Source organism: Anticarsia gemmatalis, chromosome 24, assembly GCF_050436995.1.
Source record: "Anticarsia gemmatalis isolate Benzon Research Colony breed Stoneville strain chromosome 24, ilAntGemm2 primary, whole genome shotgun sequence".
NCBI classification, from domain to species: Eukaryota; Metazoa; Arthropoda; class Insecta; order Lepidoptera; family Erebidae; genus Anticarsia; species Anticarsia gemmatalis.
Window position 1 is genome coordinate 8,943,942 of NC_134768.1, and position 144,179 is coordinate 9,088,120.

At 36.5% G+C, this 144,179-nt stretch overlaps 4 protein-coding genes across 4 annotated transcripts; 2 read left to right on the forward strand and 2 right to left on the reverse strand.

The window, feature by feature from the left end:
• Positions 1 to 7,117: 7,117 nt before the first annotated feature.
• On the reverse strand, positions 7,118 to 36,302 carry LOC142983540 (uncharacterized). Its single transcript, XM_076130467.1, has 5 exons — positions 36,020 to 36,302; positions 12,959 to 13,398; positions 11,194 to 11,361; positions 10,549 to 10,684; positions 7,118 to 9,853 (listed from the first exon to the last, which is right to left on the reverse strand). The coding sequence occupies exons 2-5, from the start codon at positions 13,182 to 13,184 to the stop codon at positions 9,718 to 9,720; spliced, it is 666 nt and encodes a 221-aa protein (XP_075986582.1). The 5' UTR covers positions 13,185 to 13,398; positions 36,020 to 36,302; the 3' UTR covers positions 7,118 to 9,717.
• A 332-nt stretch (positions 36,303 to 36,634) lies between these two features.
• LOC142983477 (pyridoxal phosphate homeostasis protein) lies at positions 36,635 to 39,160 on the reverse strand. The gene is made up of 4 exons (XM_076130386.1): positions 38,944 to 39,160; positions 37,841 to 38,198; positions 37,185 to 37,426; positions 36,635 to 36,904 (listed from the first exon to the last, which is right to left on the reverse strand). The coding sequence occupies exons 1-4, from the start codon at positions 39,034 to 39,036 to the stop codon at positions 36,818 to 36,820; spliced, it is 780 nt and encodes a 259-aa protein (XP_075986501.1). The 5' UTR covers positions 39,037 to 39,160; the 3' UTR covers positions 36,635 to 36,817.
• Positions 39,161 to 39,585: 425 nt separating this feature from the next.
• htt (huntingtin) lies at positions 39,586 to 86,057 on the forward strand. Its single transcript, XM_076130756.1, has 44 exons — positions 39,586 to 39,766; positions 39,841 to 39,982; positions 40,463 to 40,584; positions 41,189 to 41,406; positions 41,831 to 41,962; positions 42,357 to 42,490; positions 43,231 to 43,414; positions 44,315 to 44,466; positions 45,754 to 45,912; positions 46,479 to 46,588; positions 46,804 to 46,928; positions 47,026 to 47,825; positions 48,191 to 48,387; positions 49,529 to 49,648; positions 50,085 to 50,340; positions 50,858 to 51,032; positions 51,484 to 51,735; positions 52,057 to 52,232; positions 52,650 to 53,183; positions 53,639 to 53,799; positions 54,308 to 54,401; positions 54,701 to 54,800; positions 55,019 to 55,113; positions 55,525 to 55,770; positions 56,190 to 56,565; positions 57,010 to 57,196; positions 57,598 to 57,742; positions 58,120 to 58,302; positions 58,801 to 58,919; positions 59,338 to 59,469; positions 60,063 to 60,215; positions 65,910 to 66,951; positions 67,324 to 67,511; positions 67,850 to 67,996; positions 68,650 to 68,838; positions 69,598 to 69,746; positions 70,041 to 70,168; positions 75,750 to 77,330; positions 77,986 to 78,064; positions 78,589 to 78,712; positions 79,443 to 79,581; positions 80,036 to 80,171; positions 80,844 to 81,163; positions 81,585 to 86,057. The coding sequence occupies exons 1-44, from the start codon at positions 39,702 to 39,704 to the stop codon at positions 81,984 to 81,986; spliced, it is 10,668 nt and encodes a 3,555-aa protein (XP_075986871.1). The 5' UTR covers positions 39,586 to 39,701; the 3' UTR covers positions 81,987 to 86,057.
• A 3,773-nt stretch (positions 86,058 to 89,830) lies between these two features.
• LOC142983517 (uncharacterized) lies at positions 89,831 to 98,043 on the forward strand. The gene is made up of 7 exons (XM_076130443.1): positions 89,831 to 89,970; positions 91,227 to 91,344; positions 94,021 to 94,091; positions 94,698 to 94,773; positions 95,342 to 95,488; positions 96,059 to 96,218; positions 97,504 to 98,043. Exons 1-7 carry the CDS (start codon positions 89,875 to 89,877, stop codon positions 97,640 to 97,642), a joined length of 807 nt encoding a protein of 268 aa, XP_075986558.1. The 5' UTR covers positions 89,831 to 89,874; the 3' UTR covers positions 97,643 to 98,043.
• Positions 98,044 to 144,179: the final 46,136 nt, after the last annotated feature.

A 144,179-nucleotide genomic window follows, 5' to 3' on the forward strand; every position in this document is an offset into this window, starting at 1 on the left:
GTATAACATTGGTTCGCCGGCTGATCAGCAACAAAACGCATTCAATGAGTGACAAACTCTTAGCCACCTGTGAATCCCACCTGTGTATTGTTTTGTGAAAGCTGTATTGATTCTTTCACGTCAAATACAGATTATATTTATTTGTTTGTTTGTACGCGATTAAATAATGATGGCTCGACTTTATTTATTACGCAGACAAAATTCTATTTACACTACAAAGACTACATCAGTATAGGGATTACATGGTTAGAATTATATTAGGTACTTTACGGTCTGATTGGAACCCGTCTATGAAAAAAAAAGATAGCTAGCGGACTGGCCCGTCTTCGTCCGGGTATAGTACAGTTTTTTCCCGTTAATTCAATTATCCTGGGAATTTTGGTTCGATTCGATTTCGATCCGCGTTCGATTCCCACACGGAACAATTTATTTGTGTGATCCATAAATAGTTGTTTTGGGTCTATTTGTACTTTGCGTTCATTGTTTGTATGTTTGTTAAACTCCCCGCGACACAAGAGCGATTCTTAGCGTTGAATAGTTAAACTACCGCTAAATATACCTGAGAAACCGGGGGTTAGTGCGGGAGTTGTCTTGTAAATACATACTTAGGTCAAAGTCAAAGTCAAAGTCAAATATTCTTTATTTCATAAACTTTAACAAGTATTTGAAATCGTCAAAATATTTTTTATCTACCACCGTTACGGAAAAGCTGTTGCACGTGAGAAGAAACGGCAAGAAACTAACGGCATGCTCTATAGGTATATAGATACACTAGCTGACCCGCGCAACTTCGCTTGCGTCACCTAAGAGAATGGGTCAAAATTTTCCCCGTTTTTGTAGCATTTTTCGTTGCTACTCCGCTCCTAATGACTGTAGCGTGATGTTATATAGCCTATAGCCTTCCTCGATAAATGGGCTATCTAGCACTGAACGAATTTTTCAAATCGGACCAGTAGTTCCTGAGATTAGCGCATTCAAACAAACAAACAAACTCTTCAGCTTTATTATATTAGTATAGATTACCAACAAAGATCTTTACTAAGTTCTTGGACTATGGAATAACATATTTCTAAAAATACTTTCAGAAATATGACTACATAAACTTATATATTCTTTCTCATACCAGTTCAAGTCCTTAGAGGCTCTGACGTACTAATAATAAGGTAACGTTACCGGCGCGTTACCTGTCACTTCTGAATGAAATATCGATGCAATATCTACGCATGGACGGCACGCATTTATTACAACCTGTTTACTTTACAAGAAGCTTAAAAGGGTTATAAGTACATAGGTATAGGTTGATAGGTACTTGGTACCGGTACACATGGCATAAAAATTAAGTTAGTAGAGTTAGGTATACCTTAGAAAAATGACTAAATTACGCAGCTATTAAAAAAGTGACCTGTGGTTTCTCGGGAGCATATTCTTTTTAGTTGCCTAATAAGCTGACAGTAAATTAATTAACTTTAACTGTGAAAATCATTCGTTTAGCTAACTGTAGGGCAATGTTCTTTTAATAATATGTTTGTTTTCGAATTGTAAACTCTGGTTTCACAACCTCTGAATAAGTATCGGTAAACTAAGCAGGTAGAACCTAGACACTAGACAGCCGCTTTAACACATTTACTGTATTTCATTTTTATCTATTGTATAAGTTACCCGGCACTTCTCAACAAATCGTGAAACTGTCCCTTAATAGTATAGGGTGTTAGAAACGCACGTGCAAAGGTGACATAATTCCACAGCAATCTTAACCCCATTCATTCTACGCCAATTTCAATTTACACTAACAAAAAATCTTTTACAAAAAGTCCAAACCAATACCAACATTTACGCACAAATAGTGAACATTGAACAGTCAATACAATTCTGACCATACAAATAAAATCGTTCAGAAACTAATAGAGAGTGCTTCACTAAAATGAAACGTGTTACACTTTCAATCCAGTGGGGTCTACCCCCGGGGTCTGGGGGTCCAGTGATCAGGGACTAACGTCACGCCGTCACGCCTTATTGCCGGGCTGTTCCGTTTTATTATATTGTTTTAGGTTCGTGTTACAGTTCAAAGCGATAATATTGTTTGTAGCTGTTGATATTGGTAGAAGCTGATGCAGGTAGCTTCGCCCGCATTATTGATGAAAAAATTGTGTGCTTGTTCTTATTCTATATACCGACCGCAATATACAAATGTTATTTCGCCTATTAATGCCTTGGCTCGATCTTACTATCTACAATTCTAAATTCGGTTATTCTGTCAACTTTTTGGGATTTTCTAAGAATAAACTTAACTCTATCATAAGTATTTATAATCCAGAACTCAAACTGTAAAACGCACATAATCCGCCAGACTGTTGATCGGTTGGTTACATTTTTTACAAATTTAGGTATTCTAGTGGTTTTTTTCTCTATTTTGCCACAGTAGTATTGTTAAAAAATGTCTATAGAGACTCTGACACGCATATTCTAATCCTCGCTTGCACTACACAACGGTCTTAATCCAAGGTCCTTTTCTAATCTGAAAGTCAGTAAGTGTAGTATCACGAACATGATTAGAACAAGGCTTTACTTAACTTTACTGAAACGAGACGGCGAGATATAAAAGGTTTCTTTACGTGCATACAGTAGCGCTATTTTACTTATTTTAGTTAGGTTAGTGACCTTTTAGGTGACTGTTTATTAGTGTGGGGAGAATTGAGAGTGTTTGTTTGGTATTTTGTTTATAGGCAGTAGGATTGTACCCGGGTTTTTACAAACATGCGAAAGAAAAGAAGGGGTTGATAAGAATGCGCCAATATATGTATGTATAAGTGCTCATTCCTGTCCTATATCGCTCCTTGAATACAAAAGGGCCACAAATCGAAATCTATAAATTTTACAGGAGAGCCAAAACAAATTTTTGAAACTGATTTTTTATAACATTTCATATATTTATTTATTAAATATAAGATGTTAATATATCATTAGATGCGTATTTTTTAGCTCTTTCTTTCTACAAAATAAACTTTGTAATAGCTGTTACCTATTAAGAGAAAAAAGCATATAAGTCCCTTTTGCATTCAAAATTTGAACCAATATTATGAGAAATATGTCAAAAATTAAACACAGTTTTACAAATAAAAATGGTTAATTGTACTTTTTTGGTAAAAAAACCGTATCAAAAAGTTTAATAATAATTACTAAGTAAAACCATAACTAAATAGACCAGGAAAACATTGTATTCAACAATCTAAATGAAAAAATCTTAACTTTTTATTAAGTAAGTAAAATTATTGAGATCAACTTTGTGCGTAACTTTCATTATTTAGTAAAATTAAACATCAATCATCATCATCAATCAATGGGTAACGTGACGAGTAGACTGAGTGCAGCAGGAGTATTAAAGAAATAAGATAATAGAAAAGGTTTTCGTGGATTATTCCAAAGCTTTTGACAGCATTATTCATTCCGCCATAGAATCATCACTCCATCCAAGTCCTACTTAAAGATACTATGTAGAATCGAACCTTCATACATCAAACTCATCAAAGCAATAGACAAAAATATCATTCCAAGCGTGAAACAGGGAGACCCGCTATCTCCCAAATTATTTACCAGCACCCTCAGAGAAATTTTCAGGAGCCTGGCGGTGTTATGGCAATCAAAAGCATAGTTGTAAGTGGTAAACAGTTAACAAACCATTGTTTTGTAGATGACATAGTCCTCTTCTCTTTTTCGGCATCGGAACTCGAATCAATGCTCAAAGATCTGAGCACGGCAAACCTTCAGATTGGACTGAGTAAGAACCGTACAAAAACCCAGGTTATGACCAACAACACAAAACGTAGGGTCGAGGTAGACGGGCACGTCATAGACTATGTCGACGAGTACACTTGCTAGGGCCAGATAACCTCTTTTAACAACCGACGGGACAAAGAGTTGGACAAACGTGTCACAAGTGCCTGAAAGAGATCCTGGTCCAGGAAAGAGCTAGTGAAGGGTAACCTTCCACTGTCACTGAAGTGAAAGCTCGTCGACATGTTTATACCTACTACCCGTCCTTACCTACGCTGCCCAAACATGGTCCCTTACGGAAAACCAGAAAGAGCCATAGAGCGATGGAGCATAGTATATTATGCATCAAAAGAACAGATCACGTCCGAAATTCTATACTGCGCTCCCAAACTCGCATAGCCGATGTAAGGGAGAAGACCGCCTGGCTGAAATGGAACTGAGCCGGCCACATTATCCATATGCATTCGGAAAGGTTGACCCGCATATCTACCAACTGGATGCCAGAAGATGGTCATAGCAGACGCACGAGACTTAAATGGAGATGGCGGGATGACCTAGACGCATTTGAAAAGGACTGGTCGGATCTTGCCCCTGAAAGAGGAATTTGAAAGGAAAGGGTGTCTCTTTACTTTGCCTGCATCAAAATGTATTATTTTATTTTTAAAATTGTAACGAAAACTAAAATTATTATCATACCAAACGGTCATATTTCTGGCCTTCCCATTCTAGCACGCTAAAAATGATTATTTATTCCACAATAATTTAATGCAAAAGGGACGTATTTCAAAATATGCTACTGTTATATTACAAAATATAATAACAAATACTAGTGTTTGAATGCAAAACGGTCGTTTTCAGAAATATGGCACTTTTGTATTACAAAATATGGTAACAAATACTATAGTTAGAATGCAAAAAGGACGTTTTCCAAAATATGGTTGTTTTGTATTGTAAAATATAATCACATTAACTTGAAATTTTGCACCCAACACAGACATATTTTGGATTGTGGCACTTTTTCATGCAACTGACGAGCATTTGCGTTGAATCTCCGGGCGCAACTCGCAAAGTGGCTGTTTTGCACTGACATTACCTGTCAAAGTGAGCTAATGCAAAAAGGGCAGTAAGTCAGTGTAGCCATAATATAAGCAAAAATGATGGGGTTTTTTTTTTACTATAAAATATAGTCGGTTCAGGTGTCATTTTTGCAATAAAACGATTTTCATTTTTTTTTGAGTTGTGGCCCTTTTGCATTGAAGGAGCGATATATTCGCTTAGCCTTTGTTCCAAACTGTGTTGGAGTCGGCTTCCAGTCTCACCGGATGCAGCTGGATACCAGTGTTTTACATGGAGCGACTGCCTATCTGACCTCCACAACCCAGTTACTTGGGTATTAACACGATACCCTTCGGTAAGACTGGTTGTCAGACTTTCAAGCTTCTGACTACTGTTAACGACTGTCAAAGATCTTCGAAAATGACAGCCGGGACCCACAATTTAACGTGCCTTCCGAAACACGGAGGAACTCGATATGTATAAGATGGTCACCCATCCACGGAACAACCTCGGCAAGCGTAGCTTGACCTCAGAGATCCATCCGTGCGGCTGTTGTAAACTAAGCCACGAGCTCATTCCTGTCCTATATCCCCTCGAACACGTCATTATATCGCTGCATCATCTGCGCCGTAGTAACATTGATTGAAAACTGATTTGCCTATATAATTATCTACCTAGCTGCGAAACGCGAATAAAGGTAATTTATAAATTTTAATACTCTTCTACGTTAACCTTAAAATGATTTAACTAATTGGACTTAAGCAGTTAGGTAGATGTCTAACCTTTCTTTTTTAACTAAAAGTAAACCATCCTAACAGAAAACAACGCGGAACAAGTGGTATTGTTTTACAAACAGTAGTTGTAACAAGTTGTGGTAGAAATAGACATGTTCGTGCGATCGTCGTGCGGTAGTAAGCCCAATAATGGTACTCTCGCTAAGAGGATGTGCTGCTAGGCTGGGGGCATAGTGAGAGGAGGGAGCGGATCTGTTAATATTTTATTTAGTCTGTTTTTGTGTCCAACTGCTGAGAAAAGGCCTTTCAATTTACAGTCGCCTCGGTTGATTGTTGCGTCCGGCCATACATCTACAAAGCGTCCAGTTTATCCCGCTATGAATAAGATATGCATAGTTAATCGACTGTACTGTTAGTGACATTAGCAAACGAAGTGGTAGGTGTTCCGCGGTTTAAGGTTTAGGGTCTGATTTCAGGAACTTCTGGTTTGAAAGTTTTGATAGGTCTTTTCAGGTCGCAATTTGTAGCCGCGTATCAAAAGGTATTCTCATTTTCCAAGTCAGTTTGCAAACTAAACTACGCTTAATGTTTATTCCTCCTTATCTAGCTAGCGCTATTTTTGGGCGTATTGTTTCTATTGTTTTTACGAATGCCGGTACTCCCGACGATTGAAAACATATCTTCCTTGAAAATCTACTTGAGCAAGAAAAATATTAAGAATACCAGTTTAAAATAACTAAACAATAAATTCGTCTCACATTTCGCTGTTTTGCTCCACAGTGTGATCTACTTTAACCAGTAACAAGATTCCGCGAGAGAGCCCAAACAATGCTCTATTCCATTTATCAGCGGTACAATACCTTAGAAAAGCTTTTTAAAATGAAACTTTATACTGACAACATTCCCTATTTCTACATAGTTTATAGAGCACGAAACATTTCAAAATTGGCGAAGATTGTTTGTATTTTTCGTTAGTTCAAGTTTAGGGCCTATTTTTTGGCAAACATACATACCTACATAATGTCATACCAGTTATACCTAGACGGTGTATATAATATACACCTCTGCCTGCACCTTTCTGGGTATAACAGTGATGTTAATCCCATGTAAAAGGAGGCGAGCCTAAACCCCAGGTAACTATCAAAAAAAAAAATTACTGTAAAATAAAAAAGGCCAATGCCCGACCCAGAATCAAACAATACTCACCGTGATAGCAGACAGAGATAAACTATGGGTTTGAGCTTGCTTTATTTTTAGAACTAACCTCTGTTTACATTGTACGAAGTCCAAATTCGACCCAAGTTAGTGTATAGAACAGGGGTTCCTACCTTTTCTTAGTTTGGGACCACTTTTATATTATTCTTGTTAGCAGGGACCACTATGTAAGTATATTAAAAATAAAGTGTAATAATCATCCTGAAAAATTAAAATTTTAAAATCATTCGCGGACCATATTTTGACTTCCACGGACCACTGGTTGGGAACCACTGGTATAGAAGAAGCGTTTACTGCAACTGCAGGAAGTGGTGTTAAGCGTTTCATTAATAAAAACCAAGTTAAGTATATCAAATCAATATTTAATCCACAATAATAATACAATGTTACTAACTAAGTTATGACAGAACTAAGATACAGGTGTACTTAACTAATGGCACGACTAATTACAATACAATGTGCTTACAAACCTTTGGACGGAAATAAACAACCGAAATTATACTAGAAATACTATTTATTTTATATCGCCATTATTATAAGTGAATTGAGCGTACATCATGAAACGTATTTAACGGTTTCACACTGCGAATTGCGCGAAACTTACCTAGCTGTTCACATATACAGAAAACAAATTATCATAACACAGAACACACATATTTTTACCTCTTTCCTCAACTGTACGAGAAAAAGGGTGCTAAGCTTTCATTAAGTAAAGATTATTTAAGTTAATGGACTCAGTAGCCAGTGCCTCGATTCTCTTCTACTATCGACTACCGACAACCGAACTGTCATTGAGAAATTTTGTATGAAAATCTGATCAGCGCCTCTAACGGGTGTCGTAGGAAACATTTTGGCAGTACATTCTAAATGTCAAAATTCGATAGCTAGCCGGTTGTCGGTAGTCGATAGTGGTAGAGAATCGAGGTACAGATTCTCTACTACTATCGAGTATCGACAACCGGCTAGCTATCGAAAAATTCAGCATGAAAATCTGATCAGCGCCTCTAGCTGACTTCGTGAAAACTATTTTGACAGTACATTTTAAATGTCAAACTCTCGATACACCATGGTTCCAATTGTAGAGAATCGCGCTACAGGTGTTCCTATATGAGACCGCACCCTGTTTTAGTGATAAATGGCGAGTAAAATAAAATTTTATGTACTTTATATGGATATAAGATAATTATGTTAGATTATAAATAGTAATACGAATATATTATTGTTCTTATGAGGTAATTAATTGAATACTTTTATAAATAACTTTCCACCTATTAAACAGTTTGAGATTTAATTTGAGTATTTTCAGATTTTAGGCTAGTTTTATTTCTGTTTTGTTTTAAAAAGACCACTGTCGCACTAAGAATTGCTCGTATCGCGGGGACTTTAACAAACAGACACAGAGTACAACCAGACGCGAAACCACTATTTGTGGATCGCATAAATATTTTTTCCGTGTGGGAATCGAACCCACGACCTCCCGACGCAATGGTAGCGGCATAGCGACCTTAACCACTGCGCCACGGAGGCAGTCTAGCCATTTTTTATACTTAATACGTTTCATAGGTGAAAAGCTCAATCAATATCAGATTTAACACTATAATGTACAATAATTAAATAGTTAAAAATGGACGGAATAAATCACAACTAGATATATACTTATATCTAACTTTCAGCCTTCTTACTTGTTAAAATTATTTTGAGTTATGTACGTATTATCAAGAAAAAATATATAAGTAAATAGTGAGATAAGTCAAAAATAATAGTCATTGTGACTATAGTCTTACAACTTAGTACAGAGTCTTATAAGCAATGTTTACGGCTGGCAGAGCAATACAAAACTTGGAATCTAGGGCATCAGTGATTCCGTAGGCTTATGCAGCTGACATTGGCCTGTTTGATACAGCTTATGTGGTTTGAAAATGGATTTTTCTTTTAAAATAGACAAGTCCCGCACTAAGAATTGCTTTTGTGTCGCGGGGACTTTTACATACTTACAAACAACGGATACAAAGTACAACCAGTCCCGAAACAATTATTTGTGGATCGCATAAATAATTCTACAGTGAGGGAATCGAACCCACGATCTCCCGACGCAGTGGTATCGGCGTGACTACCTAAACCACTGCGCCACAGAGTCAGTATAATTTATAATCCTTTTTTCCTACTAAGTTGTCAGACTATAATTGGTTTTCGTAGTCGTGTGATAGAGTAATAACAAAAACACCATGTACGTATTGAAAATAAAATCATGAATTTGTTTTGTAAAGTCAGATAAGTTGTTAGCGTATTTATAAAATCCACCAATTAAATAATATCATTGAAGAGATTCATTATTGTCATATTCACAAAAAGACACATGAAAATTAATCTTGTATCTTTTACAAACATACAAACAAAGACCAACAATTTGTAGAACATGTTTGTTCCGTCTCAAAATATATTGTTTCGCCAACACTATCTACCTTGGGTTCATGTATCTCAGTTGACAACTATCTGATAGCCATTATGCTTTACATTGCTGTTATCTTAACATAACGATGATTGCTACATTATTTAGAAGCACAACACACACACGGATCAGCATTAATCGGCCTAGCCGGGCGGTAAAATCCGATATTTGTGATATGTATTGAAAAATACCACTCGGCATCGCCGCGCCTGAATGTTTAAACCAAATTGTAACGATTGGACCCGAAAGTGCAGAATTGCTACGAGTCGGTTTTGTTGTCCAATAAATACTGCCGTGACCTTAGTGGCGATAGTAGCTATCAATTTACCGGTATATTCCCAGTTGTCTCCTCTTACACTGTCACCCCAGGGTGACAACTGGGAATTTTCTTCCTACTAGTATTCCCAATTGTCACCCTGGGGGACAGTGTGGGATACTCTAGTTGTCTACTGAGACTACACAATAAGCAGGTATGTGCAAGTTATGTACATATTAATACAACATGATAGCGCCGTTGACTTTTTCTTCGAGCGCGGGGGCGATGGTGTCGACGTCTCGGCCGTCCGCCATCGCTATGAGCACGCACACGTCGTTTATAAACGCCACTATACTCGCTGATACCACCAGCCTGGAACATATACAAAGATATATTAGTTATAATAATACTAATATTATAAAGCTAAAGAATTTGTTTGTTATTTTGAACGCGCTAATCTCAGGAACTACTGGTTCGAATTGAACAATTCTTTTTGCCTTGAATAAACCATTTATCGAGAAAGGCTTAAGGCTATATAACATCACGCTACGGTCATTAGGAGCAGAGGAGAAAAATGTTAAAAACGGGGAAAATTATCACCCATTCTCCCTAATGTGACGCAAGCGATATTGCGCGGGTCAGCTAGTTATAATTTACAGAAATTTTGAAAAATATTCTTTCAGAATGTCCTTGTAGCCGATATTGGCTTCAGCGGCTTCCAGTGACGGCGGCTGTGAACTGTGCAGGACTTTGTACACAGTTACATTCTTCATTCCCTTTCTCTCATAGCCCGGTAAGATATTATCCTACACGGTCAGTAAGAGATTAGCTAAAGGACCGGTTGCTTTACAAAGTATTACTGAGAATTGAAAGAGAAACTCAAGAATAACTGTTTTGTTTAACCCGGGGCAAGCAAACAGGGGGAGGTGTAACTCTACTGTACATTCGGTATCCACAAATCAATTTGCCACCATTGTGTGTATTAATCCACGACTAAGCGAGCAAGAAAGCGAGAATGTCTGCCTAATTCAAGGCAAAAGTCTACCTATATTCAATGATATAATTACCAGAAGGACAGTCCCAGATCAGCGGTGCCGTCAGAAGACCACGTGTTGGCGAGGTCCTCGTCCGACATCACGTTGTGCTGCAGTCTCAGGAAGTACTCCGTCAACCATACCGCTATGGCTCCCAGGCTGCATAGTACTGGAAAGTATGGAAAAAGAACTGTTAAATAAATATTCTTGTAAGAGAAAAATGTGTCATTGTCCCACTAAGATTGAGGCTTCTTTTTCTAATGTTGATCGCGACTTAGACCTGGCTAGTACTATCTGCACTGAAACGCAATCAAGGGTAACATTTTATTGGTTGATTACCATACAGTGAAGTAGCTACGGTAATGCTAGGTGGTGTGGCGTCCAGAAGATCCCAATAACGGGGGCCCCGTTGTGTCTAGTAGATTAGGTGCTGAAGGCTCTAGTTTTTTTTTGCACCATGGCCTCAGACTACCTAGCTACTTCAGTGTTACCGTATAATATTAGATGATTAGTATGCAACACGAAAGTTGCGGAAATTAGAGACTACGTTTATGGGACGTTACTGTCCTGTGAAAGCAGGACAAAACTTCAGGACTTTCGACGGGTCCAAAACAAAGCAATTTTTTTTATGATCGGGGTAATACTCAAAGAAACGTAGATTCATGTTAAAATGCTTACCTGCTAAAGAGTTGCTAACGAGCAGCGGTCGTGGTGAACAGCGTGCTCTAGCAGCTGAGCCCAGTGCGGCAAGGATGCAGGCTCCTCCGGCGGACACCAGGGAGGCTCCCAGCAGAGCCGCTGTGCCGCACCACGCCCATCGACGAGCTGGGTGCGTGCCGGCTTTTACTGCAATTACGAGAATTTAAGGTTAGATATAGGTCAATAAATGGATATGATGGGAAATATAACATTTACTATAATAGTCGATGACTAGTACAGTAATATTTTTGCTCGATCGCTCGAAGTTTAACTTTAGGATGTGCTTTCAAGTTGTGAGATTTAAGATTTTTATGACTTCGAGATTATAATTTTGGAACCAAACCGTTTTAATCAGTATATAATTACCTTGATTTACAATTTTCTTTTCCTCAGTTTTATGCAGCTCAAGAGTAACCAGACAACTTGTAAGAGAGTCATCTATGCTTATCTATTAGGTCGGGGAAAAAGTCTATTCCCATTATAGTATGTATGAATTTGTAATAAAATCTTTTCTCTACACAAAAAAGCTCGCTATTTGGGTACCTCACGAGCTCACTGAAAGAAACCTAATGAAACGTGTACTCCTTTGTGATTCTTGAAGCCAAAGAGATTTTATTACAAGTTCATACATACTATAATGCGAAAAAAACTTTTCCCCGACCTAATATGTTTATCGTATACACCATTAATAGACCGGAAAAACAAAAACATCCTTCCTAATAACTAACACCTAGTAGCATTTCCCTCTACACATTACGCAACAATTAAGCAACAACGCTACCGTTACAATACATCAAGACAACATTCATCTCGGTGTCGTGTGTCCAGCTATGAATGCATTACGACACGTCCTGATCTTATCGACGTGAGGCAACTGACTCAGACGCTCTAGTTATAGATTAAGCTGGTTTTATAAGGAGATTGAAGGTATTAAGGTAAGACATTGAATTGTAATTTAATCTGTTTCGTCTTGATAAACTAATGAAAGCCTCTTCCAAATTGGCACCTCTTGGACTACTACCCATAAGGACGTTATATGAAATACGTAACACATAATATGTAAACGCACACACAAATAAATAATTTGATTTGATTTGTAAGCTAAAGTATCTCCGTCAGCCAAGTCCTCTCGCCGTAAATGACAAAGTTCGGCGATACAGCAGTACATTTATGAATAGACTAACTAGATGGACCTTGCCCTTGCAGTAGACCCAAGACATGCTCGAATCGTTCGGGTGGCGACTGATGGTTTAGGTTAGCCACGGAAAGCATATAACAGGGTGACGGTTGTATCGGAAAAATATGGTGGAGGCCTTTCTCCGTTTGGGCTCAGAAAGAAATTGTAACATTGGATTGTAACATCTTTTCACGCCTTATCTATTTTCTAGTCACTATTTACTGTTTAGTATCAGTCTACATTTATCCTGTGTTATGAACCATGCCAAGCTCGGAGTAGGTCAGTGTTTCAGGCTTTGCTTCATTTTTTATAAGAAATCAACACTTCTTGCCATTGACCACTTGACCTTGAAATAGTGCTCTAAATAGCGAGATATTCACTGTTGCATCAATGCCCATAGAAATAAACCAGATTGATTGCGTACGAAATGGCCAACTTATAATGACAGTTTATAAGGTCGAAATTGTTATCTTACGATGAAAATCTTGAGGAACTTTTATGTGAGGTAGTAGTTGAAGTTACTTGTGTAAATTTTGATTATAGTAGTGTGTGATAAAAAATACTTACTACTGAAATCATGATTCCTCCACCCGTATCCGAAGTTCAGCTCCTTATGTCCTTCGAACAATCCAAAGCTGATCCTACCCTCAGATTCAAGGGAGTTGGACGTCCTCCTCGCCCGCGCATCTATCCAATGCGTAGTACCGAGAGACGCCACTATCAGAGCAATACACAAACACGACCCGAAAAACGTCGCGAATATCATAGAACGTTTGAACAAATTCAATTTCATCTTGACTTCCTTCAATGAGATTCAGAACACTTTCACTCACTACGTAGTTCACCGTTCAACCGTTAGATGGCGTTATGTCACATTATTTTTAATTACAAGTTTTTACGGTGTTTTCTAACTATTCAACTTGTGGGACCGCATCTGCGATACGTTCATTGTTAAATTCATAACACCGTTGATGGTTTTCTTTGGTTTCACACGCCGAGAAGAAAATCTGTAACGAAATAAAGATTGGTTATGCAAAAGTCAAGATCATTAGTGTTATTTGTTAAGTGCATTATAATTGTTAATTAGTTTATGTAATAATGAGATAATTTGGAGAAAGAGTTGTAATTTATTGCTTCTGGTGGCGATAAAGAGATTGTAATTATTTGAAGTAAAAGTTTAAGTTAATTGCACTTGTTAATAAATTCTTTGGACATCGATTTAACTACCGTTGCGAGAAAGGTATTTTAACTAACTTAATTTTACGGCAAGCATTTACTTTTTATGTTTTAAACTTTCGACAGGATGTTACTTTCAATAAAGATATTCGGAAGCCCTTACGGTTGCAATTTAATAATCAATACATACAAAACTCTTTCGTTTACTTAGTGACTAACTGACTAATGGACAACGCACTGAACCATGTATAAAAGAATACGGGAATTAACGCGAACACGCATTTTACCTTAAAATATGCCTAACGTTTCGGCGCAGGTTGCACTCGCGCGACCACCAGGGCGAGTGCAAGTTACATTAAACATGCCACGCGAGAGTTTAAAAGTTATGAGCACTGAACCTAGTTGAAAAATGGTATGAAGATTCCTTTGGAAGTGTAGAGGAGCACTAAAAAAGGTTTTGGAAACTACCCTCGATGGAGGCGAAATACCACTCAGGCAAAGCCACAGGCAGAAATATATATTATCTTTCTAATATACTTGATGATTTCATTATTTTTTCTGAGAACAATCTGTTGTTGGACTTCACGGATCTTATAGTCATGTGATGACCAACACTTCTGTTCATTTCGAAAGGTCAAGTTGTATTTCTTGTCATCCTTTTTAAGTAGGCATGTATTTGCATAGCTTTAAGGCAATTAACATATCTAAAGGTCATGAAGGCTGTTTCGATTGTGTACCTTATTGTTTTCTTTTAAGCAAAATGCTCAGTCACTTAAAGCTATAAGATTCCGGTTACTACTTAAAATTACATTTCTTGCCACAACATAGTCTAAAATTAAATAATTCTGCATTTATTTAAGACATCACTCTGACACTCAGTTTGAGACCTCATGAATTCGAGTTTTTACGATTAGCAGATTATTTAAAATCAATAACAACCCGAGGCAGTCTCCATAAATCTACGTTTAAGGATGTGGTCACAACACTGTTGCGTCGACGTATAGCAAAAACGACGTCATACTTCAATACAATTCTCTTAGACAGCAATGAAAAACAGCGATGCATCGCAAAACGCAGTTTTTTGGCGTCGCCCTAAGAAATAAGGTCTATCTAATTCGTTACAAGCGAACAAACAAACAAAAAAATAAACGACAAATTTCCAGATTAGCCGCCAAATATCTTCAAATCGTTTCTAGGCCGAAACAACAAAACGGATTGTTATTATTTAAATAATACAAACTAACAGACCGTGTAATATCTATAATGATTATAAAATGAAACTGTCGGAGCAAATTGTTTCGTGTAATGATAGCAAATCAAATCTCGACACGCGAATTTAGATCGGTTAGTTTTGTACTTGGGTTTTAAGTTTTGTACTGATCTAGATATGATAATATAACACAAATAATAAAAATTACTCGTTTAATAATGATGTGAATGTGAAGGAGTTTAGTCATATAGCTAAGTGCTTTTGTGTTTGTGCTCAATACACAGGTAGAGGCGTTCTAATGAATAGGAATGAGATCGAACCTCTACAGATTATGATTTAGATTATCTATCTTCAGGAATAAGAAGCATTTTTTACAGTCAAGAAAAACAGCAACATGAATCTCAAACAAAATTCTGGTCAAAATCTATTACCAGACTTACCTATAAGATGACATAGAATACATATTTTAGCGTTAAGTGGCTGTCGAAGAACATTCAAAAGTCACAATATTATTCCACATATTTTCGATCAAGTTCAATAATAGAAAAACAAATAAATCCGTATACATTTGTATTCAAGGTTAAGAAGACATCAGGTGGACTGAAGTAATATAACATACTAGCTGACCCGCGCAACTTCGCTTGCGTTACATAAGCGTTAAAAATGTTCCCCGTTTTTGTAACATTTTTCACTGGTACTCTGCTCCTATTGGTAGTAGCGTGATGATATATAGCCTATAACCTTCCTCGATAAATGGACTATCTAACACTGAAAGAATTTTTTAAATCAGACCAGTAGTTCCTGAGATTAGCGCGTTCAAACAAACAAACAAACAAACAAACAGACAAACAAACTCTTCAGCTTTATAATATTAGTATAGATATTAAATATATTTATGTATATGTATAGAAGAAACCGGCATAATACGACTTTTACCTACTAACATAGTGATATCGATTTAAATTGTGGAAAAACATGCGATATTACTACTGACACCAAATTATTTGGTTGGTGGGTGAAATGCTACTTTCAAAATTTCAATCAGTGTTTTGAAATTGTTAGTACCAACTTACTTACGCATATCACGTTTGTTATATCCAAAGGTGTAGGCAGAGATGTATGAAATATACCCACTTATTTATATAACTCATTTATAATATTAGTTCTATGTAATAGGGGACGAGCTTATTGTCATTTGTCATATGCCGGGCACGCTATCAAACTCCAGGCTACTATTAAGCAATATTTTAATATAAGAAAAATCTAAGTATTAACTTTTAGGTAGATTTCGTTTGACATGAAAGCTAATAATTGCTGAAAGCATAATAATTTCGCATCCAATAGGTACAGCATATCATGAAAAAAGTAATTCGAAAAAATTTTGATACAATTTATGGGAAACGAGCATAAAATATTAGGACCCGGATTCTTTTTGATCCTTTATTGAATATTAATTGAATAATCAATAGGTTATCTTTTCAAAACATTATTTTCGCAACGTCATGATAATTTTAAAGGACGTTAGATTAGTTGTCCCCTCTACAATAGGTAGAGGCCTCTTTAATAAGGTACTAAAATATTAACAAATTTATTATTATAATATACAAGTATTCAGATGATCAGATATCTACATATTAAATACCTTAGGCGAGGTCAAGCTAATTAATTAACATTCTTTATATTTTCTATGTGAATATAACATACCATACAAAACTATTAAAGATATTCAAGAGTGAGTACAAGACTAATGGTCAAGTTATCAATAAGTTGATGGTCATATAAGTTTTAATTTGACATTCGCTAACTAACACATTTTTATTTCAGAACCATGAGTACTTAAATCATTTACCATCTGATCAATGTTTTTCTATTGAAGCATGGCAACGCAGAAAAAAAATCCTTTCTAATAAAAAAAAACTTAAAACCATATCCATACTTCCATACTAATATTATAAATGCGAAAGTAACTCTGTGTGTCTGTCTGTCTGTTACTCAATCACCCTAAACTAATGATCCAATTTGCATGAAATTTGGTATGGAGATATGTTGATACCCGAGAAAGGACATAGGCTACTTTTTACCCCGGGAAAATTATGCATTCCCATGGGAAAATTCAGGTAGCGGACGAAATCGCGGGTAGAAGCTAGTATTAAAATATGTAGCTGTATGGGGCTACGCACATCACTTGTTAACGTATGTATACCTGATAATCCAAATAAAAAATCAAGTTTTGAAGATGTCTATCATCCAGAAACAAATACGTTTAAAAGAATTGCTTGACTTGTCTAAAGTTTTAGTAATATTTGATTGATTGGAACGAATCCATTTACAATGTAAGAAGAACTGAACACTGGACATTGTCTTGTGCTATAGAAATGCTTAGACGCGATACTAATTTCTGCAAATTTAAAATTCAAATGAGAATTAAATGGCTACTTCTATGTCTTGGACGGTAAACAAGATTTAAATAGAGTTATAATCGAATTTTAAGAATAACTAAATATCTATCGAAGTTTTAGTTGTGTAGTAAGTTAATTAGGTTAATCTATATTTGTGTAAAAAGATTAAAATTCATTTATTTCATCATTAAATTAATAATCATAACTAGCTAGATAACCTTTTTCTCAAATTAACCCAAAAAACTTTGCATGCCTAAAAAATTGTATTGAGGATATACAAAGTATCCAACTCGCACTTGGCTAGCGTGATGGACATAAGACCTAACCCTCGTTTGGGAAGATACCCTTGCCCTGAAGTAGAACAGTGATGGGTTAAATAAAATGATATATGGTGATAGACACCCGGTTAAGTTTATAAGTAACTACAAAGTTATACGAACAATCGATCATTATTCCTATCCACCAAACGATTACGATTCACACGGCATCCATCAATTTCACAGCCATGAAACTGTTGGCATCTAATAACGAAAATTGGGCTGCACTTTCATACAATTTCACGTTCACGACAATGTTTTATTCATTGCATACAAAGTGGAAATCCGGGAGAAAGATATCGGCGTATGCGATAATGGTGGAATGCGTGTAAGAACGTATCGTACAAGTTATGGATTGAGTTTAAACTGTATGGTTGTATTTCTCAAAGAAATGGGCAAATGTTAGGCTTGAGAAGCTGTTGCTGCATTGCTTCTGCATGCGTATTGTATATCGCGCTTGGCAAGTAGAGTACGTCAAACTCATGGCCTGTAGTAATATCAGTAACATTGCAGTACATTGCTGCTTTGACGTAATGTATTAATCACGATTGTTTTACTACTACTAAAAAACTACTAATAGTGACTATCAGATATCTGGTAAAGGAGGTAAACAGTAGACCCCCTGGATGCCTACGGCAAAAACGAGGCAAAAAGCAGGGTAACGGTAGAAATAGAAGGACATAGAAGATTAGACAAACCTTTGCTTAAGTGGGACACTAAAGACTAAATTAAAAGGGTAGTTGAGTACAATTTCTAATAGCATAGTCTATCTTTCTCTTGCCAGCTCCAGCTGTCTCATACATTTCCTGTCTGCTCCGTATAATGATGTTATATAGCCTTGTGACTAAATCTGAAATCGTTCTCAGACCACAACGTCAGCAATCACTTTTACAAACATACGAAAGTTGTTAATAAATAAATACAATAAATAAATTTCTACAATGCCATCTATTGTTTATCTATTCTACTCATAATGCACGGTACGCAGTACACGAATACCGTGACAGAACTGTGTCAATTATATGCTAAATTCGCGTGTACCTGCCACTATGAAGAGTCGCAAAAACAATGGTTTGAGTAAAAGTATATTGTAAATTACTGCTACTTACACAGGTGTTGATATCGAATCATAAAAATAATATAAATATCATTAAATGACTCACAGACAGTCACAGACAATAGAATTAGAGTACTCGTTTTCTAAAACTAAAGATCTGTAAATTCAAGTTCCTTGCTCCGGGCAACAGTTGAAAAATTCTTAACAGAAAATCTCAAAAATATTTTTTTGCCCCAAACCGAGTTTCGACCCCCGAGCCCTGCGCGCAGAAGTCGCATACTCTACCAACACTATGCGGTTAAAATAGTTATTAAGGCAGAAATCATCGGTTGACACACAGATTAAGTTCGATCAAACCGCTACCTAGAATCAAGAGCATCAATGCATTTAAATGAACTAGCGCACTGGACACATGCCAATCAGTTCCACAAACTGACTCATAGTAAAAACCTTCGTTAACACAATAAACCTGCCGTGAGCTGTTCAACTGGGTTACTGGCGTTCATTCCACCACACAGCGATTCTTAGCATAACTAGTCATTACGCAAATCAGTACAGCTGCGGGCAAAATTATGTATGAATAACACATTTTTAAATTTGCTTTAAGAATGAAAGCAGAAATAATAGCCCAGTAAATTTTGTTTTACTTTTTATTAGCCTTCTTTATTTAATTTTTTAACTTAATGATAGTGGTTGTAGAACAAAGTTTTGGAGTCAAATAATATAGTTTCACCATATGATCCTGGCAATGCTTTCGTACAAAGTCTCAATCCCTTTCTAGACTCTTAGGAGTGGAAATTTGAGAAGAAGAAGCCGTAATATAATTTCGCGGCCTTATTTAAATCCTTGCTTAATTTCTTAAAAAACTGTTAAGCGGTAAAGCCATGCAAGCGTAATACAGACACAAGTTTTCGCATTTATACTATACCTAGTATGGGTTGATAAAAAAACATTTAAAACATGTGTTTACGAATATCTTGTTTGTAACTGTACCTACACGTGAATGGCGTAAATATGGATCCTTTCAACCTTGACAGTGGTAACGGACGGTACATGCCGTCAGGCATCGTTGCCTCGTAAGGTCATTGTTGCCTGCCAAATATGCATGCCACTGCATGTGTACTGCCTGTCCCACAACGGCCACGGCATGCAATGACAGTTGCGCAAAGGTTCTTTTTGAGGTTACGTGTTTTTATTTAATTTCCTCGTGTTAATTGGTTACGTGTATGAGATAATTACAATGGTTTGTAAATGCGTGGGGACAAAGTCTTTGATATTTAAGCGAGAAAAAAATTAAAAGTATATCTGGCTGCTTGTCTTTCAAAGCCTAATCGTTGAATTGATTACGACGAAATCCTGGATGGAATATAGTTAATTTGGTTTTTTAAATAATCTAGATATAGGTGTAAAACAGTGGAAATTGGAACGCGAACAGACCCGCGAGAGTCAACTAGTGACTCAAAATAGCTACTATTATAACCTCACAAAACTATAAAAAATCCCTTGTTTTGCAAAAATAGAACTTACACCTCATTTATCGCTTATAAATATCCATCAGGTTTAATTGTTACAGTTGTTTTCTTACATTCACTGTCACGTTATGAAGAAGATAGGACCAGATGTCCTATGGATATGGCACTTATTATTAAACTGGACCTCAGTTTTCTTGCAACAAATTTTCAATATCTCTCTTGAAACGTTTCAATTTGCCTTTAAAGTGTATATTTTAAGGATCAGCAATAAAATCTAGATTCAGCTGTCAGATTACATTCGTAAATAACCGCTGTTGACCACTAACCACGGACAGATATAGGTTTATTCTTACTAGACCACAAAACAGACGGACAAAGGGCAATATAACTAAATACGGCTTTATGTTCATTTTATTCGTCTTTCGTAGTCAGACAAGTAAATCTACACCTACACGAATGTACAGAACTCATAATTTAGATACTACTCACATAGGTTTAGAATCTAATTCTGTCTAGAAACAATATCTGCATGTACAGCAAGAATCGATAGGAATTATCAAAAACAACATAGCTAAACTAGGTAAGATTGAAAATATTGTCTCTTTGAAAGAAGAAAGAAATATTGAAATCCATCTCCTACATTATTCAGTGCTGACTGTGTTGTTGTTGTACCTCTTTATGGAGCTTTATATTATGTAAAATTGAATGTGAACTTTTTAGCCGTCACCGAAGATCTTCCTTCGCTAGAGGTATCTCTTAATCTCAAGCCACCTGAATCATATGCAATGGACAAAGGCCACGATGATGACCACAGTAGGTAGTTACTAAATATTTATACGAGTGTATTACCAAAATTGCATCGGCAAAGCTTAAGCAGTTTATGATCTACGATACGAGTGACAGACAGACAGTTACATACATTACGATTTCAAGAACTCGTTCCAAATATATTTCAGCCATCATGTTTTCGAAATACCATCCATAATATTGATACATCGACTTGTTATTACGTAAACGACAAAACCTACGCCAATTGTATTGTGTACAAAACAATCACTACTCGAGTATTTTTCATTGTTTTTATATGTTTGTAGCCTTGTATGGTCAATTAGAATTAATTTTATTACATCAAGTTAGACACGAAGGTGTCTTTTTTAGATAACGTCATTCTTAAGAACTTATTTTTGAAACAGTCATAGGTACTTTAATGTTAGGAAGAAAATGTGCCTGGATGAGATTGGTACCTTAATCGGGTAGCGTGACATAAAAACAGCAGTAGCTAGGTAGTAATAGGCTGTGTATGTTGTTTGAAAATGGGTGAGAGGGCTTTGCTTTATTACCTTATAAAGCAGAAATGGGGTTAGTTTAGGAAAATTTGGGGTTAATTTGATTATAGATATAAGTAAACAGCTGTTCGTATAAATAGCTAGCGACGAGTTCAGCTTTTCAGTTCTTGGTACTAAATATCGTTAAAAATGTAATTGAAGCAATGGAAATAGTGTCATTGACAAACATGCCCATTTCTTGCCATTTTAAAGTAATAATTGTATTCAACCGTTTTACCGATACCTAGATTGTATACCGGAAAACATATTCTGCAGTTAAACAAACAACACGAGCAAAGCCGAGGGCACATAAGCTAGTATATCGATAAAAAGTCACGCTCTGCGAAGATGCTGATACAACGGATGAACTCTCACGATCTCTACATACCTACCTAGGTATGTCTTTTTGCTCCATCCACATTGATACATCTCGTCAATCTCGTCATACATACCGATGACCATGTCTGATTTCTATGTTATTGTTCCCATAGACTATAACATACCTACATTGCTATTTACTGGAGACATTACATCCAATTTCTGAGATGCTTTCAGAAAATTCGATAAAGAAAATTCCTTATATTCCTTCCTTTAGGGATCAACGAATAAGAATAATAATGACATAAGTATTACAGAAAAATACTTAATTAGGAAATGTTGCCAACCTTTTTTTTATTAAATATAACTCATCACCAATTGGGCTAAGTCAAGGCTGAAAAATCCTTCCTATGACAAAAACCTAGCCGACCGCATGTTATTCACATGTGGCTCAGAAATATTATAATGGAGTTACTGGCAAAGGATACATCTTTGTATTTCTATGCAACAAATCTGACAGACACCCTACCAAAGATCTTGTGACCAGCAAACACACTACCTCATAAGCAATTCAAGGCACCTCAATAACAATTATGGAATGTTAAAACGGCTCCCATGTAGAAATCAGCGCGGTGGACCAAAACGAAGACGGCGGAACGAATCTTGATACTTTGCGAACACTTGCAAGAACTTTAACCTCTACTCTTTTTCTTATTGGAATATTTCGTTGTACGATTTTGAAGTTCGCTTTGCATGGTTGATTTTTTACGAGAATTGCAGTTGTTTGATTAAATATGATGAAATTCTTTGAAGATCTTTTATTGGAATTCTCTTTCAACATGTATTTCTGGTAAATGTTTGGTTGATTGTAGTTTTTTTGTATTTTCTTAATTGTATCTCTGAAATGAAAACTTGTTGAATTAAAAGTTACCACTTATCGATATATAAGGATTATGATGAAATTCCTTTCAAGTCTAAATTAAATTGACAAAATCGTATTTTTATAAATACAATATCAATCGCGTAAGTATAAAATCGTTCAACACAGTCCAGTATAAAAAACTTGCTTTTATTTTATCAACAATCAGATAAGATTTAACAAAAGCCAATAAAACAAGATCACTACATAGTATAAAACAAAGTCGCCCATTTTGTCTGTAGTCCCTTCGTATGCTTAAAACTTTAAAACTACGCAACGGATTTTGATGCGGTTTTCACTAATAGAAAGAATATTTTCTCCGACAGGTTTTTATATATAATTAAAATACATTGAAACTATATTAGCTGAGTTATAGCGATTTATGTCCAAGAAGTCAGAAAAAAAATCTAATTGAAGATTGCATTTGTGCGTGCGCCGCTTATACCGTTGGATACAAGTAAGAACAATGTATAGCAAAAACATTGGTCTTTATTAGTTCTACAAAAAAGTCCGCGATGACATATCCAGCTTTTTTATTTAAGTCACAAAAACTACTTTTCTGTATTAAAAAAAACATTTAATTCGTTGGGTGATGTTTAACTGGTGATATAACCAATAATACATATATCCTTATCAAAATAAGTAAGTTCATCATCACGAGCATTTAATTTAGATTATTTTTGCAGTTTACAGTGTGTTATTTAGACATATAGTTTAGGAGATATCACGATATTAGTATTGCGGCACGGTACGGGCCGGCCGCGGCGGCGGGGGCAGCGGTACTGTATTTGTCGAAGTAGCGGGATACACGCAAACGAAGTTGCGCGGGTCAGCTAGTAAACCTATAAACTAATTGAATCAGACATGTCATTGGCAATCAAGAAACAATTCAATCTGCAGCGAGGTTATGAAATATACGTAACGAATTACTTTAATTACATTGCACTGTTTCCCGGTATTATTTACATAATATATGTGCTCATTGTTGCAATCGGTCGATCAGTGAGGTCAGCAATCGTTTAACAGTTCAAGAATATGGTACCTACTATTGTATTCAGAATCGTAACATGATCAAAAATACAATCATGCGGATTGCAAATTGTGGAAGATCTCGCGAGGTTGGTTACATTTTTACCAAAAAATTTCTTGCCATAATAATTAATTTAAAATCTAAACCTCTTAACATTTAGACAGTCCTTCTAATGGACTGATTAAGAAATAAATATCACATACTTAGTATTACCTAAGTATGTGATATTTATTTCTTATATCTCAGACAAATTATAAACGATCAAATGCCTAACGTGAGAGAAGAATAGCGATAACAGTCAGTAAAGTATTATCCCTTTTTATCAACAAAACTTCGACCGTTCAGAAGCAGTAAAAGGAGTTCTTCCGAGGCTCAAACTGTTAATAAATAAGCATGACAAGTGTTTCCGTACTCTGTAAAGCACATTAAACATGTCAAGAACTAAATGATGATTGAATAACACTGACACTAGACTGTTAACAAACGAGAGAAAGTCTTTCAAGTCTGCAATCTATAACAGAGTTTAAGTTGAAAGGCCACGCAGTAGCTTCCGACAATTACTTGCTGATATGTTTTATAGTAGACTCTGTTTTGGGTTCAGTTCATGAGTCGACCAAAAAAACCTTTTTTATACCAGTTTAGCGCCAAATAAGTGCGCTGCCCTGATGGTAAGTGGTGGTGCTTTTGGACGCCTTCAGCACCATGTGCAGTATGTATTGCCGATCATTAAAGCATATCAACCAAGGAAATATTCGAGTGACTCGAAGTTAATTTAAGTAGCCACCATAAGCACGAAAAGTCTCTTTCCTATCGCGAAGGCAAACCGTCCCGCTGTATTATAAGAGTGAGAGAACGAGCAAATAATGCACTAGCAAATACCAATACAAAAATTTTGTTTAAGTTATTTAATAATTCCCTTTTTAACTGCCCTATAGATATCAATAACAATACGGAACTAACCGTTTCCTGAAGAGAAACAGAGCAGTTTCTATGACAGTTTCACACGAGTATCTTGCATCTGAGATGAAAGTTTAGATCAAGATTTAAATGATGAATGAGAGACAATTATAATAGGTAGTGTTATGTTTGTAATTTTCTTGTCGTGTGGATTAATTTGTTGTTCGTGTAAACGGGGCCTTTGTTATTACGTCTCCATTACTCACACTCTGCTATAGCTTGTTTTATTTGCCTTCTTCACAGTCGCTTGCTGCTATATTCAGACACATAAAGTTATTTGGCGCTTGCTATAGTTGTTTGTCGGAAGATTACAAGGGTGGTATAGAAGACGATAAAGAATAGCACTGTGATGTGATACAACGGTTATTTAAGGATACTGAAATGGTTCCTAGATTTATGGTTATGTAAAGGTGTCTAAAGAAGTTTGTAGAGATTGCAGCAAATTATATTACTTAGTCTTCTGCCCCAATGAGAGCTATTTCGGTCATTATTCTTTTTTCAGGCAATTCTATCGTACGTTCAGTGGGGTAATACCATAGTAGGTATATTTTGTTCATCTACACACCTACCTATAAAAAATTACCACCTTCAATCGTTTTAGACGTAATAGGGATGAAATTGCAAAAAACTTTTATCCATCAACACAAAAGGCACCTTCAAGCAGTACAACTCAAAAACCTTCAAATATCCTTTCTATAAAACTAGACAATCAATGTTAACGTCTGCCTATTGTATCATCACCCTCAATTTCATAACCGGTGACCTTACACCAACAATACATTATGTATCGTAATAAATAGGTAGACTATAATACAATACAATCACACGTTATGACTTAAAAGCTTTTATGAATATTGGTTTTAGTTATTTAATTTGATACTTTTCCAACCAAAGCATAGGTTTTCTTTTATAACCTTCGGCGATAGTAATATTTAAAATGTCAGGTCTGTTGTACTCGTAACCGGCGGTCCTGTATGACAAAATGTATGGATGTAAATGTAACAAGGGAAGTTTGTATGGATCGTTATAAGTGCTGTTCATTGGTCTCTGCCTATCCCTACGGGAAAAAGGGGAGTTAGTATTTCTGTATTAATATTACTCGGTGCCCTTCTATTGCAGATAATTGCCTTGGAATGACAATCAAACTTACTGTTTTAAGAAACAAAAATTTGATAGTCTTTAACCTCTTAGTGTATGAGATACTCGGGGATTACATTAAACGCTTCCTACAAGTCTACTGGTTGAAGAATGGTTCAGTTTTTACCTTGTCTCTAGGTAATGGAAATTACCGACTTACCTAGATACGATAAGACATAACTTGAATGAGTCTTGGTAAACGGTCAGCCATCTAAATCCTGACCTCGGTGTCATTGCTTAACCACAAACACTACACATGATTTGTTATAGCTAAATCGTGTTTTTAAAACCATTACTGTTGTATGTTATTGGAATTCTTTGTTAATGGTTTATTGCGTTTTGCGTTCAACGTAAATGCAGTTAATGAACTTGGTATAACTTGCAGATGAATAAAATTAGCAATGGATCGTTATATGCTATGATTACGTCAGAATATGTTGTTTTTAGAGTAAGCAGGAAAATAAACAAGATTCTTTTTGAGTTATTTCTTACAATTCTCAAAGATAATTATATCTTTTTGTAGTAATATAATCATGTCTGTTTTTTACTTGACGTAAATAATCAATTTTGATTTTTTCTATTTCATTTCAAGTAAGCTTGTGGTGATTTGGAACATTTTTTTTAGTCTATGTATAATATTAAGCCTTTCCGTAAAAGGGTGATATGAAAGAACACTAGGCTACTATGTTTCAACCAGAGATGACCGAAGCAGCTAAGTTGTATGCAAGGTTAACCTGCTAAGTACCGCTTTGGTGGAAGCAAAATAATCTTACTGGAAAACCAACAGTAAGAATCTAAGAATGTGCCATGCATAACCTCAATACATGACTCTTCCAATGAAAACGCAAAACCATATAAATATACAAATACGAACAGATTACCCAGTTAACTCCATATCTAATCAGCTAATCTAACCAGTTCACTAGTAACAACAAATTGACATTACAACATATCCCTTAAAAGTAATACTTACGAAGCCCGGTAACGTTCATTGACTTCACCATTCATGGCGGTTTACATAATTTCCTTTGATTTACAACTTTACGTAATATTCTATTAAGTATCGATTACTTCACGATTTCCTTTCTGAAACTGTTTCCTTTAAAATAACTTTATTTTCCTCCTCCGTTTTGTGTTGATAGTCAAACAAACGTTTTAGCTTGGCTTTATTTTATCATACAGCTAGTGATCAACCGTGTCCCAAAGTTGTCCAGTCGCCCGAAAGTCCTTCCAAATGGATTAACGACTGATATCTTAATTGACAACAACCGGGACTGACGTTTCACGTGCCTCCCGAAGCATGAAGACGCAGTTGAAACACCATTAAGCAAACACCCATCTATGAAGACACCGGGCCAATCGTTGCTTAACCCACTGTTCGTTTACCAACCTATGGGCGCAACGACTATTCTGTACCCATCGGGGCAAAGATTCTATACCTATTTTGGTGCCAACTAGCAAGAGTTTCTTGCCGTTTCTTGTCACGAGCAAAATTTTCCGAAACGGTAAATACAAAAAAAAATACAAACAAACATGAATATTTCAAACACTTTGAAAGAAGTTTTTGAATAAACGATATTTTGAATTTGAACTGTTGAGCGCAACTGTCTTAGCTTAAACATTATAATGATAATCACACAAACGCGAAAGTTTAAGTAAAACGATTTACTCAGCAGTCATTCAGTCATGCTTTTACTCAAGTTATACAACCAGTTATAAGCGGTTATGTCTGCTTAATTATGCACAGTGAGTTAACAGTTCTTTAACTGTGGTTTACGGTTACCGTGGTTATTGTGTAGTTTGTGTACTATTCAATTTGATCCAGTTAGGTTATTAAGACTGATTGTTTTTTAAATAGGCTTGGGTAGTTTAACAGAACCATTGGTTAAGTCAACGCTCTTACAGCATGATATGATATTTCGCAGCAGTTACTTAGGTTAGTTAGTTAGGGCTGCAATTGATGGAAATGATATAGAACCATATATAATAGCCATATAAAGAGGTTGAATTATACTCATCAAGGAGGGGAAAGGATAGATAGATAGATAGATGAAGGAAACTAGGATAGAATTCATCAACCTAGATATTTAGAGAGTAGAAGACTCATCAGATTTTTATGGCAAGTTGTCGCAATTTTAATGCACATAACTATCGGAAGTTAATAAATATATATTTCCCAGGTGATAAAAAAACTGCGTACAAAGACATGCGAGATCATTAACTAAAACATAGGTAATAATGTACATAAAATTATGCTTTTTCCTATAGGAGTAAGCACATACCAAAAAATGCAACTTGGAACGATCCTTACAAAGTTCCCATGCCTAATTTAGGACACAAAGGTAGTTTTATAAAGGGAGTGTACCTTTTAATTCGTATTGAAAGTTTCGAAGTTTCTGTTTTGAAAGTTCTTCAATGGACTTCTAACCGATTGCAGTAGCTACTTGTATCTTATTTGATTTATTAATCACGCCGTATGACGTTACATTGCTAATATTTTAATGCGAAAGTGTATTTGTTTGTTCCGCTTTCACTACTCACTGAATTGATTATGATTTTGCAAACCTCTCCCATGAAGATGGATTGTGGAATTAGCAGTGGGATTTAAACTTCTTGATAGCATGACTTTTACTACCTAGCTTGAGTTCAATTTTAAAATATTTTACTATACTTACGTTAACCTGACCATCTCGATCTAGTTGGCCTGATAAATTATTTAAATTTGACAGATCTTTTGAGTAATTACGGCCAGTCTTATAGAAGAACGTAGTTCAAATCACTGGTTAAGACTAGAAAGGGAAATGGCTATGGACCATCTACACAGGCTAAGGTAAATGAAAAGCTACTTCAAGAAGCTTCTGTTTTAGATGCGTTTTAGTGTAACCGAAATTTTTGGACTTACTGATGGAATAACATTATGTTTAATCACGCCAAGGGATAATCAAGACATTAAATCACAAAGCTCAAATACCTACCTAGCCCAAAGGATTAAACTACCGACAACACTGCCAGCTGACTAATTCAAATAGGCAGGTAACTTATCTAACCAGCATTTACAAATCAGAGCACTTACGTCTCGTAATAGCTATCTAACTACCTACATAGATAGTTTTAAAGTGAAATTAGCTTGGGCAACTAGCCTATGTTATCTTAATCTGTGAATCAGAAAGAGACAATTTAAAACGATTACACGTAGACAACCTGTTTATTGTAGTGCATATTAATTTAGACACCTACGCTTTGTATTGAATGTTTTTTTATGTCGATGACATCAAATATGTTGGAATGTGCAAATTACTGTGGCTACCTGGAATCCAATGATGATGGTGCGAGCTAATCATATCAAATGTGACTGCGTTTTGTAAGTTAACCACATTGGTAAAACCATATTATTAGTTAAGTATAGGTTAGTGATAATTTAATGTCTTTAAAAGAGTGCAAAACTGCAAAGGTCTATATTAGTCCTATAAAAAATTGGCGCAGCAAAATACTAGACAGTCTTCAATTCAGGCTTGTTTATAGTTGCCAGTGAAAGTATTATCAGGATCCGAGCAGCAATTTTTGCGTGATGACCGACCAAACAAACTTACAATATAAAATTACAGATTTAAATCTTAAACCGCGATTACATAACCCCGCATTCAACCTCAATGCTCTTATTGAAAACAAGTGAAAACATGAATGTTACAATTTAATGATCACTTGCTACTTCGAAAGTCACTTGTACAAAATTTCTAAATCATTGCGCCGGGGACCCGGGGCATTATAATTTCTTTTATGTTTGCCTTGAAAATGAAAGTGTCTTTGAGTTGCAGTACAAATCGACGGTTTAACGGTTGTCGGGCTTAATCACGATTTTGTTATTGTTTCCGTTTCGTTTCATAACTCTTGTCACTGATTTTTGATATCTTTACTCACTAGTTAATAGTCACTTGAGCTTGGTTGTTTATTTGAACGCGCTTATCTCGGTAATGGATTTTGAGACTAGGTGTATCGACATAGACCATACCTACAGCTAGTCGCCATATAGGTAGCTAGTCAGCATACCTTTTAGGCAAACAAAATAACTAGGAATTACCCTTGGATTATTTATGATTAAAACCGATTTTCATTAACATGTTGACGAAAATCTACAAAAACAGCTAGCATTTTATAACAAAGAACATAAGTATTTACATAATTCTGTCTTCTAAGGGAAAAAGCACAGCTTGATGTCTATCATCTTGGTAAATGCATTTAGTTAAGTAAGGTTAACTGGAAGAAATTTTTATTGAAAGATGAGAAATTATGGCGCTGTTCAAGCGAAAACAGAATCTGCATAGTAGCTGCTTACCTACTTTCTAAAGATATCGCTTCCATCAATTTCAGTGAAATGAGAAAAGCGACAAGCTGTCAATTAATGAAAAATGAAACTCATATTGCAAATTAAAGACCGATTTACTACTTTAACATCCGTCCGCGGAAGCTTGCTGAGGATTAATCTTTGTTGGTAACACTTTCTTGGATGCAGCGTGGATAATCTAACTTGAGGTATCAATTCTGGATAAGTATTTCGGGAGTCAGTTATTACTTTACTAAGAATAAAAATAAAATAAATTTAACCCATTACTGTCCCACTGCTGGGCAAGGGTCTCCTCCCGTAATGAGGGAGGGGTTAGGCCTTGAGTCCACCACGCTGGCCAAGTGCAGGTTGGGGACTTTGCATGCCCTCAATAAATGTATTAAACAAATTTTTAGGCATGCAAGGTTTCCTCACGATGTTTTCCTTCACCGTTGGAGCATGTGATAATTATTTCTAATACACACATAACTTGTAAAAGTCATTGGTGTGTTGCCTCGGGTTCGAACCTGCGACCACTTGCGTGGGAGGTGTCAACTTATACCACTCGGCTATCACTGCTCTTTACTAAGATTATATTATTATTGTCGTTGTGTAAGCCCTGATTAGTGATACAATGTTCTGTCTTTTTCACTCATATACAGTTTCAAAGTTAATTGAAAGTGACAAAACAATATAGAAATAAATCAGTGCGTATTTAATGTTTATTGGTAAGACAGTATATGATTAACGCAAGGAATTGGGGTCGGAAACCAATGGGTATAAAACTCAAGAATGTATTTTCACTATTTCATCACAGTTAGGAGGTCTTTAAGGGTGTTCATATTTAATTGTACCAGCGTCGGTTGGTAGTTTTCACTCTACTACAAGTAGGTCAATCGATTATCGATCAAAATGAATCAATAGTAGGTACCGATCATGTGGTATCATTGTATTTTTTACCGAAAAAACGTATAATTGAAACATTATAGGTTTTAGCCAGAAAACAAATGAAATGTTTCGAAGCCTTCAAAACTATCATATCTTCAGTTCCATTTAATACCAGTTAAGTTCCACCCTGTCAATTTCAGACGGCTCGTAGATATTTTTAGTGTTCTAAGCTCACAATGCAATCAACTGTACTGATAAAACGCTTCTTGCAATTACAAACGTGTGATTTTTCACACGATGAGATTACATTGACGGCGGAGGCAATCGGTGTCGAATTCAAAAAGAATTGGTCAAACATTGCAACTGCAGAATCAAGGATTTGTTAATTTTCTGCACAAAAAACTTACTGGCAATTTGAAGACTCTATTTAGTCATCATCATTGGGAGTTTTTAAGAGTGATTTATTTTTTGTTTCTGTGCCACTTTTGCTCAGTCCCGTAGGTACTGGGCAAAAATGTCAAATTGATAATCACTATTCAGTACTTTGGTGCTTTGATGTAACGTGTTAATCACTATAATCTATGGGAGAAAACAATGTACAGCAAAGTGGCTTTCAAATAGTTGTCAACTATTTCTTTCAGTCAAAATATTTTCTAGGCTATAAAGAATTGGTACGCCGTTTAGTAGACGTAGTCTTTGAATCTAAATACCTGAATGATTTATTCAGATTTTTCGCATATGGTAAAGTAGGGTTTATTACCCGTTATTTATGCTAATATCGATCGATATGTGTATGAATATGGATGAAGCAAAAAAGCAGGAAGGTCGGTATTACGTGGGGATCGTAGCATATGGCGTTAATTGCATTTTCTTTCAACTTCAATTTAAATTAATGTCAAAGGGCATATATTATTATCAATACACTATATTTCTTTGAAACTAGACTATTAGAAATTAAATGGATGTCAAAGGGAACATTATAGTCTAACAACTTAGTAGAGAAACTTGTATGCTAAGTTCGTGGCTGGCGGGGGCATATAAATGTATTATTGATAGAATTTAACTCTCAGATGTATGCAGCTGACGATAGTCTGTTTGGTCCAGCGACTTTATTTTAAAAATGTACAGAATGCCTGATTATAATCTAGATAAATCGTGCATACCAAGGTTTTCTTCTAAGTTTCTGAACTATAGAACTCAGCCAGCAGCTACTTCAAGTTAAACATTATTTCCAAACTTTTAACCACCAAACAGCACTCACAATCAGAACAATGACATCTACGTAATAATGTTTAGCTAACGTTTATACGTTACGACATAGGAAGAAAACACGAAATATAACCTGCTTTGTTGACTAAACTAGAGCATACAGTGTGACGGATTCTTGCAGGGAAACAATGGAACATTTGTGTAGCTATTTTTATGCAATTTTAAACCTTATTTATTTATAATAAGATGTATTTTGAGGACATCCAATGTACACTGCTACCTATTATAAATGCAAGAGTCGCGACTTCGTCTGCGTGGTTTGTGACTTAAGACACAATTTTCATAGAAACTTTCATCCCCTATTTTATCCCCTTGGGGGAAGAATTGATCAAAACTCTTTCTTAGCGGATGTCTGCGTCATAACATCTACCTGCATGCCAAATTTCAGCCTGATCCGTCCAGCGGTTTGGGCTGTGCATCGATAGTTCACTATTTCAGTCAGTCAGTCACCTTACAGTGGTTTCTTCTCGATTCTATTGAAAGTTGGATACTTATCGAGACTCGATAAGTATGAATACTTTAAAGTAATAAGATACTCGTGTAGAGGATACTTGCATTAATTTCAAAAACGATCTCAAGGAAACATTAAACGGGAGTCTTAAAAGTGAACGTATGTATAATCTTGTGTTACAATTTTATTTTTGTCACACAATATAATTATACTTAAGTGCCGTGGAAATAAATATAAAGTCTCTATTTAATATAGGTACGTATTTACATAGTTTTAGCGTCAGTATTTTTAGGGCTTTTGGGTCACGAACGAAGATTTCCTTCGTGACCAATATTCCTCCGTCTGACTCCACCTGAATCATTTGCAATAGATGGAGACAACGTATTCATTTTAGTCATGTAAATAAAAAACACAGCGAAGAGCAATTCACGGCAAATGGTGCGATGGATTCTGCTATTAATTGGGAAAACCCGACGTACTCCACTTCTAAGCCAATGAAAATCGCTAAACTACTTAATAATGACGCCATAACTGGGTTATTTATTCATAAGTGCATGTACCATAACAATAGGCACAAAAAACGGTCATGGCACATCAAAATGATTATAAATTCAGCCCTTGAACGCAACTCCATTGAGCATGGCTGTTGGCTCTCGCAAGTGGTAGAAAGTGGAAAGTGAAACAATCACGCCCATAATAAACAAGGCATATAAAAAATTAAACAATCGACTTTATGCTATGATTGTGTGAATGTGTGTTAATACTTTGATTGGCGTACTAACTGGTTTTTTAAGTTGACATTAGATCAAAGGCGTATTGGCGTATGAGACCGATGACGACCGCGCTTACAAGAGCCGTTAGGTAGGTATAAGAAAGTAATCATTAACATATAGTTTGGAAAATGCAGTCATGAACCAGTATCTCCACTCTAATTGAACAGAAAACAAAAAACTTGGTTCAAGAAGAACATAAGAGGAGTCTGATTGGGTACGGCGCCAGGAGCTGTGGGAATCGCGTGTAAGTCTAGGTGTGAGGAGCCACGGAGATCGAAAAACTATTCCCCAAAAAATGGCGGATCTAAGATTTGGGCGAGGCACCAATGCCATTGTGTATGTGCCTAGGTACTAGTATCGTTCTATCCTAGTACTGTTAGTACTAGGTAGTACATGTACATAGGTAGTTTTTTTAGGGTAGGATAATACATTTTTGTTGTTGTTAAAAATCTTTATAAATGTGACACTTACTGACAATTTAACAGCCTTGGATTAAAGGCTGTTAAGTTATCAGTAGGTTGCTAATGTTTAAACTCTTGTCTCCAAGGTAATGCCTTCAGACAGTTCTAACAAGTTTAACACTAGGCTAATGGGACAAAATTTGCATGCTCATTGTGTCTAGGTAACTAAGTATTTGTGTTGTTTTTGAGTAATGAATAAGTAATTTTTATTTAAAAGCTTTGAATATTTTGACAGTATATTATCATTAAGTATCTCTTGAGCATTAGAGGCAGTAACTAGGAATAAATAATCAGGAGTCAAATTTTGATAGTTCAGAATCGAATGTTTCATACATCCATAAAGATGGGTGAGGCCAGTGACATACTAGTCACTAAAGCTGCAGTATTGATAGCAGATAGACTAATTAATAGTAGACAATAATGGTACCAATCAATATTCTAAAGTAATAAGACACTCATTGACACTCATAAAGGAATTGCATGAATTTTTCAATACAATACTAGACAACACTCCATGGGCACCACTGTCAAAGCCAACCATGTTATAAGTGGAGTAGCTAGTAGTATTTGCAAAGGGGAGGCCTTTGCCCAACAGTGGGACACACAAGATTAGGAAACAAAAACAACTTCAAAAAGTCACAACTACTTCAAATATGAAATAGCTACCCAAAACTTGGCAATCACCAGCCAAAATGATCCATTACCTAGAATTTCTCAGTAAAAAGTTCTTTATTCATTATACAGTTAGTCTGTGCTAACCAGTGTTAATTATAAAAGTTCACATGGTATGTGCAAGTATGCAAGGTCATTTAGCACCCCTGTTGAAGTGAGATTCAATGAAGCAACTAATGATGGTCTACTTTGAAATGTTGGTTGGTTTAGAGTAAACAGGAAGGAGGGAAATTTTTTGCTAAAATATTGTGCTATGTTGTATCTTGTACAAAAATTACAACAGGTTGTTTGAAAGATTAATTATCTTAATATTGATATTTTGTCAGGAAATATTATAATAGCTCTTGTGCTTAATGCTAATACAGTATAGGTACAAAGCTGCTTGCTTTAACAGCTATCATAATTACCTATAGAATGTGCTTTTAAAAACTCTACTCCTATCTTATGTTCTTTCCAACTACCTATGGTTCTTGTGTAATTTTTCTATGCAGCCAGCACTCAAACTTCAGTTAAGGAAAGATTATTTTATTATGTAGTCCGGTCAATTTAGACATTTGACCCACGACAAATTCAGGGGAAGCTAAAAATTCTTAAAATTGTTTAAATTATAATTATAAACATTGTCTTAAAAGTCCCAACCGATCCCATGTAAGGAAAAAATTTTAGCGGGGTAATAAGGTCCAAAAAATGAGTTTTTCGCGATTTTCTTGAAAACGGTAAGTTTTATCGCAAAATTACCCCAGACATAATTTGTAGAACAGGGAATTTCCTATAAAAAAGGTATCAATATTTTTTTCCCTAAAAGCCACCGCTTCTGAGATATAACGATGCAAAAAATTGCGAGCGTCATAATATGCCTAAGTACCTCACCCATATACTTTCTGTAGCTGTAATGTAAGTAAGAATATGTTTCTGTCGGCGATAAAACTTACCGTTATCAAGAAAATCGCGAAAAACTCATTTTTTGGACCTTATTACCCCGCTAAATTTTTTTCCTTACATGGGATCGGTTGGGACTTTTAAGACAATGTTTATAATTATAATTTAAACAATTTTAAGAATTTTCAGCTTCCCCTGAATTTGTCGTGGGTTTACTGATTTTTTGGTCTAATTTGACCGGACTATATGTTGGTACTCTCGAAGAACTAACAAAACTAGGCATACCTACCTATTTTAATTACGAAATTAGTGTAATAAACTTTTTTATAGAATAAAATCTGCATGTAAATTAGTTTCTAGATTTCTGTTTTAATTAGCACACTTAGACATAGTGTAATTATACGCAATATTATGCTGGCTAGACACAAAATAAATAGACAAGCGAGATCTCGTGCTTAGTTACGCATTTGAATAATTACTATTTGCACTTTCTCAAAACACGGAGTAACACTAACCGATTTCGATTGAAACCTTTTTAAAAGGTATTATAACTTCCAGGTACTCTACGTAAGGATGTATAAAAGTTGTTATCCTTACCTGTTTTGATTCGGCCTTGTTTTAAAAACTTTCAAGAGAGGATGTAAACTTGTTGACACAAAAAATTTGCTTACACACTTCACAGTAACTTTTAAACCACGATTTAGTAACTCACAGTCCAGTAACACGTTAAATAATCACTTTAACAGTATTTTACTGTATTGTTATGTTAAATGGTAAAGTAAAAATGTTTATTTTTTGTCACACAAATTCACAAACTTTCTTCGTTCGTTGTGATCGCATGCGTGCGTCAACCATTACGTTCGGAAACTCACTCAGTCAGTCCGTCAAACATCAAACTCAAAAGCCAACACGAAACGACCACAGAGTATATTTTATTATGCTGCTTTGCTGTCACGTTTTTATGAGATGGCAATTCGAACAAATTGTTTAATTTTTATCAATGTTTCCTTCTATTTACAGTACATTTATTATACAATCTAGTTCATCTATTTATTTACCGCTTCTTTAAAGAATTAATCTAATAAATAGGACGAAATCATGTAATTTAAACTGAAACAGTGTACCTAACATTACATGTAGGCTATATAACAATTAACATGGGGTGAAAACAAGAAAGGTAGTGTTTGGTGGACCGCAAAAAAACAAGCCAAATCTAACATTACTGGAAGCCCATATATTCATTTATTAGAGTATTATAATAGATATAACATAAAATATATCAACTTTTGTACCAACCTATGGTCTTCTATAAACCAAAGGTATAAGAGTAAGGTACAATAACCATTTATTATTTGTATATTATTACTTTGATAACATTTTCTACTTTCGCTTATTTCAGTCAGACTCAATGTCTTGTAGTTTACGGGGTCTCGGGCCGAAGATGGTTGTACCAACTCGAACACAGGTTGCTCCCAGTTCAATCTATAAACAAATAAATAAAAAATTACACTATTTTCAGAAATCACACATTTAGAACTATACATAAATTATCATATAACAGATTTTGAGCAAGAGTCTCCTCCCAGGATAATAGTGGAATTAAGCATTGAGTCCATCCTGCCTATTACACAGGCTAAGTTAGCATATTGGTGACTGTGCACTAATTATAGACCAGCTTTAAGGCATGCATCTTAAAGCCCTTTCTTTTCTAAATATCATGGTTACTCCATGAAAATAATAATAGAAAAATCGTCAAACTCACTGCATGCTCATAATCAGTAGACATTCCCATAGACAGTTCAACATTGTTTATATCCAGATTCAGTTTCTCACAGACTTCCTGTCTGATCTTGACGAGGGAGATGAAGTCAGGGTTGGGTCCTCTGGACATGTCATAGTCATACTCTCCGATGGTCATCACTCCTTTGAACTCTAGGTTTGGACAGTTCTTCATAACATGTTCTACGAGTTTGTAGGCATTTGCAGGCTCTATTCCACTTTTTGCTGGAAATTAAAAGAATATTCATTTTACAATTGCTGCTGAGATTTAATAGTTAACCAGTTTAGCATATGGCTGATATTGTTTATGTCCTAGGTCATTTATCCAAGCAGAGCCACTGGCAGAAGCCAATATAACAACAGCTTTATATGGAAAGACACAGCAAATGTATCAAATAGGCATTACATATTTAATGTCATGTCACATTATATGTTCGTATGTTTTCCTTTTTTAACCCATTACTGTCCCACTGGTGGGCTCCTACAAGGGAGGGGTTAGGCCTTGAGTCCTTGAGAGGCACAATGTTGTAGTGCAATATGAATGAACCTATGCAGAACAGGAACAGATTTCTTGCATTATATATTTTTTATTAACCTGAACTTGTCATTGATACTATCAATAAAAAAAATGATACCTACCTTCTTCTCCACTAGTATTCACTTGCACCAGAACTGGTAACTTGGCCTCCTCCTGTCTATATTTCACCCACTGCTTGTTCAAATTATTAGCTAACTTCTCAGAATGCACTGTCTGAATCATATACAGCCTCGGTGAACTGAGCAATTTGTTTATTTTGTTTGTTTGCAAATGTCCAATAAAATGCCATCTAATGTCCTTGCAGTTCTCCAATATTAAAGGATCATTTGCTTTCTGAGAGAGTTCATTCACATAGTTTTCTCCAAAATCTCTATGGCCCATTTGGTAAGCTTCTACAATCATTGATGGTGGTCTAATTTTTGATACGGCAATCAGCTTTGGTGTTATCTGTGGTAGATCCTGAAATTTAATTTAGAATATGATTATTTGTTGCTAAGAAAAGATAAGGGTGTTGATTCATAGTAATTTTACATTACTATGTAGCACTTTGCAGTGTGCAAACTTTATGACTTGATAAGACTGATATAATAGATGAAAGGATTAAATTGTTTATTTTTAATGATATTATTCATGTTCAGATTGCAATCTTGTGAGAATAAGGAAATAGTTAAAAGCATTGATAAAATAATTATAACTGTTTTACTATAGGTACAACTGAAAATGAAAAGTCCGCACTGTATAAAATAAAGATTAGAAATAAATAAATAGACTATTGTATGTTTATATTACCAAGATTATGTACTTATGTTAATCTATTATTTTTTCTACTCCTGCTTCTGCCACAAAGTAGCATATATCAAATGATTGTAGTTTTATAATACACTGGGTGCTACCAATCTGGCTATCAACCAGGTTTAGGAAACCCCATTTATGTGTGTAGGTATCTATGCAGTGTGCATTCAGTTATATCGAAGTACAGTAAAATTAGGAAGCATCGAGTGTACAATATTTGTAGGGTTTAATGTTTTTATTATTATTTAGTGATCGATACACGAGGGAGCAAGTGGGTTCATAGTCATACCCACTTACACATATGATAGGTTATACGCTCATCACCTATACCTAAGTTACTAGTTCACTACCCGGTTAATGATACAGTAAGTTCCAGAAACCTAAAGATCTATCAAGGAAGCTGTACACTTACTTTACTGCGTCTCGCGACGGCAGCTTCCATTTTAGACAAAACAGACTTGAGTCCCAGCATAACGTCGACCTTAGGAGCTTCTTCTGATGACATAACTATCGATAACGACACTTGTTTCAGTAATTAACTGAAAATAGTTGCCGTAAATTTAAATACAATCACACTATTCGACGAGTGATGAGAACAGCTTGATTTGACACTGACAGATGTTATCAAATAAAATCAATACTCTTATCAAGGTCAAGGTCCACAGATTGAATTAAGTATTTTTATTTGCAAAAGTATAGTTTCCAATATATTTTTTTTTTACGTCTAGATCAATACAATTTACAGTATCATTGTAAAATTTATGCAAAATGCTCTACACTGCATAGTATTATTCAGTGGACTGGTATCTTCGTTCAGGAATTAAATGTCTCGATTACTGAAACGTTAATATGAAATAATTGTATGTGCGCAGTTTAACATAAAAGTCATAATTTGTAGTTAGTTATTGAATAATATTATTTAAACAGGACAAAAGTGTATTTATCACACTAAGAACCTGAAAAAAATAAGTTAAATTATTTTTTTCCACAGGTAAACCTCACAGCTGATTACCTGACTGGTTGTTTTAGAACGAAAATTAGACGTCAACTCGATTGATTTTCCTCACGTTTGTTTGCGTTTTTCGCGACGGAAATTCGTATATTAAACAATTTACGGCAACAATTATGTTCAGATCATTTGATGTGAATACGGGCTGATAAACAGCAGCCATGAACGTACTCGAAAAAGCTGAGAAAGCTTTGGAGTTTTTAAAAGCGAACGAGAGTACTGCGAAGTAAGTTTGTGAATAATTTTGCCGTTTTTGGTGTGAAGTTTGAAGGTGTGTTGTGATGTGTGTATTGTTTGTAGGAGTCATGAGCTGCAGGCGGCGGCTGCGACGCTCGGGCGGTGTCTCGGAGCCCTAGGGAGTCGTTCAAATTGCGCTCGACATTACGCGAACTTACTACACTCAGCCGTGCCTACATTGCTTTTGTTAGCTAGCAATGATAGCGTAAGTTACCTTGAATGTTTTTGTGGGTTAGTTAGTGAAGGATTATTCAATCGTATTATTTAACCTTCTTGGATAAGAAGTGTAATAATTAGGCTGAACTGTGCTGATATGAATCACCTGCTAATTAAAAACATGCATGTTTTATTTGTTGTTACTTTGAAAAATAAAAGTAGGTACCTACTTAGATTTTAATTAGTCTAGTTATATGAACACAAAGCAAGTTTCTGAATTTAGTGGATAAAAATTTATTTAACTGTAGAGTTTTTTAATGGAACTAAACATTTTAAGCTATTTTAGTCATCACACAAGAAACTTGAATAAAGGCAGACTTTTTCTGTTTTAGGCAACTGTAACTGGAAAACCGGTTTGATATTTTAAAATAGATCTTGTATAAAAAAAACAAGCAAAAAATATATCTGGAATAAAATTTTAGTGATATTAGAAAAAAAATTTTTTTTAATATATAACTATTTGTTTTAGGCGGAGATCCGTCTAGTGGGTGATGAAGCATTGAACAGAGCTGTGGTTGGAGGTTTTGCGTTTCACTCGCATAAAACCAACATTATAATACAGAATCAAATTGAACCTACTAAAAATGCAAGGTATGGTATATGAATATTTTTGTCAAATTTATGCAAAGTTTTATTAGAAAGCTCAAACTGGTTATTTTAAGGATCTAGTATCCTTAAAAATCCAGTTTTTTTTTTAATTGGTTTTGAGATAGAGGCTTGATTTTTAAATTGTAGGTATAAATCTCAGTGCGTTATCAGATATTACTGGTTTTTCCTGCATAGTTAATTATTTTCCTGCTTTTGTATATTTGGTATTCATACTTTTTGGATATAAAAAAAAATACATTGTATTGTATATTGTGCATTATAAAGTTTAATTAAATAAGACTGCCTCTATGGTCTTGATTGTAGTGTATCTGCATGAATACTAACCATGAAGTTTCGTGTTTGATTCCTGAGTTGTAGAAAGTGCTAAAGGTTTTCTGTCTAACTCATGAATTTTTTTCAGTAGTAACCCTGAAATTAGCAATGTGCATGTTACATGGCAATAGCCTTAATGCATGGTAATCCCTTGTAAATAAGCGTAAGGATATTGATAAACAAATGCCTACTCCTTCGGGAGTAATCGGTTATTTATGTATAAAATTAAAAAGAAATATTCTTAAAAAAATCATCTTTATTCGTTGAAATATAGATGGATCCGCGCAGCAATCTCCCGTATTTGTCTCGGCGACTGCTGGCTGCGTCCCGGTGTGGGCAAAATACGCACTCAAGCACAGTCACTCTTCCCCAAACTCAGTCAGATCGTACGCCAGACTAGTGAAATACAGCTGATTGTGGAAGCTTTGGAGAATAATCTACCAAGAATACTGACTGCGTTGGCTGAGTATACTACAGATGAGGAGATTTCTGGTAAGTGATGAATCAGAATAGAGATAAAGGAGAAATTATTTTGTGTTTCTAAGTGAAAAAGGAGTCATTACATGTTGAAATTAGGCTTGCCATAGATTTTGTTAAGTGTTCAAGATCCTAATAAATTCTTAAAAAGTAAACAGCTGATGTCATGTGACGTTTCTGATTGTCAGATAGTTGGTCTGGTTGAAGGCATTTACTTCAGATGTTATCAATGCCAATCTTGACAATTTTGGCTAGCTTATGGGCCATTTTCCTATAGAAATACCTACATTACTAATCTAATTGAACTTTCTATAAGTGAATTTAGTTACACCTTGTCGTATTATTCGATCTACCAATCCTTGAATCAGTAGTTCATAAATGTATAGTATTTAAAAGCAGTTTATAAACTTTTCCAGTATCATAAGTGTTATTGTTACAGAACTATCTAAAGCACTGCTAGGTCACGTGGAGACTTCAGACCCGGTAGTGAGGCGCGGTATATCAAATTGCGTTGCACATCTATGTTCGCACAGAGAACCTTTGCTTACTAGCGTGTTGGGAAGAGTTTTTGGTAAGTTGTTTGATTTTCTTTTTATCTTTCTGTACTAACTTTAGATATTACTGACAATAGATGCTATTAATCTAGGAAATGAGGTATTAAAATGCGAAGTTTATGCCTTCACATTTTAATATATTGATTTTACAAACAAGAACAGGAAAAATGTGTTTAATGTTTATGTAGGTATAATAAAAAAAAATGTATTTTATCGCGTGAAATGGGTTGTATTGTTTAGTCAATGGAAAAAAAATCATAGATATAAGAATATTTAAAACGATTTTATGTGCATTACGTGAAAATGTTATTATTAAAATCTTTTAAACTATTATTTTAGTTTTATTACTGAAATGTTTATAGGAAATCAGCACTAAAGATGATAAGGCTTTAAAATAAATTGTCTTTTTAGAAAAGTTATGGCCGCCGATAGCGGACAGTTCAGCGGTGATGGGATGGTTTTGTGTTATAAAAGCCATATTCCAGATCAACGATATCTCGAAGTTTTCCGACAACGATCTCTTCTCTGTACAGGATTATTTAGAGGTAAATATAAAATGGATGGAGATTTTTGTTAATTATTTGTTTACGAAAATTTCTTTTTTCAATTCAATATTACGTTTGATTTTTTGTCAAAAATCATTGGTGATTCTCTAGAGTATTTGAGTTAGGAGAATCGAAATTAGTTATTTTAAAAAAGACGGATGTTTTTTTTAAGAAACCTAAGCTTGTTTGGCGAGATACCTATGCTCTTACTAATGTTGTTGAAAAACAACCTCTGGGTGACGGAGACTTCCGTCGCCCACAGGAGAGGTGAGGTTCCCAAGATAGGTGATGGGCGGGTGGTGTCACGTCGATCGCCTATGGTGTTTGATGCCGTCACTATCCACCCAGGCGACATTACCCAAGGTAGAGTCCCTCCCTGCGGGGGGGCGAGCCGCGCATGGCGTGCGTCTTGCGGTACTAGCTTATTGCGGTTATCCCGGCGCACGTCTTTACGGAAGTGGTTGGACACTCGTCAGGTTTTTAGTGGCCTCCACGGCAGACCACATACCCCGTTAGCGCAGTCCCAGCGCGGCGGGGACATAGCCGGAGGGTCGACTCTTTACAGCGACCCCGAAGGGTTTCCATGACAAAAAAAAAGAGAGGAATAGAGTCAATATGAGTGTATTGTACACACTGATTTCGAACAAAGTCTTGTGCTGCGGTCAACAAACTCTTGTGCTTTTGGTCTGGCTGTGTCAAATTACTAGAGAAACACAAGTTTATAATATGTTTTATTGCAGCTTTACCACCTGTGCATACACTACATAGCTCAGGCACAAGAGCACAACGTACAGAACGCAGTGATGGAGTGCTTCACGCCGCTACTGTCGCTGGCGCGCGGACACTACAAGTGCGCGCTGCTGCTGGCGCACCCGCCCGCCGTCAGCCTGCACGAGCGGCAGAAGGCACATCGCAGGAACATCAGTGAGTATATATTATGTATATTAGATATATATACGACATAAAAATATGTACAGGGTACGCGTATACGTTTACACGTAGACTTATACCTTTACGTACGTGCGCGTACGCGTACGCCAACACCTATGCCAAGGCGGCCCGGCGGCAAAGAAAATATCTTGAGAGAACCTTACAAGCTTGAGAGCTTTACAAGAGTTCTTTAAACAATTTTCAGGGGGTCAAGTGCGGGAGCACTTGACCACCTGAGAATTAGTTTGTTGCGGTTCGGATTGAAGACCTTGTCTCTATTTCGTTCCGGAAAATATTGCGTTCGAGCATGGGTTAACAACAGTTTTGAACTACCGCCCCCTTTTTTAGAAAAGAATGGTTAGCGCTCCACTTACTCGATATAAAATGTGATGTGTTTTTGTTATTTATTATTTGTCTTTGGACTAAAAAAGGCGTTACAGTCCTCTATGGGAACCTATGCATTAGAGGAACGTAGGACAATATTTAGTTGTACATAAAATGAACTCCCGCAAAAACATATATTGGGTGTCAGTAAAATATTTGTGCTATATGTATAAAATATTGTTTTCTGTAAAGTTTCCAATAGTTGACGCTTTATGCAGAGATAACGTAGTTAGTACTCTAACAATGTACACCATTACCTCGATTCTCTACGATTGTCTACCTTAAACAGCTAGCTTTCGAAAAATTTTGTATGACAGTCGGTTCAGCGTTTCTAGCGGGCGTCGTAGAAACTATCTTTGCAGTACATTCTTAATGTCAAACTCTCGTTACTCGAAAGTATCGACTGTACAGAATCGCGTTACAAGATAACCGTTTTAGAAATTAGTTTCTAGGCAATTAATAGTAAATTAGTTTCTAAGCATAGAATTTATAGTATCAATATTGTTCAAGGTACATCCAGCGTAATATCATCAAGGTACGCGCCATCACCTACTTCAGAGGTCCGTGACCCGATGGAGCTGTCGTTCTCTGGCGCCCTGCAGCTTGGCAGCTTGTTGCAGTTCACCACGCCCAGCTTGAGCGTCGAGGATCTTACTATACAGGTATTTAATTCATTTTAGAAGAAAGTGGATGAAAATTTGTTTGAGGTGTTGGTGTGAAAACTGTGCGTTTTGGATTATTATTTTGTATATATGTTACTGTAAAAGTCCGGACTGTGGTAAATCCTAAGATTTTCCGGTAAAACCTAAGATTTACCAACTCTCAATGGTAAAAGTACGAACGTTCTTTTATTTCGAACTTTTACCACCATTTAATTGGCAAATCTTAGGATTTACATAATGACACGGTAAAAGTTGATAAAGTCTTCTTCTTCTTGTCGTATGGTTAGTGGTCAACCTAGTGTCAAAGTTGTTCAAGCCGCCCGGAGGCCTTTGACGTGGCTTAACGACTGTTATCGTAGTAGATAACAACCGGGACCGACTTTTAACGTGCCCTCCGAAGCACGGAGACGCCCAGTTCAAATACCACTATGCGGTCACCCATCTATGGAGTGACCGCGCCCAGGGTTGCTTAACCCACCGATCGTTTACCGACCAGTGAGCGCAACTGGCTACGGACGCCTCGATAAAGTCATATTGTATTATAATGTCATATTGTATTATATTGTAATATAATGATATTGCTAGGGATATAATTATATGCCGTAACATAGTTATAATGAGAGTTTGAAGATGTCGCCGGAGCCCCGCTTCGCGGGGCTCCTCCTTCTGGGTGGTTAAAAAAAAATGACCACGAAGGCTGAGGTGGGAGCTTCGCTTCGCTCGCTCCCACCTCAGCCTTCTAACCTAACCTACCCATGTCGGTTTACCGAAAACTCCTTCTTTATAACTATTAAATTATTTTATATTAGCTACATTTACCTGCCCTTGAGGTATATCCTAAGATTTACCAAGTGAATAGGGGTAAAAGTTCGAAATAAAAGAATTGTTCGGACTTTTACCATTGAGAGTTGGTAAATCTTAGGTTTTACCGGAAAATCTTAGGATTTACCACAGTCCGGGCTTTTACAGTAACATATATACAGTTTTTGTGGTTTATGTTTATAGGCACTGCTCTTAAATGTTCCGCTGTATAAATATATACATGTAATGTTTAGTTAAGTCAATATAAACTCATGTTTTGTTGCAAGAATTTAGTGTTTGAGAGTAGTTCAGTTCAGAAAGATACTTTGAGCTTGCTATATGCTTCAAAATATAAGAAACTTCTTATCATAGTATGATCTATCGGTAAAAAATGTATTTTAGTCGTAAGAAATCTTGTATTTAGTAAAATGTTCACGGCTATTTTTCTCAGAAAAAAAAGGTTTATTTTATATTTTCTATCTATAGACACCAGACTCTCCAGCAAGCGACACAGACATAGACCTACCTACCACAGAGCAGCTCACCAAAGACTTATCAGAAAAGCTTCAGGAGATAGAAGAAGATAAGGACAAAGACGAACCTACTGATACAGCAACTACGACGGTCGTGGATGGCACTATGAAAGTAAGAAATAGTTTGAAAGTATACAATATTTAATGCATTTGAATATTTTTAAACCCTTTACTGTTCCACTGCTGGCCAAGGGTCTCCTCCCGAAATGTGGGAAGAGTTAGGCCTGAAGTCCGCCACGCTGGCTAAGTGCGGGTTGGGGACTTTGCACGACCTAAATAGATGTATTGATATCGATATTCTATTGATTTGCATATCTTACTAATATAGTAAATGCGAAATTTTGTGTTTGGATGTGTGTCTGTTTGTTATTCAATCACGTTAAAAGTACCGAATGGATTTGATGATTAGATATTTGATATACAGATAGTTTCTAACGTGGACTTACGGTTAATACTATGTATGAACCACGGACGAAGCCGCGAGCGGAAGCTAATAGGAAACTATAAAATTATATTTTTTACTATGACGTAGTTTGCACGTTCATAGCCCAAGACCAAACAATAATAGGATAGTTTTTGGAAAATATTTATTAGTAATTTAATACAGTGTTCCTATTATTTTCACCTATTATTATAATCTTTGTTTAATTTTGTGTGTTAATTTTGAATATATTTTAGGTGAACATAGGCTCAGCAGATGATGACGACGTTCCGCTCAAATACTGCGCGAGGTTACTAGCTTCAAAGTTCCTTCTCACTGGGAATAAGGGTGGCGTTATACCTGATAGGTATGTACTGTTCAACTTTATATAAATTAAGATTATCTTCAGTAAAGTTTTTGATTTGGAATTATTAGTAATTTTGATGTGGAAATATAGAATACTATACAAATATTAAAAATGCAAGTACCTGATTGCCTGTAGAGAGATTTTAACTTTACCTAAATTTGACTTATTGCAAGTATAATTAACTTTTTCACTTAATAAGTTTATATTACTTGCAGATCTATTCGAGTGTCGCTGAAATCTTCAGCACTGAATTGTTTGTCGGAGTTACTACGTCTGTACCCACAGGCTATGACACTCTACTTGGATAAAGATGCCGATGCTAAGAGTCATAATATTTCTGGTGAGTAACAGTAATAAAAATACCTCAAAGGTCTACTAAAACAGACAAAAGAAATTAAATCTCCTATTAGCTAAATTAAATCACCACTATATTTCAGGTTCATCCGAAGGCACAGACTCCAACCAAGATCACATAAACGACTTCATTCTCGAACGTAACGTGTGCTACCAAGACTCCCTCACAGACTCACTCAGCCAAGACCTTCTCAACAGAAGCATGGACAGTCAACAAACATCCCATCAAATATCTAAAAAAGACTCCAAATCTGAAAGTACTGAACAGAAAAGTCTCAAAGACGTACCTAGTAACATACTAGACAGTAAACTAAAAGATATGGGCGCTAGTATGAATACAGATAGTACTAACCCAAATATGACTAATAGTAACTTTACTACAAACTCTAATATGACTGCAAGCAATGACCCGCTATCTACTGGCTACCCAATGTCCAGTTCAGGAGATATTTTATCCTCAAGTATTGATTTGGACATGAAATTCGATCATTTCGGTGAATCTACAACAAATTTGGACAATCTAGATGCGTTAAAAGACTTCGAAAAGAAAGAAGAAAGAGTAAAAAGACCTTTGAAAAGAACAGACGAGGTCCAAAGTAAAGAAGTAGTAGAAATTTGCAGTCAAGATTTGGATGAGGAGATGAAAAATTTGGATGAAAATAAAAGTTTCGAATACCAACATTTGAGTGATGTTTTTTTGTTGTTAGAAGGTCACAATGATCCCCAAATTAGGGGGTTGGTGAGAGTGTGTATTGGTAATTATTTAGTTGCCGCGTTAGATGCGTCGCATGGAGATTATCATAGGTGGAGGAGTTTTAGCTTGTTACCTAAAGAAGTGTCTGAGTTTATCGCTATGGATAAATTGGTTGAAATTGTTTTGAAGGTAAGACTTTAATAGTATTTATTTTACATTAACCGGTCTCTTGATAATATCGAGTTCGAATTTGATTGAATCAGATTCAAGGTGATCGGAAACTGGTTTAAAATTAAACTAATTCTGTGTTACTAGTCTGTGTTTGCTCACTTCTAGTTTGCAATTTAAAAGTACAATTTGACTTAAGCTCGATTCTGTTTCAATCGAATTCGAATTCGATTCTGTCGGGAGTAAGCCACTGATTTTAGTAATATTTTTAGACCTTAATTATTTATTTTTCAAAACAATAAATATTTATGTATCTTTATCTGTGAGATATAGTTTTAAGCTTGCATTTGCTGGCGTGATTTTTCATGAAGTTACTTTTATTCCAGGGTCTCTCAGACACGATACATTCGACAGTGAACCACACTCTGTCTACCCTCACCTCGCTATCCACCGCGATATGCAACAGTACCCACTGGACATTGATCATAGACATACTGAACGCGCTCGTTAACGTAGAAGCGAATACATACTGGCTGTGCCGAGTTAATCTGTGCAAGTTGTATGAGAAACTGCCTTATCAGAAGTGAGTATTTTGTTACTAATATTATGATATTAACTCTTTTATCACTGCTTAAGTGATAAACAAGTGGTTTAAGTTGGTCCCCAACCCGCTCTTGGCCAGCCTGGTGGACCCAAGGCCTGACACCTTCCTCGTTTAGGAGGAGACCCTTCCCTGCAGTGGGGCAGTAATGGGTTAAAAAAAGCACTTATAGGATACTAGCTGACCCGCGCAACTTCGCTTGCGTCACATAGGAGAGAATGGGTCAGAATCTTCCGCGTTTTTGTAATACTTTTTACTGTTACTCTGCTCCTATTGGTCGTAGCGTGATGATATAAAATATGCTTTTTTTTTCACGAAAAATATTCTCAAAATTATTTATATCTCATAATATAACGAAGTCGCGCTAAGGCATATCTGCCATTAAAACAGTTGCCATGACAACGGAATTTTGTTAATTGAATGTCATAAAAATATTGATTATTCGCGACTTCGTTTGCCATCTGAATTTTCCCGGGAAATGCGTCATTTTCCCGGGGTAAAAAGTAGCCTATGTCCTTTCTCGGGTGTCAAAATATCTCCATACCAAATTTCATGCAAATTGGTTCCGTAGTTTCGGCGTGATTGAGTAGCAGACAGACAGACAGACAGAGTTACTTTCGCATTTATAATATTAGTATGGAGTATAGATATTTTTATCATTCATAACTTTTAAACTCTCGCGTTGCTTGTTTAATCTATACTTATCTATACTAATACTAATATTGTAAAGCTGAAGAGTTTGTTTGTTTGTTTGTTTGAACGCGCTAATCTCAGGAACTACTGGTCCGATTTGAAAAATTATTTCAGTGTTAGATAGCCCATTTATCGAGGAAGGTTATAGACTATATATCATCACGCTACGACTAATAGGAGCAGAGAACCAGTAAAAAATAATACAAAAACGGGGAAAAATTTCACCCATTCTCTCTTATGTGATGCAAGCGAAGTTGCGCGGGTCAGCTAGTGTATAATAGAATCCGGGAATTAACGCGAACACGCATTTTACCTTAAATATAAGTAATAATATTTTAAGGTAAAATGCGTGTTCGCGTTAATTCCCGTACTCTATTATATTTTTATCATTGTTAGAATCTGCTCTATAATCAATTCTTTTGTTCCACAGATTATTTATGTTATACCCAAACTACTATTTACGAAGCAAATTGATAATGGACACATTAGTTCGAATGCTGATGGATCAAGATCAAAAAGTAAGGAATGCTGCCTCTCAAACGATTGCTAAGTAAGTTAATATATTAATTATAATGATTTATATTTTAAAATATATAAAATACCTTGTAGGGCTTGTAGCTACTACCGGGTAGTAAATAAAAGTCCTGCTTCGGGCAAAACGTAACTGGGTTTTCCCAGTGTTTAAAATATTTGCAGCAGAGTTTGGTAACGTACCCGGTATATAGCAATAGGTTTACTATAACATGGCTCTAACATGTTAAATGGTGAAACGCGGAATTTTAAAACAAACTCTGTCAACTCCCTACTTATAAAACGTACTTATATAGTAATATTATATCAGACGTGACGTGTAAAAAATTAAGCGGCTCAAATAGCATCAATAACAAATTAAACGACATTTTTAATTGCTCTGCCTATTCTGATATGATGGGCATGATTTATGTATGCGTATACTTAGTTTAACTAATTAACAATTAATTTCGCAGCATAATCCCAACAATCCATATATCAAGAAACCAATCCCCCACCACAACATTGGGCGACATAGCCAAGCGACAAACGCGCGACTTGTCGCTGAGTCGCGCGACAGTGTCGCTGGAGCTGGTCCGCCGGCTGTACTTCTACAGCGAGCTGCCCGCACACTTGCGCCACGCTCACTGCGGCGACGATGTCGACGCTATTACTGTGCAAGTCGCCGAGCTTGTCGCGCAGCTGATGAAGACTCATTGTAAATTTTATACGGTAAGTGGTTTTTAACCGACTGTCAAAAAAGGAGGTACTTACTTAACGTAGAAAAACACACAGAAAAGTTTTACATGACTAAAAGCTCTTTAATACTGTTCTCGAGGGCATTCAAAAGTCTCAAACACGCAGTGGGCCGCCGTGGTGGACTCATGGACTACCTTCTCTCTCATTCCGGGAAGGGACCCTTGATCAGCAGTGGTACCTAGAGAAATATGAGCTATCAGGTGTTCACACCGGTCGGTACACGATCTGTGGGTTAAGCAACCGTCGGCACTGGTCATTCCATAGATGGGTGACCGCATGTAAATACCACTCTATTTGAACCGAGCGTCTCCGTGCTTTGTAGGGCTCGTAAAAAGTCGGTCCCGGTTGTTGTCAATTAAGATAACAGTCGTTAAGCCACGTCAAAGGCCTTCGGGCGGCTTGAACAACTTTCACACTAGGTTGACCACTAGCCATACGATAGAACAATGGGACAGTAATATGATAATATATATTTTATTTTGTTTTCCAGCAAGGTCTATTAGAAGCGCTTCAAGCAGTCTGCAGAAAGTGGCCGCCGTGGAAGTTCATAGAAGCGTACTCAGATCAAGGCTTGTTGAGTTACTGCCTCGACAGCCTGGACTGTTGTAACGGTAGCGTGATGGTCAGGACTATTCTTATGGAACTGTGCTCTTTGTTGTATCCAGGTGAGGATAAGGTGGTTTAAATTTAGGTATATTTTAATAGAGTAATCGACTACCAATTAATTATTAGCTATTCTTTAAGAAATTACAAAAATACATTTTAGTACAGAATACGAGATAGTGACGTCACTATTTCGTATTTTGGTTGGGATCAAATGTCTGTCGAAAGTAATGTTTCAGTCTGCAATAATTATTTAATTAACCAAAAAACCTGACATAGTAATTGCATTCTGGATGAATCTCGTAAGTTTATTTTCGTCAAATCAGTCGACTCCTCTATTGTTTGACCGTTTGTTAGTTTGTTTCCTGATTATTATACAGATTTTAACTAACAGTCTCAAGGTATTTAGTTATGTCTAAAAAAATTAAAAGTTACTAAAAAGAGAAATATCTATGTTAATTCAGCATTTTAAAAGTGCATTATATATATAATAATTTCTCTTATTTGTTTCAGTTGAAATCCACAACATAATGCGTCACAAAACCGCAAACCGGGACATATTCGAGCGCGATACACAAAACAGTAAAGACCGCTGGCAACACTTAGAAAACGACAGTGTTGCCAGCCTCTCGGAGAAATTCTTACAAGTGACATTAAAAATGTTAAATGTGCTGGTACATCTGATAGAGGAAGTTAATCCTAATGTGCATTTGAATAAAGGCGGGATTGCCTTGCCTGGCAGCCCTGTTAGAAGGAAAACTTCAGGTAATTCATTCGTTAATTGCATAACCATATTTTGTAAAAAGGTAGAACTGAACATTTTGATTTTATAATTTGTAGTAATTTACTTAAAAATACTGTGATCGCAACATATTTTTTATATAGTTATGTATTATAAATTTTAATTCAACACCTAATCAAGATACTTACAAAATATAAAAAATAAAGTAACGCGCAAGATAATCTTACTGTTGGTTACTCACTGAAAAACGACCATAAAAACATTTTATAATTTATTTATTACCACATAAAGTTCACAATCATAGTTTAGTAAATTACATAAATAATTTAACCTTTTCCCCCTAGACGCCATCCCCCGCCGCGGCAGCAACCCCTCAGACGCGGACGACAAAGGCTCGCTACGTAAGAAGCTCCCCGTGCCCGCCTCCAGCCTGAAGGCCAACTTCCAAGGACACTTCTATAACGAACCGTTTTATATGAAGTTCTATGACGCGTTGAGAGCTACTTATTCTAATCATAAGGTGGGTTTTTTTTTATATCTTCTTTTACTAAATAACCAGCGTGGTTTTGCTCGTGCTTTGTAACCTCGAAGAGATTGAAAAAAAGGGGTTTTACAAAATCTTTTTGCAAAGTTTAATCAAAACCGGTTCAGTGGTTCAGCAGTAAAATAGAAACAGACAATTTCGTTTGTGTCAATAAATATTTATAAGTTTAGACAAGTATATTTTTATACTGTCGTCCTACCTACCTACCAAATACCTATCGATATGTTTGTCACCTAAACAGCTGAATACATTTTGATAAAATGTTGCGAGGAGACAGTTAAAACCGCAGACTGTCAAACATAGATTCCTTTTTTCTTACAGCTAATAGAGATAGAATAGTTATCTAATATAAAAATGTATAATCTTTATCTAACATCAAACTTTCATTTACAGATAAACCTAGACCCAAAATCGAGTATATTCCACACATTCCTATCAACAGTACTAGACTGCGTAGCGATTCAGTTAGAACTAGCAACAGAAAAGGAAATAGGCAACGTCACGGAAGAAATACTATACTATTTAAAAGTAATAATGCCTCTATGTGCTGATAAAACAGTGAACTGCATCACACAACTACTCAAATGCCTATTCGGTACCAATATGGTGAACCAGTACTCAGACTATATGAGTATACTGGACAAGATCGAGCCTATTGGGAAATCGAGTATTTTCCACGATGTCTTACTACCGGATAAGTTGTTGAGTATGTCTGATTCCCAGTCTAGGAGGAGTAGTGTGTGTTCTAATGCTAGTCAAAAGATGTCTTTGGACAGTGTGAACCCTCAAATGATGGTGGAAAGGAAGCTTTTGATCACTATGGAGAATTTTGCTAAAAATAAGTCTGATAGGAAATGGAGTACTAATAAGAAAGAGTTGGAGAGATATATACGGTTGTTCGAGCCTGTTGTTATACAGGCTTTGAAGGTGAGTGAATATATGATTAGTATTTGCTCTGTTTTGATTAATTCTTGATTTACATTAAATGGGGTGCAATGTTATCAAAAAAAATATGAATTCGGTACTTTTATTTTATTTATTTTTAACTCCTGCATACACTTGCTCGACCGGATTCGTATTTGTGGTGGATGTCCAAATTAATTCGAGGACATAATAACGTAAAAGCTCGTCCTTCTTTTCGGTAAAAATAAAATTAGTTAAGTATCTATCTAACTTGTAATCCGAAGAGGTTTAAAATCTCGGGCCATTTCAAACTAAGTCATGTTATTGTATCGAAGTCTCTCGCTCGCACTTACACAGTTGTCTCATTCCTTTCTTTCTTTTAATTATGACGTAGTTCGCACAATGTGTGTGGCTTGAGTATAGTTTAAACCTTTTAAATAAAAACCTTGTGATTTCTAACCAATGCTCTATATCCTCAGACATACACAATGCAGAACGACATCCCGCTTCAGTGCGAGGTGCTAAGCCTGCTGAACCAGCTCCTCACGCTGAGGGTCAACTACTGCATGCTGGATAGTGACCAGATCTTCATAGGCTTCCTCATGAAGCAACTCGACCTTGTGGAGCAGCATGAGATACCGTAAGTGACCTTCGTTCTTGGCTTTTGAAGCACCCATAGGCATTTGACTGCACGTTAGGCGCAGTGGTTTAAGCGGTCACCTCGCCGCAACACCCGTAGCGCCGCGTGTGGTGGGTTCGAATCCCACCCAGGACAAATCTTTGTGTGATGAGCACGACTATTTGTTCTGAGCCTGGATGTCAATTTATCTATATAAGTATGTATTTAGAGGTATATAAGTATGTTTATCAGTTATTTGGTTACCATAGTACAAGCTCTGCTTAGTTTGGAATCAAATGACCGTGTGTGAGTTGTCCAATGATATTTATTTTATTTGCGGGGTGTTGCGGATGTATATAGGCAACAAGCAAGTAATGAGCAAGGGTGCTGCGGATATTTGGGATGTTTGCAACAAAAACTCCGAATCGGCATCCTCATCCGCGGATTTCTAAAAATAGGCATCCTTAGCAACTCTACTTTAAATTGCGTATTGTCTCTTGCTAAATTGTGTTTTATATTTTTCTTTCAGTAACTGTTGTGAACTGGTGAACAGTATTCTAATGTTCATGGTGCAGTTATCTTCTTCTAAACACCACACTAAACAAATTATTGAAATTCCCAAGGTAAGAGCATTCTTAAGGTCAATAGCTTTCAGACTGCATAGGGGTCGAAGTCGATCCAAATCGTACTAGGGTCATCTGATTGACAGATTAATTATATTTTCTGTTTTATTACCTTGCAATCCTGTTTCAAATGTGCGGCTACTGTAAAAAAGCCAGTCCCAGTTTTTCTCATTTAAAATAACAGACGTTTAACCATGTGACAGGTTGAGCAATATCTATGCGATGAGAAAATTATGAAATAGTACTATTCACCCCTAAATAAACATTATTTAACTAAATATAATTATTGATATTTGTAGCTCATTCAGCTATGTGATGGACTAATGGCATCAGGTGCTCATGCAGAATGTATAGCGGGTTTGGAGCCGGTCGCTGTCAAAGTATTCAGTAATATGGGAGGTGAGTTTTATATACATATATGTACTAGCTTTTGCACGCGACTTCGTTCGCGTGGTTTGTGACTTAGGACAAACTCGAATCTGCTATTTAATCTCTTTAGGAGTAGAACTGATCAAAATCTTTTCTAAGCCTACGTCATAACATCTGCCTGCATGCCAAATTTCAGCTTAATCCGTCCAGTGATCTTTACTAATTTTGTTATTATTATTGTGTTGCAGGTGCTAGTGTACTGGGTCGTGCTAAACAACAAGAAGCCCAAGCTACCAGAGAGGTGCTGTTTTATATGCTGCAAAAGACTATGCATGAACATAAGGTTTGTACTAATTATTATACTATTTAACAACAGCCGTACGGATCGATCTCTGAGGTTAAGCTACGCTTGCCGAGGTTGTTCCGTGGATGGGTGACCATATTATACATATCAAGTTCCTCTGTGTTTCGAAGGCACGTTAAATTGTGGGTTCCGGCTGTCATTTTCGAAGATCTCTGACAGTTGTTGACAAGTAGTCAGAAGCATGAAAGTCTGTCAACTAGTCTTAATGAAGGGTATCGTGTTATAAACCAGGTAACTGGGTTGTGGAGGTCCGATAGGCAGACGCTGCATGTTAAATACTGGTATCAAGCCTCATCCGGTGAGACTGGAAGAGCCGACTCCAACATAGTTGGAGGAAAGGCTAGACTGATGGGATTTTCCAGAATAGATATTGTTGTTTATACTCCACAGGTGTTAGACCTAGTATCGTGCCTCCTGGCCGTGTCTCAAGAACACCCAGAGAGCTACTACCGCTGGTCTGAGCTGGCCTGTGACACGCTCCTACAACTGTTGTCCCAGACATCGGTTGAAGTGGAGTGCGTAGATGCCGTGGGATCACTGGAAAGACTTCTAGATTCCATGTACAGACACGTGCTGTTAGAACAGAGCAGGCTGGAGATGATGCTTAAGATACTGTTCAAAGCGCCGCCTGATCAGGTAAATTACAAAACCGCTACTAATATTATAAATACGAAAGTAACTATCTGTCTGTCTGTCTACACTTGTCTTTCCTGCCTCCCACACCTCTGTCACTATCTCCCTCCCCCTATCTCTCTTGCTCATTCTCTTTCTCTCACTCTCGCTATTTCTCTCTCTCTCTCACACACGCTAAAGAGAGGGAGCTCTCCTTTACTTTCACCCTTCTTCCTCACGCTCTCCCTTCTCCCTGACGCTCTCTCTTTCCTTATCTCTCTTTCTCCATTTTATTTGCAATGATAGTTTGATACCGGTAAAAGGATATAGGATTATTATCCCGCAAATTCCATGGAATGTAATAAGCGGGTAATATGCTGTTAAGAAATGTAGCGACATCACAAAACATAGTAGTAGTTACTTAAATATTTTCTTTCTTTCAGGCAACAACACCACTGAACTTAAAAGTGCGATACCTCTCAATAATAATGGTACTACTTCGCAAACTACTAGTACTAATACCAGAAACAGAGATACTGTTATCAATAAACGATTTAAAATCAACCTCGGTTTCACCACAATCGATATTTTTCAACGTGAAAACTGACGTGGATCCTTTAAACGTTCAGAATGTTAATGAAAATTGTGCTAATCTCTCGCCCGATGTGATTCTCGTGAGGTTTCTGTTCAAAACTCTGACTTACGCCATCGTAGAAATGGGGAATGTTTACGAGGATCTGGATAAAGAATTGAATAAACTACTGTATTCTGTGTGTGTTAATATTATAATACAAGTTAAACATATGCTGCATTTGACTGGTGAGTTTTTTTGTATTTACGTAATATTTTCCGCACTAATTCATTAAGCGCCCACCGATCGGTTAATCGGTGGGTTAAGCAAATGTTGGCGGGGTCACTCCATAGATGGGTGACCGCATAGTGGTATTTGACCTGGGCGTCTCCGTGCTTTTTAGAGCACGTAATAATTCAGTCCCGGTGTTGTTAATTGAGGTTAAATCAAGGGCCTTTGGGCGGCCTAAACCTCTTTTACACTAGGTTGACCACTAGCCATACGATAAGAAGAAGACGGCCACATAAATATTGTCTCGGGTGAGATTCGAACTCACCACACGCGCCGCTACGGCTATTGCGGCGAGGTGACTACGTAGGCAACTGTGCCAAAACTAACGCATAGTACAATAAATACTACTATAGAAAATATCTTCCGTTTCAAAATAACTACATATTTTTATCTCATTCCAGATGGCTGTCTATTCCCTCTAACAGCTAAAACGGCTCAAACGATCCTCCACAATGAACAGAGCGGATTGAACACTGGACTCTACAGTCCCGAGGAGAACATACCCCTTGACGTGCTGAACGTCATATGTCTTAAGTCTGCGTATAGGATACCGCTGCTCACTGTACATTGGTCGCATTTACTTATCCGGTAAGTCTGTTGTAGTCTAAAGTTACTTTACTAATATTCATTTAAATATTATTCGCCCGACTTCGCTCGTACATAGTAAAATTTGATCCTATTGATCCTATACCCTTAGGAATTTTGATCCGGTCGTACAAACCTTGTCCCGACAATTACAGAAAAGAATTATCCAATTTGGTGTACTTCTTCTTATGTACGCTTACATAAATTACAATGTTTGATTTTTCTTTATAAAGATGCGAAAGTTTGTAAGTATGGATAAACATGTATGTATCTACGTATGTTTATTTGTTACTCTTTCACAAAAATCGAATAAGTTGTATTAACACACAGAATACTTGCTCCGGGATATTTTTTCACACGGCCTAAATCGCGGACGGTAGTGAACAATATTTGTATTGTTTCAGACTAAACTTCCTATCACACAAGTACTGGCAGAAGCTGGTGGGTTTCTCCCGCGGCGTGCCGCTCAGCGCTCACACGGGAGACACGCAGCTACTGCGAGTAGACATACTGCAGGTCGCCTGCGTTATGGCTTACTGCGAATATTTCGTGAGTTACACTTTTATTACTAACTTTAACCCGTTGCTGTCCCACTGCTAAGCAAATGTCTCCTCCTGGAAAAAGGGAGGCGCAATGCAATGAATCCATTACATTGGTTAAGTGCGGTTTAGAGTCGTTGAAGACATTTTTAACGTCTAGAAAACTATATTAAATAATATTTTGTCATGCAATTTTGATGATTAACGCGTTACGTTACAGCAGCAATGTACTGAATAGTGAACAACTGAACATCAATTTCACGTACACTAGTTGTCAACTGGGCTACGTGATACGCATACTGGTTATGTAGTACAAGTCCTGCTTCATTTGGAATTAGATGACCGTTTGTGAGTTACCCAAATATATTTATGTATGTACATTTTCAGGTAGAAAACGGTCTATCGGAAGCGGTCCACCTGACCTGGTTGTTGGTGAACCGAGTGCATATACTAGTGAGCCAGTACAGAGAGGATATAGTGCAGAGTTTGATAGCTAAAGTGCAGCTGAACGCAGGCGCCTCCGGGCTGCTACTGCAAGCTGTTGCTGCTAGGTGTCAGAGCTGTTTGAAGGTAAATATATAGATGTATTTAACCGATTACAGTATATCTGTGGTAACCCCCCCCCCACCTCCTTCGTTTACACGTAGTTTTGTGGGCTCTTAACTCTTATTTCAGTCTGAAAAACTGAATGTTGTATTCACATGGCGCGGGCGTCTTCAATGTCAGTGTCAACGCACTATATTTTTTTCGCGCTGCACCGCCGCGATATGCGTTCTGCTATGAAAACCGAATGGACTGAACGCATGTATTGAAAATGCAATTTCGCTTAAACCAGATCTCACATTACCAGTCCGGTTCAAGCCGCCAAATCGGGTGTCAACTTAAGTAAGATAAGATTTTTCTGTCGAATCTTAAAACTGAAAATTCGTGTGAACTCTTCCATAGATATACAATTGTCGCTGACCCTGATTCTGCAAAAAATCATTTCCGACGGAGTAGGACACAACTTTGTGTGAACGTAAGGTAACTATCCTGTTAATCGTTAATTATTCTGTTAATTATTTACAGGACGAGTTTGCTTTAAACACTTACAAGATCCTATCACTGTGTCACGAGAGTCAATCCGGCCCGCTCGTATTCCTCATCTGTCGGATAATTAACAAATTGGAGCCTGCCATAGCTGTCCGGTATGTGTATTATTATTATTTTGTGTCATTTAATTCAGTTATATTTATGATAGAGGAGCTCGGGGTAAGTAACAGCGATTGGATCCATCTCTCAGGTAAAGCTACGCTTGAGGAGTTTCAGGGGATTGTAACCTTATTAAATATACTGAGGCCTTCCGTGTTTTGGAAGTCTGACAACCAGTCTTACCGAAGGCATAGCCCGGGTAATTGGTTGTGGAGGTCCGGTAGGCAGTCGCTCCAATACTGGTATTCAGCTGCATCTGGTGAGACTGGAAGCCGACTGCAACATAGTCGGAAGAAAGGCTAGGCTGATGGTTATATTTATATGTTCATAAACGTAAATACTTATACGCATACTCCCAATATTCGGAGAGAAAATACTAAAAAATACGTTATAAAACTTGATTGTTATTTCCAGATTCGCAAACCTAGCAATGGAAAGGTGTAAGATGTTGAAAGAAATGCCAGTGGATCAGATAAATGTACAGCTTTCCAAAGAAGATGTTCAAGTCGCTTTAGAACTGTTGCAGCGGAACAAAGTACATACACGGTGAGCTCTCTCTCTCTCTGTCTCTCTCTCTGTCTCTCTCTCTGTCTCTCTCTCTGTCTCTCTCTCTGTCTCTCTCTCTGTCTCTCTCTCTGTCTCTCTCTCTGTCTCTCTCTCTGTCTCTCTCTCTCTGTCTCTCTCTCTGTCTCTCTCTCTGTCTCTCTCTCTGTCTCTCTCTCTGTCTCTGTCTCTGTCTCTCTCTCTGTCTCTGTCTCTGTCTCTCTCTCTGTCTCTCTCTCTGTCTCTCTCTCTGTCTCTCTCTCTGTCTCTCTCTCTCTCTCTCTCTCTCTGTCTCTCTCTCTCTCTCTCTGTCTCTCTCTCATTAATTTTTTTAACAAGCTAACAAATTACCCCGTCTTTTGGGTTCAATTACGGTTAAAATGTTATCTTGTTCATGCTGTAGGAATTAAGGTCCAATCAGACCAGATCAAATTCCGTTGATATCTAGATTTTTCACGAAAAAAGTACATCAAATTTATGTTCGCTAGCATTAGGTTTATTTAAACAGAGATCTAACCTCAAATAAATAATTTCAAATTATATTTCTATAAAAAGCAAGAAAAATATGACTTACTAACGTAGATATTTTTGTACAGGTACACAGCATTGGTAATGGAATTGAACTCGCTAGCGTCCAGTGTGTTCGACCTGTCACCACTGGACTTATCTCAGGACAGAGCCATCAACCCACAGAATATACTCACTACCCAGGTGGACTCCAACTGGCTGCTAAACCAAGTTAAAAACAGGTAAGTTTATTTATTTACTAGCTTCTACCCGCGACTTCATCCGCCTCCTGAATTTTCTCATGCGAATGCGTATTTTTCCCGGGGTAAGAAGTAGCCTATGTCCTTTCTCGAGTATCGAAATATCTCCATACCAAATTTTATGCAAATTGGTTCAGTTGTTTAGGCGTGATTGAGTAACAGACAGACAGAGTTACTTTCGCATTTATAATATTAGTATGGATTTATTTTGGGAAACAAACAAGGTTTGTCCCGGGTGAGATTCGAACCCACCACTCGCGGCGCTACCGTTATTGCGGGGAGGTAACCACTTTAACCACACACAATTTTTTACACATTACTAAGTCAAAGTCAAAGTCAAGTCAAAGTCAAATATTCTTTATTTCATAAACTTTAACAAGTATTTGAAATCGTCAAAATATTTTTTATCTACCACCGTTTCGGAAAAGCTGTTGCTGGTAAGAAGAAACGGCAAGAAACTCACGGTTTGCTCTTTTTAAATGTCAATATTTCCAAATTAATAACAATGTCATAATAATGAAATATAACAAATTAATAACAATGTCATAATATTTAATAACAATGTCATAATATCAAATTGTAATACATTATTTTGAAATAGACTTGGTAGAAGCAGCACAGTCCCAAGCTTTGTTATCATCTAAATAATCTTTAATAGTATAATATCCCTTACGACATAAATTACTTTTAACTAATAACTTAAATTTATTGAGACTTAAATTTTGAATTTCACTCGGGATTTTATTGTAGAATCGCACACACTGACCTCTGAAGGATCTATTTATTTTTTGGAGCCTAGTGACTGGGATAACAAGTTTGTCTTTATTGCGTGTATTTATATTGTGCATGTCACTCTTTTTTTTAAAAAGGGCGATATTTTTATGTACATAAATTAAGTTTTCATAAATATATTGACTTGCCACTGTCATTATATTTATTTCCTTGAATTTTTCCCTTAGTGAATGTCTACTTCCTAAATTATAAATTGCACGAATAGCCCTTTTCTGCAGCACAAAGATGGTTTGGGTGTCGGCAGCATTACCCCAGAGTAGAATTCCATAAGACATGACACTATGGAAGTAACTGAAGTAGACTAACCTAGCTGTTTCAATGTCAGTAAGTTGACGAATTTTTCTGACCGCGTATGCTGCAGAACTAAGTCTATTCGCCAATTGTGATATATGAGATCCCCACTGTAACTTACAATCTATTGTAATGCCTAAAAATTTAGCATTATTCACAAGGTCCAACACATCTTCCTTCATCTTTACTGCTGTTTTCACTGGTTTGACATTAGGTGTTACAAATTTTATACATTTAGTTTTTTGCTCGTTTAAAAGCAAATTGTTAACATCAAACCAGTGTACCACCTTTGAGATAGCAATGTTCACGTCGTCAAGAGTGGTTTGTTGTCGTTTAAGTTTAAACAATAATGAAGTGTCATCTGCGAACAGTACTATCTCGTGACTATCCTTAACAAGATGTGGTAAATCATTAATATAAACTAGAAACAAAAAAGGACCGAGTATTGAGCCTTGAGGCACCCCCATTTTAACCGCAGATCCCGCAGATCGCTTACCGTTAACCTCGACCCTTTGAATCCTATTATCTAAATACGAGATAAGAAGATTCAGTGCCGAATGTTGAATACCGTAGTGATGTAATTTCCTGATCAATGTTTCATGAGGGACACAGTCGAACGCCTTGGACAAATCACAGAAAATGCCGAGAGCATCGTGTGAGTCCTCCCAGGCGTCGAAGATGTGGTTCACAAGCTCAACACCAGCATCGATAGTGGAGCGACCCCTTGTGAAGCCAAATTGTTTCCTATGTAATAAATTGTGTTTAGTAAAGAAACAATGCATTTGATCGAATAATAATTTTTCAAAGATTTTACTAAATGTAGGCAGTACTGAAATAGGTCTAAAGTTAGTGGGGTCTGATGTACTGCCTGACTTAAATAATGGTATTACTTTACTATGTTTCATTAGATCAGGAAACACACCACCATCTACGCACTTATTAAATATTAGAGCTAATTGGGGCGCAACTAGATCAATAATAGATTTTGTAATGACTACTGAATTACCCCAAAGATCTGCAGTATTTTTTACATTAATACTATTAAAAACTTTTATAATGTCCTGATGCGAGACATAGTCAAACCTAAAAGTAGTGTTACACATAGTAACGTTTTCTTTAAGAATGCTTTCAGCGACAGTGGGTGATGAGTTCAAAGATTGGGTAGTCGAGATTGGAATGTCTGTGAAAAATTTTTCAAAAGCATGGGCTACGTCGGAATCCGCCCTAATGGTTCTGTTATCAACACTCAAGCAATATTCACGATCGTGGCCCCTTACTCTTCCAGTCTCACTATTAATTACACTCCAAGTCATTTTAATTTTATCATTACTATTTTTAATCTTTGAACTCAAGTAGCGAGCCTTAGCAGTTCTACAAACTATTCTAAACAATTTTGAGTAATTCTTAACATATGTCTGAAATCCTTCACTTCTATTATGATTTCTCTCTTCATATAGCTCAAAAAGCCTAGCTCTACTCTTATGTATACCTAAAGTAGCCCATTCACTAAAGGTAGCACTGTCTTGGACCGTAATCGTTCTGGAAGTAAATACTGAATCAAATTCAGAACAAAATAGTTTAAAAAAATTATTATATAACTTGTTAGGATCATTATTATGTTTTAGAAATGGAAGACTACAAGCTAATTTATTTTTAAAACTTTCAAAACGATTAACGGTTTTGGGAACAATAGTAATCTTTCTTTTAGCCACATGTTTAGTCTTAGCATCAAATGAAATTAATTGTCCACAATGATCCGAATCTAATTGATTAATAATTTTCTTATCATTAATTTTGATATTAGTGAAAATATTATCCAAACATGTGGCTGTTGTGGCAGTTATTCTTGTTGGCTCCAAAAACAAGTACTTCAGATTGTATGATTGAAAGAGAGCTTTGATTTTAATACATAAACTAGAATTCTCCAATAAATTTATATTAAAATCTCCAGAAATAATAACAAATTTGTTTAAATTTGTTACCTTATTTAAAACATCTTCCATAATACTCTCAAAACTATCATACAACGCAGAAGGAGGCCTGTATACACTCAATACAATAAACTGTTCTACCTCTATACAAGCTATTTCTGCAGTCCGTTCAACAGAGAGAGAAACAATATCATGGCGTTCCTTGTACTTTAACTGTTTATTAATTAATATGAGTGAACCACCATGTATGGAATGTTCCCTGCTGAATGAACTGCCAACCTGGTGATTATTAAAATTGAACATGAATTGATTGCTTTTTAGCCAATGTTCAGTTATGCAAAATATATCAATACAATTACAATTCATAAACAATTCAATTTCTAGCTCTTTGCCCATAATTCCTCTAATGTTCTGATGCACTAGGTTAATTACATTTCTATTTTTCTTAATTATATTAGGGCACTTTTCAATTGATGGATCTATTATGCAAGAGGTTACCTCTTTTGTCTCATGATTTAATTTAAATTACATGTCATGTCAACATTCATGTCATAATTTTTATTTGGAATGTCAAAATTATTAGCCAATTTACTGGCTAAGTTATTTGAAATGTCAATATTATGTTGCTCAATAGAAGCAACTTGTTTAGCCAAGTTCTTGGCTGTAATAGAAATAAAATAGGATAGCGAAATTGCTATTTGTCTTTTACAATAATAAGAAAGATAATAACTATCTTTGGTTGTATATAAGCAGTTACTAACAATCCTGTTAGTGTCAATAAAATGAAATTTATTATAATTAATACCATTAATTTGGCATGTCAAATTATGCATAATTACATTTAAATTAGATCTAATATTAAGTTCTTCCTGTGGCAAACCTTTACTAAGGGGAAGTGCAAACAATACAATTTTGTTTACATTCAGTTTTGATAAACATTCAAAATAGTCAATAAACTTCTTTCTGTTTACATTTCCCCTATTACCAACAAATATAATTAATGTTGTGTCCTGGCTGAAATTAGAATTAACAATTCTATCTAGTATTTTGCAATAAGGTAAGTTAGGAGTACAATAATTTGTGATTGAATGCTCCATGTTAGTGTTTAATATGTAGGAACTTAGATCTTTACCAATTTCATCACTGAATAATGTAATGTTATTTTTTTTGTTAATTATGGGAGAACTAGGAGTGGGAATATGTGTTTGAGGAGGATTAGGAGTTGAGGGAGGTGTGTTAATCATTGGCAGCGAGGAGGGAGCAGGTTCTGGCTGATAGTTCAGCGATGTTCTAGTTAAATTTGAGTTATTTGACAATGTTATTGAACTATCATTATCACACTTACAGGAATTAACCAGTCTGCCTATTGCCAATACTTGCTCCCTACTCTGTTTAGCAGCCATTTCATATTTAGTGGTGATGGATGTTAGTGACTCATGGAGTCGGTCAATCTCAGACTGCATAGCCCTTGTGTCTGTTTGATATTGCAGTGAGACATTGTCCAACTCCAATGAATACATTTTTAGTTGGTCAATAAGTTGCAATCTGTGTCTGTTTAAGGACATACAATTGATGAAGAATTTATGTTTTTTTATTTGTTTCTTCATCTTTGTGATGAATTTTTTAATTTTTATATATTTCTTAAACTTTTTATTGCTACACTTAATAACCCTCACAGAATTAGGATGTTTAATGGGCTCATCATCTCGTGTTAGATCAATAATAACTGATGGATGAAGGTTATTAACTGAAGCATTGTCTAAGCCGGGGGCCACCAACTCGTCGAATAAACTTTGATTTGTGGAGGCAATGACGGTGGTATTTAACTCCTCTAAGTCTGATATCTTGTTATTAGCTCTGTGTAGTTGTTGTTCTAAGCTAGTTATCCTGTTCAGAGCGCAAATGTATTCATTTCGACACTCATCAAAGCTGTCAACAACGAGTTGGAGCCTGTCCCGGTCGTCTATGGCATGATTGTACTGTGAGTGCAACTTTGACATTTCTTTTTTCAACTTATCGTTTTTACTAAGCACCTCTAATAGTTCCCTTTCATTGTCGTCTCTTTCACCACTGAGTTGATTGTACCTCTCTTTGGTGGCCTTAAGTTCCCTCAAAGCCATTTGGAGTTTGGTCTCCTCCTGGCGAGCCAAGGCCTTGCGAGTCATAATCATGTTAAATAATTAACCTAATGAAACTATTAAGACAAATAAAACACCTAAAAAGGCACAAACAAACAATGGGAGGTTATGTTGTTCTGCGAGATATTAAAGTGTAGTTGTTTGTGCAACTACACTGCAGAACTTTATAAAATAAGTTGTTAATTTAAAGTTACTACGTTACCTTTAAGAAGACGACAATGAATCCTCGTAAATACAGAAAAATATAAACTTTTCACAAACTTTTAACGGATTGCCGGTAGTTGTTACTCACCAAATTTGCACTACACAATTTTTACACAATAAATACTATATAAGTTAACTAAATATGTTGAAATACAGATATTCCAACTATAAATAAGTGTGAAATTGGTATTTTATTGATAAATATGTTTAAAAATACTAATTATTAAATAAAAATTACACGGAGCTATTCAAATCAGCTGTTAACCGTAGGGTTGCCACAGCAAAAAAAAAAAACTAAATAATGATTGTCTTGTCAACAGATGCTGTCAAGCCGATTCTAACACAAAATTATCTAAACAATCTGAACTAGCACAATTCTTAGCAAACCTACCTAAAGATGACCTGTCAACTGTCATGACATGTCCAGAATTTGACAGAAAACTTATCGGCAGTTGCTTCAAAATCACTTGCGATAATTACCTCAGAGAGTTTCTAAATATACTCTCAGTGCAAGAGTTAAAAGAGTACGAGAAAGAGACGGCAAGAGAACAGAAAGAGATGAAAATAAGAGAAGAAATGTCCACTTCTATCGACAGTAACAAACTGAACGTAGTAAACACACTACACGTTTTCAAAAAGAGCGATAATAAGGAATCAAAATCACAATTTTTCATACCGATTACTGATAGTGAAAATTTAAAGGAGAATTTTGGCAATTTACAAATTACCGATGAAGATTTCGAAATTGAACTCCCCGAATTGTCGGACTTGTATAAACTCAGTATTGCTACTTTAGAAAAGTCTTTAGTAGATATCATTAAACTATTTCCCAAGCAGATTAGACCGCTGAGTCAGTCAGAAAACTTCAGTCTGAACGTTGAACAAACTATAGACAGGTACACAAGACGTTGTCACCAAGTATTTCAAGATAAACTATTTTACCAAGAATTCATCACAATACAAACTATTCTATCAGGTTTCTTAGCTTCATTGAGCAGATTACTAACATTTTTGGACGAAACCGACTGTGATTTACTAGACAAATGTATAGAGAACATAATACCGACAAGTTTGGCTAAGAATATTGCGATTTTTGCTGTAATATCGTTGCAATATTTGTCATTTTTGATAAAGAATAAAAAGATTGTTGAGACTCCGGTGCATACTGATGTGTCGTTTAGAGTGACAGCGTCAGTGACGGACAATGTGGTCGTTGACCATGTGGTCGGTGTGACCATAGAGAACGTGGCCAAAGCGCTGAGTGTCAAAGAGATTTGGATGGAGTTGAATACTGATGGCAATGTGAATAGAACGCAGTCGGCGGTTAGCTGCTTGTATGCAGTTGTTAAATATTTGGTTAAGGTGAGTTGATAATATTTATTTCTTTTTAACTAGCTGATCTGTGAAATTGATTTGATTGTTCTCCATAAGAGCTTCCCTGTTGCCTGAACGCAAATATATATATAAAAAAATAGCTGAATCGGTCTAGCCGGTTTACCCTTAGTACCATATTTTTGGTAAAGTAAATCAATATTCTGTGGGTTCGATTCCCACACCGAACAAATATTCGTTAAGGGTCTGATTGTACTTCGTGTCCGTTATTTGAATGTTTGTAAATGTCTACGCGACACAAGAGTGATTAATAAGCATAAAAAATCCACCGTAACATCGAAACTGTCTCTTCTACTATATAAAAAAATATATATATTTTTTATCAATATACTATTCTTTCAGGACACAAAACCTCTTATAGCAAAACAGTACATGCAATCAAAAGACACCATCCGTAGCGACATGGTGATCACTGGTGATAAATTGATCACGTTGCTCGAATACTGGCAAATGAACGACGAGTCAGCGTCGCACTTGCTAGCTCACTGTTACGTGGAGCCGCTCGAGAGCTTGCTCGTCAGCTTGTCCAGGTCAGTACTACTAAAATAAGGCCAACCAGACGAGATAAAAAACGTAAACAAGCGGTCCGTTACTGAGTTACATTGCGATAGCGAGCGATAATTATCTCCGTCCTTATCACTCATACGCGCAGTTATGGCGTCAGTTCGTCGACGACAGCTGTCGTTGTGTGTTTCGTGGTACAGGAAAATATTCAGTAAGGGTCCACTGCAATAATGATTATTGTCCTAAAATATTTATAACGTGTAATGCCATTTGGTTACTTGAAATTATATTGAGAAATCTAGTTTTCAAACTTAGCAATATTGCTTGCTTGATAAATATATAATTATAATACAATTTGTTACAGATTAGATATAATGAGCAACATAGCGTTGATTCCGCCTATTGCATGGTCTTCCGTAGAAGTCGTCTCGAAGAAAGACCAGCTCGAGAAGATAGACCTCCCGCTGCAAGCGCTGCAAGATATGGATGTACTTGAAGCATTCTTATACAGGTGAGGTATATTTATTTATTTATTTTAATATTTATATACAGGGCTGTATAAAGGCGAACATAATGCCAGGGGCATTTTCTGCCAGTCTACCTTGTGGTGATGCAGAGATTGTTGTGAAGGTGTTAAAAAGAGGAAGGGGAGTGAGATGAGAAAGGGTGTATATTGCAAATATATAATAATAGATGTAGATAGATGTATATTGTCTTTGTCTTAACAATAAACGTCGTGTAAGTTTTAATTAGTTATACAGTGATAGCCGTGATGATAGATGATAGCAGTGATGGTTTCATTTTCGTCTCTCACGTTAATGGTCGAGGGTTCGTTCCCGAGGCAACACGCCAATGACTTCTCGAAATTATGCGTGCATTATAAATAATTATCACGTGTTGGAACGGAGAAGGAAAACATCCTAATACAATGACATGCTTGCACGCCTGAGAGTTCTATAAAAGTTCTAGAAGTAGAGCAAAGTCTCCAACCCGCGCTTAGCCAGCGTGGTAGACTCAAGCCCTAATCCCTCCCTCATTCTGGGAGGAGACTCTTGGGACATACATGGGTAAAATTGAAAATTCAATAACTAATCGGAGCTTGCGCAATATTTTTCGTAAGACGGTTAGAATATAAACATTTTAACTTATTATTTTCTTTCCCAGAGTGAACCTAATCGGCTGGTCGTCGAAGAAGCAGTTCGAAGAGATGTGGGTGGGTCTGCTGGGCGCGCTGCAGGGGAACGGCACGCACTGGGCCGTGCGCGGCATCACGCAGCTGCTGCTGAGCGCCGCGCCCGCCGTGCGCGGCCGCATGCTGCACGTGCCGCGCCACGCGCCCGCGCTCAACGACGGGTGAGTCTACGCTCTACTATCACTCCCTCTTTCACTCTCACTCTTTCTCTCTCAATCTTTCTCTTTCACTCTCACTCTCTTTATACCCCTCTCCCGCTCCTCTCTTCCCTTCTCTCGCTCCTCTATCTCCTGCTTCTCTCTCTCCCTACCCCCGCCCCCTTCCTAGCCCCTTCCTCTCCAACTAACATTAGTTACGAAAATAAATTAAAAATACTGGCCTAGTTTTGGTAATGCAGTCGAATCTCTATTATTTAAGTCAGCGTTTATTTGCTGGCATTAATTCTAACGATTTATTCATAAATCTAATAATCGTAACCATCGCTATCCTAACGGACGAATTTAATGTTGTTTTTATTACTCGCATTTAATCCATATTTGTATTAATACGTGGACCATTTAAAGTGTCTAATGCCATTTATGCCCGGGAATAAAATCATGCTTCTAAATTGATAGTCCATTGAATTGCTACATTTTTAAGCCTTAGCTTGGCGTTTTCAGAGGACGTAATTAATTTTTTTTAATGTATGAGTCAGTAAAAGCTTAAGTTCAAGTTTTTGGGATCGCCATCTTTAACCCCTGCCCCGACAACTGTTCTAAGATGGCGGCTTAAAAAAAACTGAATGTCTGAAAAACGCAACCCTAATGTAAACTTTTCAATTGACCGTGACACCAGTCTATTAACGCGAGCCTTCAAAGTAATATATATCTTTCTTAAAAGTAAAGCCTTAAAAGTTATAAATTATCTTCATTTACTCTCAGAATGCAGCGTCTCCGTACTATACTAGTGGGCACATCAGCGTATAGTATATTCGACAACGTGAACTTAGAGCGAGTGCCGATGTTGAACGACGGCTTCGACGGATATCACTGTGCGCAGTTCAGTACCGAGTACCTGAAGTTAGCTGCAGGTACGCTTGACATTTATTAAATTTAATGTATTATGGTAACACAGGCGTAAGTGGGAAACACTACAAGAGTTAAAAAACTGTTTTTGTTTGTTTGTGATTTTTCGATATTGTGTTTTATACCAAAAAGAAAATAACATTTGAGTAGATTACATATTTTTTTGTCAACCTAGTGTCAAAGTTGTTCAAGCCGCCCGAAGGCCTTTGACGTGGCTTAACGACTGTTATCTTAATTGACAACAACCGGGACCGACTTTTTACGTGCCCTCCGAAGCTTACCATGATGAACACTTACAGAAATATCGAACGAGGCGAGTTACAGAGTGAGACGGCAAGTGAAACGCGTGCGAAGAAACAAGGATATCGACATCAACAGCTGCTTGCAAATACTCATGGATGTTACTGCACAGATGTTGGAGCCTAAGGTATTGTCTTTGTAATAATAACCTTCATTTTTTTTTTTTTTTTTTTTTTTTTTTTTTTTTTTTTTTTTTTTTTATTGGTTCATAAAACTGGACGTTACATAGTACATACTTATATTCTATGTTAATGAAATACATGTAAATGTACGACCTTCTAGATATGAACACTGCATGCAAAATTATTACAATATAAGGTTAGAGTACACTACAAACACAAAAAATGAAGATAAAAAAAATGAAATCAACTAATACAGTTAACTGCCATATTGTTTCAAAATGTATTTCTTTATAGTAACTGGTGTTTCACTGAACAAATCCAAATTATTGCATATTTTATTGTAAGAGGATAGCATACGATACAAAGGTGCGTGTTGTTGATAGTTAGTGTGGCAGAAAGGGAGGTTGAACGTCACTCTGTTGTGGAGACGGCTACTGGAACGGGGTATTTGTAAATTACATTTTGCAAGTAAGCTTGGGCTGTCGATTTTACTAGTCACTATTTTGTGTAAAAATAAGATATCGGCTAAGTTACGTCTGTACTCGAGTGGAATCATTTTAAAATATTTCAGTCTAGACTCATACGATGTGAGATTGCCGCAAAGATTATTAGCATATGATAAGTGGTATAAAAATTGTTTTTGAGGTCTTTCTATGCGGTGGATATGTACAGCATAAGAAGGACTCCAGATTTGACAACAGTATTCTAAAAGAGATCGAACGTAACAGTTAAATAGAAGAATTGGAATTTCGGGTTCTTTGAACAGCTTTGTTTGACGAATTACAAAACCAGCTAGCCGTGCACCTTTATTGGTAATAGAATCAATATGCCTACGAAAGTCCAACTGTGTGTCCATTATTATTCCTAGGTCACGCACATGTGTGATTTCGGTAAGAATTATATCATTTATATAATAATTAGCAGGCGTCGGATTTCTCTTTCTGGTGAACTTGATATGAGAGCACTTAGATGGATTAATAGTCATTCTATTGACTGAGCACCACTTGCAAATACTATTAATATCGTTTTGTAAAGCTATTACATCGTTCGGACCACGGATAACTCGGTAAAGTTTGAGATCGTCGGCAAATATTTGATAGCGACATAAAATATCATTACACAAGTCATTTACAAATACTAGGAAGAATAGAGGACCAAGGTGCGAACCTTGTGGTACCCCTGTTGGCACTACATTTGTGTCAGATTTATAATTTCTAACTGAAACAAGCTGTGTTCGATTTCTAATGTAGGATTCACACCATCTTAGCAAAGAGCCACATATACCGGCACGGTAGAGTTTCTCTAAAAGCAATCTGTGGTCAACCACATCAAACGCCCTCGAGAAGTCAGTATATATAGCATGTACTTCCAGCTTATCCTCCAGCGCTTCATTTATGTCGGTTACATACTCGAGGAGATTTGATACGGTAGACCTCCCTGAAAGGAAACCATGTTGATGGATATCAAACATCGGTCTTAGATGATAATGAATATGTTGTTGTACCATGGATTCAAATAATTTGCCCAAAGAAGATAAGATGGAAATTGGTCGGTAGTTGGCAACGTTAGCTAGATCTCCTGTTTTATGTATGGGTGTGATGTGGGCCAATTTCCATTTGTTGGGAAAGACTCCGCTACAAAGAGACTTATTAAAGATGTAGTGCAATGGTTTTATGAGTTGCATTGAGCAATTTTTTAGGAAAATTGGAGGAATACAGTCAGGGCCCGGTCCTTTGTTAGTGTTGATTTGACGAAGTGCTTTTGAAATATCTGATTCCGAAAGATAAATTTTATTAAGGGATCTGATTATATGGACTGGTTCATTAGGGACATTAGTCGACGATATTTGATCTTTAGGGTATATCGATTGAAAATACTCCGAAAAGAGATTACTTATTGCTTGTCCACCTTGAACATTCTCAGCATTGAGGTACATCTCGTCAGGTATGTCGCTACTATTTGATCTTATCGATTTGATAAATGTCCAGAAAAATTTTGGACGATTTTTAATAAGGTCTTTTGCTTCCGATTTGAAATTGTTAAGACAGTTATGAATCATTTTGTCACATTGATCGCGAAGTGACTGGTACACCAACAAGTCTCTAGGGTTGCCGTATTTTTTAAATCGAGAGTGGAACTTAGCTTTCTCTTTTAATCCTTTAATCAATTGACGATTGAACCAGATCGGATATTGATTATTGCCTTTGTGGCTTATCGGAGTGTTTTTTTTAATTATTGGAGTAATAAGGTTGTAAAATATTTCAACAGTTTCGTCTATACTATACTCTTGTCTAAAATGTTCATGCCACTGTATTTTATCTAAGGCTGCATTTATTTCCGTGTAATTGGCTTTGACAAAATTGAAACCAGTAGATTTGTTAACTTTTGGATTCTTAAATGGCTTGAGTTTTAATGTAACCGCTAGAGCAGGATGATGAATATCCTCTTTTAAGAGAGGTGACGTACAGTTGGAGATTGAAAACGCATTATTTGTGTTAGTAAGTATCAAATCTAGTGTACGTGAGTTCGCGTTGCAAACTTGATTTATTTGATTAATGTTATTAAACGAAAGAAATTCTACAAACCGGCTGTCTAAATCAGTTAGGTTATTGATTGGATGCAAACAATTTAAAGCAGAATCGTATTGCCATTGCAGATTGGGTAGATTGAAATCGCCTGTCAGTAAAAGTATGGAATGACGAGGTAGTTTATGTTGGATAATATTAGAAAGGGTAGATGTAACTATATCTAAGCGATCGCGAGTAACAGGTGGTGGTAAGTAGAGAGCGCAAATACAAAGAGAGAACGTTATGTTACTTTGCTTAACTTTGATTACAACCCATAGATCCTCGTTTGGTGATTCCCAATTTAGCTTCCTAACAGGTTCATACTTTTTTTGGACAGCAATTAGGACGCCACCTCCTTCGTTTTTATCAGAACGGGTACTACTACGATCGCGCCTAAATATCGTGTACCTGTTGTCAAACAACTCATGATCAAATACCGAGTCATTCAGCCATGTCTCCGTCAAAAGAATAACGTCCGCCTCCTGCTTGAGAGCATTAGTGAAAATGGTCTGGGTTTTGGTCTTGAGACCCCGAACATTCTGATACAATAAGTTAAAGTTAGTACATTTGTATGATGAATATAAAGATGAAAGCATTGACTGAGTTACAGTTAAATTTATAAAGAGCTAAGAGAATCTATGTTTTTCACAAATATACTATTTGAGTTTATGTCCTTTTTTATATAGATCCGACCGTTCCGCACCCATACGAACTGAAATTTCTTATCCTTTGCGACTCGGCGAGCAGCTGCGTGTAAATGTTTATTAGTCGGTGACAAATGCTCCGAGACGTAGATTGGCTTCTTATCGCCTGCAAGACCCAAATGCGACGAGTTAAGCTTGTCGTTTTGATGACCCCTATTGAAGGTTTTTGCCGCTGCTATGATTTTGTCTCGTACTAGAGGGCTAGATAGTTTTACTACAATATTGCGGGGCCTGTTGGTATCTTGGTTTATCTTGGCGACGCGATGATAGTTTAACAGCTCGTGTTCTTGCAGGGGATTACCCACTATAGTTGCAAGTTGTCGTACAATGGTGCCTATATTCTCCGACTTATGCTCGGGTACACATTGAATTTCTAGGTTGCAATCTCGAGACTGCTGTTCAAATTGGTCTAGTCTATAACTTAGATCGGTTACTTTAGCTTTTAATGTATTGTTTTCGTCCTCCAAGCCTTCAATTTTCTTAGTTTTGATGCCCAGGTCGTGCTTAAGTTGCTCGTACTGAGTAGTCATGAAATTGATGCTCTCTGTAAGTTCCTGAATTATACTGCGAGTGTTAGAGCTTTCTGTCGTGAAATCGGTTCTGATATCTTTAAGGAGACGTGAAAAAGATTCTTCAAGCTTTTTGTCAATATAATGCTTCAGTTCCTCGTTTGTGTCCGTAGATATAATATCCTGTTTAGGTGTTTCAGGTGAAGTAAAGTGATCAGTTTGTTTGACGGTTGCTTTGCAATCAATGCACTTCCATGTAGCCTTATACGTTTTTGATTCCTTCAGAAAATTATCAGCTGAGATGCCCAGGCATTGGTAATGATAGGGGCTTTTACATTTACTGCAAGCTTTCAGATCGCTAGCTTTAATTGGTTTGTTACATTTGCTGCACACCGACATATTTTAATTCTACCACAAACCAAATCTTCTGCAGCTCTGGCAACACTAACTTAATGCCAAATGCAAAACTGGTACTGTCAATTGAGTTTGACACTTGTCAAATTGAAATTTGACAGTGTCAATTGATCTTGACAATTGCGAAAATGAATTATTGGGGGTATATCGTATCTGTCAATAGGTGATTCCATATATTATCAGTTCGCGGGTATAAAATTATGACTTATCTTTGTTAAATCCAGGGACTCCCAGGTGGTATTGAACGTAGATAACGATAACACCGGTTATTTGCGGAGAAAACTACACTTCACAAACACTTTGCCGTATATATGTGTAGTATTTATATTGTTTCTTTGGAATTTAAAGTAGCGTAAGTAGTGTACTCAATGGCGGGGTTGCCAAGTTGACTCAATGGCGGGGTTGCCAAGTTTTAACACTTTAAAACTTTTGCTGATTTTGTTTATAATGTAGCGTATACGACTACTAATCACGAGTTCTCGGGTCGGATTACCGGATCGGAGAAAGTGCTATTCGGCTTTTCTAATTTCTACCGGAAGAATCGCACTATTAGCTGAAAGTTTAGTAAACCCCCTGATTTATAGCCTAGCTTGCCTTATTATGACACTCACCTCTGCCTATACTTACGGGTATAATTGTTATTTATGTTTGTATGTTTCTATATGATTATGAGACGTATGTTTAGAGCGAACGCGTGATAAGAACGTATACGTGCGAGCATACGCATTTATGATGAAAATGAAAATGAAAATGAAAAACGTTTATTAAAATACACAAAATTAAAACATTATTATAACTTCTATCTTACAACTACTGAGATCATTTTGCGTATTGCAAGGTTACATAGTTGGTGACGTTCCGTGGTCCCCACACTAGGCAAGCCTGTATCGTGGGGTCCCATGACAGTGTATATCCCATAGTAATATCTCCAGCACTACAGAATTAAGTTAAATAAAATAAAATTTCTTTTGTTATTGCTATAGACAAGAATTGCAAAAATAAAATATTTAAGTAACAAAAAATGAGAAAAAAAAACATTATGTTAATATTAATAAGGCTTAAATAATACAACTTAAGTCTACCGAAGGTGATGACTGTAGGGTATGATAAGCTATATATTACGCACATTGAAGGCATGATTTCGAACGTACTTTTCGAAATTTAGGGATATTCTTAACGTGCATCGCGTGCGACGTGTTACAACATGGCGCCAATTCCGCGCGACGTGTCGTACCGTCGCGTCGTCGACGCACGCGTACGGTACGAGCGCGCGGCGAACGAACCCTTATTTTGTGTCCTTTGTGCCTTTTATTAAACGAATCATTTCGACGATTCGCGATTCTGTACCGCACTTTCAACCGTTTCGTGCTCTGACAATTGTTTCGCTTGCAGGCGTCGACCGGTGTATGTGCCCGCGTGGCGCTGCTGGGCTGGCTGTGCTGCGCGCCCGGCGTGCTGCTGGCGGGCGACTCGGGCGCCATGTGGGCGCGCGCCGCCGCGCAGCTCGTGGCGCTCACCGGCGCCGCGCACCACGCGCTCACGCAGCACGCGCCCGCCGCGCGCGCGCTCCTGCTCGCGCTCTCGCACGCCATGTGCGTGCTGGACGGGCTCGAGCCCTTACAGGTACTGTACAGTACAGGTACAGGTCACGTGCTGCTGGCGCTCACCGGCGCCGCGCACCACGCGCTCACGCAGCACGCGCCCGCCGCGCGCGCGCTCCTGCTCGCGCTCTCGCACGCCATGTGCGTGCTGGACGGGCTCGAGCCCTTACAGGTACTGTACAGTACAGGTACAGGTCACGTGCTGCTGGCGCTCACCGGCGCCGCGCACCACGCGCTCACGCAGCACGCGCCCGCCGCGCGCGCGCTCCTGCTCGCGCTCTCGCACGCCATGTGCGTGCTGGACGGGCTCGAGCCCTTACAGGTACTGTACAGTACAGGTACAGGTCACGTGCTGCTGGCGCTCACCGGCGCCGCGCACCACGCGCTCACGCAGCACGCGCCCGCCGCGCGCGCGCTCCTGCTCGCGCTCTCGCACGCCATGTGCGTGCTGGACGGGCTCGAGCCCTTACAGGTACTGTACAGTACAGGTACAGGTCACGTGCTGCTGGCGCTCACCGGCGCCGCGCACCACGCGCTCACGCAGCACGCGCCCGCCGCGCGCGCGCTCCTGCTCGCGCTCTCGCACGCCATGTGCGTGCTGGACGGGCTCGAGCCCTTACAGGTACTGTACAGTACAGGTACAGGTCACGTGCTGCTGGCGCTCACCGGCGCCGCGCACCACGCGCTCACGCAGCACGCGCCCGCCGCGCGCGCGCTCCTGCTCGCGCTCTCGCACGCCATGTGCGTGCTGGACGGGCTCGAGCCCTTACAGGTACTGTACAGTACAGGTACAGGTCACGTGCTGCTGGCGCTCACCGGCGCCGCGCACCACGCGCTCACGCAGCACGCGCCCGCCGCGCGCGCGCTCCTGCTCGCGCTCTCGCACGCCATGTGCGTGCTGGACGGGCTCGAGCCCTTACAGGTACTGTACAGTACAGGTACAGGTCACGTGCTGCTGGCGCTCACCGGCGCCGCGCACCACGCGCTCACGCAGCACGCGCCCGCCGCGCGCGCGCTCCTGCTCGCGCTCTCGCACGCCATGTGCGTGCTGGACGGGCTCGAGCCCTTACAGGTACTGTACAGTACAGGTACAGGTCACGTGCTGCTGGCGCTCACCGGCGCCGCGCACCACGCGCTCACGCAGCACGCGCCCGCCGCGCGCGCGCTCCTGCTCGCGCTCTCGCACGCCATGTGCGTGCTGGACGGGCTCGAGCCCTTACAGGTACTGTACAGTACAGGTACAGGTCACGTGCTGCTGGCGCTCACCGGCGCCGCGCACCACGCGCTCACGCAGCACGCGCCCGCCGCGCGCGCGCTCCTGCTCGCGCTCTCGCACGCCATGTGCGTGCTGGACGGGCTCGAGCCCTTACAGGTACTGTACAGTACAGGTACAGGTCACGTGCTGCTGGCGGCCGAGGGATGAGCCATGAGCTGAATGTATGGGCGCCTAGTTTCTCGATAACCCGCGTACAAACTCGCGCGAATCAATTCACGACGCATACGCCCCTTCAGGGCAAAGTCTAACAGGTAATGTGCTGCTGACGAGAATGTTCACCCGGGCGACTTCTTAACGCCTTCGACTGTCAACGAATAAGGTGATTTCCAAGGTAACGAAATAAAAATTCTAAATAGTGCGTGGGTCCATATATGGCTTAGAAACCTAAACGTCACCATGCCAAAAGAGATACTTATCTACAAAACCATAACAAACCCGTTTGGTAAGTCCAAACGGGCTTTACTGGAACTGAGTTATGGGAGTCAACAAAAATGAATGTGGCGATCTTATAGCGATTGCAGAATAAGGCACCCAAAGTGATAACTGATACACAGAAACGAAAACTGTTAAGCTAACTTAAACAGAGATCAGAAAGTTTCAAAAATCGTATATCTCCTTATAGGTGAAGATTGCGTGAGCGGGGACCTAAGCAATTTCTGAAATTGGTTCAGGATTCTTAGAGAGTAAACATACTAAAAATTCCCCGTCATTAGTGTAATGATTAAACCTCAAAACTCATATTTGTTCGCAGGAATTGTCAACAGTACATCAGAAACTTGTGAAGTCTCTATCGTCGAGTTACGCTCCGTTGAGACATGCGGCTTTACAAGGTGAGTCAAAGCATAGATGACATATAGCATTAGTTTCTAACGGGCCGATATTACTCCCTAGTGAGTACTATCGTGTTTTGAGGAGTAGAGTAAGGGATCCAAAGACAAATAAAAATCAATTACAAAAGATAGAGCTTTTGCTAGGTCTTCTCATAAGACTCTACCCCCTTTCCGAGCTAGTGATAGATTCAGTAATTGAGAACTGAAACCTTGAGAAGAGAAATCATTTTATCAAACTGATATTTATCGCAAATAACTTATGAACCCAGGCGAAGCTATGGCAGGCCGCTTGTATTAATATATTTTAGGCTTTGAACGGCTAGGCCGATTAATGCCGAACCGAATATATGTGTAAGCTACAATTTTATGAGTAAAATTTTGTTTAATATTTTATAAAATATCTATTCATAGCTAGATAACTGTTCATAGGTAAATAGCTATCCGTATGTTTACACTATTATACCCGAAGGTATACACTTCTGCGTGGTACAGGTATGAAATGACTTAAGTAATTAAAATTACAGGTTGTCTACTACAATTGTCTGGGAGAGCTCGTCATATGGCCACGTCACATACTCCGAACCCTTATCAAGAATTAGTGGCACAGCTCAATGTGGCCGTGAAACAATACTTAGCTGCTAATGCCAAGTAAGTGAACTACGACAAGTAAATATTTAATGTTTGTGTCTGAATATAATAACAGCAGTGATAGCCGAGTGGTAGAAGTTGACACCTCCCACGCAAGTGGTCGCAGGTTAAAACCCGAAGCAACACACCAATGACTTTTCAAAGTTATGTGTGTATTAGAAATAATTATCACATGCCCCAACGGTGAAGGAAAACATCGCGAGGAAACCTTGCATGCCTAAAATTTGTTTAATACATTTATTGAACGCATGCTGAGTCCCCAACCCGCACTTGGCCAGCGTGGTGGACTCAAGGGCTAAACCCTCCCTCGATACGGGAGGAGACCCTTGTCCAGCAGTGGGACAGTAATATTGAGTCTGAATATAGCAGCATGCTGCTGTACAGTGTACAGTACCTACACAAAAACATAATATTGCACTATTTGAGACTGGGTTAACGAAAAAATATTAAACTTAGACCTTGTGCAAAACAGACGAATTTGCCGCGATTCTTTCGCACATAAATTGTGCGTACGGTCCGTCCACAAGGAGCGTAAGCTTCGTGCGTATTTAAACTCGCGCGAAGGTTGTTGATGCGATGTATGGGCGCCTAGTACCTCGGTAACGCGCGATACGATTCGCGGCGAATTCGCCTCTTCTGGACATAGTCTAAGGCCCTGTTTGGCCAACTCTAAGTATCCAAACTTTCGCATTATAATCTTAATAAATAAATTAAAATGTATTTGTTCTAGAATATCTTTATACGAACAGAGTTTGTACTGGACGGTGCTATTCACCCTCATAGAGCTGGGACACCCGGAGCTGATCAATATTGCCGTGGACTTCGTGCTTACCAACCCAAGGCATTACTGCATTGATTTAGTTGTTAAGGTAATGTTGCAGAAATCGTAATTATAAATTACCTATGGACACTCTTCTTTGAATATTTTTTTCTCTTGTACATTTTTACAAACATACAAACAACGGACACAAACTACAACCAGACCTGAAGCAACTATTTATGGATCGCACAAATAACACAAATAATTGTTCCTTGTGAGAATCAAACCCACGACCTCCAGTAGCGGTGCGGTATCATTGCGCCACGAAATCAGTTCCAGAAATTTGGTTAGCCAAAGATTAAGTGCCAAAAAGTAAACGACACACACACACACCTAACTCCTTCAGTTGCAAAATACCTTTTATTTCTTAATGATGATTAAAGTTGAAACATTATCCTTGAAATTAGAGTTGATTTTCTTGGAATCCGCCCATAGAAAAATGTTTAGAAACACTGCATTAGTCTATTACTGCTCTTTTTTTTACTACAATACTTTTTCCTCAGGGCATTACATCAACGATCCGTCAACAAGTACTACCGAAGGACTTAAAGAACGCAATTATAGAGAAACTTATAGACAATATGAAGAATTATTCTGAACACCATGCTGTTCAAATATTGATGGTGCATCTCTTCTCAGGTATGTTCATTTATTCATATTTTCTTCTTCCTTTATTTTTTAAGACAACTCCCGCAATAAGTATTGCTCTTGTATCGCGGGGACTTTTACAAACATACAAACAACGGACACAAAGTACAACCAGACCCGAAACAATTATTTGTGGATCGCACAAATAATTGTTCCGTGTGGGAATCAAACCCACGATCTTCCGACGCAATGGTAGATGCGTGGCGACCTAAACCACTGCCCCTCGGAGTGATCGTATGGTTATTCATCAACCTTGTATCAAAGCGGTTCAAGCTCGAAGGATTCTGTCATAGTTGAACGACTGTCATCTTAAGGTACAACATAATAAATTAATATCATTGGACAACTCACTCACGGTCATTTGATTCCAAACTAAGCAGAGCTTGGACTATGTTAACCAAATAACTGATAAACATACTTATATACTTCCAAATATATACATATATAGATAAATTGTCAACCAGCCTCAGTACAGATACTCGTGCTCATCACACAAAGATTTATCCCGGGTGGGATTCGAACCCACCACACGCGGCGCTGCGGTCATTGTGGCGAGGTGACTACTTTAACCACGGCGCCAAACGTGCAATACTTTTAAAAACTTTATATTTTTTCATTTCTTTACTTCCAAGTGCATGTTAACTTGTTAATTATTTTTTACAGCCGACAACAAACTCCTTAGTCCGAAACTAACATCGGACGTTTCAAATATGGATCCGGACATATTAATGAACTCTATGGAGCGTATAACTCTACTCTACAAAGTTCTAAGACACGCTAAACATAATGAAACAAAACGTATTATAACCAACACGATACAGTACTTCTTAAGGGAGACTCTACCACCGGCTGCGACGCTTAGTAGAGTTGTCATAGAGTTTATAGAGTGCTGCAAAGATACGGAGAAGATAAGGATGGACATAGCGTGCGATAAGAACAAATGGATCGACTCTTCTGTTATGAACTCTGAAATTGTTTTTGAGGTGAGAATTAAATTTTATAGATTTTTCCATGTTCCAAAAAATTTATTCATACCAACTTTCATCGTAATCGATTTAGTAGTATTTAATCCAGATTGATTGATTCAAACATCCATACATACCCACAAACTTTCGCATTTATTATATACTAGCTTTTACTCGCGACTTCGTCCGCCACCTGAATTTTCCCATGGAAATACGTCATTTTCCCGGGGTAAAAGGAGCCTATGTACTTTCTCGGGTATCAAAAATATCTCCATACCACATTTCATGCAAATTGGTTCAGTAGTTTAGGCGTGATTGAGTAACAGACAAACAGAGTTACTTTTGCATTGATTTTGAGTGTCTTCGCCGCGCCTCCGCTGGTTTGCTCTGAGCCTTAAGATTTTGTGCATATATTAATATTATATATTTCTATCCGCAGGTTTTTGAAACATCAATAACTCAAGACCAGCTTCCAGTGTTATCAGGATGGATCTTTGAAGCGCTATGTCATCTTTTAAACGGCAAGATAGCCTCGAATCTCCTTCCTTACTGCCTCTTAACTCTTTTAGTGTCAGCCAGTTCTAACGAGCACATAAGGAAAATCACACCACTTACCTCTCACATACTAAGGTTAGGGTTCCAAAACCCCAGTTTACCCAAAAACTGGGGAATGTTCGAGAATTTTCTGAATAATAAAGTGTCTATGTCGTTTTCTGATAGGCGGTTGTTATGTGTAGTCGCTTTAAAATCTGGTTTTAGTGGATCTCAATTTGAAAGGTTGAAGGAATTGTGTGATAGCAATGACTGTTTGAATGACGTAGCGCAGTGTTTAGAAATTTAAGTGAAATTTAATGTATTTCTGGCCGATATTCGGCTACGGCTTGTGTTATTGAAATTAGACGTTCATGCACGATGGAGATTGTTTAAAGTGTCGCACGTGTGTGCGTATTACTGTACCATAATAGGTACACTCTCTATTAGGCGCCCATAGCCAGTTGCGCACACCGGTCGGTAAGCGATCTGTGGGTTAAGCAATCCTTAGCGCGGTCACTCCATAGATGGGTGACCGCATAGTGGTATTTGAACAGGGCGTCTCCGTGCTTCGGAGGGCACGTAAATAGTCGGTCCTGATTGTTGTCAATTAAGATAACAGTCGTTAAGCCATGTCAAAGGCCTTCGGGTGGCTTGAACAACTTTGAAACTAGGTTGACCACTAACCATACGATAAGAAGAAGACTCTCTATTCCATCAGTCTCATAGTCCGGTGTGACGGATAACTGACACGACCAGTGAGACGTCAGACGCGGGACCGACAACGCCATGTCCTTTCCGAGGCACGGAAATCTACGACTATATTCTAGTAAAGGGCCATAAGAACGCCCTTAAAAATCAATAAACGAAAATCAATATATCGCTCACTTGCGACGACAATATGACAATTCGAAATATTCCAATTTTTTATTTTTAGTTATTCGAAACCGCCTTAATGCGCTCTTTATTCTACAAAAGCGCGATATATTTTACTCCAAAAATGGCGGCGTAACGAGAGAAAGTGACGCAACTATCGCAGTGTAGCACTAGCGACGATCAAAAGTTTAAAAATGGTATACTGTAAAATTTTTTTTGAGGTTTTCGAAATGTCACATTATTGTCGCAAGTGAGCGATATGGCATTTTGATCGAGGTACTAATTCTACTAAAAATTTGTTAGAATTCTTAGGAACATTTATTTACTAAATCAGTCATTTAGTCAGTTACTTAACAATTGTAAAACGCTAGTTTTCAGGAACTATTATTACTACTGACACGAATTACATTAAAATTATTTTATAAGTAATTATTTACTTAATTTTAAAATGTTGTGTAAATTATTTACATATAAAGTAAGGCCAACCAGACGTGATAAAAAATGTAACTAAATTTTCAGGGGTTCAAAACATTTTTAATTGAATAAATTATTATAAAGTTTGATTTTTAAACAAAAACCAAGTAAATACGAAGACGAAAAAAATATGTGTCACTTCGAACGCAATCCAAACAGGAATGAACTTGTTCTCAAAATGGCGGTCCAAATGTAGACAACTACGGTACTGACTGCTTTCCTGTACCACGAAACACACAACGACAGCTATCGTCGCCATAACTGCGCGTACGAGTGATAAGGACAGAGATAATAATCGCTCGCTATCGCAATGTAACTGAGTAACGGTCCGTTTGTTTACGTTTTTTATCTCGTCTGGTTGGCCTTACTTTAGAAGTGTCTACAGGTCCACGCAATGTCATAATTACGGAAGATTTCACGTTATCATGTATCACTTTATAATGTTGTATAATAACCAACAACAAGGGAAAACAAATAGGGATGACGACTAATTGAAAATGTTTTTGTCCGTAACTTTAATGCCTTACTAAGAGACCTAATATTGTTCTTTGATGAAAAAAAATACGTGTATAGTTTTTTTTACAATCTACCAGATCGGCAAAAAATAAATAATAGTCGTCATTCCTATTTATATAAGGCAAGATATAGTTGTCTCTTTCTAACATCCTTTACGCTCTACATACGTTATAATTAAATCGTGCTATTTCCAAGATATCAATCTATTTTTGTTATTTTTATGTGCGAATAACGATTATTATATCACAAATTCTATTCTATTTGCTTAGCTGTTTGATTCTTATACTCATTTAAATGGAAATCTTATGTAATACGGGGATATATGCAATTTATTTTAATCAGTTTTGGTTAAAATACACTGGCCGTGGCCACTGCCTGACTGCGCCCTCTGGCGGAAACGTCAAGAACTAGATCGCATTTAACATCGTGAAATATGAATATAATCATTAGAGCCTCTTCACACTAACATTAATTTGTCCATTGAAGGCGTTCAATAGCCCTCTTTACACACACTCTATCACGCATGAAATAACAATCGCGCGTGAAAGAGCGCGCGTGTAAGGGGAAAGGAAAGAACGCGCGCCGCGCTCTTCTGTCAAACCCGCGAAGAAATCACAGAGCGCGCTGCTTTCCCTCGCGTAATCCTGTACGCTCCTAAGAACGTGCGATAGAATGTTTGTGTAAAGACGACTAATGACCATATGCGCAGCGCTGACGTCACAATATAATATGTACGCGTGTGGACAGGCTCTATTGTGAAGTAAAATCTTAAGAGAAAATATATTTTGATCAAATTATGATGATTATAAATAGTAAGTACAGGATATAGTTATGTAAAAACACAATATAGTAATAGTTGCAAAATAATTATTATTAATAAATCATGATACTAATAATTTTACATTGTATTGTGAGAGCGGTTAGAAACTTTTATTTAATGTTTTTGAGTTTTGTAAGTTAATGACTGTTTACGTGTAGGACGTGTAGGTACAACAATGTATTAGGTCGGGGAAAAAGTATTTTCGCATTATAGTATGTATGAACTTGTAATTAAATATTTTCTCTACACAAAAAAGCTTCATATATGAGGTACACACCTCACGAACTCACTGAAAGAAACCTAATGAACCGTGTAGGTACTCATGTACACATGATTCTTGATGCCAAAGAGATTTTATGACAAGTTCATACATACTATAATGCGAAGAGACTTTTTCCTCGACCTAATATTTAAATATTTTCTATGTTGAAATTTTTTTTTCGCATTTAAATCAATTCTTTTTTTCTTTATTTTCAAAGGCACTAAAGGCTCGCTACACACATATTTGGGTTGGTACATTCGGTTCGGCAGTATTTATCGAATAACAAGACCGACTCGAAGCAATTACTGCACTCGTTCGGATTTTGCCGACCGGATAATTCTTATGGGTTCCATTATCTATACTAATCTATACTAATATTATAAAGCTGAAGAGTTTGTTTGTTTGTTTGTTTGTTTGTTTGTTTGTTTGTTTGTTTGAACGCGCTAATCTCAGGAACTACTGGTCCGATTTGAAAAATTCTTTCAGTGTTAGATAGCCCATTTATCGAGGAAGGCTATAGGCTATATAACATCACGCTACGGTAATTAGGAGCGGAGTAGCAAAGAAAAAAGGTTACAAAAACGGGGAAAGTTTTGACCCATTCTCTTAGGTTACGCAAGCGAAGCTGCGCGGGTCAGCTATTACAAATATACAGGCACGGCGATGTTGAGCGGCATTTTACCGGAACATTCATTCACACATATCGGTGTTACCGCTCGGCTAGGCCGGTTAATGCCGAACAGTCAACCTGGGTAACTTTGAATCATTTGGGAAACATTGACAGTGGGAATAATAGTTTCGATAATTTTTTCATATGAAACCAACACAATTAATAAAATTTTGCAAAGTTAAAATAAATCCGAGTATGTGTATGCTACACACATATTTGGGCCTGACTTCCACAACTTGTAAAAGATGAAATCTTTAAATTTCAAGCCAAGAGATGGTGCAACAATCCCCGGGAACTTCACTATTTCCCGTTCTCGATGTTGATGAAATTACTATTATTTGTAGCGATATACCTAACGCAGTGGCTAGAAATAATTATTATTAGTGACAACTGTGACACATATTTAACGTGCCTTCCGAAATACAGAGGAACTCAGTATGTATAATACGATCACCCATTCGCGGACCTATCTCGGTAAGCGTAGCTCTTATTATCATTGTTTTAATGTGCCAAATAATTACAAATTAAATTTCTAACCGCACTCATAAGAAAAATTTATTTTGAAAATATACTTTTTATTATTATTCTATGGATTTTCACTATTTTTGTTAAGTATTGAAACATTTTGTGAATTGTGACGTCACAGTCTAGTGTCTTAAAATCGTTTGATTGTCGGTTGTATTATGTACAATATATTAGAAATTATAACATTATATTATTATTATATTTAAATCAAAGCTTCCGCAAGGTAATAAATAGTTAAAATGTTTGTATCGTTTTTATTTTATTATTTCGTACTGTCTAAAACAACATTTGATTTTATCATTAACTGTATATGCCGTAGACGTACAAAGTTTTATGCCTACTGGTAGTTGCCCAGTGGATAAAAAGATGGCAGCGATCCAGACTCCACGGAAGATTGAACGGGGTAGCTAAGCGTGTATGTGAACTACGTAGCAATTATAACCAAAACTTATAATACTTATATAGTTTTAGGCCAGGATATTTCCAAATAGCCAGTGAATGTTATGCATTGGCTATGTCTTTGATGTTAATGTTTCTACAGCCGGCATACTTTCTAATGGTTCACATGCTAGTTCAACCGTCCGCATCCAGACATTCTCAGAGTGGTCAACCGGTACCGACCAGACAATACGCAGGCACACACTGTTATATCTTGCTACTCGCTTTTTAACAAAATAATAATATTATTATTAGTGTGGCTTTTTCTTGGACTCGTAGTTTATCCGGAAATTGCGTTAAACTTTTTTTTAACCTTAAAAGCTCCCCCCATCCCCTTCTCGACCTCAAGTCGCCCGTAAATTATTTTTCCTATATTTTTTGCCATATTTTCTTCCTATTCCAAAAGGTTTCATCCTGTTACTATTTTTTTTGTTCTCAAAACTTATCGGCCCGGTCCACGACTCAGCTAGAGCATTGAGTATGTATACGGCTCTTTTCAAAACGCAAACAGCAATATCACACTTTTAGTCACTGATTTTGGCGATACTCATTAATATCTTTTGCTTAACACACATTTTGTTCGCGCCGGCACTGAGTGATTTTCCCATGTGTCAGGCATACTCGTTTATTTAATAAAACGCTTCAATGATGTATCTGATAAAAGCTGATATCGCGCCCATAGCCACACTCCACATGTGTAGCTTCGCCCCTCGAGCTACAGTCGAAGAGAGAAGCCTATTCTTTGTGGCTTGTTGTTGATAACTGCGAGTTTTTACTAATTGTTCTATCCACGATCGTCTCAAAAACTGCGCGTGTCCGGCAAATGCACAAACCGCAATTTGTTGTAACATAAAGTCAACCTCTTTGTAGTTAGTATAGGCGATAAATTCCGCTTCGTAGTAAATCTTTGCGCAAAAAGTTTCTACTGTTTCCTTATCTTTTTTCTCGGATCGCACTGTACAACCACGGAAGAAGTGTAACATTTCAAAATAAAGAACTTTATGATTCAGAAAGTAGCCTACATCAGTCTTGTTATCCACAAAATATTTGCAAGTAAAGCGCTTCTTACACTGTTTAAACTTCTTGTCCGAATTCTTAGGGATACGCCATAAAGCATCAAAACAAGGTTGCGAATCTTGCTTTTGTGAGCACCTTGTTAAATGCAGAAACGATGGGTTACTAAGATTATAATATGCACGTAAGTCCGCCTCTGAATAGATAATCATTTTCTGCAACAAATCTGTTGTGAATTCTGGTAGACGAGGCAAATATGCGTCAAAGTTTTCTAATATGGTTGCGCCAAAATGGCTATATGATCTATTTAAAAAGTCTTTAGAGGTCGATAAAGCTTTTTCTAAAATTCTGTCAATTCTGCTTTTTACATTTGCAGGTATTATTTTTCCTCTTTTTGTTTGTAAAGCTTTTTTTAAATGAATTCTCATAATAACTGTGCCTAACATATAATTTGTATCAGGCTGAAGTGTATGGTTCTTTAAGTTATCTATTATGTTCTCAATTTGCTCGATATGTATTTCTAAATCCTGTTTTCTTGGTAGATCTTGGTTCACAGTTGTTATTTCGCGTTCCGTGCGTTCATCTTCCTGGGATGCAAGTGATGCGACTGTTTGCATTACGCCGGTAACGATCATGATACACGTAGCTATCAAACACGTACACGACTGCATAAATGATTTTGATTTCATAATAACTTTTTTAGATTTTCTGTCAATGTTGTTACCACGTCTGACTATAATCGAATACTGGAAGCATTCTATCGATACTATCATATAAATTCAGAGGCTCATCATATCGTTAGCTACAGGCATCCGACACGGTCACACAAATAGATTGCAGCTCATTATGTAACACCAGTCTGGGATATTACAGTCGTACGTCACACTAGTTGATACGGTTTATGCAGATCGTAATGACGATAGATTTCACATTAATTCTCAAAAGAACATTAGATCAACCAAATCGTTTGTTTAGTTTTCAAAAGTTGGTAATGAGAACGAGAAGTCTCCAGATAAACTAACCCTCTTATTCATAAAAATATATGAAGTTATGAAAGGCTTTTATAGAGTTTTGTTTCTTTCACTCCTTAGCGAAATGAAAAAGAGAAAACATATTATAGCGGCTGTTTAACTAAAATAGGCTTATAGTGTGTTTAGGAATAAGCGGGTAAGTCTATAAGTCCTCTACAGTAAGAGGTAGTCTGTCGTCCTGGCTATGGTGAGATTGCATACATCGACGTGAATAGAATATTCAATATAAAAAAAAAATCCACCACAACAGCATGCTATTGAAAAGCTTCTTATGATTTCTAAACCAATATGTAGATATTATGGTCCCAATATACTTTTAAAAAGTACCATTTGATGTTTTGCTGACTAGTAGGTGTCTAAATGTGTTGGGCAATATTGGTAGTAGCTCCTTGCATAACTCAATGGATGGGATCTCAATGGGTTGTAGAAAAACAAAAATAATACGATTCAAATAGGGTGGCCAGGAGTATCTTGCCAGATCTTCTTATTGGCTCTACCTTCTGAACGTTAAACTGTGCGTCCCGTTTGACATTTCTCAAAGATCTTTGACAGTCGTTAACAGTAGTCAGAAGCTTGAAAGTCTGTAACCCAGGTGACTGCGCTGTGGAGGTCCGATAGGCAGTCGCTCCATGTTAATTACTGGTATCCAGTTGCATCTGGTGAGACTGGAAGCCGACTCCGACATAGTTGGAAGAAATGCTAGTTGATGATGATTAATTTTGGATTAGGGGAATAACCAACCAATATTACAAAGGCTTAGCTTTCTCAAATACGATAGGTATTATATGACTTGAAATATTTTATTACTTCTTTATTGGCGAGTTGACAAAATTTACGTATTTAAGTAGCATCACTCATTGATAAGTGTGATCGTAATCAGAGATATGGGGTTCTGTAGATATTTTATTAAATTATATTAGATTTTATAAACTCTTCTGTCAGTTCTACGCAAAGCAGTAGTGATTTAGCATTAACTTGTAAACAGATGTCGTTTAACTTCGCTCGTACGTTTTCTAGATGGGAAGCAAAGCTGACTGTCCTTATTGTACCAGTGCAATGTTTGGTTTATGTTATTACGTATAATAAGCACATGCCATGCATGAGCACGAAATTTTGTATGAGAATCTCATCAGCGCCCCTAACGGCCGTCGTAGGAACTATTTTGGCTGTTATTTAAAAATCTAATATCCGAAACTAACGGATAATCCGAAATAATTTCATATCCGTATCCGGTATAGTAACTATTCCTATATCCGTATCCACTCCGTATCCGAAATTTCATATCCATAACAACACTGCTAAAGATGTAAGTAATTACTTCATCGAGGAGATTATTCTTTATTATAAAATGTTGTGACTTGTTAAGACATAGTTCCCATCGTCAACCGACCCAAATTTTCAGAGTCATTGAGAAGTCTTCTCTAATAAAATTTAAGAGCCTCTAAAACGACAAAATCACAAATACCGAAAACTGAGTCAGTATATCGCGATATCAGTTGATTATAGTTATCGCTGATAATTATGGATAGATAATACTTGTATTAATCTTTAGTACAGTACGGACCGTCCAAAATGGCTGTGACCAGACGTGGATATATTTTCGGAGCATTTCTGTTGAGTGTTTTGTGTGTATTGTTGATTGTTGTTGCTATTTCCAGTGACAGTTGGGTGAGTAACTTTGTGTAAAAGAAGCTCATAGCCACCGCTCATCGGTCGGTAAACTGTGGGTTAAGCAAATCTTTGCGCGGTCATTCCTTACATGGATGACCGCATAGTGGTATTTGAACTGCGCGTCTCCGTGCTTTGGCGGACACGTAAAGTCGGTCCCGGTGATTTTCAATTAAGCTAACAGTCGTTAAGCCACGTCAAAGGGCTTCGGGCTGCTTGAACAACTTTGACACTAGGTTAACCACGATAAGAAGAAGCTATATGCTATATCACCGGGTGCGTTACTAAACTCCGGTCTACTATTGAGAATTTAATATTATAAATTATAAAGAACCAATAGTCTTCTGCCCGATTTGGGAATTGAAGTTTCCACAGAAATTTTCACTCGTACTTTCTTCCACAGGCAGTCATTCGTCAAGTAGGTGATTCCAAAACGATTACACAATCAAAACATTATCTTTATTGGCAGATGCATGTCCAATTGATTGAAACGAACTATTGAGTCATTCTGTATCAAATTTGCGAAACGAATCGCATTCGTCATAGAAATTAATATGCTTTATGAATTTTAATTTCATCTCGTGGATGATACTTGCACTAAAATTTGTCTTGTAACCAAACATTGTACAGTCTTGAGCAAAAATATGTGTACATTGTCACATTTTCAATCGTACTTTTTGTATGGAAGTATTTGAGCGGGTCAAAATGTCGGTACCAGTTGTCTGCTAAGATAACAGTCGTTCGGGCAGCTCGCACAACACTAGGTTGACCACTAACCATATGAAAAAATAATAAAACGGATTGAATATAGGCCGCGTGGTTGTGGTAAACCTGAAATAGCCCATACGCTTGTCCGTTGCTGGTCGAGGCAATGTCAACTAGCAGTCCGCGACCCTACGCGGTACCTAACGGTAGCAGATCCAATTTATCGAAGCTTGACGTGCGACGTTTACTTTCTTTTCTATGTAATCGTGTGCTTATGTAACACTAGCTGACCCGCGGAACTTTGCTTGCGACACACAAGAGAGAATAGGGCGAATTTTTCCCGTTTTTGTAACATTTTTAAATGGCACTCTGCTCTTATTGGTTGTAGCGTAATGATATATAGCCTATAGTCTTCCTCGATAAATGGGCTATCTAACACTGAAAAAATTTTTCAAATCGGACCAGTAGTTTCTGAGATTAGCGCGTTCAAACAAACAAACAAACTCTTTAGCTTTACAATAGTATACATTGATGAATGGTATTCTTGTCAGGTGGTGTCAAGTGCCACGGCTGAGACCTTGGTTTGGGACAGTAGCCTCAGATATGGCTTGTTCAGAGGAGAACTGGTCATCTACGAGCTCGCCACTCCTGATATTAGCACACTGTACAGTAAGTATTTATATTATAATATAAATAAATAAATAAATAAATATCGTTGGTATAAATTGGTACCGCCCACGCAAGTGGTCAAATCTATGTTACGTGTGGGAATCGAACCCACGACTTATTTCTTGACAAACTGACTTCAGATGGATAAAAAAACAAACCAAAAAAAGGCACAAAAACATGAAACGCGAACCGCATGAAAGTTGAAATCACATAAAACTTGATTTAGTATTTTTTATTTTTACTAGAAGAGGCAAACAGACCCGATGCGATAGATTTGCTATTTATGCAACTACAAAACTGGATAATATATTCAGATATTTATTTAGATGTGTGGAGTTTTGTGCTTCGGGGTGGTGGCGTTAAATAACGTACTTCATTATACATGATATATATATTTTCTGGTACCAGACTATTACAATAAACTACTACATATTAATAACTAAATATATGTCCTAACTAAATGAGTGCGCGGAGACGACTGCCGCGTCGGACTATAGCAGGCGTGCGCCTGACTACACAATGTAGCGTCAGCAGTGCCGCTACAATACTCCCCCCTTTACCAAAATTTTATTTATAAAATGTTGACATTGATAATACATATGGTATAAGAACATAAACATTAAACACATCAAGAAATAACGAACAGCAAAACCATAGGGTACTTATCTCGCTAACTCTGCGTTCTGACTAACAATGACAATATTGACACGAGATACCATGAACGCTATGTGAGCTCTAGTAAAATTCCAAGTAATGATAAACAATGACCACGATATTATAATACTTTATACAAAGAACAAATTATTAACACATCAGCTAAATCTATTTTAAAAAAACACATATTGTATATTATACACGAACACAAGGCAAAAATTTTTACGATCATTTTCTGCAACCATTTTCCGCGATCCTTTTCTGCGATCCTTTTCCGCGATCTTTTTCGGCGATCTTATTCCGCGTTTTTCACATGACTGGGCCGTACTGAGGTAAGACAGGGTGCACCATCCAACACTGAGCGGTATCCATCCTCGCTTCCAAGTGTGATGAGTGGCTTCGACGCGTGCACTGTTCCATAGAGTGCCATCGCCGGTCCCTCGTCGTCTACCGTCCTCGGAGCATGCTGCGTAGTGTCGTACGCCTCTCCAGGATATCCTAGTATATGCTGCCCGTGTCGCCGTGTTGCTCTTCGTCATTGCTCTCGACGATTCCATATTCCGGCAAGCTGGCTGCCACGTGTCACATGTTGCGATTTTCGTTGTCGCTAACCATGCGCGTGTTCTTTCGTTGCCACATTGTACTGCTTCGGAAGGTCGTGTCTTCAGTAATTGTCGAGCTTGTCCGCGTGTCCATGATGCTATTTGCTATCTGCTGGCTGTTGCCACGCTGCACATGCGCTATTTCTTGTTCGCTGGCCATGTGCACGTGCGTCGATGCCACGTTGCTGAAGGTTGCGTTTTCGTTGTCGGGGGTCACCAATGTGGAGATTTGGTTGTCAATTCACGTCGGAGTGGTGGCGATAAATAACGTACTTCATTATACATGATATATATATTTTCTGGTACCAGACTATTACAATAAACTACTACATATTAATAACTAAATATATGTCCTAACTAAATGAGTGCGCGGAGACGACTGCCGCGTCGGACTATAGCAGGCGTGCGCCTGACTACACAATGTAGCGTCAGCAGTGCCGCTACAATTCGTAATATTCGTATTACGTGAGGTCTAGATCGTACAATCCGTTTTATGAAGGTCCTTTCTACATGCAAATAAACGCTTGGACCGACATAAAAACTTTTTTACGCAGCAACTTTAATTTAAAACAAAATGGCCGGCGTGTCCGTGCTACAGTTTCAGTTTATAGCTCTGAAAGATTGATAGCTTATAAACAAGAATTTATTGCGTAATCAGTACCTAAACATTTTAGATGTCCAATTATTTTTAAATAAATATTTATGATTTAAACGCAATTAGTTAACAAATACTTATGAGCGTTCGTATTTCCAAGTGGCGTTCTCTGGCCTCTACCTACCCCAATGGGAGGAAGGCGTGACTGCTTGTATTTATTTTATTTTATTTGGTAAAATAGAAGAAATTTCTTCTGGTATAGGTATAGCCTTTAAGAAGCAAAGATATTCATAAATCATGAAATTTAATCAAAATTTTCATACAATTCATCTAACAATAGGTTTTTGAACGTTATCATGAAACTAATAACTTCGAGACGACATTTTAAGTTTATGGGTTATTATTTCAAGTTATTACTCTTTTTGTAATACCGTTCATTAATAATCTGTAACAATATAATAATGCTTTTTCCTCCCTCTAACCCTTATTTTGAAAATGAACAAAATACTGTCACTCATCCCCTATTTTAACCCTATACGTATTTATTAAAAGTATTTTTTTATACTCCTAGTTCCAAAAATACGAACTTCTATACAAACTTTCATCCCATTTTTTACCCACTGAGAGTGTTTAAAAAACCTCTTTTTGTGGTCGCCTGTGTTTTAAAAGACACCCTTTGTGAAAATTTCATGTTTCTAACTTCTATAGCTTAGGCTCTGCGGCGAGTATTAGTGCTAAAAATGCTATATTAGTAAGTTTTTCTATAGGTATAAAACCATCACTGTAGTGTGATTGAAACTAAGACACTTTTCTTCATGATTTCAGTGACATGCGTATCGGAACTGAACGCGTGTGCTCTCAGTTGCAAAACTGAAGCAGAGGCGAGAATAGTCGAAGTAAGAAACTAGTTTACCTACTTTGATTTTATATCTGTAAAATAAGACTCTGTGGCGCGGTCGGTAGTGTATCCGACTGCTGATCACGAGGTTTAGAAAACCATTTCCAGGTCAGACTAGAGACTTGGGAGGAGACTCTTGCCCGGCAGTGAGACAGTATGCGTGAAAAAAAATACCCGGAGGTGTAGGCATACGTGTATGAATACATAATATGAACCCGAGGGCCAATTATATTGCCCAGCACTACTATATATTATTGAGGAATATTCTAATACAAATTAGAAAAGCGCAATGGTTAGCCCGACCAAGGAATTGAATCCGATACCTCTTAATGAGGCTTTGGATAAACTACCGACCACGTTACGGATAGACTTATATACTTTCTTTTTAAAAAGACAACTTCCGCACTAAGATTGGCTTTTGTGTCGCGGGGACTTTTACAAACGTAAAAACAACGGACACAAAATAATTGTTCCGTGTGGGAATCGAACCCACGACCTCCCGACGCAATGCGGCATGGTGACCTAAACCACTGCGCCACGGAGGCAATACTCGATCAAAAGTTAAAAGGGAAAAGTAGTATAAAAAGAAAATTATATTTTTCAGGTGAGAGCTTTAGCTGAACGTTTCACACCCTCGGCTGCCTGCCTTTCAGAAACAGACGTTGATACTAATAACTTGTGTAAGTGATTCACATTATTTTTTGAAGAAAACCTATTCGTTTTACTCGGTTTTCTCCATCTTGTCCTTATCTCATGTTAAGTGGGATTGGGACAACAGCTTTTTTTAAAGAACATGCGGCCACCTATTTACCTCGGCTTCATCGTACTCGCACATCTCTGGTTACCGTTATTTATCCTGTGGTTAATAGTACCAAGTGACCAAATTGTTCGAATCGTCAAAAACTCTTTGACATGGCTTAGCGACTGTTATTTAAATTGACAACAAACGGACCGGCTTCTTCCAAAGCACGGAGATGTTCAGCCCAAATAACATTAAGGTGGCATCCATCTATGGAATGTTTAAGTTGCATATTTTTGAAGACAACTCCCGCACTAAAGATTGCTCTTGTGTCGCGGGGTTTTTACAAACAACGGACACAAAGTACAACCAGACCCGAAGCAACTATTTGTGGATTGCACAAATATTTGGTTGAAATAATCGTACCTCCTGACGCAATGGGAACTACTGCGCCACGGAGGTCGTACCTTTCTGGTAGAATGGAGCCTGAAAGTGGACATCTGTTTCAGTGGAGACGGCACCAGTTATATCCTACGCTTTCTACGTGAGTGTTCTAGTGATTCTGTTCCTCCAACTGGTCTTTGCTGTCACATCGGCAGCTCTGGCCATCGTAAACGCTACCAAGAATCCTACTGAACCTATCTTCGGTCTACCTGGTAAGAAGACTTATTTTATTATTATTTTTCCTTTTAAAAGATAACTACCGCACTAACAATTGCTCGTTTGTCGCGTTACTTTTACAAACATACAAACAACGGAGACAAAGTACAACCAGACCCGAGGCAACTATTTGTGGATCGCACAAATAATTGTTCCGTGTGGGAATCGAGCCCACGACCTAAAGACGCGCCACGGAGATAGTCAATATTCTGATTTGCTATTTCAACATCATCATCATCAGCTTTCCTCTATTTACCGAGCACAACGATCTTCGTTGATATTGTCGAAAACGGGCACGTTACCAAACTTTCTGTTACAATCGCCTAACGTGTTAAATTCTGAAATGTGCCTATAACTTCTGTCTATATCTTCGAATATAACAGGACTGGGGGGTGGAGGGTGGCCTATCACGCATCTCAGTAGACAGCTATTTAAAAGCCACTATGCTGTACATTGTTTGTCCCTTAACACGTTATTTCAAAGAAGCCATGTACAAGAAAACTAGTTGTCATCTTGATAAGTATACTGATATAAGAAACCTAATTATACTCATCTCCTCATTCCAGGGTGCCTCTGGTCGAATGGCATCGCCGCCATTCTCGGCTTGACTGTGTTGTTGCTGTTTGGCATCTACTGGAGTACCTCAGGGTTAAAAGACCATCTCGCTGTGTCGTACATCGCCCTAGGGTTCTTTGTACCAGGACCAGCGCTAGGATACTCTTACTGGTAAGCATTGTTCAAATTTTAACGGCCAATATGTTCTTAGAGCACTAACCTCCGGTTTCTGAGTACATTTAGCGGTAGTTTATCTATTCAATAGCGTTTTTTTTTATATGAATTTTAACGCTATTGAATAGATAAACTACCGTTAAATGTACCTCAAAAACCGGGGGTAAGAATTGCTTATAAATCGCTGGGACTTTTACAAACATACAAACAACAGACACAAAGTACAACTATTCGTGGATCGCACAAATATTTATTCCGTGTGGGAAACGAACCAACGATCTCTCGACGCACTGGTAGCGGCGTGGCGATCCCCATACCCACTGCTCCACGAAGCCGTCAATACATTTGCTTATGTTCTGTTAAATTCTAACACATTTGATCTATCCATGGATGTCAAACAATTATCATAGTCTATTGTTAGTATTTTCGTGTGTGGTAAGAGAGGTCTTAAAGCAGCATATGAATCTACAAAATCGCAATTGAATAACTCGGTGCAATGCAGACGGCACGTGTACGGCATTACCGTTGCAAGTCTAACTACTTACCGTCCAAGAGTCTTGTTCGTGAACCTTTTAGGGCGCTAGTATATCGCTCACTTGCGACGATAATGTGACATTTCTAAAACCTCAATTTTACAATATACCATTTTTAAACTTTTGATCGTCGCTAGTGCTACACTGCGATATTTGCATCACTTTCTCTCGTTACGCCGCCATTTTTGGAGAAAAACATACTTATCGCGTTTTTGTATAATAAAAAGCGCGTTAAGGCGGTTTCGAATAACTAAATATAAGAAAATTGAATTTTTCGAATTATCACATTGTCGTCGCAAGTGAGCGATATGGCTTGTTTTTAACCCGGAGACCAGGCGCATTTTCTGTGAAGTCAATAACGATTTATAACTGCCTTTTTATAATACTTTACGTTTTTATAGATTCCAAATGCCTTTACTAATATTATGGATGCGAAAGTAACTTAGTCTGTCTGTATGTCTGCCGGTCTGTCTGTATGTCTGTCCGTCTGTCTATCTCTCTGTCACCAGGCTGTATCTCATAAACCGTAATAGCTAGGTAGCCCGAGATTTTCACAGATTATGTATTTCTGTTGCCGTTATAACAACAAATACTAAAATTATTTATCCCCATACGATAAACGTGGTTTTTAATATTTTTTTTGGTACGGAACCCTTCTTCCGTGCGTCCGACTTCATATTTAAATTCTACTTGGCGGGATTCATATTTAAATTCTATGCTGATGTAATAACTCGAGATTTTATTTCCAGGGTCTTGATTACATCAATCTTCTGTTCCATCGCCAATGTGGGTCTGATACAGGCCAGAGCGTATCTTCTGGAGAGAGACCCTCCACCGCCGACAATTAAATTAGAGAACCATTCTGATGGCACCATTTTCTTGTATTGATTCTAGAATAATAAGGTACTCGGCCATGTATGGCCAGCCGAAAGATATGGCCATATACCATTATTACAAACCTCATGCATGCTTCACCTTAACTGATACTAGCTTTGTTACATTATTTATATTCATATTATAAAGCTGAAAGTTTGTTTGTTTGAATGCGCTTATATTTTGGCAGTACATTCTAAATGTAAAATTTTCGATACTCGACAGTACCGACTTTACAGAATCGCGCTACGGGTGGCTATATTTTCCAGCTGGCCATTTTTGACCCAGGTACCTTATCATATTGTATACCTATGATTATTCTTGATATTGTGATGTATTGTTTAAGATTGTTAATTGTAATTAGAATATTACCTAAATATGTAAGTATTCAATAAATATTATTATATTTTGTATAATTACTATTTTTTATTTAAGTGCCATTGTATGTAGTGTTGGAACAAAAAGTTGTTCCTAAGCTTTTAAATAACGAGTGTAGCCAAACTACTTTCTTTCCTAATAAGTTTTTCAGAGTGAGGAGCTTGAGTCAGCCTCGGCCGAGCTCCTGACCTTTAACTGGTCGGTCGTGTCAGTTATCCACCCCACCAGACTATGAGAGTCACGGATAGAGAGTCTGCTTGTATTTAAAGGAACTTTTTTATTTTATTTAAAAGGTAACTCCCGCACTAAGAATCGCTTTTGTGTCAAGGGGACTATTTGCGCGAACAACCGACACAAAGTAAAACCAGACCCGAAACAGTAATTTGTGGATTGCACAAATATTTGTTCCGTGTGGGAATCGAACTCATGACCTCTCTATGCACTGACAGTAGTGACCACCTTAACCTCTGCGCTACGGAGGCCGTAGCAGACACTTTTACATTGCAAAACTGGTACTTACTTTAAACATGAAATGGCCGACAATGTTTTAAAATACATTTAAACCATACAATGACATTATCTCCGAACTTAAGAAGTCAATGAACTAATCATATTTTTTAATAAGCAGTAAAAGTTATTAGATACATGGCTTCAGTTCTATCTGAACTTTTCTTATTAATATCACAAAAGAAATATAATTTATTTCACCCTTTGTCTTCACTTTTCGCTGAGAAGGCAATACATCAAAATTGCAGCTGTACAAAAAATAAAATGAAATTTAATAAGTACTAATAGAATTTATCTTAAAAAAAACGCTTAGCAGAAAAGCCTTAGTCTCGTTCTTCGAGATGAAATTGTTCGTTTATGGATTTACCCTCTTATTCATAAACACACTATAAACCTATTTTAGTTAAAAAGCTACTATAATATGTTTTCTCTCTTTCATTTTGCTAAGGAGTGAAAGAAACAAAACACTTTATAAGCCTTTCATAACTTCATATATTTTTATGAATAAGAGGGTTAGTCTATTTTAATTATTTCGTATGTGAAATGGAGATGAGGCTTACAGTATTAAATAAACAAGCCATCGGTCCTGCGTCTGACCTCTCACTGATCGTATTTAGTCGTCCCACCAGACTATGAGAGTACGGGTATAGAGATTGTACCTGTGTATTGTGGCACTTGACCACTATAAAAACGAAGTCCTGTCTAGTTGTATGGTTTCAATGTAACTGGCCTCCGTCGCCAAATATCGGCCAGGAGAACTTTATTACAATCGACTTTAAGTAAGGCCCTTACTACTTTGAGTAGAAACTTAAATCAATTTCGAAACAAACCCTAATGGAGACCGAAACCCTTTTGAAAAGTAACAAAAAAGTCGTTTACGTTTGGTCGACGAGTTTAAATGATTTGCATATAAATAAGAAAATTTCATCTTTGTTAAAAGTTTGTGAATAAACGTCGCCATTCAGGGAATTAGATTTTGTTCTTGAATCTGGTTATGCTTAAAATATTATTGTGTTAATGTCTGTATGCGACTGCCGCGTAGAGGTGCCGGGTTCGAGACCTGGTTCGGGCTAAAAGCCTTGTCTGAGATTTTCTGTTAAGAATTTCTCAGAGATTTCTCGGAGTTAAGTTGAGGTTATAGATGTCTGTGTCTCGCAAAGCACGTAAAGCCGTCGGTCCTGCGCTGGACCATGGCTGGAGCTCTCACTGGTCCTGTCAGTTTAGCCGTCCCACCGGGCTATGAGAGTAAGGAAATGTAGAGTGTACCTGTGTATTGTGCACACACTTGGACACTATAGACAAAGTCCTGCGAAACGTGTCCTCTGCTTACATTTTCGGGTATAACAGGCGTAATATTATATGTATTAGATACCGTAGATGTATATGGTGACGAAGGTATGTTATAAATAGTAAAGTACAATACAGGAATATTGACTGATTGCTCACAAATTGATGCTGGCTTGTCCGATATGAGTGATTTAGTATGGTGCAAGTTAAAAGAAATATACATCAATTAAATTTCATATCGTATGGTTTTCATTTCTGTATGCGTGTCACGTATCTTAGTTGAAAACTAGTGTAAACAAATGAATGGACACTATTGAGTACATTGCTGCTTTGACGTACAGTGTTAATCAGGCGCCCGTAGCCAGTTGCGCTCACCGGTCGGTTAACGATGTCTGGGTTAAGCAAATCTTGGCGCGGTCATTCCATAGATGGGTGACCGCATAGTGGCATTTGAACAGGGCGTCTCCGTGCATCGGAGGGCACGTAAATGTCGGTCCCGGTTGTTGTCATTAAGATAACAGTCGTTAAGCCACGTCAAAGGCCTTCGGGCGGCTTGAACAACTTTGACACTAAGTTGACCACTAACCCTACGACAAGAAGAAGAAGACTGTAATTTAAGGTAGAAAACAGTGTACAGCATTGAGGCTTTCAAAGAGTTGTCGTGAACACTATGACACACTTTATAACAATTTCAGTTTTGGTCAATGTCACTGATTAATTGTAATTAGTCATATAATAAATAATGATCAGAAATATTTATATCTTATCAATAAATCTTGGTATTTGTCATCGTATCTTGATGGTATTGTAACTATAATTTAAAGGATTATATTTTTAATCTAAGTTATTAATACTATATATTCTATCTCCGTGGCGTAGTGGTTTGGATCGCCACGCCGCTACCATTTCGTTGGAGGGTCGTGGGTTCGATTCCCACACGGAACAATAATTGTTTTGCGTCTCGTTGTTTGTAAAATTTACCCACGAATCAAGAGCGGAAGTTATCTTTCAAAAAAATCAGGGTCTTCTCCTAATAGCAGGTGATCTTTTGAAAGGTGACTTTGTAGATAGAATGTGGACATCATTGACTGTCATAAGTGTCAGCATTTATTTTGTCTTCTATGAATATATTATTTGTTTTAATGAAATGTTATTGGACAACTCACACACGGTCATTTGTTTCCAAACTAAGCATAGCTTGTACTACGGTAACCAAATAACTGATAAACTTACATATATGTACTTCTAAATACATACATAATATATGAAGATAAAGATTTAGACAATTACAATAGTTGTTAAAACTTACTAAACCAGAAAAGATACTAGTGCTCACCACACAAATTTATTTTCTGCATTAAAACCTACCAGCACTTATATTCATGCGTTTTTCTTTAACTTGGACCATAATTCAAGTTAAGACCTTAGTCCGAATTTTCGGCCACCCGGCCCAGGCGGCCCGAGGCAATTTAGAACCCATCATCAATCATTTCAGACCCCAACAAATGTATTAAGGCCATGTAAAAAGTAAAAAAAGTTGATTTTTTGTGACGTTTCAAAAGATTTCGTAAATATTTTTTTAATGATCAAAGTTTTGTTGTCAAGGCTCTCGGGGAATAACGTTAATTAATGATTTTATAATGAGGGTCTTTTTTCCAAACTTGTGATCGGTGAATCTCATTAATGTTGTTGCGAAAATCTTAACTATTATGTAACTATATCACATTATTATATATAGTATATACAACGTCCATGTCACATATTAGTTACCGTACTCCTCCGAAACGGCTTGATCGATTCTCATGAAATTTTGAGCATATTGAGTAGGTCTGAAAATCGGCCAACATCTTATTTACAAAATGTATACCCCTAAGTGACATTTGTTTTTTAATTTATAAGGCAAAACAACGTTTGCTGTGTCAGCTAGTAAAAGATAAAAAGAAAATAATATATTTTTGGTTCAATAGCGAGATCCTTCCAACCTTACCTCAACATAAACACAAAAAGATCTAAATTGTCAAAAAATGCCTCGGTTCGGTAAATCATTTAAGTTAAATTATTTCTAATAGTTCACTTCTATTTAATTAAAAATCAGATTTCTACGGCAAACAAATAATAGAAACAAACCTCATCGTAATACTTCTCCTTAAACAATTGTGAATCAGAGTTAAATTGCGTTTGTGAGTGTTTACAATGGAAATGACGCGAGCGTTGAAAAATATTTGTTATTAAATACATTTGCATTTACTCCTTGTTCCTGTTTAACGGTTTGTTTTTCTTGTTTTGAAAACAGTTATAGACTACTGGAGCCAGGTGGCTCCGCTCGCGTTAATGTTAGGAAAAAAGTTGACTAAGCCCTAACCTTACTTAACCCTCTAAGGGATCATTTTCTTAAACACATATTTATTCATTCTATTTGAATATTTAGATACAGTTTCATGCTCCTACTATTCTATCATGATAATGATTTTCCTAAAACACGTGTTTAATTATTTTAAACGAATACCATGAACATAAAGTTTTACGGTTCTAGCTCTGAAAATGAACGAATTTCTTACAAACTTTCACCCCATATTTTACTCCTTTAAAATGTTCACGCTGTTATATTTTTTCAAGCATATTTTTTTTTTAATAAATATTCAATCAATCGAAACCCAATAGTTACTCGAGGAAAATAGTTGCCAACAAAAAAATAGGAGGTTTTTTCGTCTGTAAAAGGCAGGAAGCGTGGTCGTTTTTCTCCCCGTACAAAAGTGGATCATAGACCATCAATATCCGTGATGTGCGACCGTTTCTGCTCGCTATCCTATTAACTTGAACGCGCCACTAACTCTTCTAGCATTGTCCCCGGTTTTCACCTGAAATTTCGTTTATTTGAAGTTATTTTGGGGTTCTATAGTAAAAATATTATGATTGTTTTTATACTTATGATTTTTTATACACTTTTTTTATATTTGGTCTGTGACTATCTGATAATTAGTATCGAAGGAGAAAAAAATATAAATAGATATGAATTAACTATAATCAAATTTTATTAACATTTATAAATTATTCGTACATATGTTTGTATGTATGACATGATCAAATATTCTTAGTATGCATGCAAATATTAAATTAAAGTAATATAACATGTCCCTACTAAAAGTATTATTGAGATAAAAATGTTTATACCAAAGTTTTGTGCAAACAGAAAATTACTACATACCTATAATACACTTGTACGACAGTCAATATCCACAATTCAGTTTTTCAAACGTCACTAAAAAGCTTAAACTAAATCCACATAACAAGGCCCTAGCCTATCTCCCTGCGGCACTCCACATCAAACAAGTTTCTTCAAACACTATTCCGTTTGAAGACGCTGTAAAAAACCACGTATATAGGTTAAGTAGGGGTCTCAAGTACTTGTCATATCTTTTACAAATTGCAGGGTCCCGACATATTGTTGGATAACGATGTGTTACGAAAGAAAAGGCTTAGCTATATTCAGAGAAATGCCCACTGATTCCTTCGGCGATGATGACTGACATTTGTAACAAACGTTACGCCGGGACGTGGAATATGAAAATATTTTTTTGCCGTAAGGTTTGGTTCGGAGATGAGAAATGTAATGTAATTTATGTGGATCGAAAAGTTATTTGACGTTGGACAGTATTGAAAACTATTTTTAGATATGTGTTCGTAACTAAAAATAGTTTACATTACTTATTACGTAAAACTAATTGAAGTACCTAATTATTTATAATACACACTTCGAAAAGTCTTTGTTTGCCTTGGGTTTGAACCGTCGACCACGCGCGTGGGATTTGCTAACTAAAACAACTCGGCTATCATTGCACAGCTCACCCCTGGTTTCTGAGGTACATTTAGCGGTAATTTATCTATTCAATAGTTTTTATATGAGTTTAAACGCTATTGAATAGATAAACTACCGCTAAATGTACATCAGAAATCGGGGATTAGTAAACCATTTATATGAAATCACAATAGCAGCACGAATATTATCCTCATACAAACTTTAATCTGCCATCACAAGGGGTGTTTGTCAAAATATACAGAAACAGTGTGTGCGTGCGAGTTGTGGGGAATTGCGACCGTAAATTATACAACAACAGTCACCTGCGGTGTCGTTTACGTGCACGTGTGAATCGTGTGTGGTGCCATTCATAGCGGAGGATGAAGCTATGTGAAATTCTGAAGTGTTGCAGATAATTTTTGTAATTTAATTTGATTTATTTATAGGATTAGACTAGGAAGCTATTTGTTTTTATAATTTTGAGTTCGCATAAATTAGTTTTAAATTTACTTTTTCGTCTAAAATAAAGAGTAAAAGATAACTCTGAAATCACGTTTATATATTTTGCATTAATTATTCATATTAATACATCGATCACAAGTAAAAAAAATCTTTTGTTTCTTTTGTTTAAAAAAGACAACACCCGCACTAAAAATTGCACGTGTCACGGGGACTTTTACAAACATATACACAAAGGACACAAAGTACAAACAGACCCGAAATATCTATTTGTGAGTTGCACTAAAATTTGTTCCGAACCCACAAGCTCCCGACGCGCTGGTAGTGACATGGCGACCACTTTAACCACTGCGCCACGGAGGCCGTCAAATCTCTAAATAACCTAATATCCCGCTGTAACTGTGACCGCATCTAACAATTCGACGGCTTTCGTACTCTCATAAATCCAGCGGGAAAGAGGATCGTATACAAAAATTGGCACACACACAGACACACATGCACACATACACACGTCTCTATGCATCAGTATTGTTATACGTACAGTCAGCTCCAAAAGTAGCTGATCATACTCAATCTTCTGAAACCCTATATACTGAAGTAGGCACATTATTCCACAACAAAATCAGGTAGAATGAGTTACAATTAAACCTTTCAATCTATATCAAATGTTTTTTCCGTAGAATAATGTGCATACTTCAGTATATAGGGTTTCAAAAGATTGAGTATGTTCAGCTACTTTTGGAGCTGACTGTACATACGTTTATTTATTCCGAAGCTGATTTTAAGGCTTATCTGGATTACAATGTACATACGATGTTTATGGTATTTTCTTTGCTAAAAATAGAACTGTCAGTCACTTCCGCGGTATGAACGATTAATTTTTGGAATTAGGTTATGCATTGTGTATTTCTTGAAAATTACATCTATACTAATCTATACTAATATTATAAAGCTGAAGAGTTTGTTTGTTTGTTTGATAGTTTGTTTGTTTGTTTATTTGAACGCGCTTATCTAAAAACTACTGGTCCGATTTAAAAAAAATCTTTCAGTGTTAGATAGCCCATTTATCGAGAAAGGTTATAAGCTATATATCATCACGCTACGACCAATAGGAGCAGAGTACCAGTAACAAAATGTTACAAAAACGGGGGAAATTATGACCTATTCTCTTTTATGTGACGCAAGCGAAGTTGCGCGGGTCAGCTAATTTCAGATGAGCATGAGAATATTACAGCTTTATGCTGCTGAACAATTTTAATAAACAAAACCAAAAATTTTATTCTCAAAACCACCACCAATTCTGATTGCCACCGTAGCACAGTGGTTATATTCGCCAAGCCGCTACTACGTCGGGAGGTCGTCGGTTGATTTCCACTCGGAACAATTATGTATGCATTTCACAAATTATTGTTTCTGTACTTTGTATCCGTTGTTATTATGTTTGTTAAAGTCCCCGCGGCACAACAAAAATTCCAAGTGCGGAAGTTGTCCTTTAAAAAACAAAATCGAGTTAGCCAGTGACCGGCGAGCTCATCACGTAGCTCAGTTGACAACTACGTCAAATTGATGTTCACTTTGACGTAACGTGTTAATCACTATATTCTAAGGGAGAAAACAATGTACAGCATAGTGGCTTTCAAATAATTGCCAACTGAGATACGTGATAGCCCCCCAGTGTAGTCACAAGCAAACTGAAAATACTTTACAAGTTGTTGTAAAACTAAAATGTATCACTTTGTAAAATCTCTAGACAGTTCGACTTAGTACTTACTCTTGTAGGTGTTCCCTCAAGTACTGACAAAGTAAATATTGTGTAGAAATACGACAAATTCACTCGCGCGTCCCTCAGGAACTGAATGTTGTCTAGACGTGAGTCTTCTTACTTCATTTAGTATGTAAGTCTGTATGTTATGTAGAAGCTTGAATTTCTTGTGAGTCTTAAAATTCAAATTCGATTTTCCTTTTAACATTAAGAGGGAATGCTTGGAAAGTACCGTGATTTGTGTAGACGATAGCTTACGAGGTCTCCAGTTTTAATTTCTGGGTCGGGCAAAGTCCTATTTATATTTTAAATTAGATTATTCTTAGTAGGAGATTAAAGTATGGTAACGTGCCCAGTATATGGTAATAGTCTCGTTCGCTCTATCACCCCCCATTACATGGGAGTAACGTTACAGATGGTGAAACGTGGATTTATTTCTTACACCTCTGGTTACGCCTTCGAGTACAACATACAACAACCAGGGGGGCTATCAGGTGCCTCAGTTAAATACTAGTGAACATGAAATTGATCGTCACTATTCAGTATATTACTGTTTTGATGTAAACTGTTAATCACTATTATTTAAAGAACGAACCCGTCAATAACTTCGTTTAACTCGCGACAGCAAACTGCCTTCTTGTATTTTGCACCAAAATGGAATCCCAAAGTTTAGCTTGCAAAGCTAGCAAAGCTTAAGGGCGAAAACAATGTACAGCGTAGTAGCTTTCAAATAGTTATCAACTGAAGTACATACGTGAAAGCCTCCCAGGTCATCAAATTGGAGACTTTGCCATTAATAGTCAATAGTCATATACAAGACCGTCACGACGATGTAGTTATCCATACTTAATATTATAAATGCGAAAGTAACTCTGTCTGTCTGTCTGTCTGCTACTCAATCACGCCTAAACTACTGAACCAATTTGCATGAGGTATGGAGATATTTTGATACCCGAGAAAGGACATAGGCTATATATCATCACGCTACGATCAAAAGGAGCAGAGTACCAGTAATTAATGTTCCAAAACGGGGAAAAATTTCACCCATTCTCTCTTATTGGACGCAAGCGAAGTTGCGCGGGTCAGCTAGTTCTTTATATAGCCTTATTTAAGCCTTCGAAGTCTCGTTTAGTTGCTTCCAATTATCAAATAGTTAGGTAATTCAGTTGCTCATTCAAAGTTGTGAATGTCGTCGGAACTACGTAGTACTGTAGAACGAGTTCCGTGAAATTTGCATGTTACTATTTAACTGAGAGAATGTTTGACTATTATGTTAATGTATGAAAATTGTGAAGTAGAAAACTGTTGAATTTAAATCCTAGTAATATCACAAAGCACAGTCACTTCCCGCGTTTGTCCCTATGTTTGTATGTATGTATGTTTGCTTAGATCTTCAAAACTATTTTGATGCATTTTTCGTAATAGATAGGAAGATTCAAGAGAAATGCTTATATTATTATGTAAAAGTTGCAAAGGTTTTTTTGTAAAATAACTAATTTAACCGGCTAGTATATAAATAAAAATGAATCATGGAAATGTATGTACGTACATAACTTTTGAACAACTAAATCTGACTGGCAGAAAATGCTCCTGGCATTAAGTCCGCCTTTATACAGCTCTGTATACAAAGTTTAAAATAAATAAAATAAATAAATCGAAGAATTGTTTTTTTAATATGTTTGTAACTTTTGGGACAAGGTTTGTATAATCGTCATGTAATCACAAGATATATGGATGCGAATGAAGCAAAGGAAGTTTGTAAGGATCGTAACAAGAGGCGTTCTCTCTGCCTCTCCTGGAGGTATAATAGACGTGATATTATGAATGTTATATAAATATAACATATTGAGTAACATAATGCTATCATGTAATATCGAACCCACAGCTCGTATAGTTTAATTAACTAAAGTTGATACAATGCCTTTGTCCCACCGCGCTGGATTATTTGTCGCACAAAGCCAAGTGTACATTAATAGAAATATAGATGTAGTTTACTTTCTGCGGTTTCAGGTCCCATTAGATATGTCCAGGTTCGATTTCTGATTATGTGATATACAAAAGGTATTATTTTGTGGTTGTCTTGCATTAAGCAATAACGGAACGAGCCATTGACACACATACATAAAATCGCGCTTTCTTCCCATTGGAGCAGACAGAGACCAAAAAATGTAGATGTATATTATGATATTATAATATTTATTATTTTAAATTTTTAAGAAACAACTCCCGCACAAATAATTGCTCTTGTGTCGCGGGTTCTTTTACAGACATACAAACAGCAAACAGAAAGGACCATCAGACTCGAAATATCTATGTGGTTCGCACAAATAGTTGTCCCGTGTGAGAATCGTACCCACGACCTCCCGACGCAGTGGTACTGGCTTGACGACCACCTTAACCACTCTGCCACGGAGGCCATCAGATAAATGATATTGTATTAAGTATTTTATAAGCTTAGTATAATGTATTGAAACCTAAGTATTACCTAAGTTGTCTTACAAATACATCTGTTTAGTGTCCAATGTAAGTCTTCTGAATATTTACTTAAACAGAAACGTTCGGCTTTTATCTTTGCACAGCTGTAAGCCGCTTACGCTTGGCTCTTTGCACGACTCGGGAATAGAACTGAATGGCCGTAATACTTTGCGGTCGTTTTGTAAGTCTATGTTGTTTACTACTAGTAGCTGAGGTAAAAGTTTCAGCTTTAGAGCTTTCAGCTGTAATATTGTTAGGCAGAGATCAAACACAGATAAACCCACCACTTGGTACGATCCTTACAAACTTTCCTTGCCTCATTCACATCCATACTTCTTGTCATACAGGACCGCCGGTTACGACTACCACGCACCTGACCTTTTTTCAAGACGTTGCCGATATAATCTGTGTATGTCTTTCTAGTGCGTCCATTCTGAGCGTTTATATTTGAAACTGCACAATTAATAAGATTATTATTTATTGACAACTTTCATTCAACAAAATATATAAAGGCGGACTTCTGCCTGTGAGATTTTCTACCAGTCTACTTTTGCATGATGCAAATATAAAATTATTTAATACTAAAATGCACATGGGTTTAATGTGCGGTAAATATTTGAAGATTTTTTTTCCTTATAAATATATAAGGAAAAAAAAATTAAAATATTATTATTAATATGATCGAAACGTTAGGTAAAAAAAATCTTAAAATATTTTTATTAAATTGATCGAAACGTTCGGTGATTACCTAACGTTTCGATCGATAATAAAAATATTTTAAGATTTTTTTACCTTATATATTTATAAGGCAAATTGATCGAAACGTTAGGTTATTACCTAAGGCTTCGATCAATTTAATAAAAAATAATAAAAACCAAGTGAGGGTAGTTGTAGGAACTCGCGCGATAAGGAAACGACGGTTAGTAACTACATCAGTCAGCCCGTGTTCACGGTCGATGCAACTCGATCGAAACGTCAAACAACAATTAAGGTATTGTAACCTTTAAAATACTCTATAATTAAGTGCATCTTAGTGTTGTGTACAATATGTGATCGTTTAAAAACGTTAATAATATTATGATTAATATTAAGTATAGTGTTTTTCTGATGCAAGTTTAGAAACTTGACAACCATCTTACGTGACAAGATTTATGTTTGTGCATGAAGCAAAAGAAGTTTTTGCGGATTGTAGCATGAGACGCTATTTAGTCTCTGCTTTTCCTGACGACAGAAAGCCGTAATTTCATGTAAGTATGTATTTGAAAAATTATTTTTAACAAGGGTAACTTATTGGAACAATAAATAGCGAGTGTTTTGCTTATCAAGGAAATTACTTAAGTTAAGACGCGTATATAAATCGTAGTTGAAGCTCAGTGGTTGAAGTGGTCACCTCGCCGCAAAAACCATACCGCCGCGTGTGGTGGGTTTGAATCCCACCTGAGACAATTTTTTTTCGTGATGAGGACCAGTATTTCATCTGTTAATTTAAATTTTATCTATATACATATGTCTTTAGAAGTACAAAGGCTCCCGGTAGACAGCGATGCTGAGGAGTATTTCACTGAATTTCATATGAGACGCAAAACACTCGCCCTTTCTTTTTAAATTTATATTTTGTATATATTTTATAAATTGTACATACTCTTGTGTAAACAATAAAATATCTATTGTGTCTCATTATAAATTAAACAGTTTTATGTTTCAATGAAAAGTGTAACGTTTTTTCAATTCTTCGTTAACCGGGTAAAATACCATATTCTACCAAACGTAACATTTGTCACACTTAACTTCACTACCCCTAACTCATCCACGAACATTTTGTCAAAAACTTTCGCGTTTCAAATTCTATTTTGTAGTGTAAAATGCATTATGGAGTGTATCTGCGCTTGTCGGGACAATAAATCAGGGGTAGCACGGACATTATCCCGGCCGAGAGCCTCTGTGTTATGTACCTGTGACTTTGTAGTGTGGAATAAAACTATATGTTTAAAAAGAGTGGCCAGGAGTTTCTTGCCAGCTCTTCTCATTGACCCTACCTTCCGAACTGGCGGTAAATTCACTCTCTGTATCATTGACTATCGTAAGTGTCAGCATTTGACCTATATGAATAAATGATTTGATTTAGATTTTTTATTATGTTATAGCTTTTGTTACATTTCGTAGCGATAAGGGTAGATAAAATCATTTAAATGTATATTTTTGAAAACGTTAGTAATATTTATTGTCGTGAATTGCGTATTTTTTCATATATCATGAGGTGCCGGTTTAGATTACTAGGTTGGGCGAAAAATCCTATTGGCTTTTTCTAATTTATACAGGAATACTTCTCAATAGAAGCCTGGAATCCAGTAAACGGCAATATGCTCGCGGTCTGACATTGTTATTGGCGAAACGTGAGTGTAGACTCACCTCTGCCTACCGCTTTGGGTATAACAAGAGTGACGTCTGTATGTACTATTTAAATCTCGGCAGTTCTTGTTACATATAATTTTTAATGTCAGTGTAGTAAATACGGTTGGAGTGTAGCAAAGGGTGTGCAAGGCGACTAGGACTTTTCGAAAATTTTCAAAAATGTTATATTTTGTAATTCTTTTGCTTTTATCGTATAGATTGGCTAAAAATAAGCACTTTTTGCCCCTTGAGTTTTTTTGATCCGACCCACCGTTTGCCGACAAAATGGGTTTAAAGTTCTCTCCTAACATTAAAATGAGCAAGCCTTGAGTTTCTTACCGTTTCTTCTCACGAGCAAACGGTTTTTCCGAAACGGACAGAAAATAATACATGACTATTTCAAATACTTCAAAGTTTACGATATAAAGGACAATTTGGATTAGAATTTGTACGAATTTTCAGTATAGAAAGGAAAATATTCCGTGTATTTGTCGTAGGTATAACAAATATTGAAACTATCGCGTAAACGCTGTGAATGTTGGACAACATGCAGTTCGCGTTAACACGGAGATTTGGAACGCAAATACTACACTGAGTGGAGCTTTGAGAACATACAGTTACAGTTAAACGACTACCATTCTCTGTTTTGAAGTAAAATAGTGATTTTTAAAGTAACAAAACTGAAATTCCTACTAATCATTATAGAAAAATAAACTTTAACTGCCTACCTCTGTGGCTCGTTCGGTAATGTTACCGACTGCAGGTCGAGCAAAGAGCTTTTTGGTACTTGGTGTTTTCTTATTTATATTAGAATTTACCCCCTTCGGAGGGGAATTTACGAAACTCCTTTATTACTGCTCCTTTTTACTTCCTGGTTTCTTTATACTCGACTTCAGTTTTCCCGCTTCCACAATACTATAATTGCTGATTTTTGGAATGGGATTTCCAAAAACCTCTCTTGGTGGCCTTGGTGCTCTTCTACACTTCCCATGAAATCTTCATACCAAATTATAGTAGTTTTGGCTGTGCGTTGTCCATCAGTCAGTCACTCAGCAACGGGAGAGTTATATTTATTTTGATTATTTCTCAAAAGTACCCCGGAGTTTGGCTACATCCCCGGTAAACGAAAATAGGCACACCCTCTTTTACATGGGGCTAACATTGTTATTGACGAAACGTGGGTGTAATTCAAACACCTCTGCCCACACTTATGGGTACAACAGACGTTATGCTATGTATGAACATAATATTTATATAAATTTCCTAGAATTTAAATCTACATACCCTCCCACCGTACCACATTATACATATAATATTTACCCAAAACCCTCAATACCGGAAAACAATAAGAAAATTTTAATTCAAAATTTCTCAGAACAAAAACCCCATGAAATTAATTTGTGCTTGAAACGATGACCGTTATTTATAGAGGGGACTTAAAGTCCCCGGGATGAATAGTCCGGGACTTTTAACGTCACAATACGCGTTTCCCGTAATGGAGTGTTCGCGGGTTAAGAATAAGATTACGGCATTTTGGGGTTCAGTAGAGAGTATAATAATATGGTGCTTTTTTATGCGACTGAAGATCACGAGGTTCTGTGTTTGATTCTCGGGGAGTGTTATTGTGTTTTTATTATTTATATTGGAATGATTTTTTATGGAGTTTGGTGACGAGTGCGGTATATGGCAAATCTTTAAAAATTGGCCCCAACTATGACAGCAAGTACTAACTGTATATATATACACTCTACTTACACTTTAAGGAATATGAGAGGTGAAATTAATAAAAAAATAATATAATCCTTTCAACCAAGTTGAAGAAGACGAATAAAGAATTATAAAAACCTACATTTACCATAAAACATATTTGAATTTTTCGCCCTTAAATTTAGTAATAAATTTAAGTTTTTAACAATTAAGACATTAACAATGATGAATTTAGCTGAACTTTTATACTGTAACACCTATTTAAAAAACCTACTTTCGCATAAATTATTTGATTTGATTTGACAATAACTAAGCTCTAAAACAACATCAATTTTCAATTTATAATACACACTACCGTACCTCATAAACCCTATAAAGGTTAACGTGAAAAAATATTAATGAAAGAACCCGGAAGGAGGTTCACGCTTGACCGTTCCCTGGAGTACGCCGTCCCGAGTGCCATCGTTGTAATGAAATGTCAAATGTCGAGAGAATGAGTGCCGCTTAACAAATTCAATTTGAATTGACTTCTTTATTTTGTTTATTTATATTATGGGAGAATAGCGCGACTTCAGTTTTCCCGATTTTACGATATTTTTATTGCTACTACATATCCATCTCTGTATATGTTGGTACCTCCCACGCAAACGGTCGCAGGTTCAAATTAGAGGCAACACCAAAGAATTTTCGAAGTTAAGTGTGTATTAGAAATAATTATCACTTTTTCAAACGGTGAAGGTTCGTGATGCAACAAAATCTATTAACACACAGCCCAAACCACTGGACGGATCGGGCTGAAATTTGGCATGCAGGTAGATGCGATGACGTAGGCATCCGCTAAGAATGCTAAGGATTTTGATAAATTCTACCCTCAAGCGGATAAAATATGGGATGAAATTTTGTTTGAAAATTCTGTCCTAAGTCATAAACCACGCGAACGAAGTCGCGAGCAAAAGCTAGTAACAAATAAATATAATGTCATATTAGTATAACACAAATAAAACCGCGTTTTTCGTCTACTTAGTTACAAAAAACTTAGAACGTTTGACCGGATAAAGTAATCATCACGTTGGGTGCCATCTTGGCAGGCAGAGACGGACTTAAAATATTGTCTGATAAATTAACATCGTGATCGTATTTTTTGCATCTGTAAATGTTTTATGAGATACAAATTTTATTGTGTTGAATTGTTTAGTAATAGCTATTACTTTGAAACTAGTGATCGGATAACAATATGACTTTCAGTGAAAAGAGATTTGATGAAGGTTTAATGCCCGGTTTCATTTAGCGGTAGTTTATCTATTCAATAGCGTTTTTTTATATGAGTAGTATGAGTACGCTATTGAATAGATAAATTACCATTTAATGTACCTCAGAACCGGGGGTTAGTGATGTTAAGGTGTAATTTTCACTTGTTGGAACGGTCATATAAAAAGTCGTTGGCCAGCGTGGTGAACTTAAGACCAAAGCCCTCTCTCGTTCGGGAGAAGGCCCTTGCCCAACATTAGGACCATAATGGGTTGACCTAAATATTTTGGTATTGGTCAAAAATATAACTCTCACACTCCGATTAGACTTCTTGTTAAACCCCAATTTTAATGTAGATTAATTATAATCTATAGAAATAGAAACAAGGTCCAAATGCAATGCCCTGTACAATACACGAATACAATATATTACTACACAATGTAATATAAATTAATTCACATCTACACTGTCAGGTGACAAATGACCATCGATCTGTTGTCAACCATTGTCTGTTTGTATCATGTAGCTATATATATTTGCAATTTGCACGTGGCTGCGTTAGTTAGGACATAGTTTATGTAGGATGCTGTTGAATTTGTGTATAAACAACTATGCTGAATTTTGAGGTAGTATAAGCAAGACTTGCTTTCGTGGTCTTTTACCATCTACATTTAGTATTTCTTCCAGTTTATCGAAACTATCAGGTTGTCTTTGATAGAAAATAATTAAAATGGCTATAACTACTGGCTCTGATTTTTGAAGTAGTGCCATCTGTCTAAGCCATCCGTGCCGTTACAGCCGTCTGCATTCTGTAGAAGGATTTTCTACCGGCCGAACTATCGATTATCGAAAGTTAGAAAATTAAAAAGTTCTTAAAAATTTGTTGGTTACGCCACTCGTTCAGGGCGCTGATCATCATAAAAAGCGCTCATAGCCAGTTGCGCTCCTTGGCGCGGTCATTCCATAGATGCGTGACCGTATAGTGGTATTTAAACTAGGCGTCTCCGTGCTTCGGAGGGCACGTAAAAAGTCGGTCCCGGTTGTTGTCAATTAAGATAACAGTCGTTACGCCATGTCAAAGGCCTCAGGGTGGCTAGAACAACTTGGACACCAGGTTGACCACTTACCATACGACAAGAAGAAGAATCATAAAAAAATTGACGGATGTCGCTAGTGGCAGCTAATCATGCTATTGCAGCAGTTGTATTTAGATTCACACCTTAAGTATCACGTTTGTACCAGATATTCAAATGTATGTTGAACCGTTTATCCCTTTGTGAATAGGGATCACGTATTCGACGAAATGTAAAAAGTTAAATTAAATTCGTAAAAACTCATAAAATATTTCATTCCAGTGCTTGAAACTCACGTTCATGTTTTGTGTACATATTCTATTGACCGTTTGACAATGAACAGAAATTTAAATTTTGAAGACCTTTTTTCAATTAACGGGCTAACAATCAGGCTTTGGTGTGCTTTGATTAACAAAAGTGGGGGTATAATAAAAAAAATGTTTTAAGTGTTCCCTGTATGGGTGGCCGCATAGTGGTATTTTAGCTGAGCGTCTTCATGCTTTGAAAAGACACGTTTCGGTTCTTGTAATATAAAATGACAGTTCGGACGGCTTGAATAATTTTGAACACAAAGTTGACTCCTAAGCACAACGAGTGATTAGACTTATTATACGTCATCTTTATTACCGAATTTCGCCATTAAGAAAGCTAGCAAAGGGCGAGTCTACTACTATGACATAATATGCCATATACCGGGCATGTTACCAAATATTTTGAGAAATAACTTAAAATAAATTTGAATCTACAAATAGTAGATCTTTGCCCAACCCGGGAATCGAACTAGAAACCTAAGGATCAGCAGTCGGATACACTATCAACCGAGCAAGGCAGTCAAAGACGAGTGCAACCTGCGCCGAAATGTTAGGCATTTTAAGGTAAAATGCGTGTTCGCGTTAATTCCCGTATTCTATTATACATTAACTCAGTAAAATTTATCAAAAATCCTTCCAAGTCCGTGCCTGTACATACGGACAGACGAAAACACGCTCGATTAACTTCAACATTATATATTTTCTTTCACAATTCGGTATTGTTTTCTTTGATAACATGTTTTTTCGCTACATTTGACAATGTCCGAGGGTTTAAGCCTTCGTATGTTTTTATTATTTCTCTTTTTATTTTCGTTCGGAGATAAGTGTCCAATTTGTTTTATATTTTACTATTTTCTTGGGCTTGGTTCAATTTCTATTCTTCTTATCTTGTGGTTAGTGATCAACCTAGTGCTAAGGTTGTTCAAGCTGCCCGAAGGCCTTTGATATAGTTTAACGACTGTTATCATAGACAACAACTGGGACCGACGTTTTACGTGCCCTCCGAAGCACGGAGGCGCCCAGTTCAAATACCACTATCCGCGGTCACCCATCTATGAAACTTTCTAACAAAAAAACATCTATGAAATGACCGCGCTAAGGCTTGCTTAACCCACAAGTTTATATTGACCAGAGAGCGCAGCTGGATATGGGCGTCACAGAATTTATATTATTATTTAAACGGAAGCTCTCAGTTAACACTCATGTTATGGTCTGTATAACTATGGTCTGTATAGTACTGTATAACTTAACATGTTAAATAATAAGGTTCACAATAACTAGGTAAGCATACATTGAAGTGTTACAAAACTTATGACATAATAATATTATTATGTGTTATATACTTTAAAAAAAACTACCTGACTCATTCATCACGAAATCTCAGATCATGTGACAGAAGTACCGATAACGGATCTTTTCTTAAATATCCTCAAAAGTACTGTAATCTACTTTAAGAACTTCATTATAAATACTAATATCTGAAAGTTCTACAAAGAGAGACTGTAACTACACACATGTAGCATCCACTTCCGACATATTATTGGAATTGAAACCTTAAGATGTCTTTGAGAAAATAAGGTCGTGTGTAGGCTTAAAGCAGTCTGCCCGCTACCTTTCAAAAAATCGGAAGATAGTTCACTGACTGACTGACTGCCTCCGTGGCGCAGTGGTTCAGGACGCCACGCCGCTACCATTGAGGGAGATCGTGGTTCCATTCCCACACAGAACAATTATTTGTGCCGTCAAAAAATCGTTGTTTCTGGTATGGTTGTACACTATGTCCGTTGTTTGTATGTTTGTCATAGCCCCCGCAACACAAGAGCAATTCTTAGTGCGGGAGGTGTCTTCTTAATAAGATAAAGATAATTAAGTAGGTTTATCAGTTATTTGGTTACCGTAGAAAAAGATCTGCTTAGTTTTGGAATCGAAGAACATTTCTAAAGGTGAAATCTCATTCTTGTCTACAAAATCGAAAGCATATGTGCACACCTTTACTTTAGATTCGTTTCCTGCGAAATACAATTTCGTTCTTATTAAATTGTCGAATTACATACAGAATTTCGATTTTAAAATTGCTACGTGTATTTGTAGGTCGTGTGTCAATAAGATTTCTATTGGGATTCGGAATTTCATCAACAAACGTATTTGTTTAATTGAATTCGAAACAATCAGTTTATTTGTGGATCCGTTCTGTTTAGATTACAGTGATGTTCACAGAACTGTTTTTAGAAATGTTATTTTATGTGTAAACCCTAAAACGCAGGCACTGCTTTTTGTACAAAAGTTTAGAAATTGATGAGATTGATTTCAAAGATTCGTAAAGCCGTGCTAGAAAGATCTTACACATGGCGCAATCATTTCATACATGGGTGACAGCATAGTATTTCAATTTGACGTCTCTGTGCTTTGGAGGTTACGTAAAAATCGGTCCTGCGGGCCTATCACGTATCTCAGTTGACACTTAGTATACGTCAAATCTATGGTCACTATTCAGTACATTGCTGCTTTGACGTAACGTATTAATCACTATAACCTAAGAGAGAAAACAATGGACAGGATAGTGGCTTTCAAATAGCAATGTACTGAATAGTGACCATAGATTTGACGTGTACGAGCTGTCAACTGAGATACGGTAGTTGTCAATTAAGATAACAGTCGTTAAGCAAAGGAACTTTGACACTAGGTTGATCACTCACCATACGATAAGAAGAAGGACGATGTATGTTAGGTACGTTTCTTTTTTTCTTTTTGCCATTTAAAAAGACCAAGCCGTGAGCTTGTAGCCGTTTCTTCTCACGAGCTTTTCCGGTGGTTCCGAAACGGTGGTAGATAAAAAAAATATTTTGACGATTTCAAATACTTGTTAAAGTGTATGAAATAAAGAATATTTGACTTTGACTTTGACTTTTTAATATTATCTTCTCGTTCAAGAGGTACAAACTTACGGGCAGTGGACTCAACCACACAAAAAAAACATGTTACAGTTTCTTATTAAAAATGAAATACTTTAATATGTCCTTTACCTAATTTCTAACTAATTAACAAATCCAGCCACGTATCAAAACTTGCCTATTAAGGCTTTCATCGAAGTCGTAAACTGTTCAACATTCAGCCTCTGTACCACATTTCTTAATACCTTTTACTTTGTTTCTCATTTGCAATTCTCTTTAAGTCTTAATAGTTTTTAACCGAGGAAAAAGTTTGTGGTTTTTAATAAATTACATAAATTAATGAAAATTTTTGAACAGCTCACACACGGACATTCAATTCCAAACTTCCAACAAGTGCAGCTTGTTTTATGGTAACCAAATAACTGATAAACTTATATACTTCTAAAACATACTTTTACAGATAAGTTAATAACCATAATCAGAACAGTTTTTGAAGATATGCAATGTCCCCATCCCGTACTTGACTAGCGTGGTGAACTCAATGCTTAACCCCTCTCACATTCCAAAAGGAACTCTTGGAAAGCAGTAGGACATTTTTACCCATTACTGTCCCACTGCATGGCAAGGGTCTCCTCCAGAGGTAAGGGTTAGGCCTTGAGTCCATCACGCTGGCCAAGTGCGGGTTGGGGACTTTGCATATCTTCAAAATTTATAGTAGTAGGACAAAAATGGGTTAAACTGATTTATTTATTTTAGAAATATTTAGTGTAGTATTTCTTTATAAATAATTTAAATATTTAACCTATAACAAATAAAAAAACACGCTATCCTTACAGATTGGAAACTGAAATGGCGACTGATACATTAATCTGTACATTTAAGTATTTTATCAATAACCATAAATGAACGCAAGGGTGAGTGTTTAACAATATTTTATAAAATAATACCAAGTGGTTATTACTCCACTTGATTCAAAAAATTTCGATTGTATCTTGAAAGATCGGAATTTTAAACGTATTTCAGTAGTTTATGTAGCGTCATGTGTAACGTAACCATAGCGCGATTCAGAAATAGGGCACAACGCCATCTATCGCGCGCGGTGGTAGTTTAATTTTGCGTACGGAAACTCTTCGTGAGATGAGTTTGATGATGTTGTAAAGAATACTTAAGAGATTTTAAGCCCTTTTATTGTATTGTAGTTAAGTAAGAAATATGTGCTGGTAAAACGGGGATTCTTTGGAATACAGGGGTTACTTTAAAATGGAAAGAAATGGGTGTTTTAGGTCAATTACACTATTTGAAATGAAACTTTATTCATATTAGTAGCAAGAACCAGAAAACTGAACTCGTCGCTAGCATTTTTTGCGAGCTATATACTTATTTCTATAAATATAACCCTAAATTTTCCTAATGTAACCCCATTTCTTTTTTTTTTTTTTTTTTAATTTATTAAATGGGTTTAATCGCTTAGCGATTATATCACCCAATAAAGTTTATCAAAGATATGTTACAAAACCACAAAAAATAATAGTTATTCTAATACATAAAAAATAAGTGCATTAAAACTATACATACATATATTACTACTATAACTGATTAAAGTGCTACTAGCACTACTATAACAATTCCATTGGATAACATTGACGTTAATAATAGAATTACTATTGTCCATAATTATTATTTGAAAAAACGTTCATTAACGTTGTTATTAAATAACTAACCGATCCACTACTAATTTTGCTCATCAGCCATTCAAAAATGTTTTTAACAAACTGACTTATCTTCTCTTCAAATGATTGATTATTTACAAATATATTTTCCAGTTTGGTCAAAAGTTGAATAATCGAGTCTTCTTTAAGTTTTACATTTTTAACGCAACCTTCATCATTAGAATCTTTACTGCCTTTGGAAAACTCGACTTCATGTTGATCACCCGCTACCGAAGGAGGAGGAGTTGGTGCACGAAGGGTCTTGCCGTGCTTCCTCAGCTTCCTCTTATTGAGCACCGGAATGCTAACAACCTTCTTGGCAGGCGACTTAACTACATCTGACATAAGACGTGTACAATCCTTTTCAGTAGTTACAGGAGACGGAGATAAATATAACACTTCCGAATTCAAGACTGGAAAATTCGATTCTAATATAGGACTGGCTGATCCCTTCTCCACCTCTGTGCTCTGACGTATATATAACTCCAGTGCCTGTTTATACGTGTAATTATATTCGGCCATCACCTCCCTGATCCTTCGCTCCTTTTTATAAACTGGACAGATCGACTGTAAGGCTAAGTGATTACCGGTACAATTAACACAGCGGAAAGAACTTGCGTCACAATTTTCATGATTCTTGGTACATTTCGGACAAATTACTCTCTTTGATGAACACATTTTCCTAATGTGTCCAAATTTCCAACATCTTGAGCATTGGGTTACCGGAAAGACATACGGCTCGACCTTGATTCTCAGCCCATAAACAAATATATACGGTGGAAGAGTAGGACCTCTGAAACCTATTCTCATAGTTTCGGACTTTATCCAAATAGAGTCAGTTTCTTTTAAATTATTATTTTTCTTATTCAACCTCTTTACAGAAACAACTTCCAGATCACACGAAATACTTTTTTTAATGTCTTCACCTGTCACATCTAGATCTATGCCTTTTATGACGCCATAAGATATTCCAACCTCCGTTGTCTTTTGACATCTCCAGCCGAGATCTATGAACGCTTGACACGTGATAAATTTTTCGGCATACGTCACATCATCAAATGTTAGAAACATTTTATGAGGATTAACATGCTTGAAATGACTTACTGATTTTATATCATTATCTTTCAATAAACGGGCAAGGCCAAACTGCTTGGGCAACACATCAGAACTGATCACGCACACTTGAACACCCTCCTTCTCATCTGAATAGGATGACCGACGGACACTTTTGCGACCCTTAGAGACTGTCTGCCACCCATCATCCGATGAATTATCCTCACGAGCTCGCTTCTCCGCCCTATTCAATACATCTTCAGCGAAATTGCATTGCATTACCTCTGTAATAGGTTCCTCCAGACTCGCGTCACTACGGTAACATTCGTCCATGACGAAAAGTCGCCGCGTGGCAACGACTCCCAGTTATACCGTAACTGGATCAGTTAATGATTATTTCAACAATAAAGTACAAAGAAACAGCTTAAATAAACTCATTATAATTAATAAAAACGGGAGAAAAATTAAACACGTCCGTCACGGATGACATCTGTCATCGCGTCCGAACCCCATTTCATAGCTGTGAGTGAGTTGCAGATATTTAAATATTTTCTAAGTATTGTACGCGGCTGTACTTGAAATTGATGTAACTTTTCTTAGTGGTTAAATTTTAAACATTGTAATATTAGAGCTCCCTTAATTTTCTGTCCGTTGTGTTAATGTTTGAGAGATTAAAGCCTATTTTTTTAATAATTAATTGAGATTTCGCCTTTCGTGAAAGTAAGTAAAACAAAACTAATGATCCTACTACATATCATCATAAAATAAATACTTTTATCGTATTTTTTTCTTTGGTCTCTCTGCCTACCCATATAGGATAGTGTGATATTATGTATATATGAATGTATGTATGTATGTTTGTACGTACATAATTATGTTTATACCAATATTTTAGTCATCTTTTGCATCAAGTAAGTAAAGCTGAAAAGGCCAAAGACAAACCAAACTAAGGATTGCCAACAAGTGGCCCCTCCACTCTCTCAGTAAGTAGTCACAAGTGGGGATAACGCTAACTATTGATATTTGATCTACAGCACTCTTGATAATATTTGTATTTTTTTGTTACGATATAGCTGGATTTATTTTCTTAAGTAGTTTCTAGGCTCTGATTTGATGATTGATTAGTATATAAATTTTCGTTATTTGTAATAACAAATAATGAAATACGCATAATCATTCAGTTGATAATAATCAATTGAATGATTATGATATATATAATCATTCAAATATTATATATAATCATTCAATTGATTATTATTATAAAGTTATTATGCGTTATTAAAAAGTACTAAAAATTAGAATTTACTTTTTAATAAGAAACAATAATATAGACAGTGAATTAATTTTAGTACAACAACTAAGTGAGGAGCTTTGTTCGCGGTTGTAGGAGTACATGAAACTCAAGATAAAATAATAAATGTGCATTCTAAAACTCTCTACTAAGTCATCGAACTAATAGTGAAAAGCAATAACATTGTATATCTATACTAATATTATAAAGCTGAATAGTTTGTTTGTTTGTTTGAACGCGCTAATCTCGGGAACTACTGGTCCGATTTGAAAAATTCTTTCAGTGTTAGATAGTCCATTTATCGAGGAAGGCTATAGGCTATACATCATCACGCTACGACCAGTAAAAAGCCTTACAAAAACGGGGAAAATTTTGACCCATTCTCTCTTATGTGACGCAAGCGAAGTTGCGCGGGTCAGCTAGTCTAACGTAAGTGTACATTGCGGTGACATTAAGGCCGTAAGGTACTTTTAAGTGTTTAAAAACAATGTCTACAAGAAACAATATAATTAAGTATTTGTTGTATGTAACCTTTAGTATGTTAGCGTTACGAAACAAAATTCTTGCTCACAAAACAAGCCACAAAAATTCTGTATTGAACACACATTCCAGAAACATCGTACCACAAAGAAATAAATACAGAGGTACTGCCATATCCCGAAATTATCTTTGTATTGAAAAGACAATTTATATTACGACTTTGTGATAGCCATTGCATTGGGTATCCATTTTTTTGACTCACATTAATTCTGTTAGTGTAATTATTGCTTAAACCTCGCAACGGATTTGGTTAAAATTTTGTTCGTAGATAATTTGAGACTAAAGAATAATACAGCTAGTTTCCATCCTGGAAATCTCACGGGATTGGGAGTAATAAGCCATATAACTATAGTTACTACATACACAGATCACATCGGCGACATATTGAAAAAAATTTCGGTACGTCATGTTACTCGTAACCGGCAATGACGCAAGAAAGGTTGGTGAGGATCGTATCAAGTAGTTTTCTTTGGTCTCTGAAATATACACATATGGAAAGAAGGCGTGATATTATGTACGTATAACTATAGTTAAGTAAGTTGAGCTAGTAATAAATACTTATTGATTCCGCTAAAATTTATATGATTTTAGATTTATTGTCTTAATCATTTTGGTATTTGCGTTAGCAACATTTGTGCAAATTTGCGTGACTGTCGATATATTTATCATTACATCTGAATCTCTATTATTTGTGGTACCCCAGTGGATGGCAATTTCACGGCAATACAACCTTCTGTATCACTTATTCGACGATCCGTTTCAATTACCTCACGAGAAAATTAAATGTATAATATCCGTTTGCTGTTAAAAGTTTACAATTTAGTAACATTAAGCCTTTATTATACTGTAAAAATAAAAATAATACATTTTTATGATGAAAAATGTACAAGGTAATGTTTAGCAAATATAAATAAAGTAGTTGTCCTATTGCTGGGAACATATAACAGTGAAATTAGACAATTATAACGCTTTTCAGTCCTCTATAAGAGCAGTGAAAGCCGAGTGATTTAAGATTGCACCTTCCACGGAATTGGTCGATAGTTCTAACCCGAGATAATACTTTTGGAAGTTATGTGTACTTAGAGGTATATGAGAAACAATATAATTATCCCTTGCTCCAACGGTAAAGAAAAACATCACGATGAAACCTTGCATGCCTAAAAATTGTTTCAAACATTTAATTATCCCCATTACGGGAGGAGACTCTTGCCTAGCAGTAGGACATAAATGGGTTGAATATATTAATCATTATTATTATGTAGTAAACAAATAAGTTTATATAGTAAAATAAGCTTTAAATATAATTATGTCGTCGCAATCAACTGGCGGCACAAAATCAGCGCGGTATGACCGCGTTCGTGCTGTATTTATAGTGGTGTCGAGACTTTGTATCTAGGTTACGTGGTCTGGCCTATACATAGAACCTGTGCCACCGAACTACTAGTATACTTTACTTATTTGTTAAGCCTTTACTGAACAAACTAAGGTTAATTTGAACTATGTCGCTCGCTCGCTCAATTTATTTATGTCGCTCGTTTGATATGGTGTCTTGGAGAAGAGATAGTACCTATATTTCTGACAATTTTTAGGTATAAGAAAAAATGCGTAAATACGTGGTAATTTCAAATATGTATATTGGACTTTGTTTGATGGCCATCAATGAACATGTAATTGTATTATACTACTAGCCGTAGAGATGGCTAAAATATGGCTCATGACGTTGAAGAACTGAAGGAAGATGTTGAAAGGCATTTTAAGACGGATAGTCGGAACAGCAATGAGACATAGAACTTAGCTATCTAAATATTTAAAACATTGCTATTTCAGACGATGGCGTCGGCTCACGTTACCCGATTTTTTTAAATATCGTATTTCGACGCCTTTAGTGATTTGTAAGTAAGTAAGTTCAGTAAAATATGCTCAAGAACATAATCATATTTTTTTCCTCTATGTTATCTTCGAAATGTGAATTTATATGCTCAAATAAATAATCACCATTTTTTTCATAAAGGTATCTTAAAAATGTGAAATGAATTTAATTCACATTTCACAAATACGATCAGCCTAAAGCAATATTTAAACATATTTTATAAGTACGAAAATTCCTCCTCGCAATTATCGTAAGGACAAATAAACAGCTTGTCTTAACGATGTCTTTTTGACATCTCGAGCGCGTTCGAGTCTCTCAGCTTCTGAGCAAAACGACAAAAATATATACGAAATTATCTGACGCGTGAAATATATAATGTGTTATGTAAATGTATGTATGAGTGAGATTAATTAGTGTTTCGATCAATATGTTAATGCATAATATCTTGTGTTTTCTCGGAAGGCGTAGGCAGAGATGAAATAAAGGTTTCGCTATTATTTATCTACATATTAATTGTTATGAATTTCATTGGTCAGTCTCATGTAATAGTGGGCGAGCTTATTCCCATATATTGGGCACGTTACTGACTTCCGGGCTATTATGGGAAAATGGAAATATATAAATAATAATAATAATCAGAAAAAACCAATATTACCTACTGTACCGGACCGGGGAATCGAAACGATCTAGTGATCAGCAGTTGTATTCACAACATACACAAAGCAAGAGTCTCCTCCCAAACGAAGGAGGGGTTAGGTCTTGAATCCACCATGCCAAAGCCACCAAGTGCGGACTTTGCACGTCCTCAATAAATGTAATAAACAAATTTTAGGTGTGCAAGGTTTCATCACGCAAGGATCTCGTCTCAAAATAAGAGAAAATTCAAGCCTGAAAAAGGTTTCACTTATTTCCTAAAACTGCAAATAAATAGCAATAAAAATAGTTTTTCTATGTTCCCATTCAGGGTCCACGGCATTATAAAGGTCCCCATTACTTTTAGAAAAGAAAACCACTTTGTATTCTAACGTTTTGGTCACAAGAATAAGTTAGTAAAAACTTTTCTCTGATCTAGCCGTGCGTGAGGTTTTCTGACCAAAATTCTAATGCTGACATTTGCAATTTTAAGTCGTGGGTAGAGATTTCTATTCAATTCAAGTCTGGTATACCTACAGTCATGAAATTGAAGTGGATATGTCAGTATTTTCAATGTTTAGTATGGTTTTTTGATCATGCTATGAATTTAACAATGTTTCGTTCCATTATATTATAGGTTTTTATAAAATTGTCTTGTTTGGTGTCAATATAAATTGTTTTGTTAGAAAGTAGGGTATAATTTATTTTATGCCTTTTTGAATTCATGTGACCGGCGAAACGTTGGTATATTCCATACCAACGTTTCGCTATTACCAAAGAAAGTGACTGATAATGTTATGAAATTACAATTATTCTTAATAATAGTATGATACTTCCTTTGCCCTAAGATTAACTAGCAGAAATTGGGTAAAAGCAAGCACACCTTAGCCTGTTCCTTAAGGTATAATATACGGCCCTATAATATCTTAAAATACCCTTTTTACCAATTATAGAAAACATGTGCAAAATACGGCATTTGTAAGAAGTACAAAACAAAGTGAAGTAAAAGTTTAGGTAATTAACCGTCAAGCGTGATCTGGTTGCGAGGGTCGATTCAATTTCGTCTAAAATTGAAGCACGCACGTAATGTGTCTTGGTTGAACAGATGGCTGGGCCATTGAGTCAGCGATTCGGTACGCTTATAAATATTTAATAGTTGAACTCATTGCCGATCCACTTGCTGGGCAAGGGTGCCCTCCCGGAATGAGGGATGGGTTGTTTGTATATGTAATAATAACCCTGTAGATTTTTATTTGAGCGATTTGATTTTGAAGTTTTATTAACTGTCTCTGTGGCGCAGTCGGTGGTGTATCCGACTATTAACCACGAGGTCTTTCGTTCGATTTCCGGGTTGGGCAGAGAAATAATGACTTTTACTAATTTATATTAAATATTTTTTAATCGTAGCTCGGAGTTCGATAACGTGTCCTGTAAATGGTAATAGGCTCACCCCCTATTACATGGGACTAACATTATTAATAGCGAAACGTGGCTGCATCGTAGACGTCTGCCTACAACTTTGAATATATCAGACGTCATATTATTATGTATGTAGCCTTGCCTAACTCAAATACGTGTAATTTTTTTTTATAATTCAAATAATTGCCGTTCGCTGGTTCCATGGCCACACTAAATCAGATAAAGGCTACACGCGTGTTTGTGCCTCACTCGTTTAAATATCGCATTTTACGACAGTTCCCTACGAATTAAGCAGTATATCTTATGGTTATGTACCATATAATGAGGATTTCTTTGTTTTCAATACGATTCGGTTCATTGGAGAAGTTTCGTCGATCACATTTTATTTTCAAAGCCTTTCTGGTGGAAACGAAAATACTCGGTAATACCTACAAATAACCAATATAATATGCGTGTTTTCTTTTAATAAGTTTCTGTTAATGCTTTGCCGTACTACATACAAATTAATTGTAAATCAGACTTGATAAGAGGAGGACTTATTGTATATTTATCTCGGAAATCCCACTGATACATAAATAAAATTACGATTTATTTCCATAAGGGTACCATGGAACACCACATGACATAATAATATCTTGTTTTACAAGACTTGCGTATACTACCTGTAATAAGCCATATAACTTTACTTAGTCTATATGGACGAAAAAGCTAAAAGAAATTAACGTAGGAAACGAACTCCAGTCACTATTTAAGAAAATATATATTTTTTTCCAAACAGAGAAGAAACAATGTTCCTAACAATTAAATATATCAGCGTGGGTATATATTAGGTCGGGGAAAAAGTCTTTTCGCATTATAGTATGTATAAACTTGTAATAAAATCTCTTTGGCTTCAAGAATTACAAATGAGTACAAGATTCGTTAGGTATCTTTCAGCGAGCTCGTGAGGTACCCAAATATCGAGCATTTTTGTGTAGAGAAAAGATTTTATTACAAGTTCATATATACTATAATGCGAAAATACTTTTTTCCCGACCTCATACATAAATACAAAATACCAAGAAAAAGGTTTCAAAAACTCCAAACAAATGTCAGAGAAATTAAGTCAGTTTCTTAACTAAATTACCATTTGCATTGTTACGTTTTTCCTTAAAGGATAACGGCGGAAACTTTACCGTGATGGACTAACAGTTTGTCAAATTAAGACAATTAACAATGAGTCCAACTTTCTTCTGTCTGATAATTCTTACTTTTGTGAGGCGCCCATAGCCAGTTGCGCTCACCGGTTTGACAAAGATCTGTGGGTGAAGCAACCATTGGCGCGGTCATTCCATAGATGGGTGACCGCCTAGTGGTATTTGAGCTGGGTGTCACCGTGCTTCGGAGGGCACGTAAAAAGTCGGTCCCGGTTGTTGTCAATTAAGATAACAGTCGTTAAGCCACGTCAAAGGCCTTTAGGCGGCTTGAACAACTTTGACACTAGGTTGACCACTAACCATACGACAAGAAGAAGTACTTCTGCGAGTAAAATAATAAAAGTTGAGTTCAGTCTCTCCAAAATAAAACTTGGACGTATCAGTGCGAAGTTAATAGCAGCGGCCAATTATAACCATTTGCTTATTTATACGTTTTATATGGGTGATACAGCGGTACAGTTTGCCTTTAAATCCGTTTTGCGAAATTTACGTAAAAATATCGTACATAGTCGGTCTAGTTTTCGAACAGTAACCGAATTTAAAATATTTTAGACAAATAAAATAAACCCTAAAACTGCACACAAGATTCAAAAAATTACTTTTAACAATCAATCTGTAAAAGCAACTCGATTTTTGAAAAAATCTAGGCCAATTTTGTATCTATTCCTGAAATATAGTTTCAGTTGTTCCTTTCCAATTATCCATGCACAGCGTGTCCCGGGTTCGACTTCCGCTTAGAACAAAACTCATTAAAACTAATGGGTTTCATGGATAAAGTTAGATGAGAGTAGAATACGGTATCACATAACAAGCTCTGGGTAATAGTGAGTCTTTTTATAAGGTTTTTTTTTTAAATAAGATTTTAAGATAACCTTATTTAGACTATACATAGGAAAAAGTATAACTCCCGGGTCTCAATAATGTTTTTTTTTACCCACTGTTTTTTTTTACTCATTACTGTCCCACTGCAAGGCATGGGTCTCTTTCCAAAAGAGGGGGAGGGGTTAGGCCTTGAGTCCACCTCGCTGGCCAAGTGCGGGTTAGGGAATAATGTTATTAATTTAAATAAAATAAATATCAATGTAAATTACTAAGTGATAGAGCACAAAACTCACACTATATATTCTAAGAACCCCACGAAACTCCTTTCCTAAAGAAAAATCTAAACTCCTATATTTTCACTATATTGTTACAATTTCCGTTAAGGGATCAGATCAACATATCGTAACCGGTATACAGGTTCGAATCAGTATTCGTATCACGTATCGAATATAGGAAATTGCTCTACGATACTATTAAAATACGAAGAAAGTTTCTGTCTCTTTTCATCTTTAGAGACAAGTCGGATCTTTCGCTCACTCTTGGTGAAGATAGAATAAAGTAATTTATATTGTAGAACTTTTTTTGTAGGAGGAATTTTCAGTAGGAATTAAGGCTGATCTATATTAATAAAAATGAATCACCGAAATGTGTGTATGCGTATAACTTTTAAACAACTAAACTAAATTATAAAAAAAAAGTTAAAATTATTAAATTAAATCCAAAACCTTTAATAAACAAATACACATACTACTTGTCTCACTAAGAAAATATTAGTAAAAAACCTTTCCCCGTGTGAATAAAGACAGAAAGACTTTGTATTCAGCATACACCGCTTGAAAAAGGAAGTTCCATTAAAACTTTTACATTAACTTCTATTAAAATACTGAGGAAACACTTCTAATTACTACCATTTGTTTTCAATTCGTTTTTTTGACTTTTTCCTTTAAAGTTGTTACTGCTTCTGCGGTGGGAGCGGTAATGTGTGCAACCTTTCATCTTTAGGTTCGATTTTCAGGTAAGGAAAATAACGTAACTTTATTTCGGTCCAAAAATTCTTAATAGTAACTTGGAGTTTGATATCGCACCTGAAAAATAACAACAGTTAACTATATTAAAATTTTAATAAAGGCCCACAGCCAGTTGCGCTCACAAGTCGGTAAATATATTGGTTAAGCAACCCTTGGCGCAGTCATGCCATAGATGGGTGACCGCATAGTTTTATTTGAGCTGGGCGTTTCCATGCTTCAGAGGGCACGCAAAAAGTCGGTCCCGGCTGTTGTCTACTAAGATAATAGTCGTTAAGTCATGTCAAAGGCCTTTTCGCCGGCTTGAACAACTTTGACACTAGGTTGACCACCAATCATACTACAAACAAACAAAACATTAATATTATACGACTAACGATATTAAAAGGTGTATTTCATATACCTTTGCTATCACTTTCCTGAATAACAAACGTGTATTTATATACATTCTATTTTAAATTAGATTACCTTTAAACAGCGCTATCGCTCTCGTAGCTAGAAGATAAATGTTGGACAAGTCCGGTAATAAATTAAGTCTTTACAGTCTATTTCTCAAAAGGCTCGGTGTCCGGATATCTTGGTGTGGTAGACATTTTGAAATATAACTTGAATTAACTTTTTTTGATGTTACTTAGGAGGTATTTAAGAAGCCGTCTGAAGGAATAAAAGACATGTATATGCATGTACATAGGGAAATAATAATATATTTTTATAATTAAGCCTGGGTATAATCTTAGGCCCTAAATTACTTTCATGCAAAGTTATATCGAAATGACTACGGTATTTAAGCTCTCATTTAAAATTAAAAGGTACTGAATACGTCTAAGAATTTTCATACGAATCTTTTGTGTGAATACAACGTATAAACTATAGGTGTACTTGTTTCCGAAGGCTTTGCGTAAAAGAATAATAATCATAATATATGCTCCTAAGCATATTTCTCCATAATTTAATTAAGCCAGAGCGTGGGGTACTTAAGGTCTTACCCCTCCCACGTTCGGTAGGAGACCTTTGTCCAGATGGTACAGTAATGGGCTAAAAAAATTAGTTGCTAAGTGAAAGAATGAGTATATAACACTAGGGAAAGCTTCTGAGTACTTAAAATGTTACAAAAATAAACATCAATCAATCATAATTGATTGGAAGTCTATCAGTCGATCGTTTATCTTAACTTTCTAAGTAAAGAGACTTAATTGAATAAACTTTAAAGCTGCCTTCAAAATTGTAGGCAAAGGTATTTAAGTACTTTGACATTTTTTAAAAGGTTAGACTAATAGTTGGTATTAAAAATAAGTGTCTTTATGGTTAACAGTAGAGCATTTCTATCTTTGAGCAAGTGGTTTCAAGTTCGATTCCTCTTGTTGGACAAAATGGATTTCTCTTTTGCATCACTCTCATAGTCTGGTCGGAGGGATAACCGACACGACCAGTCTGGTTAGCTGCAAGACCGACTTACGTGCTCTCCGAGGCATGGCAGCCTACGACCTGACAAAAATCTTGCCAAAATATTTCAGGTATAAATTGGCCCGAACCAGTATTCGAATTCAGAACCTCTAAGCTCCAGTCACAGAAATTGCTGACCAAACAACAGAGAATATTATGAAAATATAGCAAAATAATAAAAAGCTACATTACACGTGTGTAAACACGTGTTTCAGCTTTTTTAATGTTCAACACTTTTTATATTAGGTTCTTTATAGTTTGTAAAAGCTTTATAATGTTACAAACTTTAACAGCTGCATTTTTACAACAAGAACTTTGTTTTACTTTCGTTTTTATTAACTGAAAAATAGAGTTCAAGGAAATGTGATAAAAAATATATATTTTCGTATAAACGTATATCATCATCAATGTTGTTATATCCGACGGCGTAAGCAGAGCTGTATATTATTTAATACACTATTATTTCACCATTTTACAACATAAGTCACATAAAATACCTATGCAACGAGCCTATTTGGCCTATTAGGTATGTCACTAAAGACGGACCTGCTTGAAGAAAAGTCCAAAAAACACTTTACCCAATCCGGGAATCGAACCCGAGACCGGTTACTTTAACTTCGTAAACACTTTTCCCCAATCCATAGACACACAAACCGTAAAATTTTCATTTAAGTTAAATAAAAAGTTTTACCCCTTCAAAAGCTGAACTGAAGTTTTGAAAAACTCCTTAAACCAAAATCAATAGGCCCCATTAAGCAATGTCCTTACTGCAAGGGCGATAAAGTAATAGAAATTTTAATGTTCCCTCCCTATCGGAGGTTGTACCCTCCCGGAGGCTATATTTCAGAGTTACGTTTTCATAAATTAGGTCTTTAAGGGATATATATCAAATTCCCAGGATTTTCACCAACTTGGCTGTATTTTTTCCGTCCCTTTTATCCGACAAAAGGATTGTGAATTGGATGTTTATCACCTAAGGTGTTATTTAGGATTACTTTGTTAAGTGCGCCGTGAATTTGCGATTGATGGGGTGTAAGCAATGTTTCTAAGATTTAAAAGAAGATGGGTTCTCCTGACGATAAAAAATTTAGGAATCACAGCAATATTAAACCTATAATAATATTTTGAAAATATTTTTGTGTGGAGCTCAAACCCAACCATGCCAACGTACTTTATAATATACTAATAATACCTGCTAATACTGTATAAATTACAGAAAAATTGCCTTTAAGAGATATTTCTTTCGACTTTCAGCAGTGAAATGGGAAAAAGTACCTGTATGTATAAAAACAATCGCCACTATCAAATCTTAACCAATTTATTATATTCTGCATACCCCTTGTAAAAAAATAGCTTACAAAATTGGCTACAAGAAAGTTTTTTTAGAGAAAAGTGGTCCTAAAATGATATAAAAAAAACATTCACAAGTGTACATACTTTATTTTGTTAGTTCTACAAACAGTTTTGATAGTTCTTTATAGAGCTAATGTCATATCAGAAGTCCCCAATACTTGTATTGTAAACAACATTGTTGAAAGTTTGTTTAGGATCGTAGATATACTTGATATTGTAAATGTAGAGATATGTTAGTCAAGTTTTTATGGCTAAAGTGCTAGACATCATATTTCTCTGTAAGTGCTATAGGCCATTAACTAAGCGCTAAGTAGAGTGCCTTTCAATGCTGGGTTTATCCTGGTTATAATAACTTAATATATTTTTTTGTATTTCCAAAATAAATCAGTAGTATCAAACAGGCTATCGTAAGTTGCACAAATGATTTTTGATACCTCCGCCAACTGCGAACATTGCATGCAAGGATCTTTAGGTACTAAGTTGAGATTTTAGGTTTGACTAAATGAAACGTTATAGTTACAGTGTGCATATTTGAGATCAGTGGTCGTAGGTTAATTTCCTACATAATAATATGTAATAAAACATATAGAAGTGTTGATCTAATTTTAGTTAGTCTTTGTTTCCGTTGTTTGATTGTAAAAATCCAAATTCCCGCGTCTACTTCTATGTATTAGTGCAAGAGTTGTTTTTAAGGAAGCGGTATTTGTTGAGAAGTAAATATGTTATGACTTTTGTGATTTATCGTATTTGGTTACAACTTATAATTAAACTTGGAACTTCTCAATCAGCTAATATTCTTACATCAAGTTAACACAGAACCAACTTCACAATCAGATAAAACCGTACAAATAATAAATTGCTTAACTTTTAGTTTCTACTGTTTAACAAACACACAGAGAACATTATTTATCATTCAAGGCAAAACACACCTTATTCCTTCAACAATAAAGTCTAATTTTAAATAACTGAATTGTAAGATAGTTGTCTTATTGTAGAGTTGAGAAATATCAGAATCAGCAGTATATTAACTCCGCCTTCGGGCATGTTCGGCTATTTTCGGCAACGTTCGGGCCATGGGGTTCTTTTGTCAATGTTTTCTATAGGGATCACGGTATTATGGGTATGTTATAATAAGGAAAACCCTTCTGGTTTTGACATGGATTCATTCGAATATTTGGAGACAAATTGGGACTATATTTTTGTGGAATGCAAAATTGGAAATTGCAAAGTATTGCTTTAGTGGGTCAGTTAGCGGTGAGAGGGTAGTCAAGTCATGTCCCGGTTTCGATTCCGGACTCAAGTAAAATGGTAATGGGTATATGAAATCTAGATTATAAAGTGAAAGAGAATTTGAAGAAACTTTGCTTAGTAATATTGATAGTGTTTAAGCTGGATTAACTCATAAATTTTGATATCTACGTCTATTTACTCCTCGAAAATCTTTCAGCAGAAAGGGAATCAGGCAAAGAGGAAATCCATTACGCTGGTCAGGAGCATCAACACCTTTGATAATATACATCTTTTACATTCAGGTTACCTTTAGGGCAAAATCTTTAGTCAGAAGCTAGTTTATAGCCTATTCTAACTATTCCTAGCTCACTGTAAGCTATGTCTAAACGGCATCAAGTAAATTGCTACCAGTAAATTACACGACGTAAATTATTCTACAGCTCTGACACTTCACGCCGTCTGCCAAGCGGGGTAGACAGTAACGGTTGTGATATTTGAGTCTCTGTTATGACATTATACATTAAATAATTAGTTTGAGGTTCCATTAGTTATATGATGGCGCTGAAAATAAATAAAACAATAGAGTTGGTTAACTGACAACAATTTTTTTATTACAGTTAACCCCTCTAGCTTAGCTTAATGCTTGTGTTAGGAGTGGGTTCACGTCGATAGTCTAATGGCCGGGATTCGAAGCCACAACCCGATCGCCAGTCCGACACTCGAACCATTCGGCTACCGGCGCTTAGTAATACATAGGTATCTAAGCGACCACATTTTCATAAATTGCTTGAGATTTCGATCGGTAGTGGATTTCTTATTGGTAACAAAAACAACGATTTGTAGACAGTGTTGTAAACTTAATAAACTATAAATAAATAGACGTAGTTATCTTCATGAATGAACGACTAAAAATAATGTTACTTTAGTTCACGTTCAATAGAAACATGTTTAGAACGCCTGAAGCACAATGTATTCTGAGAATACGAGCACGTTTTCATAGAATTACTACTAGTCTTACACTTGTAACATCACCTTGGCTTGAGCTTGTTTTATGTAAATATTGTATGTTTTTATAAAAAAGTTTCTTGAAAAGCTAAGTTTAGGGATAAATAATTGATATGATTTTGAGGTTTCGAGTGTTAAAAAACCCGTATTGAAAAAATCATCAAGTAATTCCTGACTACAACGACTAGATTCAAGATTTGAACTGGAATATTTTTAAATTTGCGCGGGAATCGTATTAATATCTAATTACTGCACAAAAGCCTGAAACTGAACTTATTTCAAGTTGGGTTTGTTTAATTATTATTATACATTTCCTTTAATTCAGTTTTATGGAAACCACATCACGTATTGTTAGCACATTTTTACATGAGAAATATTTTTTTGACTCCTTTCGTGCCAGGTTCTTAATAATATCCCAAACTTACAAGTACCTAAATAAGTGTCAAAAATATCCCCACACAGTATCTGTGACACGTATCTGTCGCAAAACTAATAACGTGGACGGAGCAATCACTGCTATTGATCGTAGACGTGACATAGTTCAGGGTTACCGTGACGTGACGTGACGTGCCGTGACGTAACGTGACGTGGGATCTTGTAATATTCGAGACAAGTTTTTGAAGGGTCTCCGTTGATTGTTAATGTATTTGGGAAGGTGGTTTTGTGTTGCAAATGCAATGTGAATGGAATAGATGAAGATATTCACATTCTAGTGACTATCAAGCCAGCTAATGAAGCATGGTTTTTAGTTTTCAAATATTTCGACAATGTATTATAGTTCAGTAGTTTTGGCGTGATTCAAGAACAAACCCCCTTACACACGGTGAAGAAAAACATCGTGATGAAACTTTGCATGCTTAAAAATTTGTTGAACGTTTCTTGAGGGCATGCAAAGTCCTTTACTTATTACTTGGCCAGTGTGGTGGACTCAAGGTCTAATTCACCCCACGGTCGGCTCCCTTGCAGTGGGACAGTTGCAAGTAAAATAGATATTTTAAGATAAAAGAAAGATACATAAATCCTAAGCGTGTCTGAACTTCGCAGTACATAAATGGTAAAGTTTTCCATCGATTTGAGATTAAAAACAAAACAGGAAGTGAACTGTTTAATATTCTGTTGTAGTAATGGAGATCGATAACAGGAGTTACTGATTCCAGGCAGGAATATTGTGTACCTATTTATGTATACAGGTTAAGGAGATGAAATAAAACCAAACTATGATCCGTATATAACCGTATGGTTTTCTACTATTAATAGGTAATGATATGATTTAAAGAGAGAGAGAGAGCGAGAATTATTTTGTTATTAGGTTCTATAGAAATACTCTTAAACTGTAACTAGTTATCTCGATTTTGTATGGCTCTACCAAGCAGGAGCATAATGTAAATTAGGTAATTGGTTTGATAACGTTCAAAATACTTTTGAGTAAATTATATATATCATTTGTGAAAATTTCAACCTCGAGGCTTAGTCATAGGATTTCGTTTTTACGCTTTGGAGACGGAAGTGCAAAAATACAGCCTGTTAAGTTTTTTGAAAACCAAACAGCTGAACAACGGAACAGAAGCCTTAAGCCTTGGGGAAGGACATCTACATCAAAATATATTCAATACTACCTGCATTTGCCACAAACATAATATACAGATATTTATCTCTTGAATAACACCTACACAAAACATTACTACCCAAAATCCAACTTCGCCTAGCCATAAAATCACTCCACGAGCCATTTTCCTCACATTCGTACAATCGGAAAGAAAATTGTCCTCTCATATCTATAATACCTACAGTTTTGAAAGGACAACGGTATTGTGTGGACAAGACAATATTGATTTAGGTTTACGTTCATATCGGGTTGGGTTATAGCCGATGGGTTTTATGGCAATTGGCTGTGTGTAATGGTTATAGCCGGTTCTTAGATTTTAGGAGGGTAGTTTTGCAAAAAGGGATACAGGGAATTATGATTGTAATTGAAGTGCTTGTAATTTTTTTGGTAGCTTGATAGTTTTTGTTCTATAAGGGAAGATAAAGAGGTTCTTAATATATTATTACATATTTGGGCTAAGTAAACAGACATCTGCAGAATTTGGATGACAAACAGAATTATCAAGAAATGTTCCGTTTCGTATTTTGTATAATATAAGAAGGAAATTGACGCGATTATATATTTTAAATTGTTTTGGGGTGTCTACATAAGTCAATAATAATTATAGTCCCTCTGATTAAACTACGAATCAATCGCGATGAAGTTTTGAACAAGGCCCAGTTTAAACTCTAGGAAAACATTAACTAGTTATTTTACTGTGAACAGAGATGCGGGAAGTGTTAGTAATAGTAGTATTGGACCAAGATCCCAGAGCTGCCAGACCTACGTAATTTTAGCAAAGCTGAAATTTTGAGGATTGTTAGTATAAAGGGTCTGTTAAGAGGTATGCACATCCACTACCTTGAAAGTGGGGCCGTTTCTGAGGTAGCGCGGAGTGAAGGTGCGTAAAAAACGACCCAACCTACGTTATAGTAGCAAAGTTGGTTTTCAGATATGTTATTAATGATATTATGTAGAATTAAAATTGACTATTGCCAGACCGTTTCCCGGGGCCATTACTTCTGCCAGACGCCTTAAATGTTATTAAAAAATGAGGTCAACTACGTCATAGTAGCAAGCCTAAATTTTATATATGTTATTAAAGGTACAATTTTAAGACCCCCTGTATGCGGACAGACCATTCCGCAGGGCCCTTCGTCCCCTAGACGCCATTAAACTTTCCCTATGAGTGCGAGAGTAAGAGCATTATTCATACGCATAAATGAAAAACTATTGAATTAAAAAATAAAAATTGAAAAATTATTGAATAGCTGACCCGCGCATCTTTGCTTGCGTCACTTAAGAGAGATAGGTCAAAATGTTACATAAACGGGTTATGTAACATTTTTCACTGGTACTCTGCTCCTATTGGTCGTAGCGTGATGATATATAGCTTATAGCTTTTCTCAATAAATAGGCTATCCAACAGTAAAATATTTTTTTATTCGCACCAGTAGTTCCTGAGATTAGCGCGTTCACACAAACAAACAAACTTCTCAGCTTTATAAAATTAGTATAGATTAAAAGTACTTGGAATGTTTAGGAAGATAAGTAACATTATTTTTCCCGGATTAATTGATGTAGATGCTGCACGGCTACAACTTTTCATTAACACGTATACAGTCGGCGATGTGAATGAGAAATTCCACCGGCAAAATGTTAACATTTTGACCTATCTCTCTTAAGTGACGCAAGCAAAGATGCGCAGGTCAGCTAGTATTCAATAATTTTTCAATTTTTATTTTTTAATTCAATAGTTTTTCATTTATGCGTATGAATAATGCTCTTACTCTCGCACTCATAGGGAAAGTTTAATGGCGTCTAGGGGACGAAGGGCCCTGCGGAATGGTCTGTCCGCATACAGGGGGTCTTAAAATTGTACCTTTAATAACATATATAAAATTTAGGCTTGCTACTATGACGTAGTTGACCTCATTTTTTAATAACATTTAAGGCGTCTGGCAGAAGTAATGGCCCCGGGAAACGGTCTGGCAATAGTCAATTTTAATTCTACATAATATCATTAATAACATATCTGAAAACCAACTTTGCTACTATAACGTAGGTTGGGTCGTTTTTTACGCACCTTCACTCCGCGCTACCTCAGAAACGGCCCCACTTTCAAGGTAGTGGATGTGCATACCTCTTAACAGACCCTTTATACTAACAATCCTCAAAATTTCAGCTTTGCTAAAATTACGTAGGTCTGGCAGCTCTGGGATCTTACTCTATATGTATGTACTAGTATTATGATTTTTGTAGATACTTAATCGGTGGATAAGAGAAAGTATAGCCTATAAAAACTAAATCCTGGAGCCGATCAAGTCGATATCTGCTTTATTTAAATCTTTAACAAAAAATTACAATAACCAGAAATGACAAAAAATAAAATGATTTTCGTAAAAAAGTTTGTAAGTAGAAATACTGTGTAAATATTCAAAGAGAACGCTATTAAGTTGACAAAAGGTCGCCTCGGTCCCGGGTTTAATTCCTTGTGACAATTCCTTTTTGTTCTGATATTTCTCTGAGCTTTTTACGTTTCTGATATTTCTTATAATTGTGCTTCTCTTAAACTTTTGTAGACAATATTAGTTGAAGACAGTTTTAGATAATTTGTTTAGTTTATTTTAACAGTAGTCTAAGTCTGCGTCTTCGCTTATCGGTGTACGAAAAATTCGCTACAGTTAACAAAATCAGTTTATTTAGTAATTATAAATACTTACGGCCAGTTTATTCTTACTTCTATTTGACATTTATTTTAATTCGTTAAGGCGCAAAATTGATTGTCACTTGTAATTTATCCCCTATACTTTCTGTTACCTTTGATCAAGAAACTGGTCTTGAGATGGTGCAGTTGTAACTAGTATGACTGTTACATAGAGTATTGCGGTTTACAGTGTTAGAACAAAATATATGTTTTGAGTTATTTGAAATTAAGAAGATTGTTCGTCTTCGCCCCTGAAATGGAATAAAAGCTCACGTACTTCGAAAAGTACTTAATACAGTTGGTTCAGCGTTTGATTGCAGGTCTAAAATTTATACTGGTCCTAAGTTTATACTATAGGTTTTAAAGCGTTAAGCCCTAGCCTTCCTAAAAGTCTAGATACTACTTCAAAAGCCCTTAAAACCATTATTTCAAAATTTAGCTATTTCGAAAAGCACTTTGAGCTAAAAGCAGCTTATGTACACAACGTTTAACATTTCTTGAGTAGAGCTTTTGGTAATTAGGCGGCTGAATTTATAACAAACATTATTTTACCTCAAATTCTAAATGTATGTTGCAGGTGAGGACGAAAAATGGAATTACATTATGGTGAAAAAACTAGTAATTCAAATATTTCGACAAAAAAATAATCGCATTTATATTCCGTTGTTCTTTTCATAAGTTGAGATACAGTTTTATTTTGATAAGTTTTATTTTACGATTCTGGACTCAGTTAAAACAAATTCCGGGGTTAAAAGTATTCTATGTGTTAACCCAGATTATGAACTATCTTCCATATTCCTTCAGATTCAATCAAAATCCTTTCGGTAGATTTGGCGTGATTGAGTACCTAGCAAATATCGATACAAGCATCCAAACTTTTGCAATGATATTATTGGTATAGATGAAAGTCATACATCAAATTGTTTTAATTAGTTGAAAATTGAAAAGCTCCTCGTCATTAATTCAAAATTCTACTTTCGTTTAACGTCTACAACATACAAAATGCGAGCTAAACTCAAGGAAAATGTATTAAAAACCAAACGCCATGAAATACAAGTAATTTGTATAAACGACTTGAGTGCGAACTGACATAAAACCTTACAAGATTGTTTGTAACATTTAGGTTTGTGACACACTTGCGGCAGTAAGTAAGCTCAATTTTTTCGTAATAATGATGTGTATAATGGTTTTTATATCTATATTGATAAAAAGTTAAAGTAGTTGCTAATTGCAATTAAATACTCGAGAACAAAAAAACTACTCGTGAAAAAAATGGAAGTTATACTTTACTAACTGACTCGCGGAACTTCGCTTGCGTCACTTAAGAGAGAATGGGTCATAAATTTCCGTTCCGTTTTTGTTACATTTTTCGATGCTACTCCGCTCCTAATAGTTGCAGCGTGATGTTATAATAGCCGAAAAAGGCTTTAGGCTATTATAACATCACCTCGACAAATGATCTATTCAACACAAAAAGATTTTTTCAATTCGAACCAGTAGTTCCTGAGATTATCACGTTCAAACAAACTCTTCAGCTTTATAATTTTAGTGTAATTGGGACTATTGGAAGGCTGACCTCACGACCATATGGAATTCATCGCATAGAAGAGAATTTTAGATAAACAATTATTATTCACAGGTTTTCTTTAAATTATTACATTTTTTTGTACCAAAAATACACAGGAACTCTTTTCAGGCATACACTTGACTTTTCTCTCCCACTTGGCGTTTCGCCGGATGTCGTAAGAATGTCGCAGGTTCTACTCGAGTTCTTTATAATAAGAGTTTTTTTATTAATGGCGGCTGAAGTACTATTAAAAATGGCTGCTGTTGAGGCTACATTATTTTGCTGTATTTAGGTTTTAAATTGAAAACGGCTGAATTTATCTAAAATAACCTAAATCTGAAGGCATGATATGAAGCATGAAGTTATTCTAAAGTAAAGTTTGTTAATCATTTGTGATGTTTGGCAAATACTCATCGTACATTTGATTATAGATGTATGGGCAGTTATTTAAAATTTAAGGTCGCTTTTAAATGTTTGATGATGTTTATGACATAATTTTTTTAAGCTAGGAAAGGCCTAAAAATGGTAACCGACTAGTTTTTTAACATAATTTTGTCATGACTAGAAAACTAGTGCCGAAAAAATAAGTTTGATTTAGATTTACCATACTTGTTAAAACATCAAAAAATATTTTATGGAAAAAGTTATTTTGTATAAATCAAGCACTTTTCTTATACTGAGCTTACTCAATATTTTGAGAAACATAGCCTTATAGTAATCTTTCTTCAGCTCGGCAGTGATCCTTCATTTACACCCGTCGCCCTTCAATTCCCGGCATTCTTTTAGATGAAATTTCCCCGCGACGATGAAACGACGACCTCTTGATGTTGTACGCAAGTACGCACTTGAAGCTTGGTTAATTAGATCTCATTAAAATTATATTGTGGTTCCTCTCTTAAAGGTATATTCTATAGGTAGATTGTTTTGTCGTTGGGAATAAAGAAGAGGTCGCAAGCAGGGTAGATAGAAACGGTTGTTGTATGTTTCATTCAAATATTCTTATATTATACCTACATAATACTATAATCTGCATAATATAATCTACATATATAATAATGAATTGCTGTTCGTTACTAACTAAACTCGTGAACGGCTGGACCGATTCGGCTAATTCTGGTCTTAAATTATTTGTGGAAGTCCAGGGAAGGTGTAAAAGGTGAATAAATGCGAAAATTCGCGGTATTAAATAAAAACAAGAAAGCGTGAGCTTCAAACTTTTAATATGAAAATGTATGATAATGTTTTACTTTCCTTTACTTCAAACCCTCTGAATCGATATTATTAGTAATTTTGATCGTTAGTAATTGAATACTCAAAAGAATTAGCTTTAGTTTTTGAAAATTTTAAGGTAAGAAAGTTTTTAAAACCTACCTTATCCAAACATAAATCGCTCAAACTCCCTAATCGGCTACCCATTTAAAAGCTGACCTCATCACAAATAGCTTAACGTCATAATGCAGCTTAAGCAACAATTTATATCACCTGTGCACTTGCAATAAGCGTCATTTTCTTCTCTAATAAACTTGAGACTCATCAAATGAAAGCTTGTTACAAAGTAAGTGGAACTTAGTCGTGAACTTATAATGACGTAATAAAATATACTTGGGTAACTTTATAAAAATGTCATTAACACGATTAATGTTCAAACGTTTCAGTTTTACTTGAATGAGAAAGTTTTTACTTACTTTCTTCATTAGTGTTCATTGTGAGTTGATGTTTTAGTTTATGACAGGTTTTGGTATGTTAAATATGTGTTCGTCGTATAATTTGAATGTATCTCCCATGAAATTATTTTTTTTGTTTCTTAAATACGTTACAGTACATGACAGATATTAGTAGTATATTATGATAGGTATCATATAATTTTATCTGTTTGGATATAACAACAAGCATTATTTACGATCACTAGCCCCTAGTTTGCGATGTTTAGTACCATCAGGCAAAACCATTTTATACGGGACTTTATCGAAACGCAAGAAAAAAGAATCCTTTCATTAAGTTTGACTAAAATAAAGCTATGAAATGTTTGTGTACATACGTGTCAATGCTTGATTTTGAAGATTTAATATGCATACATACAAATAATATGGAAGATCCATATCATTATGTTTAATCTTGCTAACAAGTACTAGCATAATATTATTCACGATTTGTACTTCAATGTACAGACACGTTCTCCATATTGTTCGAAAGACGAAACGCACGGATTTTATCTTTATTTGTATAGCTCTTCATACAAGAGTGTTCAATTGTTTGAATTTTGTCGTACGCCCCTTGTACGGAATCTGAAAGTCATTTACTTTGTGAATATGTAAGAAGAGTAGCTATATACCGATTATATTTGTATATATAAGTATTCTCAAACAATAAATTGGTATCTTTTAAGTTATTGTGTTATGGATTAAGTACTCGATTTTTAGCTAGCAAGTTAACTCCCTGAGTGTTGCCACACCAAAAATATGATTATATTTTGGTGTTGTTCATATTAGTGTCCGAATATCGCTTCCTAAGTTATTTTGTTAATAACAGATACTTACATGATGAACTAAATTTATTAAAAGAAGAAGACAATAAATTGAATTAGTTTGGATTAAATCTGTCTTTTCTTTATTATATTTTCTGGCACATCCCTTCCCTCTTCTATTCAACTATTTTTTAGTTTTGTTCCATTTTCTACCATACCAATACGAGTTCTAATCTTGTAACAAAACGGAAACTAAATCTCTACGAACTCTCCCTCTTACAGCTCAAGCCTAACTTATAATAATGTACTCAATTTCCTCCTGATAAACGGACTCAATACTATGTAAAGTGACTGAGAATTAGAAAATAATGTGGTTACCAAAACGATTTGTATTCTGAAGCTGAACTCCTACAAAATCAAAGTTTATTTTGTTTGGGGTCGTGTTACGTGACGTAAGACTTCTTTATTTTTATGTGAGCTCCTCATATTTTATAAATAGGTATATCAATGTCCAGAAAATTTTGGTGTACCATAAAATAATCATATTTTAGGAACGTAGACGAGAATATTTTTTTGATAAATAATTCAAGATTATTTCTTAGTTTTTCTTTCTACGGACTGCAGGATTACCTTTTAAGCATATCCGGGATTGGAACTCCAGACCTTTGCCCTGCTGTTGTATAAGTGAATGCAACTGCTGTGCCGAGATATCGGGTTAGGTGTTAATGCTAAGTTAGTTATGTACACGGACCTGTCAAATATAGGTGTGTAAGGCTCTAGGTTGACTACCTCAACTGCCTCTGTGGCACAAATGCGAAAGTTATTCAGTCTTGATTTAATTCGCTCCTTCTTAATTTTAAGGTAAGGTTAACTGCTGATAAAGGATTCCATAATACTTTTAGTAAATTCAATCTAGAGTAAAGACTGGGTAACAGAAAAGAAAAAAAAAATTGTTAGCAAACAAATCACAGTTGTCATGAATAAATCTCAGTAATTCATCTTTCCTCTTATTCAAGAATATCAAGGAAAATTAAATTAAGGAAATCTCATTTTATCCAGTGGAGAACTTAATACAACATTTTTACAAAACGTAGTGCTTTTTTACATAAATTACGAGGTTTTCTTGCGCTGAGCCTTTTCTTTATGTCACAATTGGACGTTGCCGCGCTGTGCGGTCCGAAGCAGTATTTTTGCAACATTACCTATTATAAAAAGGAAAAATGTGGTGGGTTTGCCACAGAGTAAGTTAAAACAGCCCGTTAATAGTGATATCAAAGAAATTTATAGCTGACTGATTTGTAAGCCATCAGTTTAGTAACTGACTTATGCGGACTGTTTGTAGGTAATCAGAACAT

Excerpts from the sequence above, each read along its gene's own strand:
- LOC142983477 (XM_076130386.1), bottom strand. The coding sequence starts at position 39,036 with ATGTCATCAGAAGAAGCTCCTAAGGTCGACGTTATGCTGGGACTCAAG. Across the intron at positions 37,427-37,840 it reads GAATACTAGTGGAGAAGAAG|CAAAAAGTGGAATAGAGCCT; the intron begins GTAGGTATCATT and ends TTTAATTTCCAG. Across the intron at positions 36,905-37,184 it reads CTACTGATTATGAGCATGCA|ATTGAACTGGGAGCAACCTG; the intron begins GTGAGTTTGACG and ends ATTTGTTTATAG.
- LOC142983540 (XM_076130467.1), bottom strand. The coding sequence starts at position 13,184 with ATGAAATTGAATTTGTTCAAACGTTCTATGATATTCGCGACGTTTTTC. Across the intron at positions 11,362-12,958 it reads GAGGAATCATGATTTCAGTA|TAAAAGCCGGCACGCACCCA; the intron begins GTAAGTATTTTT and ends TCGTAATTGCAG. Across the intron at positions 10,685-11,193 it reads CGTTAGCAACTCTTTAGCAG|TACTATGCAGCCTGGGAGCC; the intron begins GTAAGCATTTTA and ends CATACTTTCCAG.
- LOC142983517 (XM_076130443.1), top strand. The coding sequence starts at position 89,875 with ATGGCTGTGACCAGACGTGGATATATTTTCGGAGCATTTCTGTTGAGT. Across the intron at positions 91,345-94,020 it reads TGATATTAGCACACTGTACA|TGACATGCGTATCGGAACTG; the intron begins GTAAGTATTTAT and ends TCATGATTTCAG. Across the intron at positions 94,774-95,341 it reads CGTTGATACTAATAACTTGT|TGGAGACGGCACCAGTTATA; the intron begins GTAAGTGATTCA and ends CATCTGTTTCAG.
- htt (XM_076130756.1), top strand. The coding sequence starts at position 39,702 with ATGAACGTACTCGAAAAAGCTGAGAAAGCTTTGGAGTTTTTAAAAGCG. Across the intron at positions 46,589-46,803 it reads GGTGGCGTTATACCTGATAG|ATCTATTCGAGTGTCGCTGA; the intron begins GTATGTACTGTT and ends TATTACTTGCAG. Across the intron at positions 55,114-55,524 it reads AGACTATGCATGAACATAAG|GTGTTAGACCTAGTATCGTG; the intron begins GTTTGTACTAAT and ends TATACTCCACAG.